The sequence below is a fragment of the Saccopteryx bilineata genome, chromosome 12 (assembly GCF_036850765.1).
Source record: "Saccopteryx bilineata isolate mSacBil1 chromosome 12, mSacBil1_pri_phased_curated, whole genome shotgun sequence".
NCBI classification, from domain to species: domain Eukaryota; kingdom Metazoa; phylum Chordata; class Mammalia; order Chiroptera; family Emballonuridae; genus Saccopteryx; species Saccopteryx bilineata.
The window spans coordinates 28,190,173-28,321,260 of record NC_089501.1 but is presented as its reverse complement, the minus strand read 5'-3'; the positions used below and the strand labels follow the sequence as shown (position 1 = coordinate 28,321,260).

The following is a 131,088-nucleotide window of genomic DNA, read 5'->3' as shown; positions in this document are numbered from 1 at the left end:
TAAAGGTGTACTCTTTCCTAATTCCCAAAGCTATTTTTATTCACAAAGTAGTACCATTTAGTGTTTTTAAAAGTTTTTATTTATTGATTTTTAAAAAGAGAGGAAGAAAGAGAGCGAGAGAAACATTGATTTGTTGGTCCATTTATTTATGTATTTATTGGTTGATTCTTGTATGAGCCCTGACCAGGGACAGAACCTGCAACCTTGGCATATTGGGACAATGTTCTAACCAACTGAGCTACCAGTCAGGGAAATTTCATCATTTTTTTATTGTGTTAAGAGCAAATTAAAAGACCAAGAGCTCCTACTTAGTGATTCCAATATGACATTTGTATTCTTTTTTTTTTTTTAACCTAAAACCTTCTTGAGCTCTATGGAGTAAAGCAAAAAGAAATTGATTTTTTTTCATTGTTGGATGAATCATTAGCTTGTCATGTAAGAAACATTCAAACCTGTAACAATTTTTATGAGTTTATTTGAGCCAAACTGTCGACAATTGCCAGGAAGCAAAATCTCAACGGATTGAGAAAATGCTCTAAAAAATGGTGGTTTTACCACTTATTTTATACAATAGAATCAAAGGGGAAGATTTAAGGTGTTACATGAAATTAATTAGTTACAGATTAGGGAGGTGGAAGAAAGCGAAGTGGAGAAATCTTTGGGATTGGATGAGAAGTAAAAATATATATACTCAAACTTCTTTTACATAGGCAGGTTTAAGATAGTTAACAGCAATGGACATGATAATCATAACAATGAGGGGAACTGTGGTCTGTGCTCTGGTGGGGTGGCTGTACCTTGAGGAGGTAGGAAAGGAAGATGACCCTTCCATTCCAAAGGTATGTTACCAGGTATGTTATTTATTTATTTATTTTTGTATTTTTATGAAGTTGGAAACAGGGAGACAGTCAGACAGACTCCCACATGTGCCTGACCGGGATCCACCCGGCATGCCCGCCAGGGGGCGATGCTCTGCCCATCTGGGGCGTTGCTCTGTTGCAACCAGAGCCATTCTAGCACCTGAGGCAGAGGCCATAGAGCCATCCCCAGCGCCTGGGCCAACTTTGCTCCAATGGAGCCTCGGCTGTGGGAAGGGAAGAGGGAGACAGAGAGGTAGGAGAGGGGGAGGGGTGAAGAAGCAGATGGGCGCTTCTCCTGTGTGCCCTGGTCGGGAATCGAACCCAGGACTCCTGCACGCCAGGCTGACACTCTACCACTGAGCCAACCAGCCAGGGCCCCAGGTATGTTATTTTGTAGATGCAAAAGACAACAGACAAGCTCAGCTAAGGTAAGCATTGACCTTTGCCAGCAAAAACTACCTCCCTAGGATGTGACTGCCCACGATGAACTACTCTTAGTTAGAAAGTTTTCATCTAGACCATCCTGCGTGGTTACTTTAGGTGTCTGAGTTTGTAAGGCCACCATGCAGGCCTCCCCTGAGCTTGTCAGGTTCAGCATGTGGCCCCCTTTCTGTCCACAAACTGTAAACAACAAAAAAGTCACATTCCTGACCTTATCTTCCAATACTTTAATTTTTGTTTTACTGCTTAAGACTATTTCCAAATTAATTTAATGGTGTAAAATGTCTTTCATATAATGATGATATTATTTGGAAGGCATTATTCTTTTTTTACTGAAAAAATTATTGAGGAGAAACAACACACGGACACATATACAGGCAAGCACACTACAGTGGTGCAGTTTTATCTGTTGAATACCGTGCAAGTCACTGCTTCCCTTTGAGTCATTGATCACACTAAGTTCATGAGAACTCTTGGCTTTTTTGCCCTTGTAACTCCTTTAAAACTAAGGAGTGCTGTTGAGAAAGTAGTTAACAGAAAGAGGACAAATTGCCTTTTAATAACAATATTTTAGGAGGAGAAAGGTAAGTAATTGTCTCCATTTAAATTATAGCATACAACTAGAGCATCTCAAAAGATATAAGAACACTATAAGTGAACCACAATACTTTTTAGTTTACACTGACATTTTGTCACTCATCCCCAGACCACTCCCTTGGCTGCACTTAAAAAGCAACAAAGAGGTAGTTTTCTTTTATTAAGACTCTCTTCATTGGGTAGTGACTCCACTTCCACAGCTGAAACCATGAGAGAAAGAATTCTTGCTCCTTTCTCTTTATAATTACAATCAATTAATGTAAGAAAAAATAGTATTGTGTGGATTAAATAGCACAAACATCTCAAAAATCTAGAAAAATAATAAGGCATGATGATGATGATGATGATGATGATGATAACTATGGCTGTCTGACAATTCTGTAACAATTTTTTCATACATTTTTAGAGGCTGCACACACTTCAGATTATCTCCCATATGAAAAATCTTATTGGCCTGGTGTGCAGATGTCCCGGGTTTGATCCCTAGTCAGGGCACACAGGAGAAGCGACTATCTGCTTCTCTTTCCCTCTCTGTCCCTGTTCTTTTTCTCCCACAGTCAGTGACTCAATTGGTTCGAACATCAGCCTCAGGTGCTGAAGATAGCTCATTGATTCGAACATCAGACCCAGACAGGGGATTTCCAGGTGAATCCCAGTCAGGATGCTTATGGGAGTCCATCTCTCTATCTCCCCTCTTTCACTTAAAAAAATCTTGAAATCTTTTTATCTAAAAAAACTAGAGCCTGACCAGGCGGTGGCGCAGTGGATAGAGCATTGGACTGGGATGTGGAAGGACTCAGGTTCGAGACTCCGAGGTCTCCAGCTTGAGCGCGGGCTCATCTGGCTTGAGCGGAAGCTCACCAGCTTGGACCCAGGGTCAATGGCTCCAGCAAGGGGTTGCTCGGTCTGCTGTAGCCCCATGGTCGGGGCACATATGGGAGAGCAATCAATGAACAACTAAGAAGTCGCAATGCGCAACGAAAAACTAATGATTGATGCTTATCATCTCTCCGTTCCTGGCTGTCTGTCCCAGTCTATTCCTCTCTCTGACTCTCTGTCTCTGTAAAAAAAAAAAAAAAAAGAAAAAAAGAAAAAAAAAAACCTAGAAATATAACTCAACCTTTCTTCCATCATGACTGATGGATATTGAGTGATCAGAACATGTTCCTGAATCATTCATTGCTGGTAATGTTACAGCCTAAATTTTGCTGAGGCAGTGATTTGGAAAAACTCCAGCCTATTGATATCATTGAGTATGGACTCTCATGGCTCCTGCAATGGTCTAATTCAGTTAGGTCTTTGCTGTGCCCTCTTCTCACTGGGCAGTATCTGAGATTGTGGATGGAAATTATTTTTGAATCCTGAGTGATACTGGCCCACAATTAGAAAGGAATCTTGGTCCTGCTCCTTGTGATCATAGATAGGCTCCAGGAGTCTTAAGTTATATCTGGGGCCCCAGGATGCTATGGGTGTATTGTTGGCAGCCTGCTAGTCCCACTGCCAGTTCAAGTACCACCTCCAGATTATAGAGGGTGAGCAATAAGCAAGACGGTACTTCCTGCCTCCTGCTCATGGATAGGGCCACTTCTTCCCTGGCTACTCAGAGAACACAACGTGTCTTAGAATAGGTGCACATGAGAGCCCCTAAAGATGAAGTTGCATTAACAGCATGGTAGTTTATACGTCCTCCCCTGATCACAGCTGACATCTTTTTGAAGGGTGTCTAGGAAGATTGCCAAAGAGATCCTCAAAGCTTCTCTGTCACAGAATGTTAGAAAGCGATTAGCGTAATTCCTATAAATAAGGTGACCAGTTGTCCTCCTTTAGGGAGGACAGTCCTTCTTTTGTAAGTTCTGTCCTCCCTCGAAAAGTCTCCTCCTTTTTGATATTGGAAGACTAATCTCTGTTAATGTTCGTATTGGATCGATGCAGAGTCGATCCATTGCGGGTGATGTGACGTATTTGTATTTGACATGACAATTCATCAAGGATCAGTACAGTGCGGCAAGACGTGATTATGAGATGCATGCGCTCCACACAGGAGACCTTGAGAGAGCACGCAATATACCCAGCATGCAAATGGCTTTGAGTACTTCTTTCTGAAACATGACACATGACACGGCACATACGACATTGTAGACTCATGATTATTTCTTTCTCAGTGAATATTCAATCATAGACAGGTAAGAACAATTCATGTTTTATTCATTATCTATTTAATAATTTCAAATATGTATACTTTTATTTACAAATATTTTCCCAAAATTTGAGTTTTAAAGTGGCAACCTAACTTCAAACCATCTCTATTAATAACGCATTTTGATTAAATAGTTGCATAAAACAGACGTTTTTTAATTAGAAAATGATAAATACACCCGAATATCACTCCAAATTAGTGGTTTTATTTGATATTTAGTTTTACTAAATGAGTACTTTTTTCTTATAATTATTATTAAAAATTAATGGGAATGTAAGCACAATTACAACATAAAAATTACAAATGTTTTTATTATGCATTTATCATATTATAGTGTATTGTTGCAATGAATAAAATATTTCTTTTATTTACGATATTGTTTTCTTCAATTTATTTTTGTCCTTTTCATTGTGAAAAAGTTGGTCACCTTACTATAAAAGATCTGGAAATGAGTTCAGAGTTTTAGTTTATTCAAATGTAGATATGCTAATAGACAGACGGAGCAGGGAGAGAGGCATGGTGAACACTGAAATGAAAACACATTTCAGGAAGGGACACTGAAGGACTTTGGGGAAAACCCCCAGTAGTAATGACACTATCTGACAGACCCATCAGCAGTGCTTGTGTGTTTACTGGAGAACATGAGGCTGCACTAAGAAGAAACAAGAAGACCAGAGTGAATTGCCACTGGGCTGTTTGTCTGCTGTGAAAACTCCTCTTTGAAAGCTGGACGCAGGGAGAGGACAGTGCTTTCTAATTGGCTGAGGAAGCAGTCAACACTGGGGAAAGGCCGGTCAGGTGGCATAAGGCAGAGAGTGAGGATCTCAGGGAGGGAAGAGCAGAACTGAGAGCATGAAAAGTGTCCCACAGAGCACAGGACAGGTCTTAATCAGCAGAACCATGGGTGTACCTTAGGTGAGGCAGCCAGAAATATTTAAAGTCCAGGAACCTGGACAAATTCTAGAAGAAAACATAGGCAGTTTTCTGAAACAGATATGTCTGAAACATAAATCTCAGACATATCTCCTAGCAATATTTTTCCTGATACTGTATATTACCTTGGGCAAGAAATATAAAAGAAAAAAATAAACAAGTAGGATTATATCAAACCAAAAAATATTTTGCTAACCCTATCCTTGTAGCTCAGTGGATAGAGCATCGTCCTGGCGCACCGAGGTTCCATCAGCAGTCAGAGCGCATGTGGGAAGCAACCAATGTGTGCACAACTAGGTGGAACTCTAAGTGGAACAAGGAGTTGATGATTTTCTCTCTCCCTCCCTCATCTTCTCTCTCCTCCTTTCTCTCTCTCTTTCTTGCTCTCTCTCAAATCAATAAAAGATTTTAAATAAATAAACAAATAAATAAATAAAGTTTTTGCATAGCAAAAGAAACAATCAACAAAATGAAAAGACAACCCACTAAATGGAAGAACATATTCACCAATGTGTCTGATAAGAACCAATATCCAAAATTTACAAGGAAGTTACAAAACTCAAGACCAAAAATAAACAAAACAAAAAACCCCCAAAACAAAAAAAAAAAACACAGTCCAATTAAGAAATAAGCAAAGGACCTGAATAGACTCTTCTTCAAAGAAGACATTCAGATGACCAATAGACATATGAAAAGATGCTCAACGTTATTAATCATCAGAGAAATACAAATTAAAACCACGAGATATCACCTCACACCTGTCAGAATGGCTATCACCAATAAATCAACAAAAACATCGAGTGTTGGTGGAGATGTGGAAAAAGGGGAACCCTCGTGGACTGTTGTTGGGAATGCAGACTGGTGCAGCCACTGTGCAAAGCAGTATAAAGTTACCTCAAAAAATTAAAAAAGGAACTGCCTTATGACCCAGCATTTCCAGTTCTGGGAGTATATCCAAAGAACTTAAAACACTAATGTGAAAGAATATATGCACCCTTATATTCATTGCAGCATAATTTACAATAATCATGATTTGTAAGCAGCCCAAGTGCCCATCAGTAGATGAGTGGATCAAAAAGCAGTGGTACATTTACACAATGGAACACTAATCAGCAGTAAAAAGGAAGGAAATCTTACCTTTTGCAGCAACATGGATGGACCTGGGGATTATTATGCTAAGTGAAATAAGGCAGTCAGAGAAAGACAAGTACCATATGATTTCACTTGTATGTGGAATCTGATGATCAAAATAAACTAACAAACATAAAAACAGACTCATAGATATGGAGAACAGACTGACAGCTGTCAGAAGCAGTGGAAGTTAGGCACTTGAGTGAAAGTGATAAAGCGATTAAACAAACAAAAAACATAGATACAGACAACAGTGTGAGAATTGCAGAGGGAAAGGGGGAAGGGGAGAAGAAGAAGGGTAGAGGGGGAGAGATTGATACAGGGAGACTTGACTTGGAGTGCTGAACACACAATGTGATCTACAGATGATGTATTATAAAATTATACATCTGAAACCTGTACACTTTCATTAGTCAATATCATCTCAACAAATTCAATTTTTTAAAAAAGTCTAAAACCAGGAGGCAAGAGAAAGAGTTCTTGCAGCAGGAGGAAGAAAATGGGCTCCTAAGAGATAACACTGGAGTCATTATCAATCCATGGGTCTCCTAACATGCCTATGGGCATGTGTTTAAGGAGCTAGGGACCCCGGGGGCAATGGCTTTTCTTGAAGGCAGAACATCTGTTGGTGCAGTGACCCATGAAGCTCTGATTGTGCAACATTCTCTGTTTCCTGGAAAACTCCATACAGACACAAGAAGGAAAGAGATTGTCTCACTTGATAAATGAAAGCTATTAATCCAGATTAAGAAGTGTCCAGCAATACCATCCTCATTCTGCAATCTGCAGCCTCTAATGAGGATGTGCTATTTCTTCAGTTCCCGGCCCCAGTCTCCCAGGACCTGTGGCAGATGAAGGTTGCTTTTTTGCCCCTATTGGCCAGCCAGCAGAGGGAGTGAGAATGACTAGGTTTATACCTTCTAAACAATATCATCAGCTCAATAATCTCTAGGTTAAGAATTTACACCAATGCATAAAAATAATAGTTATGAAAATAGCTTTATTAATACTTATGTTCATAAAGATAGTCCATGCTTATTTTTAAACAATGTAAAAATATAGAAAGCAGACAACTGAAGGTTTCCAGTTATCCCTTTTTCTAATAGTTCATATCCTTCCAAAATTTTTCCTATATAGATATAAACTTCCATATCTATATGTATGCAGCTCAAATCTTTCCACGTTTTCCAGGATATTGGGGCATGTTTTACATTAATGTCAAAATAAAATGACTTGATTCTCCATCCTAAGTAGTTTTCAGAATAGAGCATGTTTCAATGATTCCTGAGCAGGGCACTCATATGGTGGTTATCCCTCTTGCTTTGGATCCTGTTCCAAACTCAATTTTTTCATTGATTTGTGTTGCTGCCTCTTTACTCCTACTATTGCTATAGCTTTTCTCTGTTTGTTTTTCTTGTTGTATTTTCCCTCAAAACCTGCATGTTTCATATCCTTGTTCTCCAAGGTTTAACTTAGGCACTTTGTGTTACATCAAACTTTGCTAAAGGTTTGGGGTGTTGTAGAAGACACAGAAATTAAACCTTGCTTAAATTATGCATTTAAGTTCTTAACATTTAACTTCTATTTGGTTTATGGCCCTGTGCTATTTATAAAACTTATTAATAATTATTATTATGATACACAATCTTAATGGCTAACATTTATAAATGTGCTTACTAGGGACTAGGCATTATGTTAAGAACTTTTCATGCATTACCTTACTTAACTCTTTTTAAAATATTCTTATTTTTCTTTTCAAATAATTTTTATTTTTTAATTACAATTGACACACATTGTTATTTTAGCTTCAGTTGTGCACCCACCCATGATTAGACATTACATAACTTACTAAATGATCATCCCAATAAATCTTGTACCTATCTGACATCACACATAGTTATTAGATATTATTGAATATATTTCCTATGCTGTACTTTATATCCCATGACTATTCTGTAACTACCAATTTGCACTTCCCAATCACCTCACCTTTTTCACTCATCTCTCCAGGACTGCCTCCCATCTCTCATCAGTCAAAATATTCTCCATAGCTATGAGTCTGTTTCTGTTCTGCTTCTTTATTTTATTTTTTCTATATTCAGTTGATACACACACACATATATGGCCATTTCGTTATTCATATATTTTTAAATATTTATTTATTTATTTTAGAAAGAGGAAGGAAGGAGGAAGCGGCAGGGGGAGAAAAGAAGAGAGAGAGAAACATTGATTTGTTGTTCTAGTTATTTACACATTCATTGGTTGATACCTGTATGTGCCTTGACTGGTTATCAAACCCACTACCTTGTCATATTGGGACTATGTCCTTGCCAACTGAGGTACTTAGTGCTATTATTTATATTTTTTATCTTTTTAAATCTTATTTTTCTTAAAAAAGACCCTTTAACATTTTTCTCTGGGAAAGTCTTTATCTGTCCTTAGATTCTAAATGATAGCTTTCCTAGATAGAGTAATCTTGGTTGTTGGTCCTTGGTTTTCAGCACTTTGAATACTTTTTGCCAATCCCTTCTGGCCTACAGTTTCTGTTGACAAATCAACTGACATTCTTTTTTTTTTTTTTTCTTTTTTTCTGAAGCTGGAAACGGGGAGAGACAGTCAGACAGACTCCCGCATGCGCCCGACCGGGATCCACCCTGCACGCCCACCATGGGGCGACGCTCTGCCCACCAGGGGGCGATGCTCTGCCCATCCTGGGCGTCGCCATGTTGCGACCAGAGCCACTCTAGCGCCTGAGGCAGAGGCCACAGAGCCATCCCCAGCGCCTGGGCCATCTTTGCTCCAATGGAGCCTTGGCTGCGGGAGGGGAAGAGAGAGACAGAGAGGAAGGAGGGGGGGGTGGAGAAGCAAATGGGCGCTTCTCCTATGTGCCCTGGCCGGGAATCGAACCCGGGTCCTCCGCACGCTAGGCCGACACTCTACCGCTGAGCCAACCGGCCAGGGCTTCAACTGACATTCTTGTGGGAGCTTTTTTGTAGGTAACTAACTACTTTTCTTTTGATACTTTTAAGATTCTCTCTTTGTCTTTAACCTTTTGGATTTTACTTTTTTTATTTATTTATTCATTCTAGAGAGAGAGAGAGAGAGAGGTAGAGGAGGAGCAGGAAGCATCAACTCCCATAAGTGCCTTGACCAGGCTAGCCCAGGGTTCGAACCAATGACCTCAGCATTCCAGGTTGACACTTTATCCACTGCGCCACCATAGGTCAGCCCATCTTTCAGATTTTAATTATGATGTGTCATGATGTGGGACTCTTTGGGTTCATCTTGTTTGGGACTGTCTGAGCTTCCTGGATTTGTATGTCTTTACCAGTTTAGGGGAATTTTCTGTCATTATTTCACCAGATTAGGGGAATTTTCTGTCATTATTTTTTCAAGTACATTAGCTCTTCAATTTCTGGCTCTCTCTCCTCTCCTTCCAGTACTCCCATGAAGTGAATGTTGGTATGCTTGAAGTTGTCTCTGAAGCTCCTTCAGTATTCTCATTAATTTAGATTCTTTTTTTTTTTTTTTTTTTTTTTTTGATGTTCTGACTGGGTGTTTTTTGCTTCCTTATATTTCAAATCATTATTTTGATTCTCAGCTTCATGTACTATATACTGTTGATTTCCTGTGAAGTATTCTTCATTTCAATTAGTGTATGCTTCATATCTGACTGATTCTTTTTTATGGTTTCCATGTCCTTTTTTATGTAAAGTTCTCTCTCAGTTCATCTACTCTTCCCCTAAATTCATTGAGCATCCTTATAACCAATGTTTTGAACTCTGCATCTAACAGATTGCTTTCCTCCATTTTGTTTACTTCTTTTTCTGGAGTTTTGTTCTGTTTTTTTATTTGGGACAACCTTCTATCTCAGTCAGCCTCAATATGCTCTGATTTTTGACAGAGAAGTTAAGGGGACTTCCCTTGCTGGCACTGGAGCCCTGGGCTGAGGGGCTGGTTTGTGGCTAGGAACCATCATTCTTCAGGGGAAACTTCCATAGCTGAGATATCCCTCCTGGTTTTTATCCACCACACACAATAATAGGACTAGCTGTTCTGGCCTGTGCCCTTCCTACCAGTCTTAATGTGGCTTCTTGGTCCTGGCCAACTGGCTCAGTGGATAGGGCATTGGTTGGGGTTTGATTCCCGTTCAGGGCACACAGAAGTGACCATCTGCTTCTTTCCCCTCCATTTCCCCTTTCTCTCCTTCTTTCCCTCCTGCAGCCAGTGGCTCATTGGTTTGAGTGTTGGCCCTGGGCGCTGAGGCCAGCTTGTTGGAGCATCAGCTTCAGGTACTAAAAATAGCTGGGTTGATTCAGGCATCAGCTCCACATGGGAGTTGCCGGGTGGATCTCGCTCAGAGGGCATCACTATCTCCCTTCTTTTCACTTGATGTGGCTTTCTTTTTATATCCTTAGTTGTGGCAGTTCTGAATGATGTTTGGTCTGTAATTTAGCTGTAATTTTTATGGGGTTGTGAAAGGAGGTGAGTACCACATTTACCTACACTGCCATCTTGACTGGAATCTGAGCCATGCTATATATAAATTCTTGCATTAGCTCATGTAAAATAAATTTAGCTCTGATGTCCTGGAAGACAGTAGCCAGAGTAGCTACTGGAATGGAAGCATAAATGCACTGGGGAACCGTTTTCCAGGAAATTTGCAGACACTTAGGTTTTGTACCAACTCAGTGAAAGGTGTTCCATGTTCTAAAAAGATAGAAGCCTACCAACTTGATCTCAGGGCTTCAGGGAGGATAATAGATGAAAAGGGTGCCAGCCAGTTCTCCCTCCCTCTGTGTGTGTTCACATACAAGCTTTCATTTGCTCTTTTGCACACCCTGAAAAACTGCCCTCTAGTGACCTCATTTCACTAAACTCATTTCAGAAAGAATCCGAACTCACTTCAGAAGGGGTGAGTTGGTCTCATTAAACAATATACGACTGTCTCAAGAAAAGGAAAATTTAGGATGTTTTATATGTAACTAAGAAGTATATTAAATCTTCCATCAAAATTGATAATAATAATAATCATCATCATTAGAGTGCACTGTGGGAAACTGGTCCATATTTTCCTTTCCAATTTTATATATTCTTATGATAAAAACCTTGAGCACTATTCTTTTTTTCTGGTTTGATGGGAAGACTGTTTATTCCAAGTGATTCTTGATTCTCTGGCATATTGCTCCACCACCTTGACAGCTGAATTAATCTGAAACCAACAAGAATTTTAGTGTAATTGGCTTGGTTCATTTGCCATGTGGAGATCTGACGTTAGTCAGCCAAATAAATAACAGACTCATGGCTTATTTAAAACATCCATATGTTCTAGAGATCAGGAATAACCTTCTTCTCCATACTCGAGTCAAGTAAATATTTTTTCCTAGTAGCATTTGTCAAGACAATATTGCTTAAGTTAAAAACCAACTGTTTCTTTGTTTTTTCTTTAATATAATAAAAGGACATGCTTTGATCAGTGTTCTTCTGGCATAACAAAATCTGTAAGAGGAAAGCAAGGAGTAAGTCTAATTAGGTCTCATTTTTCTTATTTGGAAACAAACATTCTTCTCCACTTTAGTATTTAGTAAGAAACACAACTTTTCTTTTTTTTTTTTTTAGTAAAGAATAACCAAATAAATAATCTTTGTGTGTGTGTGTGTGTGTGTAACTTAAACTAACATAAAAAAGACCATTTTGCCTAAGTATTCAAGGAGAAATAAAATTCTTAAAAGCCTATGTAGTCAGATTTTTTCTGGAGTTTTCTAATATTACTATGTGTAGGAGTCTGAATTTATTTAAATATTTTATGTATTGATTTTAAAAAGAGGAGAGAGGGAAAGAGAAAAAGAAAGGGGAATAGGAGCAGGAGCCATCAACTTGTAATAGTTGCTTCTCGTATGTGCCTTGACTGGGTAAGCCCGAGGTTTCGAACTGGTGACTTCAACATTCCAGGTCAACGCTTTATCCACTGTGCCGCCACAGGTCAGGCTAGGAGTCTGGTTTCTTAAATTTAATATTATGAGGAGCAGGGTTCACAATGTCTAAGTTAAAAAATTAGGTGAGGTGATGGAGGAAGTGCTAAACCCAGATAAATGGGTGTAGTTGTAAAATTTGCACCTCTTTCCCCCATCTCAGAGACCTTAAAAGGGATTCTTTCAAATGGAGGGTTTGTTTTATCTAAATAAGATTTAAGAAGTAGTTGAGAGCCCTGGCTGGATAGATTGGCTGGTTAGAACATTGTCCTCATAAGCAAAGGTTGCCGGTTTGATCCCTGGTCAGGGCACATAAAGGAACAGATCGATGTTTCCATCTTTCTCTTTCTCTCCCTTCCTCCTTCTCTAAAATCAATAACTAAATTCAAAAAATAAAGGCAGGGTCTCAGAGTCCTTGTGTTTTTAAAAAGAAGTATTTGAGAGATATTCAACTTGAACCAAAGCAAAACCTGTCTAGAAAAATCGGAAAGTTGGGGAATTTTACTAGCCCCAAATTTTCAGTGATGAATAGTCAGAAGCATGCTATCAACATTAAGAGGAATAGTAGTGAATGGTAAGAAGAGTGTGATACACTCCATCTTCAAATCTGGAGACCTGGGACTCCATAGTTAATATAATTGGGACACATGGAAGTTTTAGGGAGATAGCAAAGTACAATAGAGGAAGGTTTAGTCAAGATAATATTGAAGGCTAAAATATCATCTATTCCTTTCCTAATTCTACAAATACTTGTCAGATACTATTTGCCAGCCACTGTTCTTGGGTCATAGGACACAACAGTGAACTAATGAGAACAAAATCATTGTTCTTAATAGAGTGTAGGTTATAGCTGGAAAATACACAATTTAAAAATAAATAAAATTATTAGTATGTTTAATAGTGATAAGTGCTAAGGGGGAAAAACAAGGAAGGGGGATACAAATATGAGAGAAAGGCTTGAAAATTTTAGATAAGATGAAAAAAGGTTAGCAAGTGAAAAGAACTTGAGGCAGGAGGGTATCTCTGTGTGTATGTCCAGCTACTCAAGCAAGTCACCTTGCAAGCAAATCTCATTTATGCCACTTCTGAACTCCTGATCTAGAAAAAAAATTTGCAAGGCCATAAATGGAAAGTTGATGCTGGAAAGTTGATGCTGCTTGTAATAGAAAGCCTCAGTGTATCCCCATGTGGGCCTTTCCACAGGACACTTGAATGTCCCTACATGATGCTGATTTCTCCTAGATCAAGCAACCCTTGAGAGAAGCCAAGAAGGAAGCTGCGAAGTTTTATGACCTACACATCATCAAGAGGCACATGGGTCAAGCACGATGCAGTGTGGGAGGGAAATACACAAGACTGTGAACACCAAGAAATGAATATCATTGGAGACCATCTTGGAAAATAGCTACGGCATGGCTCTATATACATAGGTGCATACTCAAGAAATAAAGAAAGGCAGAAGCTAAAAAGTCTTAGTGCTAAGCAGCATGGAATTAATAGACACCTCAAAAGGATTTGCTAATCTTCATCTTCCTGACTCTGAAGCACAATCTTCTAAGTTATTCATAGCAATTATTAATAACTAAAGCTTAGATTCCCCCCCAATATATATGTATATCTCAACAAATTAGAAATAGGAAGAGACTCTCTCAACTTGATAAAGGGCATCTATAGAAAACCTACATCTATGACATCGGATCATTTACAACAACATGGATGGACCTTGACAACATTATACTAAGTGAAATAAGTAAATCAGAAAAAAACTAATAACTATATGATTCCTTACATAGATGGGACATAAAAATGAGACTCAGAGACATGAACAAGAGGGTGGTGGTTACCAAGTGGGGGGGATAGGGAGGAGGGGCACAAAGAAAACCAGATAGAAGGTGACGGAAGACAATTTGTCTTTGGGTGAAGGGTATGCAATATAATCCAATGTCAAAATAACCTGGAGATGTTTTCTCTGAACATATATACCCTGATTTATCAATGTCACCCCATTAAAATTAATAATATATAAAAAGAAACCTACATCTACCATGGTACCTGATGAAAGACTGAATGTTTCTGCCCTAAAACCAGGAGCAAGACAAGGATATCCACTCTATTACTTCTTTCAACGTTGTATTAGAGGTTTCAGCAAGAAGTAAAAGGTATCTAGTTTGAAAAGGAAGAATACAATTATATTTATTTAGATGACCTGATCTGGTATTCAGAAGACCCCCACGTGCCTTGGCTGGATGACTTGGTTGGTTAGAGCATTGTCTCAAAGCTCAGAAAATCTCAATGATTCCATTAGAACTAATAAACAAGTTTAGCCACATTAAATGCAAGATTAGTATACAAAAATTAATTTTATTTCTGTGTACTACAATGATCTGACAATAAAATTTAAAAAGTAAGTTCCATTCACAATCTTATTAGAAAGAATTAAATACTTAGAAACAAATTTAACAAAAGAAGTATAAGATATATACACAGAAAATAATAAAAACTTGACTGAGAAAACTTATAGCTCTAAATAGGTAGAGGGGCATTTCATATTTATGAATTGGAAGAGTCAATATTAAGATAAAAATTCTCTCCAAATTCTTTATTGCATAATAATTGCAGAAATGGACAAACTTACCCTAAAATATATATATGAAAATGCAGAAGTCCAGAATAACTAGAACAATTTTGAAAAGGAAAAGAAAGTTGAAGAATTTCAAATTTCTGATTTCAAAAGTTAGTATAAACCTACAGTAATTAAGACAATGTATCCCCCTCCCCTCCCTCTCCCCTCCTCTCTCTGTCTCTCTGGAAATCAATGCAAATTAAGTCCTGGCTGGACAGCTCAGTTGGTTGTTGGCCTGGAGTGCGGAAGTTGCAGGGTCAGGTCGATTCCCTGCCAGGGCATGTACAGGAACAGATTGATGGTCCTGTCTCTCTCTGTCTTCATCAAATTCTCGGGGGGGAGCTCTTCCTTCTTGTCTTCTATCTCTGAGGCCATGATTGACAGCTCCATAATCATCCTCTTTCTGGCTCTATTCCCTCCAGAAATGTCTGGGATACATAGGAGATAAGTTTTGGAGATTTTTGCAAGCCTGCAAGTGTTTTATTGGTACCCTCACCCTTAACTGGTCATTTGATTGGGTTTAAGTTTTTTAGGTTAGAAATAATTTCCCTTAGGAATTTGATGTCTGCTCTAATGATTTTAGGCTTACCGTGAGCTATCGGGAAGTTCAAGCCAATCTGATTCTCACATTAAAAAAATATACTTTTTTTTTTGCAAATTTTTCTTCTCTGAAAATTTCCAGATTGTTTTCACAATGTATAGTGATTTCGCCATAATGTTGTTTGGTGTAGCTTTATTTTTCTCTTGGGCCCATTGAACCAACTTCTACATTTCTGGGAGTTTTTCTTGAATTTTTGGGTAACTTTCTCCTCCCCAAATTATTCTGCTTTCTTTTTCTGGAACTTCTGTTATTTGAATAGAAAGTTTTTATTTTATTTATTTATTTTAAGTGATTTGTTGTTATTAAAAGTAATTATTTTGCATCTTATTTTTATCTGAGTATTTTTTTTTCAACATTATCTTCCCTGTTTTCTTTTAAGCTTTTTCATTTGTGGTATTTCAAATCTCCCAGACTCATTTTATTATCTGATTGCTCCTTTTTTATGGAACCCTGCTATTATTTCACAGATTATATATTAATTATCAGCTCTCTGACCATGTTAATGATAGATTTTTGTTATATTTTATTTTTTCAAGGTAGTTTCCATTTCCTCAAGTTGTATTTAAAATTTTTTTGATAATTTGTTTCACTTTTGAGGACGAGTCTCTGACTTGTATTTTAGAACAGGAGAGGATTTCCTCAAATACCTTGTGATTCTTTGCAGTTCATTTATTCTAAAGAATTCAATGGAAAGTTCTAGAGTCTTGTGGGACTTGTACACTGTAGTCTTCATGGTGGGGGTGATCTGACATGCAGTTAGACTGGGGAGTCCCGGAGAGCAATTATCTTTAAGCTGAATAGATAGTCCAGTGAAGACTCTTTTGTCTGGAGGGTTAAAGTCAACTACCAGGGTTCTAGAGCTAATAGAGAAGGAAGGACTGTAACCTGATGTTCTATATTTCACTTAGTCCCCTTCTTGCCTCCCAGGACTCCTGCCCTCAGTGCTGCCTGCCCCCTCACCCTTTCCCCAGTGACAGTTTTTCTGTTACCCTTTCTGGACAATAATCCTTCAGTTTTGAGGCGGGAACAGATGAGGATCATTGGCCCAGGTAAGTGGCATAGAGGGGACTTAGTTGCTACCTAAGTTTTCAACCAATCTTGCTATTTTCATTTGTCTTCCACACCAATCACTTTCACTAACAGCAGTATCTGGAGTCCTCAGTGTGGGGTCCTTTGGAGATGCTGTGACCTAAATCATTTTTCTCCTGCACTTTCTCTGTTACTAGGTTAGGATTTGGTTTTCTCAGGCTTCTTAAGTTGGTTACCATTATTGGTTACCAAAAGTTTGCTGTTCTTGCCTCTCCTTAACATTTTCTTTTTCTTTGTGTGTTTAAGGCCTTGGAAAATTATCCAAGTGTAGTAGGTTTCAGGAGGAGCTAGATCAGGCAAACTAAGTGTTTGGCTGATCACCTTTACTCAGAAATGTGTTATATTATTCTTTATATCTTTTTTGCGTGCCAGAAACTTTTCACAATTTACATTAATTAATTAGACTTTGTGCTTTGAAATGGGTACTTTCTGGACAAAGCTGCTGGTTGACTATTGGTGGGGACAGTTCTGTACCCCAAGAATGATACTGTGGTGTCATCAAGGACCTATGAATGACCCTTCTCTACCACACCAAGAAATAACATTTCTCCTGATCTCAAGGGAAATTACTTACCTTTTTCTGATAAGTGTAAATAAAAATGTGTAGACATTTTTTTTCTTGCTACATATTTCACTTTTCCATTTTCTTTATTTTTGATTATAGATATTAAAGAGTAATTTAGTAAATCTAGCAATTAAGGATCAATAAAAATAACTCAAGACATTCACTTTTTAAATTTCCAAAATTCATGAGCAGGTCAAAATGATTCCTTAGGTCCACAGACTTGTACGCTAACTCTCTTACAAATGAACAGTTATCTCAGAGCTCTTTCGGGAACTAGAATTTGCCATTAGGTCAGAGGGCAACATGATGCAACGAGTGCTTTGCGAGTGATGTCAAAGCCTCCGGGGGAGGCTGTGAGGAGCTCTATTCGGCTGAGCCAAACTCAAGTTAGCATTCAAAGAGACAAGGGAATGAAAGGTCTGTCTCTAATTTCAGTGTGTGCCTTGATCCCCAAGAGTAACTGCCTGTAACTGTACTTGCAGGCGTGTCTGCCAGAGTTGGGGAAAATTTACACTTAGGGTTAAAGCTGCTGGTTCGGTTAGTCTTCTGGAAACTGATGTTAAACCCAGCTCATCCAGGGAGGTTAGATGGGGCCCCTTCTCCCCATCACACTTTCTCTTTGCCTTTCATGTTATTTGTCCTGGAACTCTTCACCTCTGTGTTTACGGTTAACGACACGCTGGAGTAGACTACTTCTCTTATTGGAGTCAGCCGAGGTCAACAGGACTCTGCATGCTTCTAATTACAGCGTTTGAAAATGTTTTCTTCTGCTGTTTTGTATGCCACTTATAGTCACTTTTTTACTTTTCTTTCTTTCCACTCCTCAACTGAGATCTAATTTCAGAAACTGTCTTGCTTTTTATTGAATGACCAATGGGATGCAAACAATCAATACATTTTGGAATTTTTATTTAAATGTGAACTAAATGGACAAAAGGAATCCATTTCAATTTTGTTAAGTAGAATATATTAGTCAAACAGGAACAGGTGCAATGAGAAAAACAGGACGATTTGACTAATGTCCATGATTTTGTTCTAGAAAAATTATTTCTAGGAGTAAAGAGCACTTTTATCTTTAGGCTTATTTATTTAAGTTATTTAACATGTACTTATACAGCACTTCCTAGTGCCAGGCTTTAAGGACTTTTATATGAGTTCATGTAATCTTAACAATCTTATGAGCTAACTGTTAATTATATTTATATCTTATAAGTGATGAAAAAAATGAAACACAGAGAAGTTAAGTAACTTTCCAAAGTTTGCTTGACTGGCAAATGGCAGGGCTGGAATTCATCTCTGGGTCATCCTCTGCTCCAAAGCCCATGTACTAACTTTTCTAAAAATTTAAACCTGTATCCTGTTACCTATTGGTATACTCTGCATGTAGAAAGTAAGCAGGATGGTAGGAGAGGAGAAGGCAGGAGAGAGAGAAAGAGAGAGAGGAAGAAAAAAGGAGAAGCGAAAGAGGAGGAATGATTGTGTGTGAAGCAATTTGAGTAAATATAAAACATGAGGAGATAAAAATATTTACATAAGAGAGCTAATTCAAAATGTCATACTCAACATTCATTTGGTTGACTGAATTTGCTTCTTAATAGATTAATTTGATAACTTGAAACTTAAGCTCCGGAGTATCACATAACAAAGTGCATCAACATTTCAGACCTCCGTGAACGTTATACTTTAGTCCTGCTTAGAAGGGAACATCTCCATTTGTTTCTTTAGTGCTTGGACGCATTATTTCTTTATGGTGGTTTAAACTTTGTGTCTTGGCTCCATGAAAAGTATTTTGATGCAGTTGTCTCTTATATAAATACTCTTCCCCCAAATTTTTGTTTTGTTTTAGTTACTTTCCATGTTCCGATAATTCTTACCACATGGAACTAAACATTTCAACACTATTTATTTAGGAGAATGAAGGCCCTCCCTTATTGTGTTCTTTCTTTTTAAGGAAATCAAAATAAAGTGATAATATTTTGAAAATGGTCTTATATTAAAAATAAATGTGTTTTATATCTAACTCAAAAGGGAAAAAAAACCTGTCAGGCTTTGACTACATATAATTTGATTCTTCTTCTAATACCTGAGTCACTTAAATCACTAGAATGCAAGCTCCATGATTGAATAGATTTTTTTTTATAACTAAGTTTATTTAGCAAGATATCCCCAATGTCTAGAAGTATGGCACGAAAGTATCAAAAGTATTTGTGAACAGATGAATAAAACAATATCTTGGAATGCAATCTAAATGAAAAAACTCACGAATTTAAAACAAAAAAAAAAATCTTATTTTTTTAGTGTGTGAGAGAGAGAGACAGACAGGGATAGACAGAAAAGGAGAGAGATAAAAAAGATCAACTCATTATTGCAGCGCTTTAGTTGTTCATTGCTTTCTCATATGTGACTTGACCAGGGGTCTCTAGCTAAGCTAGTGGCCTCTTGTTCAAGCCAGTGACCTTGGGCTTCAAGCCAGTGACCTTTGGGCTCAAGCCAGCAACCATGGGGTCATGTCTATAATCCCACACTCAAACTGGTGACCCCGTGCTCAAGCTGGTGAGACCACACTCAAGCCAACCACCTCAGGATTTCAAACCTGGGCCCTGAGGATCTCAGGGCGACATTCCATCTGCTGTGCCATCACCTAGTCAGGCCAAACAAAAAATTTTTTGAAGGGATTAATCCTAACAAGTTAAATAACTGTTCTTTTATAGGGCTGTGTAAGCACGATGGTTTATTAGAAAGCTTTTGCTTCACAATACATGTAAAAAATTTTTCCTGTTTTCTTGTTTGGAAGTTTTCATGTAAATCAACTGCTCTAATAATTTTTAATCATTGGTAAAAATACAGAAGGTTACAAATATCTATAGCTATTCACAAAAGACTGAATGAAAAAAATTATTCATTATAGAATGTATACTTGTGAACATTTCTATTAAACAGTTGAGTAGTTTTTCTTAATTGTAAACTGTCCTTTCTATAAAAATCACTAGACTTTCTAATGTTAAAGTTCTGGTATTCCTCAACCTAAAATTTGTCCCATAGATGGTGACCTTTCTTCTAAGCAAAACTACACAGAGGACTTCCTCACAAATCAGACATCATATCTCATGCATACATTAAATTTTCTTTTTAATTTTTAACTTTCTTTTCAGGATGAATCTTTAGATAAAATATAATACTATTATCTTTTTGTACTAGCTTGTCTTCTTTCTCATATATAATATCTATGCTAGTTGGGCAGAGCTGTCTCGGTTAATCAATTCAAGTTTCTGTTTTCTGTTGGAACACCTCAAGCTTCTGCTCTCTCTTGGTTTCAAAGCTCTATTGTGAAATACCACAAACGAACCAAGGGAAGGCAATGGCCATAATCGGGGAGAGCTTCCTTGGACCAGGCTCTCTGGTGGAGGGAGAGCTAACGTGGGCTGAGGCCATGTGCTTGGCATTCTGCTGTCACCCTTTTCCTTCCTTTTTCAGATCTCCTACTCTCCTGACTCATTCAGCGGGATTCAGTTTGTTGCTTTTTCTAGTTCTCTCTTTTCATTCTTGGCCACCAAAGGAACATACAGAACTCACACTAAATTAGAAAGTTTAAAATTGTTTTAAACAGTTTAAAAATTTTAAATACTGTTTAAATATTTAATAGGAAGAGAGGTTCACAGTATGCATTCTATAATGAGGTTTGTTTTATTCTGCCTTTTGTGAATAGTTAACAGTTTATTACAAGCTTCTGTATTTTTTACCAATGATTAATATATTTTAGGTAATTTCTTCATATTAAAGGGGCATAGGGAATTCAGAATTAACAATAAATATACTTTTAAGAAATCATTATCATATGGTTTATCAGATTGCCTAACTTTGCTACCCCCAAATGATGTGCATTTTTATCATACAGTGTTTACTCTCACAGGGAATTAGAAAATTAAAATTAATGTTCTTAGGAGAGAGGGTTGTCAGTACATGCGAGGAGAGTACTTATAATACAGGGGTTGAAAATTTTTTTTAATAAAATTAATGTTCTTTACTCAGCATGAGTAGTTATTTTCTTGGCAAATATATTGACCCAGAAATTTCTGCCAGACTGAAGTAAGGCATCACTTTTAAAGGGGAAGGAAGAAGAGGGCAAGAGATGGTTCTGATCACTGGACTTCTCTTTGTGGCAGGCAGATCAAAGTGATCCCACAGGTCAGTTCAGTCCCATCTTTGGAATATTTAGGCCTGCTATACAGATACATTTACCACACAACGGGTAATATTTTTGAAATATTTTTAAACCAAAACATTCATTATGCTAATCAAAAACACTTTTTAACAATATTGGAGTTGCAAAAATAATATTTTTATTTCTTTGGTTTATAACCCAAACCATAATATTTTTTACTATCCTAGCCTTTTTTTTCTGACTTAATAGTCTAGCAATGTAAGTAGCAACAATTAAACATTATTTGTCAGTTTTTTTTAAAGAACATGTTTTCTTTTTTTAAATTATATTTTCAAAATATTTTTTACCCACTCACTGGTTAATGTTTGTAGTCATTTTGTGACTTATCTAAATGTCTTCACTCCACAATGTCACAAGAATCACAAAATAAACCCATAGTCTGAATAAATGTGATCACGGCAATTTTCTGCAGAACATTTTGCTGCTGTGTGTGAATTCTGAGCACTGATTATATACTCGAGAAAGAGAACTATTCACTTCTATTTTTCTAAGTTCTTTACATCTACTCTAATTTTATGTTGCATGAAGTTTAAATTTTCAACATGTTCATGGTCAATAGACATATGAAAAGATAAATATATAGATGATGAATTGTAGAATTGTGCACCTAAAACTTCTATAATTTTATTAATCAATGCCACCGCAACAAATTCAAATTTTTTAATCTTATTAAAATTTTTTAACATGTCTAGGTTCTCTTTTCCCTAATATCTGAAAAAAGGAGAAGAATAAATTAATAATTATTATTCCCCGTAAAGAGAATAATTAACTCTAATATGTGTATATGAGAGAATAATAGAAAAATAAAAATGTGACGCACTTTATTCAATTTCATTCAAACTCACTTCCCCTTTTCATATGATATCCTCAGTACGACTTCCTAACATTAAATTTTCATATGTCCCATTACCATATGAACAACTTTGGCACATAGCCACTTCTCTGGGAACTCAGTAACCACATAAAATTTTAGAAATTTGTATCAAGGAAAGGTCCCAACATCTGTAGCAAATTGGCTTCCTGAGGGGTTTTGTTCTGTTTATATGTATTCGATAAAAATACTACTAATAGTTGCTTGGTAGGAGATGTAAATTTTTTTCTAAAATATATGTTTATGGTATTCAAAATTTGATATTATAAGAAATGTTTTCCTTTGTAGTTGAGAGAAGATCTTGTTGTCTTTGCTCTTACGTAAATTGAAAAGCAATTTTCTTTTTGTGTCCTCCAAATGGGGAAAAGATAACACTGACTTCATAAAGTTACGGTAAAGATTAAATGAGACAATTCAGGAAACATACTGCAGCACTCAATAAATTTATTCTTCTTTTTCTTCTGATTATTATTATGGTTTTACTACTTAAGACAACCAACATCTGGCCCCTTCCACGTCCTCCTTTTAACAGTCACCCTTTCTTTTGGTTTCTCAAGCTCTCTGTTGGAACTGATTTTGTTGAATATTAACTTCCACAAACAAGCTGGAAGAAGGAGTCAGGAGGAAGATGACATACAGTGAAAACAATGATATTTTCCCAAGTTTAGGGCTTTCTAGAAATTACCCATCTTGTCATGCTCCTGTATTCTCATTTTTATTGATAAGTTTACTCTGAAGGCTAATTTTGTACTGGCCTAGGGCTTTGAGAGATTCTGTTTGGGTAAACTCTACTGCATGAGAAGTGATGGCAATTACCTGGTCAATTTTAGCAGTGACATTCAGTCTATTATTTGGTTTAAAATTTAGACTTTTGTTTGATTATCTAAGTAAGGTAAAAGATGTCTTTTTAAAACCAAATTGCATTATGCAAAGCTAAATTAATTCATCTTTAATTTCTAATTTGGATTTTTAAATGGAGAAGTTTTCAAAGAGTGAAGACTAGAGCATAGATTTAAAAACAAGAACAAATAGCCTTGGCTGGATAGCTTAGTTGGTTAGAGCACTGTTCCAAAGCATAGAGGTTGCTGGTTCGATCCCTGGTCAGGGCACATACAGGAACAGATCAATGTTCTTCTCTCTCTCTTGCTCTCTCCCTTCCTTGCTCTAAAATCAATAAAATAAACATTTTAAAAACTGGGAGGAAATAAAATCTTGCAGCATAAAAAATAAATACATATTTTTCTTTTTTATTCTAGTATTGATTAAAAAGTTTCCATGCTCTGTTTAACACTCATTCCCAAACTGTGTCTTTTATTTGCCAGTTCCTGTATGGAAAATAATTGCTAATTATTCCAGTTTTTCATTGAAGGGAACCTCTTTTTCATATGTATTATGCCTAGTAATAATTACAATGACTTTAATTAAATTTTTATATTTATATTTCTAATTTTATGGGGCTTTTTTGTTTGTTTTGTTTTTTTACAGGGACAGAGAGAGAGTCAGAGAGAGGGATAGACAGGGACAGACAGACAGGAACAGAGAGAGAGTCAGAGAGAGGGATAGACAGGGACAGACAGACAGGAACAGAGAGAGATGAGAAGCATCAATCATCAGTTTTTTGTTGTGGCACCTTAGTTGTTGATTGATTGCTTTCTCATATGTGCCTTGACCGCAGGCCTTCAGCAGACTAACTCTTTGCTTGAGCCAGTGACCTTGGGTCCAAGCTGGTGAGCTTTTTGCTCAAGCCAGATGAGCCTGCACTCAAGCTGGTAACCTCAGGGTCTCGAACCTGGGTCCTTCTGCATTCCAGTCCAACGCTCTATCCACTGTGCTACCGCCTGGTCAGGCTAATTTTATGTTTTTTAAAAATTACAGTAGAAATTTCTTTAAATTTTTCCAAAACCACATGAGAAATTTTAGAATCAAGTAGTAGTGAATCATTTCATTATTCTCAGTGTGGAGTTAAATTTGTATTTGGTTTTGGTGACGGTTACTCATTTTAGTTAAGTACTTAGACTTTTCTTCAGATTGATAACCATAGAAGTATAAACTCATAGGAGCACATGTAGTTAAACGTCTAATTGACTGCATAACCAGAATGATACTATCAAGGGAGCCCTACATTTGGGGAGACTATCATTGTATTCACAATGCCTTCTTCTTTACTCTTTCTCCCAAAATGTTTATGTATGTTAAAACTTGGTGTGACCTCATACCAGTGGTGAACAGGAGACATCCAAAAGAAGAACTGTTAAGAGGAGGAAGTGACAAGAGCCAGACATTGTTGTTAATTGCACCGGGAAACCAACCTTCTTGCTTGTGTCTGTTTACATTGTAACCTTGAACAATTCACTTCTCTCCAGGACTTGCTTTCATCATCTGCAAGGTGAAAGCCAGGACCAGAGAGCAGGTCCCTAAGGTTCCTTTCAAGGCTAACTTCCTTGGGACCAACTCAGCACACTTGATCCACCCTTGTTTCATCTCCCATAATTACTGACAGCTTCAGTTGCTTCATCCTTACAGAAGTAAAACTGGATAAATTGTTGAAGACATGGTAACTTTTCACAAAGATCACTCTGATAAAGAGCACAATGCCGGGGCCTATTCCTCTCATCGGTACCCAAGCAAGTTTATAAACGTGGCTTTACAATAATACAGGCTGAATACTAGTATGAATCAATTTCTTTCTTATCATGTAATTCATATACATAATGGCTTGTTATAAAGGAAAATTCTAACAAATGATTATTAGCAATTGCTGGGCAAACGAGTTTGTAAAATTTGTGTTATTTAAGTTTGCTCACTTTTATTGTTAAAAATGGCTCTGAGCAGTGCCAGGTATGTGGCCTGTAAAACTGCCAATTACCTTCCTGCTTGGGAAGTGCCATTATTATGCTAATGTTGCTGGAAGAGAGATTTTCACACCAGAAAATTTTAAAAGGAAAAAGAAGGAGCAGAGGGATTACAGAGTGCTAAAGGAGAAGCCAAGATGGGATGGCAGAGAAAGAGAGAGAAGCCAGTTTTGCAGAGTAAGAAGCCATGTTGGCAGATGGGAAACCAGAGGTGAGGGCATTGGGACTGGTGAGGTCTTTGATTCTAGGAGAAACCGGAGAAGTTCTCCTGGTTGTGGAACCAGAGAATGTGTCAGTGGCTTTGTGAGCTCTGAATAAAGAGAGAAGTCTTTTCCTTGTGTGTTTTCTCGTCTGCCAGTATAAGATTTGAATAAAGAAATGGCCCACCATTTTTGGATACTCTGTTTCTTTTCTATCTGTCTGAATTTTTTTTTTTTGTATTTTTCTGAAGCTGGAAACGGCGATAGACAGTCAGACAGACTCCCGCATGAGCCCGACCGGGATCCCCCTGGCACGCCCACCAGGGGGCGATGCTCTGCCCCTCCTGGGCGTCGCTCTGTCGCGACCAGAGCCACTCTAGTGCCTGGGGCAGAGGCCAAGGAGCCATCCCCAGCGCCCGGGCCATCTTTCCTCCAATGGAGCCTCGCTGCGGGAGGGGAAGAGAGACACTGGTTCAAAACCCTGGGCTTGCCTGGTCAAGGCACAGATGAAAAGCAACTCCTATGAGTTGATGCTTCTTGCTCTTCCCCCATCTCTCTTTCTCTCTCTCTCTCTTCTCTTTAAAATTAATAGATAACATCTAAAAAAAAAACAAAACACTCAGTTAAGCTCATCTTAGTTTCTTAAAAAAAATAAAAAATAAAAAAATTAATAATGAAATAAAGAAAAATAAAATAAAATAAAAATTAAAAAAAAAAAGAAAATTATTTCCCCCCTCCTTTTTTCCTCTCCTCTCCTCTCCCCTCTTTCTTGAATTATAACAAACAATGCCTGTAATGGAGGGCCTGAATTGGGGAAAAGTAATAAAGGGGCAAAAAAAGAAAAGAAAAAGAAGGGGTATGGACCCACAAAAAGCAAATAAGGAAAAAATTTGGGTCAAGAATAAAATGATTTGCTTTTAGGTGTTGGTTGACTAAGAGTTATGATGAGAGGAATAAGAGGGAAACAGAAAAATGGAGGGACAAATTAAAAAATTACTATTGTATTTAGTGGAACAAGAACTAGATAAAATGGAGAGCCAGGGATGGGAGCACTGCTAGTGAGTTAAAAAGGTGAAGTAAAAACCCCCCAAAATGCCACAAACATAAGTTTGAGTCCCAGATAAGATAATTTATTTGTTATTGAGGTTTGAATGAGAGGAGATGTAAAGGAGAAAGGAAGAAACTAATATAGAGGGAGAAAAGAAAGAGAGAGAGAGAAAAAAAGAGGGAAAAAGAAAAAAGAGGAGAGAGAGAGAGAGAGAGTTAAGGGTTTTGGAGTGCAACCCTCATAGAGAGAAAGGAAGAGGAAAGAAAAGATAATGGGAGATGTAACACTTATGGGTAGTGTAGTTCAAGGAGAGGAGAGAGTAAGACCGGCAGAGAGTTAATCGGCCAAATTGGAGGAGGAAAAAAAAATATCAAGAATGAAGATAAGAGAAACAAATGAACAAATATAATAAAATGGGATAGGTTATAAAGTCTGCAGATTATTCTTGATTTTGAGAGGTTGTCTTCTTGCTTTTTCTTTTCTCTCCCTCTTCCTGGTCGGTGACTCTGTATCCCAGGTTCTGCCCCTTTGGCATGCTCAGGTAGAGATTTGCAGTTGATAAGTCTCTATGGTGATGTCATGTATTGTGCTTTAGTCTCGTTGGCAGTCGAGGCTCATTAGCATTTATAGGCTCCGACAGTGAGAGCGTCCGTGTTCCTGGAGCCTTTCTCCTAGTCTTTCTTTCCTCAATTAGTAGCCTGATAATCCAGCTATGGGGTTGCTGCTGCCTCCGCCTGGATAGTAAGAGCTCAAAGAGCTGGCAACTCCCCACTCTATTCCCACTCAGCACAGGGCTCTGGGTAAGGCTCAGTCAGTCAGAGCTGCTAGCATAATCAGGCGGGGCTTCTGCCCACTCGAAGACCTCTGGCTCTGCCACTCTGTCCGGTAACACGGGCAGGCACCCACTCCCGGGGCGCTTGGAGGAAACTCTCGCTCACTATCTGCGCGCGCAGACCAGGATATCAGGCCGGCAGTCTCACACTCTGAGTGAAACCCCCAACTGCATGGAAAAGTTCCAGCATTGGAATTGGCTCTCACTCCGTCCCCGTGCGCGGCTTTTGCAAGGCGCTGGGGTGGCCCGAGATTCCGCTTTGGCCCACACAAAGGCCTCTGACTCTGCCCCTCTGTGCGATAACACAGGCGCGCACTGCTGAGGCACTCGGAGGAATCTCTCGCTCACTATTTGCACGCGCAGACCAGGATATCAGGCCGGCCGCGTTTCCCTCTGAGTGAAACCCCCACCAGCACGGAAAAGTTCTACCATTGGAATTAGTTCTCACTCCCTCCCATGCGTGGCTTTCCCAGTGCGCTGGGGCTTCCCAGAGATTCCTCTTTCAGCCCACACAAGGCCTCTGGCTCTGCCTCTCTGTGGGACAACACGGGTGCCCACTCCCGGGGCTTTGGAAGGAATCTCTCGCCCACTATCTGCGCGCACCGACCAGGGGATCGAGGAAAATGGCTGCCCTGCTTGTCTTTCTTTGTCTGGGTTTGGCGCGAGTGTTAGCTTGTATTGCCCGGGTTGCCACAGGAACACTTTTTCCTCAGCTTGGATCTCAGTGCCACAGCCTGGTTCGGTCATTTGTGCCACGGCCTGGATCTATTCACCCCCTTTGCCCGCCTCAATTTCTATATTCACAGTTCCCAGTGAAAGCCGCCCTGTTTAGGTTAGTGAGGAAGGCGGAGCTCCCTATTTCCTTCGGGGTTTGTTTATATATTTAGCCAATTTTTCGCTCGACCATACCTTCGGGTGTATTGCGAAACATCTGGAGGCTCCAAGGATAGGTTTTTCTGTTTCTGGTTGAAGATCTTGTTGAGTTTTGGGGGAGATTTATCGGTATCGCTTCCTACCCCACCATTACTCTGAATCTTAGTTTCCTACTAATAAAAAACAATGCACTATTGCCTCACCTTCTTTATGCATACTGCCATCATCATTAGTATCACCTGTTATTAAAACGAGGCATATAATATTGGATCACAGCATCTTGCTCCTGGGAAAAAGTCAGCCCTACTGAGAAAATGTTTCATGGTGATGACCTGCTGGCTTTACAAATTATTATTTTTTATTGGAGATGAGGTGACAGCTAGAGAAAATATGCAGTTAAAAAAAATAAAAAGAAAGAAACCAAAGTTCTATTTTTGGCTTTTCTGCTGCTGACTCACAGTATTAACTTGAACCAGTCACTATCCACACCAGATGCATAGTTAATAGAGGAGAAAGGGCGAAAATGCTTCAGCTTCCCTATTTTAATGTTGGAGACCTGCTGAGATCACTTATATAAATATTTCCTTTTTAGCTCCCTAAAGGACAGGGACTTTCTAAATGTTTAGTATTATTGTTGCACCTTAGGTACAAGTAGACAGAAAATTATGGTACTCCCATACTTATATAAGAAGTAACTTATTGCAGACAATCCTAGCACTGGCCTGTTACTGTCTTTCTTTATTTCCCCTTCCTCCCCTTGCAGTTGATGAGTGTAGAAATATAAATAAACCAAGGTGAGGAAGCTCAGCATGGGTGCAGTCATACTGGCTGATCTGAAACTGTGTATCACGAAGGGTAAAGATTACAAATAAACATTACATTTGAAAGTCCTGATTGAAAAGTGTGAGAAAATGATTCATTTTAAGAATGAGTCATTTGGTTGAATGTTCCGAACTTAAGTAAAAAAACCTCACTGAATACCTAGCTTTGCCTGCTCTGTTTCTGTTTTAGATGCGTGTGGAGAGAAGAAATCTAAAAAAAAATATTGCAGCTGGAATGTTTAGAGTCCCTCACTCTGTTTGTTTCAAGTTGAGTCTTACAAAATTAATTCACCTGCTTTGTTGCAAATTTTTGTTCAACAGGCTGTTTGTTCCTCTATGGCTTTAATGGAACTGGGTTCCGGAATGACATTCTTAGAATACACCCTACAGTTATTATTGGATGATGTAATTTCAGGTGGGTTTTTTTTTTTTAAGTTTAATTTCTTATTCATACTTTTTTTTTTCTGGTACATTTACACAAAGGAATAATACTCAGCCATAAAAGAGTATAGAGGCCCTGAATAAGAACGTAGAACAGGAACAGAGTTCAGTGCCCCGAGGAAAGGCCACAGTGGCTTTACGGACAAAAATACTGAATGCAGTACTCTGTTGAACACAGCACAATAGGGATAGAATTAGCAATTCTGATTAATCAATAGGTGAGGACATTTGAACTACTTCGCTTGCACCTTATTCTGCTCTAAAGAAGTTCCCCTTTCTGACTTTCTAATTCTCTTCTCTGCTTCCTGACTCCCTCATTCTGATCCCTGCTTCTATTTTGTGCGTATCAATAAATACCCATAAGGACTGGAGGTGATGGAGGCATTTCATGAAACCTGTATAGGGGATTGTGACGTGGTCTCCCCTAGGTCCTTGGAGCACACCACGTGGTCTTGGAGTAGTCATTGTCTCTATGACAAAAGAGAAGGAAATCTTACCCTTCATAACAGGATGGACCTAGAGAGCATTATGCAAAATGAGATAAACCAGTCAGAGAAAGACAAATACTGTATGATATCACTCACATGTGGAATCTAATGAACAAAATGAATGAACAAGCAAAATAAAGACAGATTTATAGAGAGCAGGCTGATAGCTGTCAGTGGGGAAGGGTTGAGGACTGGGGGTGGTGACAGAATTGAGAAAAAAAAAAGAGGAAAACCTCATAGACGTGGACAACAGTGTGGTGATTGCCAGGGGATGGGGTGGGGCAAAGTGGAAGAGGGTATAGAAGTAATACATGGTGACGAACGAAGACTTGACCACACAGATGATGTGCTGTGGAATTGTATACCTGAAACCTGTATAATTTTGTTAGTCAGTGTCACCACAATAAATTCAATAAAAAGGAAAATAATAATACTAATATAATGTGTGTGTTTCAGCTTAAGGATAAATTTCTTGAAGTAGAAATTCTTTGTCAAAAAGCATACTCAACTGAGACTCATGGACATAGATAAAAGTGATGTGGTTACCAGGAGGAGGGGCCTGGAGAGAGGGAAGTAAAGAGGGAGAAATATATGGTGACAGAAAATGACTTTCACACAACAGAATCAACAATTCAAATGCTGTAGGTTTACCTGAAACCTAGGTACTCTTATGGATTACTGTCACCCATTAAATTTCATTTTTAAATTAAAAAAATAATAATAAGTGGTAAAAAAAAAAGCATACTCATTTTAGATATTGAAAAATATTGTCAAATAAGGGGTATGATACTGGTTTTTTTTGTGGCAGAGACAGAGAGAGTCAAAGAGAGAGACAAATAGGGACAGTCAGAGAGGAAGGGAGAGAGATGAGAAACATCAATTCTTCATTGTTGTTCATTAGTTGTCCATTGATTTATTTCTCATATGTGTCTTGACGGGGGTGGGGGGGGCTACAGCAGACCGAGTGATCCCTTGTTCGAGCCAGCAACCTTGGGCTCAAGCTGGTGAGCCTTGCTCAAACCCGATGAGCCCACGCTCAAGCTGGCGACCTTGGGGGTCTCGAACCTGGGTCCTCCACATCCCAGTCTGACGCTCTATCCACTGAGCCACCACCTGGTCAAGCGGTATGATACTTTTTGAAGCAGGAAAACTATTGTTGAATATTTATAATTGCTATAAATGAATTGGCCTTATTATAAATTCTATCTACTAGTCCTGTTTTTTTCTTTGGAAGGACAAAAAAATAAATATTTTCCCTTGCCAATGTAAAAACAAAAGCAATGGTTTCTTTAAAAATGTATTTAAAACCTCTTACCACTGGTTTTATTCTTTTTAAAAAATTTCTATTAATTTTAATGTACTGTGTTTACATGGATTCAAGTGTCCCACTGAATATAACTCCCTCACCCCCACCCCTGTGTCCCTTTTTATATGCTTTCGCTCCACTTCCCCTAACTCCCTCCCCCCTTCCTTCTAGGATTGGATGTCCTGTTATCTATATCTCTGTGTTATGTATATATAATTTAAATTTAACTAATCCCTTTACCTTCTCTGATCCCATCCCCTCACCCCCATTTCCTCTGACTGCTGTCCCTCTGGTCCCTGTGACCCCGCCTCTGCCTCTATTCCATTCCTCATTTCATTTGTTTATTAGATTCCACATACAGTATAAGTGAGATCAGATGATATTTTTCTTTCTCTGCCTGGCTTATGTCACTTAGCATAATAATCTTCAATCTGCCATATACCCCAAACTTTTAATATCTATGTTCATTTCCTGCTTTTCTTACTGATTTAAGACAAAAAGTTACATAATAATTAATTTCCAAATTGGGAAACTGAGCCTTCTATGCAACTGAGTGGGGAGTTGGCTTTGATCTAGGGAACTCAGGCAGCTTAAGAAGCACACTTAAATACAGTTTTCTTTTTTGTTTTCATTTCCTGTAGTAGTTCAAACCAAAGAAGAGTGGGTCTCTTGAGTATGAATTATGCTAATAAAATTCTGTTTGTTGACCAATTCTTTTTTTTTTTTTTTCAGTGAGAGAGAATGAGAGAGGGACAGACAGATAGGGAGGGAGAGAGATGGGAAGCACCAACTTTTGTTATTGCAACACTTTAGTTATCCATTGATTGCTTTCTCATATGTTCCTTGACCAGGGTGCTCCACTGAGCCTGTGACCCTTTGCTCAAGCCAGCAACCTTTGAGTTCAAATCAGCAACCTTTGGACTCAATCCAGCAACCATAGGGTTATGTCTATGATCCCATGCTAACCCGGTGACCCCACGCTCAAGCTGGTGAGCCTTGTTCAAGCCAGATGAACCTGCGACCTCAGGATTTTAAACCTGGGTCCTCAGCGTCCCAGGTCGAGGCTCTATCTACTGCACTACCACCTGGTCAGGATGTTGATAATAATTATAGATACATAATATTAAAATTACATAATTTTAATATTTTTTGAGTACTAGATGCAATACCGGTGTTTTAGATGCAATACCAGTCACAATCAAAAGACAAAACTTTCATTCTCAACGATCTGATCTTACTTAAAAAAAGAACAAAAAACATTATGAGGCCCTGGCCGGTTGGCTCAGTGGTAGAGCGTCGGCCTGGCGTACAGAAGTCCCGGGTTTGATTCCTGGCCAGGGCACATAGGAGAAGCACCCATCTGTTTCTCCACCCCTCCCCCTCTCCTTCCTCTCTGTCTCTCTCTTCCCCTCCCGCAGCCGATGCTCCATTGGAGCAAAGATGGCCCGGGCGCTGGTGATGGCTCCTTGGCCTCTGCCCCAGGTGCTAGAGTGGCTCTGGTCGCAACAGAGCGACGCCCCGAGGGGCAGAGCGTCGCCCCCTGGTGGGCGTGCCGGGTGGATCCCGGTCGGGCGCATGCGGGAGTCTGTCAGACTGTCTCTCCCGGTTTCCAGCTTCAGAAAAATACAAAAAAAAAAAACAAAACATTATGAATTTTTTTTTTTTTTTGTATATGAATGAACTGTCTTCTTTCATGGTTTTTCCTCATATGAATGCAGAGAATATTCCGTCTTAACTGGGGGCCAAGCTTTCCCTCCATAATCCAACTTTGTTAAGAGGACTCTTCCAGGAGGATCAGGAAATGCACTTACTCTTCCTACAACTATTTCTGAAGCCCCTCTTGCATGCTGGTCTATATTCGCAGCAATGGGGTTAAAACAAGGAACCAGAAGCTGTTCCTGACCTAACAAGGCTCCTGGAAGAAAACAGGCACACAGACAGTGAAGTGTAAGGGTGCCATCATGAGGTCTGCGCAGACCGTTCCACAGGCACCTCTGTGAAGGGTGGGCAAGAGGACTGCAAAACACTCAGAGGAGCAGAGGGAAGGAAAGGCAACCTTTGCAGACTGCGCAGTCTGAAAAGGCTCAGTGCTGTGACTGAACCAGGAGGGTACTGTTTGGAGAATTCTTGAGGTGATCATGTGTCCCCAAACTTTTTTTTTTTAATTTAAATTGTCAAGTTTATTTGTTTAAAGTTGTTCATAATATTTCTTTTTTTTATTTAATAATTTTATTTTTTTAATGGGGCGACATCAATAAATCAGGATACATATATTCAAAGATAACAAGTCCAGGTTATCTTGTCTTTCAATTATGTTGCATACCCACCACCCAAAGTCAGATTGTCCTCTGTCACCTTCTATCCAGTTTTCTTTGTGCCCCTCCCCCTCCCCCTTTCCCTCTCCCTCTCCCCCCTCCCCCCCCTAACCACCACACTCTTATCAATGTCTCTTAGTTTCACTTTTATGTCCCACCTACGTATGGAATAATGCAGTTTACACAAGGGGCTAGTTCACTGTCCCTCAGACGGTTGGAGGGCCGCCACATACAGTGCTCCTCTCACGACCACCAATGAAAGAGGTGCCTCTTCCGGAAGTGCGGGGGTGGGGGGGTGGATAATGGCCTCAGGGGGCCACATGCGGCCCCGGGGCTGTAGTTTGGGGATGCCTGGATGAGTGAGTGATAAAAAGTGATAGAAGGTGAACCTAGAACAATAAATAAGAGTAGATTCTAGATATGAATATTGATTTACATAACTAACCTCAGGAAGCAGATCTAGCCAGGTGTTCCAGGCTCCCTTATGCTAAGAACAAAGGAAGTTTGCCTTTGATTACTCTGGAATAATTTAACTCCCCTGAAATCCTGTCCAGTGTGGTGAGTGTGCCTCACATGGTATCATAAACCATTCTTCTTGACTTCCATGTCCACTATTTTGTTTCTCTCTCCATAGTCTCCTCCTCATGGCTGGAGCCAGCAGCAGCAGCAAAGCCTCTGATCTTTGTAGACACTCGGTTCTAAGGTACAGCTCTTAGATTGCTGCAGATGATGCTGTTGTCCTAATGTCTGCCCAAGGGTCCTGTGGTTGTTGATAGTTCCTACTCTCAGTGCCTCAGTTCTTTTACGGCTTCCCAGATTCTTTTTTTTTTTTCTTGCCTTTTCTCATCACTCTTCTTTTCATCATCACTTTTCTCTGTTAGCCTATTGTCTTTGGCTAAAACTGTGGACGCAACCCCCTCTCTCCTTGAGATGAATTCCTTCCTAGATAACTCCTTGAAATCCCTGGTAAACAGATTCACTGGCTGGCTTCCTTCTGGACACTGTCAAATATACCGGAAACTTTGGGAGAACAAAGTTTTGATGCATGCTGGTAACTTTGGAAAACTTATGGGGAGAGAAATGGGAGAAAAAAAAACAGGAGCCAGAAAACACGGGCTGGAATATATCTTGAAGAGAGAGAATAAGAAGTATAGGTGACTTGTGTGGAGCCTCTGAATCCAGAGTAAATAGTATATATTTGTAGTGCTCGTCTAACTTATATTTTGATCTATTCTCTCATATTATTTTTCTACTTTGTATTGTTTGTATTTCCATAAACTAGCTTAGAACTTTTTTTTTTTAAGTGGCAGAGTATAAGTAGGCTAATAAAAAGTAATTTAGAGTTGCCACGTTGAGTAATTAGCCTTCTTAAGACAGGAGTGAGATGATCAAAGGTAGAGGCAAAAACACTTTTTGATAAATATGACTATGGTTAGAACTTGATATAGCAAGAAGAGAGGATTTCAAGTTAAAAAATCTACCTGCCAGGTGGTGCTTTAATCCCGACCTACTCTGCTGATTGCAAAGTAGTATGGCAGAATGTCCCCTCAACACGAAACGGCACCCAGCCCAACCTAACCAAACCTAGACAGAAGGCAAGCATCAGGGTGCTGAGCCCTGAGGTCAAGAACAAGACTTTCCCACACTTGGGGACCCAGCAGGGTGCAAGGGTGACAGCAATGCGCTGGAGGTGAGCCACGTCCGTCCACAGGGCAGGACCGTCGCTGGGTACAACGGCTCTGGAAAATCAACAGCAATGGATAGAAAGACGTTCAACAGTTACCTGGGAAGGACTTTCTCCCGCTTTCCCTCCAGCAAACCCAGGATTATCCCCTTTCACACGCTCGACTCCTCCGCTCGTTGGCGAGGCTACACTCGCCCCGTCGCCCGTTCTCTTTTTTTCCGCAGGGATCCCGCACACCCACGCCCTCCCCGCCCCGACACGCTCCCTCCTCTTCCTCTGCTCCCCTTCCCCCCGAATCTAGACCTCCGGGACCCGGTCAGGGGTGCGCGGCAGCAGGTGGCTCGGCGGCCAGGGCGGGCCGGGGCGAGAGTGGACAGGACCTGGACCGGACGGGCCGGAGCGGGACAGTGGGCCCTGCCCCTCCCGGAGGCGGCGGGCGGCGGGCGGGCGCAGGGGCGGTCCCAGGCCGGCGCTCGCGCCGCCGCCCCTCCTGTCTCCGCCTCGCTCCGCCAGGCGGCGGGAGCCCAGGTGCCCGCGGGTAGAGGCGCGGAGGATGAGCCGCTGGTGGCTGCTCGTGTGGGCGCTGCTGCCCTGCGCGGCCGCGGGGGGCCCGGGCCGGAGCTTCCCGCACCGCGCCCCCCTCGACCCGGAGGGCGCGTACTGGCTGAGCTGGGGCCCGCGGGACGGCCGGCTCGCCTTCCGCCTGGAGGTGCGCGCCGCCGGCTACGTGGGCTTCGGCTTCTCGCCCACCGGGGCCATGGCTGAGGCCGACATCGTCGTGGGCGGCGTGGCCCGGGGGCGACCCTACCTCCAGGTAAGTGCGTCCCGTCCCGGAGCCGCGCGTCCCGTCCTGACCCGGGAGCGGGCGCGGTGCGGCGCCCCCCGGGGCCACCGCGGTCTCTGGCCGCGGGCGCACGCTCCGGGTTGCGCTCAGCTCCTGCGCTCCCGGAGCCCGAGTCCCCCGCTGTCCCTCTCCCCGCCTCCGAGTTTTCTCCCGGGAAGCTGATCGCGGGAGACTCCAGGCAGTTTTTCGTCTCTGAACACTTTCCTGTCCCCAGAGCCCCACTTAATAGACCCCCTCATACACACCTGCCGCGCGTCCCCCCTCATTCCTGATGGGGAGGGAGAAGGACCCGGTTTGGGGGACCTAACGGATCGCTTTCAGGGTTGGAAGGGGCAGAGGGTTTTAGACACTTGACTGACTTGCTGCCTAGGGTCGGGTCTGCGACAGAACTGCACAAATCACGGTTATTTATGAAGCCCCAGGCTCGGGGCTGGTGTGGTGTCAGTTGCTTCGGAGAGATGAAGGCAAGTTCCCTAAGAATCATTTGGGATCTTGGCTCTTAAGAAAGCCGCTCAGGAAGCCGCTTTTATAAAGATCTGCAAAACCTAGAGCCCCAGGCAAAATCCTCTATTAAGTGGCAAAACTTTTCACTTACTTTAATAGCTAGCAAAGCTAATTTGACAACTGGCATTTTATTTTGAAAGAGAGACTTTGCTTGTTCATAGATGTCTTTATGAATAGGAAAAAAGAATTGTGAGATGACCGGCATGATTAGGGAGGTTAAGTTTTATGGGCCTCTTTGTTTATTTGATCTTGACCAACATCTGGACACTTTTCCATGATGATATAACAACGTTGTTACTTATCAAAGTTCATCAAAAGATAATTCCCTTTGCTGAAAGTCTCTGGATTCAGATGAAATCTAGTTGTTTTGGCATTGGGTTAAGCCTTGATGGTATTAAAATCAATGTACCCCATAGATTTCAAAGTGCATTTCTCAAGAATTTTATTCCTGGCTTGTAAGTTTGATTTCTACAACGTTCTGACAGAGATGCCATCAAACTTAATTCTGAACCTTAATTCTGGCGCTGAGCTACTCACGTTGGCCGGAAAGAAAGAAAATGACAGCAATTAAAACTTCAAAATCACCCTCTTTATTTTTTTCTCATAAATGAATCCTTCCCTCCCAAACTAAGTACTCTACAACTCCAATGAAATAAAGTTTTATGAGGATTACACTTTGTTGAAGTCATTGATGTATAAATTTTCTTTTGCTGCCGCGTTTCAGACATTAAATATGTAAGCCATGAATTTGACCCCAAACACAAGCCTCACTAGCTGAATGACTTAACTCTCTTGTGATATGAAATAGCATTACCTTATAGAAATACCTGTTTGTGCCAAATCTTTTTGTTTGTTTGTTTCTTAGGGTGGGACTGGTAAATATGCTCCTTAACTATCCAAGTTTTGTTGAAGGGGGCATGGGAAATCTTACTAAGTTAATGTCTTCAAACAGAGGATACTATCGAAGATAACTTGATATTGTTTTTCCCAAAAGAGTAATGTTTCAAGAAGACCCACCCACACAATTTGATATGAAGTGAAAGGCCAAGAGTAGAATCCTGTTTCAACATGCCATAATGGGCCCATGACAAACGTAGACTTTGTCAAACTAAAGGGTGTTTTCACACTGCTGGTGGTTCTTTATAAAGATTGCATAAGAATTAATTAAGTGCTATTTAGGTTGATTTTGAATCATAGAACTTTTGTTAAAATAATTAGCAAATACATATCACTATGAGATAAACCTTAGAATAGGCACTTTCCAATATATTTAATGAGCAAGAAATAGGATTTTCCCTCTATTTTTGTTCCTAAGGGAAAATCCTTATTTTTATATATAAAGATAATCATTTTCTTAGTTGGCTGATATTCTTTAGTATTCCATTTTCTTAAACAACCTGATCATTTTAGAACATATAAGATACAATTAAATTATGCTAACCAATTAAGTTCAAAGGTCATTTACTAAAATCTCTAACAAAATTAAAAACACTGAAAGACTAAAAATACAAAGAAATGTATCAGTTCCAGCTCATTTGTCCAATTTAGCCGGGTGATTCCATTTTCCAGCAGTCGACATTGAATCTTCTCCCTAGAAACTATTTGAGAGTCTTCATGCAGTGGTGTGATAAGGGTATTCTCAGCAACTATACCCAAAGGTAAATAGCGTTCCTCATCATATAGCATATGCGATTCCAATAATAGACTTTACATTTTGTGTAATTTTACTTCCAAGAAGAACAAGCTTTACCTCAAACAGTGAAATAAAAGCATTGGTTTCTGGGACATCTTTTCGAGTGCAGCAGCTCCTGAGATTTGGAGACAGCATCAGGCTGTAGGATAACCTACACTGCATCCCAGTCACCTCCTTTTGTGGCTTTTTCTCATTACTTGTATTCATCCTTTCTTAAGTTTTACAGGCTTGACTTTTCTTTTCTTTTATTATTCTAAATTGTATTTTTCTGATTATTAAATTTTTTTTTTCCAATAGGATGTTAACTTAAGAATAGGTCCCAACCAACCAGGTAGAGAATTGTTGGCTAAAAAGATATTACAAACCCAGATGCCTATGGAGGTCAGGCAGCAAATGTGAAAGAGGGTTGGGACTTGAGTGGATCAAGCAGGATGTAATGCAACAGAGAGTAGAGGGTATGGAGGAAACCAGAGTTTCTGCAGGTGAATTACTGTAAGGTGCGAATGCAAATCAAGAATTGCCAGATCTCTTTTGTTTTGTTTTTTGAGACAAGACAGAAATTTAATTGTATGTGTGTGTATATATCAAAATCTGATTGCTAAATACTGGCCACAATTTAAGTTTGTACAAAGCACCATGTAATACACATATACACACATGTTTTCAGATCACCTAGATCCCCTGGACACCCTAATCTGGGACCAAGAGGTAAAAAGTTAATGTTAATGAAGAAACAGCCTCAATTATGAGAATCCATGAAAGGCAAAGAGGTGTGTTCCATTTCTTTTCAGGCCAGATTTATTCTGTTCCAGGAACATTCTGTCCAGTGTCTCCTTCATTGTTTTGGTTCTCTACTGTTGTGTAACAAGCTACCCCAAAATATAGTGTCATAATCCAAGGATAGCACTTTTGTTTATAAATCTGCAATTTGAGCATGGCATAGTGGGGGCAAATATTCACTGTTCCACTTGATGTCAACTCCGAGGTGAGTGGTTGGGATCATCCGAAGCCTTGCTTCACTCACTTGCTTGACTGGCAGTTGATGTTGGCTGTTGTCTGGGACCTCAGCTGGTGCTGTGGTGAGAATATGGCCCCTGCATGTAGCTTCTGGGCTTCCTCACAGCAGAGTGGTTGGGCCCCAAGAGTGAACATCCAGAGAGGCCCTTGTGAGAACTATATCACTTTTTTCAAGTTAGCCTTTGAGTATTGTAGTTTGTCTTCTGCTGTAGTCACAGTCCCATTGTAAAGAAGTCACATGGGAATGAAATGTACGTATGGCCATCTTCGGAAAAAATATTCTAATACATCCATTCTCACAGACTTGCCACTGTCTCTTTTGAGTATCTTTCTATAAGCATTCACTCTCTCCTGACACAGCCAAGATTTGGAGGCAATGTTTAAGTATTCACCTTTCCCCCCCACCACGTCTTATAAGAAGTTAATGAACAGTTGATAATTTTTTCATTGTCCTCCTATTCTGTACTCTCTCCACTGCCCTCCACTCCCCAAAATGAATTCTGAACTTTTATAATCCATGTTGTTCAATGATTGCCCATCACCCAATGAGACTACCTCTAAGGGGCAGTGTGACATTCATCTGTTGGTTCATGAAATGAAAAAAACAGATTTAGTAAGTCCCTTGAAGGGCAACAGACAGGAAGCATTATGGGAATTTGCCCTGCCCATTTTATAGCCTTCTGACCCTGTCTGAAGATATTCCTGAAAAGATCAATAACAGGTACTATCAAAATGGGACAAAGAAGAGAGAAACATGGTTGTGAAGTGAAGCCTGTGCCAGTGTACTCTACCAGATAAACTGTTCTGGAAAGGCTTACTCTCTGTCACTTCCTACACTGTCTTTCACCGAATTGCCAGGGGTTGGGATGGGAAGCAGTCCTTCCTTTGGCATTGGCTTTTGAAAATCTCACTATTTTGCCTCAATGAATCAATGCTCACTTCTCTGATGGATTGTGTCCTTTCCTTGTACTTTGCCCCTTTTTGACACAGAGCAATCCCACCCCCACCCAAGCCACTTAGCAACTCTGAGTCCCCATTTGAGGCAAGTGATCCGGGTTGATGAATGCCCAGTTTGTGTGAGTTAGAGAAGAGGGCAGCATTGTCGGATGTGCTGTTGAATTTGCACAAAAATTGGTTCCCTCTTCCTTTGGGGGTGTAAATCGCTGGTGAATGGAGACCGAAATATGTCATCATTTGTTACAGCCTCGCTCGTTGGCTGTCTGTCTAAAACTGAAGCCTCTCTGTGAGGAGAAGTACGTCTTCAGCAGCAGGGTAATTGCTGCCGGCCTGCTCGCGGAGGAGCTGAGGAAGTGCTTGGAACTGATTTGAAATCACAGAAAACAGTGAGCATTCTTTGTGGTTAACGATGTGCTTCTTTTAAGTGCACCCCAGCCAACGGCAACAAAGAAATGTTTGGAAAGCAAATTGAAAAGCTGTAAGGGAATGATGAAGAGAGTATGCAACCCTGACACAGCTCAGCTAGGGCTTTGTTAAGAGATATTTATAAGTCTTTGGATTATGCCCCCCCCCCATTCACCAGATGACAAAGGGACTTCTCCAAGCATCATGCTTTGTGCATTAGTAATACAGACACATGACCAGTGTAATGCTCAACACACGGTGATAGTCTTCAGTGTGTGGCCCTCCTTGGCAGAGCAGATGATTTCATAATGCCAGCCTGGGGAACCGGTGGACCTCCGAGCCAAGGGAACAGTGCACCTGCATTGCCTGGCAGAGTTCAAGGCTTCAGGAGACCAAGGGCAATTTCCGAGTTCTTGAAGGAGAGGCAAGATTCCACTTCAAAGAAAGCGAATGGTGGTTTATTGATTCATCATTTGTAATAGAGCCCTATTAAAATAAAGTTGCTTGCAAAAGGAATGAATTCACTATACGTCATCATGTTTCTGGAAATGTTTGATCCATATGTTAAAAAAAAACTGCATACAGATGCCTCACAAAGCTGTTTATTGTAACTTTGAAACAATAACTAATACAGGAATTTCAAAAAGAAAAATATTTCTCCAAGAAGCTTCTTCCAAATCTATGTCTTTTCAACTTGTAGAATTCTAGAGTAGACAAAGAAACAAAGGCTACACTCCTAGGACAGCATACCACACATAAGCAGATAATTTTACAAAATAATTTCAAATAGATAATTTTGTTAACTGTAAAATTGGGATTATAAGTCTGAGTGCTACACAAATAAGAATAGACCAAATTTAGTTTACTATTGAGGTCTTCCTATTGGTCTAATGTAAACAAGAATTATGAAGAAAATCTTTAAACAGTTCTTGCTTTTACAGGTTAAATGTTGATGTTTTATGTATTCACTTGCTGCCTCTTAGGAGCTCAGAGTTTGGTTGATTACCCTTAAATCTCCTAATTACCCCTCTCCCATTTTAAAGGTGAAGAAAGTGAATTTGGGGTAGCTATTAAATAAATGGCTTGTTGCCCATCTGAGTTGCAGTTTGATGTTCTTTCTCCTGCAGGCAAGTTGCAGCTTACAAAAAACATTCCAATTTTTCTTCCTCAATGGTGAAAGAATGATATAATAAAATGCATTTTAAAACAGACTGATAAAATAAAATCTCAGTATTTTTTACTACTTTTGTTTCACTATAAATGTCACAGATACACATTTCTATGATATGATTTTTTTATTTATTGAGTTCTTAATATAACCAACCATACATTATGGTAAGTCCTTAAAGCGTGCTATCTCATGTAATTTTCACAATAACCCTATGATGTCAATATCTTACTTCTTCCATTCTGTAGATGTATGGTCTAGATCCCACAGCTTGGGTATCATTTGTGACTTTTACTACGTCAGTAAAGTATTCAGTTATAGAAAGAGAATGTTGGAATGTTGGATGAACCATTCATTCAATCAGTCAATTGTTTATTGAAGGTATATTGAACAGTTCTAGATGCTGGGGACACAGTATTAAGTGAGTTGAAGTTAGTGGTATTATGGAGCTCATATTTTGATGAGAGCTAGGAGTAGACAAATAAATAAATGAGCAAGAAAAATATCAGACAGTGGTAAGTGTTGTGCTGAGAATTAAACTAGGGTGATGTGATGAGGGGCTGCGTGGCTATTTTAGACTAGCATGCTTATAATCAAAACATGAAGGGATAGAAGAATCCCAAATTTTAAAGGTTGTTTTCAAGATTAACCATAGTGTTTACAATTTAAAATGTTATATACTATGAAGAAAATTACCTGGTTTGGGCATCAAAGAACTCTGTAGACCTTGAATATAGGAAACTGTCTACCTGGGGGAAATATAATTAATGCTTTTTCACATGTGTCTGAACCGCATGGGCGCTCTTTTCTATTTCTGTGGCATTGTTACACAGATGTTTAGTAAGCTCAGCTAGAATCTTTCAAGCTTTGATCTAGAGACTTGATGATTTTATAGAAGTTTCTTAATACTAGGTGTGAATGTTTTTCTCTTATACTCTGTGTTCTTTCTCATCTTCGGTAATCTTAGAGAGCTCAAGGATTTTGAGAAGCTACATCAACAAAACCACATATGTCTGGGGAAGATTTCCATGTTTTAGGCAATTGTAAACTAAAAGTTTCAAATCCTAGTTTCTTGGACAAAATTAAATTGCTACCTCCCCCTCAACTCCCACTCCCTGACAAAGTTCATGCATCGACACTCACTCATACAAAGACACTCATGGTCCATAAAACCATATAGAGGCTAGGTCTCCTGGGACTTTGGACACCGTTGGTCAAGGTCGAGATGGATTTTTGTATGGCAGGTTATAGTCTAGTGATGGGTAGACAGAGTTCATAGAGAACTGAGAACTGGGAAAATACTTCTTATTTTTCCAAGTCAGATGTTCCAAAATTAGTCTGCATCTTAGAATCACTTGGGTGTCTTTTAAAATTTTTTTGTGTCCAGGAAATTTTATCCCCATTATCAATTAAACCACAATCTCTGGACCTGGTTGGGGAGGAACACAGGCGTTAAGAAATTTTTAAGTTTCCCCAGTGATTCTAAAGTTCAGAAATGACTGACCTAAGGTGGTCAGGCTCTTTGATAGGAAGAAGGTGATCCCTTTGATGTTCACATAGTGCAGCTTCGTAGATCCCAGGCATAGGGCGTGGCGATACAAAGCAGGACTCCATACAAAGCAACTCATAGTCACCATTTGGTGCATTTGAAGCAAGGGCTAGCTTTTGGTATTTAAGATTATTTTGTAAAAAAGAAAAATAAAGTGCTTTCTAGAATGGAAACAATTGTGAGATAGGTTTAATGAATTCATTGATAATTCTGCATATTTTTTTCAGATTTACCTAAAACAAGAGCAGCAGTGAAAGAAATGTCCTAGTAATGTGTGTCAAAATACGCTGAACCAGAAACCTCTCTCCTCCTTCTAGCCCTCTACCATTCCTACACACTTTTCTTTTTTTCTGTTGGTACTAGCTGCTATACTTCTAAGCAACAAGATTATTTGCCCACACAGAGTTTAAATATGTGTTATATATGATCACAGGGCATCAACAGAACATTAATAAAGGAATGTCCCGGATAATTATCAGCTTGTATTTAAGCCAAGAAAAGTGTACTGCTCTAAAAATCTTTTATTAGAATTAAGGATAACAAGATGGAATCACTTTGTCTTTGGAAAGATTCTCAAGTGTTTCTTCAGTTATATAAATACATAGCCTATTCCTTTCCCTCCTGCATTCTCCAAGGTTATTAATAAGCAGGGAAATGCCCCACAGCCATAGTTGCAGAAGGGAGTTGGAGGAAAGTAGCAGAAGCAGTAGATAATTGGTATATTGTTACAAGTTGATGGCTGTGTCAGTGCTGCCACATCTTTTCATGGTGCCAAGAACAAGTCTATGTTCTTGGCAGGTGTACAAGACATACTTGCTGGGTAACTGCTGAGCAGTGTACAGCAAGAAAGTCGTGGTGGAAATCCCAGCACTGCTTGCTGCTTATTCTTTGTGTCACCCTCAGCAAACTAACTTCACTAAATGACAGTTAACTTTATGAAGAAGGGAGTAATGATATGTAATGCATGGGTTTTTGTTGTTGTGTTTTAAACCTGACTCTCTGGCCTATTTTATTTATTAAAGTATAGTTGACGTACAATGTTATATTAGTTTCAGGTGTACAACATAATGATCCAACATTTATATACCTTATGATGTGATCACTATAGGTCTAGTGGCCATCAATTACCAAACAAAGTTATTACGATAAACTTGACTATATTCTCCGTGCTGTTTCAGTGATACAATAAATAAGGCACAGCGGAGGTAATGTAACATCACGCATGGGGTGTTTGTGAGGAATAAATTAAATAGGCATGTAAAGCTCTTAGCACAGTACATGGCACATTGAAAGTTCTCAATAAATAGAAGATATAATGAATCAATCAATTAGTGAAATGTTGTCAGAAGATTACATGGAGACTAATGTTCCAGCTTTCAACATGGGAAGGGGTGTCTGTTAAATGTATAGATGGGGGAGAAATTTTTGTGAAAATTTGAGGACAAATTTTAAGCAATTGGTTTATGAATATTTTGCAATCCTTATTGACTAGAGGTCAGCATGGTTTTAATAATCATAGATTATACTGACAAGACTGCACTTTCTTTTGGATTTGATTTGCTGGGCCAGTAATTGGGGGATTAAATAAATGATGCATCTGAAGGATAGTAGGTAATTATCAGGGGTTTTCATAATGTCCTTATAAAAGATGGCCTAATGAAGTTGAATTAGTTATAATCATAGATATTGAAACATGCATACCCAAAATATGTTGATAACAAATTGACTACATTAGGTTGCAGAACAAGGAGTCAAAAGACAGTAATATATTAAAATAATGAAAGGAAACTATAAGTTAAAATTCAACCAGAATACAAATAAAGTTAAATATTTAGTTAAAAAATTAGTTGCATATGCACAAAAAGTGTAAAATTTGACTTAATTGGAATTCATATAATAATATAAGTATTAGTTCATTTTAAGCTCAAAATATGTGCTTTCTATACATACAGGTGCAATATTAGCCTGTAAACTCCACTGTTTTGCTATAGTACTCTGTTCCAGGCTAATTACACTGGAGGAAGATACCTTCTAGAATAGCAGTTTTAAACTATGTGTGGGTGAACTGGAGCAGTGTGTAGGGGAGTTACAAAGATGGTTGACATCTCTGGAAATTGGTACCTGAGTAATGGGAAATGGCTAGCAATTATTCTTGGAGGAAGAACGATTAGAAATGACATGATGCCTGACCCGTGGTGGCGCAGTGGATAAAGCGTCGACCTGGAAATGCTGAGGTCGCCGGTTCGAAACCCTGGGCTTGCCTGGTCAAGGCACATATGGGAGTTGATGCTTCCAGCTCCTCCCCCCCCTTCTCTCTCTCTGTCTCTCTCTTCTCTCTCTCTCTCCTCTCTGAAAAAATGAATAAATAAAAAAAATTAAAAAAAAAAAGAAATGACATGGTGATTGAAAGAGTGGACAGTATTCCTCAAGGAATATGGTTTAGAGCAGGGGTCCCCAAACTTTTTACATAGGGGGCCAGTTCTCTGTCCCTCAGACCGTTGGAGGGCCAGACTATAAAAAAAACTATGAACACATCCCTATGCACACTGCACATATCTTATTTTTAAGTAAAAAAACAAAACGGGAATAAATACAATATTTAAAATAAAGAACAAGTAAATTTAAATCAACAAACTGACCAGTATTTCAATGGGAACTATGCTCCTCTCACTGACCACCAATGAAACAGGTGCCCCTTCCAGAAGTGCAGTGGGGGCCGGATAAATGGCCTCAGGGGGCTGCATGTGGCCCGCGGGCCGTAGTTTGGGGACCCCTGGTTTAGAGGCTACCTATCAGACTCCAGAAGGAAGAAAAGAAAAGGCCCAATTAATATGCTTTAAAGGGTAGAAGACTATAGCTTTATATAAGAAATGCATTTCTGACAATCAGAGGTATTAAATTTAAGTGATTTGCTTTGTAAGTATTTAAGTTTATAAGCTTTGTCACTGGAGCCATTCAATATTGTGATCATCTATTATGAAATATTTTTGAGAGAAATCCTCCTTTGGTGGGAGTTAGGATTTAGGTATCCTTCAGACTGTCTTCCAACTTGAGTGTGATGCTGAAAATAATTTTACTCCACATTCATGCATTTACATTATTGAAGAAATTAATAGGAAGGAAGACATTAGCAACTATGCAACTGTCTTATTTTAACCTGCCCCCACTCTAGCTGGAACCACTGGGATGTCTGTCTTCCTGACCACCACTCTTATACCATCTCCTCGTCCTTTTCTACACTGTAGCTACAGTAACACACACACACACACACACACACACACACACACACACTTTTCAAGTTGATCAGAATATGCCATTTGCTGCTTAAAGCTCAAATGACTTTTTTTTTTGTAGTTTTCTGAAGTTGGAAATGGGGATGCAGTCAGACAGACTCCTGCATGCACCCGACCAGGATCCACTGGCATGCCCACCAGGGGGCGATGCTCTGCCCATCTGGGGCGTTGCTCTGTTGCAACCAGAGCCATTCTAGCACCTGAGGCAGAGGCCGTAGAGCCATCTTCAGCGCCCGGGCCAACTTTGCTCCAGTGGAGCCTTGGCTGCGGGAGGGGAAGAGGGAGACAGAGAGGAAGGAGAGGGGGAGGGGTGGAGAAGCAGATGGGCACCTCTCCTGTGTGCCCTGGCCAGGAATCGAACCTGGGACTTCCGCATGCCAGGCTGACGCTCTACCACTGAGCCAACCGGCCAGGGCCTCAAATGACTTTTATATAAGCTTAGTATCCCCTATACTTACCTACAAGGGTCACCATATTTGGGGTCTCATCTGGTCCTTGTTCACTGCATTTACCCATCCTGAGCACTACAGTTCAGCCACACCGGCTTTCATTAGCTTCATCAAATTGGATAAACCAACCCTCACTTCATATTCTTCCCAATAGCTTCTCTGTCTTCCTGGAGTCTACTTCCTTCACATTTTTTGTGTATGTTTGGCTTCTAATTCTAGTTTATTTCTCGGAATAAGTATCATTGCCTCAGCAGTGACTTTTCTGATCATGCAACCTGAAGACACACCACTCCTTCTCTATAATCTGTTCTATTTTCCTGTTAGCACTTACTATCCAAACATTTTTGGTTATATTGTTATTTAAATAAAAAGAAAAACCTGTCTGTACCTTCCCCCAACTAAACTTTAAGTTTTGTTAGTAGGGACTTTGTCACTCTCCTGTGCAGTCATGTGCCTTCAGCCTTACAAAAGGGACTGGGGAATAGTAGTCACTCAATAAAATACGTGTGGAAAGAAAGAAGAGACAAGAAGGAGGGAGGGTAGAAGAAAGAAATTTTCTTCTCAGAATTTATTCCTAGTCATAGACAGTTAAGAAACATCATCTAATTTTTTTTTAAATAAGGTGATGAGATAGGATGAGAGTCAAATAATATCTTATTTCAATGGTAAGATCTGAAGTTGCTTTTTCCACTGAAGTTTATTGTTAATTTTACACTGTACCTCTAATATTTCTGAAATTAAAGCAAAGTATTAAATTACAATCAAATGGAGATGCAATGACGATCTGTGGTAGAAAACTAAGGATGCTTATTTTCAGAAGTGGCACTTACTAACGAACAGATTGCTCAGGTGGGCCCCTCAACAGAACGCAGGCTAACAGGGTTCATAGTTTGGCATTCTGGTAGCTATTCAACAGTTACCTTTTTAGACCTTGAGTTTCTGTTTTATCCAAAGTGGTTTCTAGGATTTAGGCGCCTTCTGTCTCGACATATTGTTTAATTTGTATGAGTGAAGAAATAACTTATTAAAATCGGCTTATCTTGAAATTCTGAAGGTTATGTTTATATAGTTTTTTTCCTACAGTTTTATGATTTTTAGACTGAAAGATTCCCTTTAACACAAAAATATTTCTTATTTTACTATCAATATTATTTAACCACCATAACTCTTATTATAGAAATTGATATTACAAACAACTGTTTGAAGGAACAAGGCTTTCGAGATGTAGATGAAGAAAGAAAAACTACAAGCACCTGTTGAAGAAAATGATGACAGATGGCAGCGTTTTTCTCAAGGTTTCCCCTGCAGCTGTGCTTACATTCAGTTCTCCGGGCTGAACTGGAGTTTATTCATATCTTTTATTACACCCATAGAGTTTTCACTTTATCCTCTTTAACACAGCACCAGTCAAAGCCCTCTTCTGTTACAGAGATTTTATTCAAGAGAAAAAAAAAAAAAGGCTGACAATGAGTGAAAACCAATTTAACATCTGTGTAATCGTGTTTTTTAACAAGAGGTCATAGGGACCTTGTCGAATATAAAGCTAGCTTTCGGGGTGTGTTTTCTTAGTTTGAAAGCGGCGCCAGCGTTATTGCTCTCACGCTTCACAATAAATGCCAACTTCTGCTCATGCAGACTTTTCTGTTGCCACACAGCATTTTGAAACCTTAATGATATATTTCATAACTTTTTCAAAGCATAAAGTGTTCAAAAAAAATATCCTGTAAGAACATGTTTCAGGAGTAATTTTTTTTAATGACACAACTGCAAATTCACTTTATTGCTGGAGTCTAATTATTAATATTAACTCAGATTTTCAAGGGTAATAGGTAATATTGAATCAAGAGTCCAAAAATCAAACCACATCTATATGGGCAAATAATCTTGGACAAAGGAGCCAGAAACACACAATGGAGAAAAAAAGAAAGCCTCTTCAATAAATGGTGCTGGGAAAACTGGAAAGCCACATGTGAAAGAATGAAACTTGACTACAGTTTGTCCCCATGCACAAAAATTATTTCAAAATGGATCAAAGGCTTAAATATAAGATCTGAAACAATAAATCACATAGAAGAAAACATACATACTATACTATGGACCTTGGCTGTAGAGAATTTTTTATAAATTTGACCCCAAAGGCAAGGGAAGTAAAGGCAAAAATAAATGAACAGAACTATATTAAACGAAAAAGCTTCTGTACAGCAAAAGAAACCAACAACAAAACAAAAAGACAACCAATTAAATGGGAGTTGATAGTCACAAACAACAACTCTGACAAGGAGATTTAAAAAAAACACACAAAACTATAAACAAGTAAAATATATAGTTAATATAATAATTCACAATAAAAATATCTAAATGTCAATTTATATTGAAGCTGATCTTAATGCAGATACTTATGTTAGAATGATTGAAATCTACATAAAGCTATTGATATAGGATAACAGTACATCACATTTCACTTTATAGAACATTAAATCTGAATAAGTACAAAGAAGAATGGCTTCTGCTTATCAGCTTTTATATTTATATAATTAAAACAGCTAACATTTTTATTTTATTTTTTTGTGACAGAGACAAAGAGAGAGACAGAGATGGACAGATAGGGAGAGACAGACAGAAAAAGAGAGAGATGAGAAGCATCAGTTCTTTATTGTGGCACCTTAGTTGTTCATTGTTTGCTTTCTCATATGTGCCTTGATGGGGGGGGGGGCTACAGCAGACCTATTGACCTCTTGCTCAAGCCAGCAACCTTGGGCTTCAAGCCAGTGACCTTTGGGTTCGGGCCAGCAACCATGGGGTCATGTCTATTATCCCTTGCTCAAGCCAGCAACCCCCTGCTCAAGCTCATGAGCCCGTGCTCAAACCAGATAAGCCTGTGATCAAGCCAGCAACCTTTGGGTTTCAAACCTGGGTCCTCTGTTTACCAGTCCAATGCTTTACCCACTGCACCACTGCCTGGTCAGGCTAACATTTTTATTTTTAAAGTCTTACAAAAATCTCTGCAGAATTATGAATCTTCAAATCCCCCTCAATGCTCTTACTTTCAGAGTTCATTTTTAATGATACTTAATTGGAGCCTACTTTTCTTTATTGATATTTTATATTTACAAAATATAAAACATATTTAAGACATACATCATACAGTTAGATTTTTATAATGGCTGGCTGTGCCATGACAATGAACATGCACTGTGATCAAATCCCCATTTTTATTTTTAAAGTCCTGGAATATCAAGCACTGGCCTTCTCCATGGATTTACAGTAGAGCTAAGCTGCACCTGGTCTATTTGCTAAAGGGGTCTGGGAGTGGGGGTGAGGGATGCCATTTGGTTCTAATTCTAAAGGTGAAAATCAGCAAAAATGATTTGGGGAAATTTCCTTAAATATTTCTTAAGTACTACAGTGTGGTTTGGCTAATACAACTTTCTAGGTGACATTATAGGTATTCAAACTCTTAGTTGGCTGATGTTTTACTGTCAATTTCATTCCACAATTTTTTCCACCTAGAGGATGATAGATACAAAATATTCTATTTAATTGTCCACTTGAGTAACATTTATTCCTTTGTCACACTGTCAATAAACTCTTTAACTCAGTGAACATACTATTTTTAGGTTTAGCCAGTCTGCATGAAGGATTGATAGGTCTTCGAGTGACTTTTTGTTTGTTTGTTTTTAAGACTTTATTTATTGACTTTTTAGAGAGAGAATAGAAAGAGAAAGGCAGGGGGAGGAACAGGAAGCATCAACTCATAGTAGTTGCTTCTCATATGTGCCTTGATCAAGCAAGCCTGGGTTTTGAACCAGTGACCTTAGCATTCCAGGTCAATGCTTTATCCACTGTGCCACCACTGGTCAGGCAAATGATTTGTTTTCTTTTTCTTTCTCTTTTCCTTTCTTCCCATATTTTTCTTCCTCTTTTCTTCCTCTGAGCAAAAATACTTGAATGATAGACAATTTGGGACCTAGCTTTTTTTTTTTTTTTTTTTTTTGCCTTATTCTCTCCTCTTGCCTTATTTAATTTTCTTTTAAGATTTGTTAATATGCTATTTTTATTATATAATATCAACACCATTAAGACTGTGTTTGATTATAGACCATGTATTTTATTTACATAGGATGAAGGAAGAAAAAATGGTGCTGCTGAGAAAGTTTTGCTTCCACCAAGTCAAACTATTCCTATACCACAAAACTGTGAATATGGGAAGATGGTTCTCGGATTCTTATCTTCCATTTTCATTTAGATTTAGCAAAAATAAAAGCATGATGCTCCATTTAATACTACCCATATTTTATGAACTTCTGCCCTGAGCAAGTCACTCTGTTGGACACTGAGGATGTAAATTAACATTAGAAAACATTCTGAAACATGGTTTCTTTCTCTCCGGTCTGTTTTTTCTTTCCTTTAAAATAGGTAGAGAATGCCCTCCCAGTGTAAAAGGATTTCAAAGAGTGTTTGCATGTATAAACTTTTCCCCCCCTAAATGCTGATGTCAGTTTTGTAAGATTCATGTCTATTTAAGAGCTAAAAGGTTGTAACAACATCCCCAGAGCTCAGTGCCAGATGTGTTTGCATGGTAGATCATGCAGACCCAAACTCATTCTAGCATCTGGTTAAACACATTCCACATCCGATCTTAACCATATGTAAATACAATTGAGAGCAAGGGAGAAAATAATCTGTTGTCTCCCTCCTTTTGTTCTATTTACAATGTAAATGTAAATTAGTATTCTAAAGTTACAAAATTATAATGGATTAACAAGATTAGGTTTCTATTTTTAGGCAGTTACCACATGGTTGAGAAGATGATTCTGTGTCTAGAATATATTGCATGCTACATGGGAATAGAGGTAGAGGAATAAGGACTAAGAGTGAATGATCACATCCATTCAGAATGAGGAAAGGAAACTGTATAGAGGAGATAGAGTCATCATGAGTCTGGAAGAGAAGGAAGTGTTTCAATGGGTGGAGCTGGTGGAGAGGATATCTCAGTGGAGTGAGGAAAGCAGGGGAGATAAAGAGGCGCAACGTGAACAAAAGCAAAGAGTTGGAAAAAGGCAGAGTATTTAAGGGGAATAGTAAATAGATAATGAAGATCAGGTGGTGAGATCAATGAGAGACATCCTGGAAAACCAAGGCAAGCTAAATTTTAGAGAAACTTGAATCTAAATTATATATACTGTTGAATAAAATGTATTGACACAGAGGGATTTGAAGGACGAGCTTGACAGAAACATGTAGGTGATCAAGTCTGAACTGAGAGAGGAGAGAGGAGACATAATGCAGTAGAAGTCAAAGGTTTATTTTTTCCAAGTAAGACATAACAGGAACAGGGACTATCTGTGAAGTTGTGAATAATAGAGGAAGAAGTTCAAGACTGTGGTTTTAAATTTGGATGGCTGGGAGAATGGCAGTATAGGGAAAGAAAATCAAGAAAACTGGTCTTACTGATTAAAAGTGAACATGATTTTGGATTAGATTGCTTTTGATATGACAGTGAGACTTCCATGAAGGTATCCAATAGACTTTTGGACATGTGATACTGAATAAGGCGATGATGAGAAACTCTTGGAGTAACTGAGATTCCCAAAGGAAGAAATAGGAAGACAGAGGAGTATAGTGTCATAGAGAAACTTTGATATTCATGTTAGGGGATGGGAATGACAGAGACCAATGATCAGAGATGGGCAATTAACAGTGGAGCCTTCTCCAAGTGAGGAATGTGGACATCCTTGTCTTGTTCCCAGGACTTGTTTCCAAATTTAGAGGGGAAGAATTCAGTCTTTCATCATTAAGAATGATGTTACCTGTAAGGTTTTTAGATGCCCTTTAGAAGTTTGAGGCAGGACCTTTCTATTGCCAGTTTACTGAGATATTTAACCTAAATGAATGTTTCAAATGGTTTTCTATATTTATCAAGATGATCGTACGGTTTTTCTTTTTTAGACTTTTGATGCAATGATTTGCATTGATAATTTTCTAATGTTAAACCAACTCTCCATGGTCATGATATATTATCCTCCTTTTTTTTATATCACTCAGTTCTATACTGCTCACAAAAATGAGGGGATATTTGCCAATATAGATATTTAAGAAAATTTTCATGTAGACAGGCCCATGAGAGAGTGATCTGTAAATATTCTCGTAATGTCTTTTTTGGTATCATAAAATACTAGCATCAAAAAATGAGTTGAGAAGTGTCCTTTCTTTGTTTCTTTCCTAGAAGAATTTGTGAAGGATTGATACTATCTCTTCCTTAAATATTTGGTAAAATCCCAAGTGAAAGTACTTTGGCTTAGAATTTTCCTTATAAGAAGGTTTTTGCCAATGATTATAAGGCTATTTAGAGCAGTGGATTTCAACTTTTTTAGTTTTGGGGACCAGTGAAAATAGAATTATTTGGGGAACCACTGTGGATGAAATAACCCTGACAGTAAGCAAATTTAACTAAGATCATTGGGTCTATAATCTTCATACAACATTAGGGTGGTTAACTTTTTCATGGGTGAACACAAAACTTCTGATGGACTGGTTCGTGTACTGATGATTGAAAAACACGGATTTAGAGTGTTTGTTTTTCTGAACAAGTTTCTGGCTTGTGTCTTTTGAGGAGTTTGCCTGTTTCTCATCTAAATTATCCAAGCTTTATGCATCAGGGTGTGCATAATATTATTAACCTTTTGATGTCTCTTTCATTTCATTTACATCTATTTGTTTTCTATTTGTTCCATCTGCACTTTGTTTCAATTTTCTCTCTTTAGACTTTCTTTTGGTTTGAATGCATTTTATGATTTCATAAAGTAGATATTATTTAGGAGAGAAAGAAGGCAGGATGTGAGCTCTTCCAGATTATAACTGAAATCCTCTCAATAAAGTGAGAGGCAGCTTGTACAGGGAGGTATTCTGAGAAGAAAACAAGACAGTAATATGGATAGTCAAGCATTAATAAGGGCCCGGCTGAAGTAGACATGTAACTAATAATATTACTTGGATAGCTACTCTGAAGGTATGTTTCCAAATAGGCCTAAAAAATTGGAAAATGTGGAAAAAAACTGTAATAGAATTACTGTGGTGGTTAGGATGTTTCGCATTTCCATTTTAATTTTAATCAAATCCATTCAACTTTTCCCTCATGAAGGTTGAAGATAGCAACTTTTATAGACAATCACATTTTTCCAGGAGTCTAGAGCCTTAACATATTTGGCAGCTGTCTTTTCTCAATATTGAACACTCGGTGATTTACACAGAGCTGATAAATGCAAGGACTTTTAGTAAGACCTCAGTGAAGTTTCTCCCATTTTCTTTCTCATAGTGAAAAAAGCCAGAAGTAGAATAGCTGGAAGGAATTGGTATTGGTGACTGGAAATAGAACGAATGGAAAATTGGCAAGCCAGCTGGATATTTTGTGGGACTAATGGTTTTAGAGACATATTTGTAAGACTAAGATAATTATATTTCTCTTTGAACTGATTATATTTTGTATTGTATTCTTTTTGTTTGCAAAAACTGGGATTGCTTGCTTCATGTAATGAAATGTGAGCTTAGTGTAAAGGCATAGTTAGTTTATCTAAATTTCTTGTTGACCATAGACCTTGTTGTTTCATTTATATATTGAAAATCTATGTAATTAAAAGTGGGAAAATCATAGTTTTATTGTTTTCATTTGAATTGCTTTCACAATTACAACCGATTCTCAGATTTCTTTTTTTTTTTTGACAAATCTTAACTTTAGCAGTAAGAAAAGTAATATTTTATGTGAAAAACCAATATATTTTCTGCAGACAGAAAAATGAACTAACCCATACTTTTCCAGAAGTGTAGAGCAGACTCCTGGATGTGAATATTGGCTTTCCGACTGCTTACCAGCTGTGTTCACCTGGGCAAGATGCTTAACCTCTTTGTGCTTCAGTGTCTTCAGCTGTGATACAATTCTATCTTAGAGATTCCAGATGAAGACCAAATGAGTTAATACATGTTAAATGCTTAAAGAGGCTTGATGCATAGTATCTTCTCAATAAGATGTAGTTGTTACCAGGGTGAAACAGTTAGTTAGGCTCTGGGTATTGCCAATAACATGGGGTTTGAATAATGTCTAGATCTGGGACCCCGGATGTCAAATTTGCATACATTTCATAACTACCTTAAAAAGGTACTAAGAATAAAAATTTCAAATGTTGCCTGACCAGGCGGTGGTGCAGTGGTTAGAGCATCAGACTGGGATGTGGAGAACCCAGGTTCGAGACCCTGAGGTCACCAGCTTGAGCTCAGGCTCATCTGGCTTGAGCAAAAAAGCTCACCAGCTTGGACCCTAGGTCATTGGCTCGAGCAAGGTGTTACTCGGTCTGCTGAAGGCCTGCGGTCGAGGCACATATGAGAGAGAAAGCAATCAATGAACTAAGGTGTCATAATGAAAAACTGATGGTTGATGCTTCTCATCTTTCTCCATTCCTGTCTGTCTATCCCTATCTATCCCTCTCTCTGACTCTTTCTCTCTGACTCCTGTTAAAAAAAAAAAAAAAAAAAAAAAAGATTCAAATGTCATCCATTTGAGTGTGATCTTTATTGATGATTTAAGGTTCTTTTTTTTTTTTTTTTTAAGTGAGAGTAGGGGAGATCCAGAGACAGACTCCCACATGCACCCTGACCAGGATCCACCCAGCAATCCCTGTCTGGGGCTGATGCTCTGACTATCTGGGGCCATGCTCACAACTGAGCTATTTTTAGTACCTGAGATAGAGGCTGGATGGAGCCATCCTCAGTGCCCGGGGCCAACGTGCTTGAATTAATCAAGCCATGGCTGTGGGAGGAGAAGAGAAAGAGAGAGAGAAGGGGGAGGTAGGGGAAAGAGAAGCATATGATCACTTCTCCTGTATTCTCTGACCAGAAATCGAACCTGGGACATCCACACACCAGGTGGACACTCTACTGCTGAGCCAATTGGCCAGGGCTTAAGGTTTTCTTTTTCTTGTGTACTGTATTTTCTTTCCCAAGCACAGCAATCATTTCTTCAAATGTAATTTTAGTGTTAGTAAGTTATGTTTTACTAACTATTCACACATGTTTCAGTATGCATATTCTGAATCAATGCCGTAATTTATCAAAAATGAAGTATCATCATATACTGAAAAATCAGTATGATTAAGGCAAAATTAGAGTCTATAAATGATGAAAATTAACAGCATGATTTTTATAACTCTCAGCATAATAAACTAATGGTAAAAAGCATAGGGAAATATTTTGGAAAAAACAAACAAACTATATTTTATTTATTTATTTTATTTATTTTTCTGTTGAAATGTTTATTATGTTACTATATTATATTTAGCCATACAAACTATATTTTAGATGAGAGAAGAAAATAATATTAAATGGACACTAACCATGATAGGTATTTTTGCCCCTTATATGCTATTTCATTGATTTATTTTTCAAAAATCCATAAAAGAGGGTACAGTAGATATTATCTCTGTTTTGCTCATGTTAGAACAAAAGCTCACAGTTTGAACAGTTCTTCAGGGCATTTAAGGAGAGCTGGGTGTCAGCTCCTAGTCATTTGAAAAAGTTATAGCTGATCAACAAAAACAAACCTTCCCTCTTTTTTTTTTTTTTTTTTTTCCTGAAGGTGGAAACGGGGAGAGACAGTCAGACAGACTCCCGCATGCGCCTGACCGGGATCCACCCGGCACGCCCACCAGGGGCTACGCTCTGCCCACCAGGGGGCGATGCTCTGCCCCTCCGGGGCGTCGCTCTGCCACGACAAGAGCCACTCTAGCGCCTGGGGCAGCGGCCAAGGAGCCATCCCCAGCGCCCGGGCCATCTTTGCTCCAATGGAGCCTTGGCTGCGGGAGGGGAAGAGAGAGACAGAGAGGAAGGGTGGGGGTGGAGAAGCAAATGGGCACTTCTCCTATGGGCCCTGGCCGGGAATCGAACCCGGGTCCCCCGCACGCCAGGCCGACGCTCTACCGCTGAGCCAACCGGCCAGGGCCTTCCCTCATTTTTTAATACCTTGTAAATCAGCTAGTTTCATTTATCTTCTTATTTTTTATGCATCTCATAATAAGCATATGCATTAAAGCTCATACTGACACAACCTATCATCTTAACAATGGGGCTTAAGTCCATCTGGAGAAATAGTAGAAAAGTGCCAACCTTAGGTCTGGTTCTTGCTTTGCCACAAACTAGTTATTTCATTCGGGACAAGCAATTTCACAGTGGAAGTTTCTCTTCATTTGCATAAAAATGAAAAGTACTCAGTGAACTCAAATGTTTCATCTTTTTTGATGCTTTATAGTATTATAAATACCATCTTTTCCTGAGGGGCCAGAAGTTGAAAGAGCAATTTCCTAGGGAATTGATTCTCCATTTGGGATCCTCTAGCCCCTGAGAAATTGTCAGGACTTAAAAAATGATTGCTGAGACAGGATTTTGTAAGAGGCAAACCCAGAGTCAGTTTTTTAAGGTCTTATAAATACTCTTAATTTAAATTCCTTTTCTTCTGAATTTGGGATATCCTGATTTTTCTTCTTTTCATATTTTCCACAGGATTATTTTACTAATGAAGATAGAGAGTTGAAAAAAGACGATCAGCAAGACTACCACCTAGAATACGCCATGGAAAATAGCACACACACCGTAATTGAATTTACCAGAAAACTGTACACATGTGACATACACGACAAGACCATAACGGTGAGGAGCCTCTCAGTGAATGTGTGCACGAGTAACTTGTACAGTTACAGTTGTGAAACCCTTTACAGAATGAAACAAACACATATTTACAAATAACGTTTGGTAACAAAGTGACATGGTCTTTGGGCGAGTGTTTTTGAATTTTATTTATCACCCACACAAAAAATTCTAAGATTGTAAGTAAGTATCCATAAAGGCAATTTTTGTGTGAATCTAAACTTTTGAAGAGCTGTTTAAAGTGTGTATGATTTGACTTATACAAAATTTTTACCTTCTCTATAATGTTTTAAAATAGATAATAGATAAAGATTGGAAGAAATGTGTTACGGCAAAGAAAAGTACGGTACCTGATATAATTCATCTGATTTGTAATTGATTCATCTTTGCAAACTTCTAAAATCAATATGAATAGTAAACTGATTAAAATGGCCTATCAACATGTTATACAACATTTCTTATCTTCGGACCTCATGCAAAAAGTAATTATCTTTATACATATGCAAATGAGATATTTAGAGACTACATAATTCATATTCATATAGCACTTCGGAAGTTTTCACTTGTATGGGCCAATAAAATTATTTCTTTTATTTGGTAAATCAAAGCTTTAAAAATAGAACTGCAAAAATCTGAAGCTATTTTGATTAACATGCAACTTAAAGCGTAAAAGAAGAAAAAATCACATGCAAAGACCTGGATCACTTTTTATGTAACATACAGTGCAATTATACTTTAATTGGAATAATAATTATAGTCATTTGACCTATTAAGAAAGAATATAGCTTTTAAAATAAGTAGCTTTTGCTTTATTATTCGTTTTCAAAGTTCTTATTACAAAGATCTGGCAATGACACCTTTACCTGTGGAAGGACTGAACAGCTTCCTTATACCACAGCAAACCCTCACGCTGCGCGGCCGCTCTTTGGGCAATTTCTCTTGGTTGCTTAATGGAACCCAGTTTCATCTGACAGTGCTGCCTCCAGTTGGAATACAGCAAGCAGTACACCTGATTTGTAACTCACTCATCTTGGTGAACTTCTAAAATCAAGATGCATAGCAGGCTAACTCCTTAGAAAGTTCTAAGATTCATAAAATGACTATTAGCTTGACTCAAGCTTAGAAAACAAGCCCAGAATCAGAAGTTCCTCCTGTATTTCCATTTTATTTCCATTCATACATGTAACTGGGCTCGTATCTGTGAAAGTAAAAACTCTGACCTGGAAAGTAATTTTAATTTTCATTCTATTTATTTATTTTCCATAAAATGTCCATGGCATCAAAACACGTTTGGATTTTTCAAACTCCCTGCTGCTTAACAACAGTATTTGCTTGGGAACCTCCAGTCGCTAGTTTGGAGGGATAGAATGACAGTGATTTGCTGTCCCTGTCTGCAGGAAGGTGGTAGCACCTCAGTCATCCCTCACTCTGTGTAGGGACACATTCTCTTGCCTGCTGAGAGAGACAACCCCCCCCCCCCAACTCTTGTCTATTTGGTACTTAACAATTTATTTATTTATTTAATTTTTTTTACAGAGACAAAGAGTGAGTCAGAGAGAGGGATAGACAGGGACAGACAGACACAAACAGAGAGAGATGAGAAGCATCAATCATTAGTTTTTCATTGCACGTTGTAACACCTTAGTTGTTCATTGATTGCTTTCTCATATGTGCCTTGACTGCGGGCCTTGAGCAGACCGAGTAACCCCTTGCTGGAGCCAGCGACCTTGGGTTCAAGCTGGTGACCTCGGGGTCTCGAACCTGGGTCTTCCGCATCCCAGTCCAACGCTCTATCCACTGCACCACCGCCTGGTCAGGCTGGTACTTAACAATTTAATCAGATTTACACAGTGTTAGAGAGCATATTGAGAATTGCAAAGGCTATTATTCTTTTTTCTTTACTTCTATATCTTGCTTTAAATAGAGTTCTTTAAACTCAACTCAGTGGTAAGATAAGTGCTCTCCTGACATATCTGTGCCCGTGTCTGCCCACCAGGAGAGCACCGTGAGAGTGATCTGGGCCTATTCCCAGGAAGATGTGGGAGAGGATGGTCCCAAGTACCACAACTCCAATCGTGGCACCAAGAGTCTGCGGTTGTTGAATCCTGAGAAAACCAATGTGTTATCCACAGCCATATCGTACTTTGACCTGGTAAATCAAGACGTAAGTTTTTTCAGGTTTTCTCATTGTAGGGATGGGTTTATTGAAAGTATGTAAGACTTGTTACTTTTTGTATTTAATTATTTGTCAAGAGAATGTGACTTTGTGTTCTCCTCCTCTTTTTATTAAGACAGGTCCCCATCCCAAACAAAGGTACAACATACTGGTGCCAAATGTTTAAGATTCCCATGTTCCAAGAAAAGCATCATGTAATAAAGGTACGTGATTCACTCATATGCCAAACTTAATTTGTATAAGTGGAGAAATTGTTCTTAAAATGACAGTGATAAAATATACATAGAAATCATTTTTCATTCTATGAAATTTGTTTAGAGAACAAGGAACTGACTTACCTGACACACACAGTCTTGAGTTACTGAATTTAGGGAGAAAGCTTGGATTGTAGCTAGTATTTGGGGTTTTGTCTCCTAATTTTACGTATTAGAGGTAAACGTTTTAGGATGCATTTGAACACTTCCAGTTATTTTTCAGACAACACTTATATAATTGGAATTTATGTATAGATAAATTATATCGATACCAAAATTGTTTGAGAATATCTGCTGCATTGAAAATAATGAATATTGTAAAAAAAAATAATAGTTACAGTATTTTTTGAAACTAGGGAAACAAGAAAATTAGTGAATTTCTGCAGAATTTAAAAAATACAGAATTGTGGGCCTGACCTGTGGTAGCGTAGTAGATAAAGCATTGACCTGGAACGCTGAGGTTGCTGGTTAGAAACCTTGGGCTTGCTTGGTCAAGGTGCATATGGGAGTTGATGCTTCCTGCTCCCCCCTTCTCTCTGGCTCTCTTTTCTCTAAAATTAATAAATAAAATCTTTTAAAAAATACAGAATTGTGTAGTAAATAAACCCAGTTTACTTGTGGCATGTAATTCTCTCCTACTCCCTCAGGGATAGAGCTCCCAAGACTTTGGCCTCGAGTTAGTGAATGAACAGGTATTTTAAAGCATGGGTCCTTGGCTCTGGGCTAGGAATTGTTGACAGTCACACAGTAGCTGAAGATTTCCAAGGTCTCAACCTACAGAGTGAGATTTTAGGAGTCAGGACTAAGATAGAAGAAAATAAAATAGACTTAAAGGGTGCATATTAAATACTGTAAACATTCAGGAGACCAAGCATTGCCAACTTTCTGTCAGCCCTCATACTGTGGAATGAAGCAGTGTACATGTGAGAAAGGATCAAACTTGTAGAACCTGGAATCAAGAAGAAAATATGTGGGTTCGATTCACAGGTTGTTTAATTAACGATGTTTCTCAGGGAAATCGCTCTGGGGTAACAGTCGCCGTAGGCCCTGATTTCCTCTCATAACACTTTCCCTACCAGCTTCAAAGCATTTTGGCAGAGATGCAAACACTAACTACATTCTATGAAGTGACTTAAATTTGTTAATTTCTAGTATATTTGCCCAGTGACACAGATCTGCTTTCTCATTTACAGAATGTTTCATAACTACTTAGAGAGGCAAGAGGAGCAGGTTGAGAACATGTTTATTGAATTAGTAAGTTGTCCTAAATATTTGTGGAATATTTTTGGAATCAGAAGACACCAACAGTATGACTGCAGATGAGTCATTTACCTCCGTGCAATGTAATTTTCTGTTTCTTACCTGTGAAAGGGGAATGCAAATTCTAGCTTTACATATTAATGCACTGCCTAAATCCTTTCCTATGCCAAGGAAAACTCTCAAAAATAAGTGTTACAGCCCTGGCCGGTTGGCTCAGCGGTAGAGCGTCGGCCTGGCGTGCAGAGGACCCGGGTTCGATTCCCGGCCAGGGCACATAGGAGAAGCGCCCATTTGCTTCTCCACTCCCCACCCCCTCCTTCCTCTCTGTCTCTCTCTTCCCCTCCCGCAGCCAAGGCTCCATTGGAGCAAAAGCCCGGGCGCTGGGGATGGCTCCTTGGCCTCTGCCCCAGGCGCTAGAGTGGCTCTGGTTGCGGCAAAGCGACGCCCCAGAGGGGCAGAGCATCGCCCCCTGGTGGGCAGAGCGTCGCCCCTGGTGGGCTTGCCGGGTGGATCCCGGTCGGGCGCATGCAGGAGTCTGTCTGACTGTCTCTCCCCGTTTCCAGCTTCAGAAAAATACAAAAAAAAAAAAATAATAATAATAAGTGTTACAGTTATGCAGGGTGAAGCAAAAGTAGGTTTACAGTTGTGAATATGTGAAACAGTTTCTCTTGTATTATTATTTATTAGTTATTGTACTATTTTCCATATGAACAACTGTAAACCTACTTTTGCCCCATCCTGTATATACTGTGAGTCATATATCACTGTGTGTCATCTGCAGTAGATTTAACTGGAATGTTGCTTAAGGGACATATATAAAACCGTATGTTCAGAAATAAAAACAAATATCTCACAAAATAGGTCCTTTATTCATTTTTCAGCAAATGTTAGTTGATGGAATGCAAAGTCTTTAATCACCTACACTAATACATTTTTATTCTTGCTGTTATTAATGCTAACAACTAAAATGAATGAAATAAAGATAATTGTCTACATGTAAGGGAAGGCAGTACATATTTGGACCCTCCACATAGGCATTTGCTTGGCATCTCATCTAAGAATTCTTAGCTAGATTTCTCATCACAAGAATGCCCGAGTAATAGTCAGCTATGTGGGCATCTATCATCTAAGGGTGTGCTTAGAATTAGGTATCTTTGGGTCCTCATTGCTGTCTGCACTAAGTATCGAGAGGGATCTCAATGACTTGAAAGGCTTTGGAGCATTTTTTTTTTTTTGCAGTGTTTGGAGGTCTATACAAGGGTAGAAGTTCTTTACCCCAGCAAAGGGGATTTGAGGGAAAGGCTGCAGGTTGGAAACCAAAAAAGGATAGAGCATCATGCTTAAAAGGTTGACCATTGCTGAGATTTAAGAGAGGATTATTTTACCTGTTGTGACCTCAGAAAATAGTTTACTTACTTGTATCTCAGATCTCTCATCTGGAAAATGGGCATAATAGTTCACACCTATTAGAATCAAAGAAATTTAATATTTGCAAGTATTTAGAACAGTTCCTGGCACACGGTGTTTGTTAAAGTAATTAAATAAAATTAGGTAAATCTTTAGCAATACACAATCATTAACCTGTTAATCATCTCATTAGATTTCTGGGTTGCTAAGGAATCCCAAATCAGCCAACACTTGGCACAGAGTGTCAAATAAAACGTGGATTGTCTCTCATGTCATTCAAGGAGGCCATCTTGAGAACTCCCTGCTGTGGAGAAATCTGAAGTTGAGGTGAACAAAAAATTGTCAATCATTCTCTTCATCAATTGATACAGGAAGGAAAGAAAACGCTATGCTTTATGCTTGCTACTGAACAGAACATCTTTCTTGCCAGGAAATTAGATACTGCTATGTTTTTCTGTTGGTGGCATTGGTAGATCTGAATGATTTAATTTGGGGAATGTTTTCTAGGACAAGAAAATCTAAACATAATCGTCATTGAATAACCATGAAATGTCCTTGAAACCAGAATACTGTAGACTCATGAAATAGTCATTCAAATATTGATTTTCCTGTACTAGACACACAGCATGAACATTTGGCTGTAGATACTAAATTAAATGGACATTGCAGCCCAGCCTAGTTTCATTATATTTATCCCCCCCATTCTTTTAACTAAAAGGACACCATCAAATGCAGAACTTTAGCATTGACACATTCTGAAATGTCAAGTGTGATAGAGGGTTTTTCTGAAAATTGTGTGAGATTTTAAGGTTAAACTTAGTAAGCTGTAGAAATTCTTAATTTCATACTACATGACTTGACAATAGAATGATCTCTTCTCTGTCAATATATCTTCTTCCATATTTTTTTCTCTGAAATATTTCCAAATGTATTTTAATTGATGTGATTTCTTTCCCCTGATGGAAATAGCATTTTCACAGACTCTCCTCTTCAGTTCTCATTCTCTTTTCATGTGTCATCTTCTGTTCCACTTTATTATGTGGCAGGCTAGGAGGTGCTTGCTATTGACTGTTGACTGAGTGATTGTATTTTTACCCATTTCCATATTTCCATTCTAACTTTGTATAACTGTATTTGGCTTATTGATATTTTCTATTTATTTTTTAGTAATATAGTATTTCTTAAAGGCAAACAAACCTGTATATCTTTTGGCAGATTTATTTAGTATATTGAAAGAAATTAATTTTCAAAGAAATCCTCATGTAAAAATACTTTCCATTTCTTTTAAATATTTTATAATAATATATTTGGTTATTAAATTCTTTTGTTTTTTTTTGTATTTTTCTGAAGCTGGAAATGGGGAGAGACAGTCAGACAGAGTCCCGCATGCGCCGGACCGGGATCCACCCAGCACGCCCACCAGGGGCATGCTCTGCCCCTCCGGGGCGTCGCTCTGCCGCGACCAGAGCCACTCTAGCGCCTGGGGCAGAGGCCAAGGAGCCATCCCCAGCGCCCGGGCCATCTTTGCTCCAATGGAGCCTCGGCTGCGGGAGGGGAAGAGAGCGACAGAGGAAGGAGGGGGGGGTGGAGAAGCAAATGGGCGCCTCTCCTATGTGCCCTGGCCGGGAATGGAACCCGGGTCTCCCAAACGCCAGGCCGACGCTCTACCGCTGAGCCAACCGGCCAGGGCCTATTAAATTCTTAATACCAATGCATTACCACTGACGCCTGTGATTTTGACATTCACTGACAAAACAGATGATTTATAGAAAAGTTATGCTATAAATTCAAAAGAATCCTTTTCTTTGGGATTTGTCACCATTGTTTAGAAATACTAAAATTATTATACCTTTATATGCAAGCATGTTTGAATTATTATTATTATTATTTTTAGTGAGAGGAAGAGAGATAGTGGGACAGATTCCCATGGGGATCTACCCAGTAATCTGGTCTGTGGCCAAGACTCAAGTATGGAGCTATTTTTAATGCCTAAGGCTAATGAGCTGGGACCAACCAAACTATCCTCAGTGTTGGGGGCAGTGCTCGAACTAATCAAGCCACTGGCTGTGGGAGAGGAAAAGGGAGTGAAGGGGGAGAGAGAGGGGGAGAGAAGAAGATGGTCATTTCTCCTGTGTGCCCTGACCGGGAATCAAACCTGGAACTTCCATAGGCCAGGCAGATGCTCTATCCACTGAGCCACTCAGCCAGGGCCTGATACCTTATATATCTTTTATCTACTAGAGAAGAGATAAAAATATTCGGGCATTTTCATGGTTGATAATGTAACTTCGGGTAAAGAAAGTTGGTAGAACACTGCCCCTAACAATAATGAGTTGACTCTAAATAGCACATTTTAAAGATTGTTGACTTTGGTTGCTCAGTGTTGCAAAGTCCTTTTTAGATCCTCTTGGATTACATCTACTTCACAGAAATACTGGAGATTGTCTAGCTACATGGGTGTTCTTAATAGCCACTTGAGGGTACGAGGTAATTGAATTCACTTTGAAAGCATGTCTTTTCACGGAAGTGATTTATTGTTAACTGTCACTAATTAGCTTTCTGACCCTAGAGAAAGTACTTAACCTCATGCTGGTTCTCAAATTCCTTGTCTGTAAAATAAAGGGATTGAACCAGATAATTTTAGTTGACTCTTTTTACTTATAAAATCTATGACTTGCTAAAAACAAAACTAGGAGTGAAATTTGTGCTAAGGTTTGGATGCCCTGTGGTCTGAGTTCCTGATACGCTTGCTTCTCACTACCCCTGGACAAGGCAGAGAGAAATGCTTGGGACCCCACCGCCTCCCTTGAAGTGAAAAGGCCCCTTTCTTTAGTCCTTTGGGTGTGGATTTTCTCAGTATATATTCCAAGGCTTAGGTTTTTATCTGTAAATCGGAATAATAATAATAGTACTTGTCTCAAATGGTAGCTGTCATTATTAAATGAGATCGTATCTGTCAAGTTCTATGTGTTTGGCATATATTATTAGATAACTCAATAAGTACTAGTTGTATTTCCAATTTATGGTGGTTTCAGGTACCTCTAACTCTTGAAGATCATCTAAATAACATACATATAAATAAATAAATAAATAATATATATGTAGGAAATTGTGTGGTTTTTATAAAGAATAGAAATTAAGAGTGCCAGGGTGAGCAAGGCTGATTGATAGGTTGGTACATCATACAGGATGGGCTCTGGAGATAGGTAGGCTTTGTGTTCTAATTTTGCTTTTTATTATTTCAATGTCGTTGGCTCAACTAAATTCTCAGAGTTTGCATCTTCTCTTGTGAAGTAGGAAAAATAATTTCCAGTAGCGATTAAATGAATACAAGTGAAAACACCTGTTGCATAATAGGCTTGTAATCGCTTGTTTTCTTCTCTTGATGGGGATTATAGAGATGGACGACTTGAACTTCATCTAGTATTTTCTCATACCTCAAGTAGGACCACATTGGTAGGCAATAAGTCTGCATTTTATGTTGAAGGAAAGATTCCCTGGGAGTTAGATTTCATAGCTTGCTTCCATTGTTCTAAACCAAATGAAATTTAAGCTAATTTCCTCCTGTTCTTGTCTAAGTAAGGATAAAACCCAGCTGGTGATTATCCTCTGGGAAATATTCTTTTGCATTCCAAGGTCACCCATTAGACTTCCACTCTATGGGCTTAAATAGTGGCATTTTCAGCAGACATAAAAATATCTTTACTTTCATTTGTTCTACTACTGAACTCTCTCCCCAATTTAGTGCATCTTTTTAAAGTAGTCCAAAATTGGATGATAAAATTGAAAAGCATTAGCACATTTATTAATTTTTTACTATAAAAATTGGTAAATAATTCAATTAACAACACTTTTATTGAAAGAGTGCTAAGACATTTACATTGAATTCTAGTCATTGATGGCATAAGAAGTGTGGTAACATTAAGATATGAATGACTTTTACTTTCGTATAGGGAAGTATGAAGGTAAAATACTTACCTATTCTTTTGATACTTTAATATATTATCTTGTTAGATTTTCACAACCTCCCAGGAGGTAAGCTGAATTACCACCACTTCCCAGATGAACACACTGAGGCATGGAATGAATAAGTGACTTTCTTAATATACTTCTCACAAAAATTAGGGGATATTTCAAAATGACTATGAAACAATAAAATATCCCCTAATTTTTGTGAGCAGAATTAGGGGATATTTCAAAATGACTATGAAGCAATAATATATGCCCTACTTTTCGTGAGCAGTGTATTATACAAATTATGTGAAGCAGAGCTAAGAGTGAATACAGATTTTCTTAGCAAAACAGGTAGATCTTTCCCTACACAATTTCTACTAGCTCAGGCCTTATGATTTTCTTAGATGGTATATGCTAAAATGAAAAATAATCTGTGTGAGAAATGTCTGGTAGCTTATAACCCTAGCCCTTTGAATATGTTTCTCAGAATCCAGACTACTGGTGTATCCTACAGAATCAGTGTATAGTCCAAGAGCTACGTGAACAGATTTCACCAGAACCTTCCAAAGATATAGTTTACATACTGGGAATTAACTAAAATCTAGTCAGATGGCATTTAAGTACACAGAGGCCTGCTGTTTTTACTCTTGGGGGGTTGAAAATGATTGTTAATAAGGGATGACACATACAAAGTTTCATTTGTGATTTAAGAAGTCACTTAAATAAAATTAGAAATAGGATGATTAGGTGACAGATTATACAGATGGCTACAGAATGTTAAATCTCAGAGATGATGGGAGGGCAGAAAGAGCTGGAAATCATTTCAGTGGCAAGTAGATAGCCTGCTAATCTTATTGGAGTCTAACAATCATTGGAAAAAGAAAAATCCCATGGACTTCTTTTTTTTCTAAAATTTTTATTAAATGTATTGTGGTGATACTAATAAAATTATACAGTTTCAGGTATTCAATTCTATAATACATCATCTGTATATTGCATTGTGTGCTCACCACCCCAAGCCAAGTCCCCCTCTGTCACCATATCCCCTCCACCCTCCTCCTCCTCTCCCACCCCCTTTTCCACCTGCAATCTGCAAACTATTGTCTGTGTCTGTAAATTTATTTTTCCTTCTCTTAATCCCTTTACCTTTTACCCAGTCCCCAAACTCCCATCCCTTCTGACACAGTCTTCCTTGGAGTTAAGTGAAAATAATAGTGATGCCCTATTTAATTCTTCTTTATTATAACTGTCTCTAAAAAAAAAAAAAAAAAAAAAAAAAGCAACTTGTTAGAAGAAATACTAACACTTTCATTTGGAAGTTAAATATTGGCAAAAATTCCTAGAGAAAAGTACCCTAAAACCAAAACCATGTTGTTGAAAAGGGAGCTAGAAGTGTTGACATCTCAGAGTGGCCTAAGAACCAAACTGAGGGGGTGGGTTCTAATCCTGCACTAACCACTGGTCTGCTGAACATGAACTTGGCAACTCCACAGTGCTTCTCAAAGGGTTGATTCAATTCACGTTAATAACACGGTTCAAAGACTCTAAATCTGTGTGGCTGAGAGGTTGTTCTAAGTGGCCTTTAACTTTTACAATTCCATGACTTTAGTTAAATATTGGAATTGACAAAACTGGAAATGTATACAGGAGATGTATAAGTGTGATAAATTTATAACATTTATAAAATAAACTATAATAAAAGGCTGCTCTAAAAATTTGTAAAAGTAAGGAAGGTAATTTTTGCATGTGTTCCCATAGTATATAATATGCCAATTATATTTTGATGTCTTTTCAAAGTAAAAATTATATACTTATTAAAACAGAATGACATTCATTGCTTTGTTTTTGATGCAACAATGAAATAGTTAATAGTTTTTATGAATAGATCTTTTAATAAGTGGCAGAAAATGTATGTGTAGTGGAAATTTACATCAATAAATGAGATATTTACTATTCAAGTTTATAAAACTCATAAATCATAGAAAAATTTTATACAACCCTCATCAAGTTATAAAAGGCTGCATGGTTGTAGTTTTTCGAATATCATGCCTCTCTTGGTGCATTTAAAATGAATATATTTCTATACAAAAATACAGATTATATATGAACTTAATAATATATAAAATATTACACTCACATGTCTAAAATGTTATGGTTGAGTCTTGCTTTTTTGAGTGATTGTATTTTCTTTTTCTGAAGTTGGAAGCGGGGAGGCAGTCAGACAGACTCCTGCATGCGCCCGACCGGGATCCACCTGGCATGCCCACCAGGGGGCGATGCTCTGCCCATCTGGGGCGTTGCTCTGTTGCAACCAGAGCCATTCTAGTGCCTGAGGCAAAGGCCACAGAGCCATTCTCAGTGCCCGGGCCAACTTTGCTCCAATGGAGCCTTGGCTGCGGGAGGGGAAGAGAGAGACAGAGAGGAAGGAGAGGGGGAGGAGTGGAGAAGCAGATGGGCGCCTCTCCTGTGTGCCCTGGCTAGGAATCGAACCCAGGACTCCTGCACACCAGGCTGACGCTCTACCACTGAGCCAACCGGCCAGGGCTTTTTCTTGATTCTTAACCTAGGGTGCAGAATCATCTGATTTTTCATATTTTTCAGAATCATCTGAAAATAATCTTTAGGTATGTATGGCGTTGGTTGTTGCTGTCTTTTGCAAAAGTTTCCCATGGGATTTTGATACAAACTCCTGGCTGCAACTCACTGTTTTATATTTACTAAAATTTCCCAGGAACTTATTTAAGTCCTATTTTATAGCACCTAGTAAAACACCCTGTATATTAAGTAGCATCATACACATTTTTCAAATAACACACTGTGTTCTTTAACAAATATTGAACACATATTTAATATCAACTGTAAGACATGCTGTTTAGTTGTCTGTACATAAAGAAGATTTAAGCAATTTATGGTTTTGAGATAGTTTATTTCTTGATGCATTGCATATTTCTTTGTGGAAGTGGAGAGGCAAAAACACCAGCTGTTTCCTGGAACCACAGCTGACTCTCATTATAAAATTTCAACATGAACTAATTCAGATATAAGGAATACTTTCTTTTATGAAGGGAAAAAGAATTATGTTTTAGTGAAATATATACATCAAAGCTAACTCTATATGTTAATGTTTGTATTGTAATGGACCCACTTTAGAAATTGTATACTTAAGGCCACCTTGCTCACTTTAAATTCATTTTGTTACCAAAACAAAGAATCTTTCATTACTGAAATTTCACCAAATTGCTCTCTGTTGAATTTTAAATATTAAGTGAAGACAGGGCCATGTAAATAACTGTTCGTAAGTATGCAAATGCTATCCATATTTTCTCAGCCTTTAGCTTAGTGTGAGGCAGTCCTGAGAATATAAGAAAAATACTTGGTTTGTGATGTGTTTTGGAAATCAGATGTATACTTAATACACTGTATATCTTATTTTTAGTTTGTGTGTGTGAGAGAGGGAGAAACAGACAGGAAGGGAGAAAGATGAGAAGCATCAACTTCTTGTTGTGGTATTTTAACTGTTCACTGATTGCTTTCTCATATGTGTCTTGACCAGGGGGCTCCAGCTGAGCCAGTGACCCCTTGCTCAAGTCAGCAATCATAGGGTCATGTCTATGATCCAACAATCAAGCCAGTGACTCCACACTCAAGCCAGTGACCCCATGCTCAAGCTGGTTAGCCCACAATGAAGCTGATGAGCCCGTGCTCAAGCTGGTGACCTTGGGGTTTTAAACCAGGGTCCTCTGTGTCCCAGGTTGACACTCTATCCACTGTCCCATTGCCTGGTCAGGCAACACACTATATGTCTTAAACAGCTGGAAATATCCCTTCATACTACATCTAAATCACAACAAAGAATGAATCAATGGGTGTCTAGTGAGTATCAGCTTTGGACAGCGCTCAGTGCTATGTCTCTTGTCAGAAATAAGATAATATAAGACATAGCCTTTCACTCTCAAAGACCTCTCAATCTAGATAGGGAGAGGAGCACATATGAATAATAAATAAACCCTAAAGCTAGAAGTAAACATTGGTATCAAAGCACATGGTAAAGACAAAAAGAAAGGAGAGAGCAGTGAAGGGCAGTCCCATCCACATGGGAAGTTCAATTTGGGAAAAGTACAACTAGGTGGACCTTGCAGATGTGTGGTAAGGATGGCTAGGAGGCAGACTCTCTATTTATGTGCGTAAGCGCCAAAGTAAAACTAGATAAGACAACATTTACTGAGAGACCTGTGCATTTTGTGCATTGTCAATCTTCATATAAAAATCAAGGAAGGAGGTGGTATTATCCTTATTTTAGAAATGAGGACACTGAAGCCCAAGGCAGTTAAGTAACTTGCCCAGTGCTGATACATTTCTTGTTTGTATACTTTTCCCTGAAGAAGATAGAATACTTTAAAAATAAAGATGAATGAACATTTTTTCTGATTTAACCACAACATACGAACGACTTTTACGTCTGTGGAAAACATAAAAAAAAAAAAAATCAATCTGGCTTCATTGTTAAAGTTCTCATGTATTACTCATTGGTTTGTGCAGAAGCTCCATCTGGTTCCCCATGTGGCGAAGAATACTCGATGCTACAACCAGCATCTGCTCCTAGAAGAGCCAACTAGCAGCTGCTGGCTGAACTTTAACTCCAGAGTCTAGTTATGTCAGATTAGAATGCAGAATCCCTGCAGCGACCTGTTGTCAGGGTAACTGCATTTTTTGATCAGAGAATGCCTTATCCATACCAAAGCCCCTAGTGTGAAATATTGAAAGGGACTGTAGACTGCAGCATTTAGTACCTAAATGGGGTCACTGAGTTTTATCTTGAAAGATACCATTGTGTAGCTTTATTCCCAGACATGAATTTACCAGTTTTACTTAATGTTAATACTCTGGCAAGTTGCATCATACTCTCTGAAACAGAAATCAAGGCTACCTCTTAATTGCACACATATGCATATAACCATTTAGTTCTTTAAAAGAAAAGCTGCAGACAGTTCCTAGGAAAAGAGTGATGGCCTTACAGTTCTTGTGAATATAAAGACATCTTCTCTAGAGCTCAAGTCACTATAGAGTGACTTGATTGCTGAGTTTAGTGGATGCCCATTGCCATTGTCAATGTTAGTTATATTCTCTTAATAATTTACATGTATGTAATATAGGTGGGATTCTTTATAGAACAGGCTCATATCATTTAGCTTTTTGTTTTATTGAATCATGGCCCTAATAAAGGTCTATCTCAAGAGATAATTTATGTTTTATGGTCCAAGATTTGAAAAAAATAATACTGCTTTAAAACCCACCCTCCAAAGATGGGCTTCTTATAATTATAAAAAAATTGTAGGCTTTCTAAAATAATCTTTTTTAATAAAATTAAATATTTTCTTCATTATACCTGATTTTAACTTCATGACTTAGAGGCAAATTAGGTTTTTTTTTTCAATAGAAACTGACCACAGGTTTTTTTATCATGGGCATATTCAATTAACAGGTCATAGTATTGATTGTTGTGATCTTGATATCAGTATATACCCATATAAAATGAAAATAACAGTTTCTGTCAAAATTACCCTGAAAGTGCTTTAAAAATATCAAATTTGTCCTGGCCAGAAAACTGGGTTGGGTAGAGCATTGTCTGGATACGCAAAGATTGCTGGTTCAATCTTCAGTCAGGGAACATACAAGAACAGATTGACATTTCTGTCTCTCTCTTTTTCCCTTCCTCACTCTGAAATCAATAAAAATTATTTAAAATTATTGAATTTTAGAAAACAAACATTTGTTGATTGCTCATTATGTATGTGCTTCACTTACTACTTATGCTATTTTGCAGATGAGGAAATTGAGGCTTAGAAAATTAGATGTCTTTCCTAATGTCATAGAGTATTTAGTATGATAAAACATCATTTACCTAGTCAAGCAGTGGAGACTTGCACAATTGTTTTAATTTCTATGAGCCTAAGTTTGGAAAGCTCTCCTTCCTGGTTTTAAATTCTGACTCTCTCATGTACCACTTATATGACCTTGGGTAAGTAACTTAAATACAACTTCTTGGGATCTCTATTTTCTTACTGGTAAAATGGAGATACTATCTATTCTATTCATGAGATTACTGTGAAAATTATGTGAAAATGGTTACAAAGCACCTGAAGCATGATAGAAGTGAAATATTATCATTCCATAGAAACTTTGTTTTTTACTCTGATACTCTAAATCAGGTGTCAGGAACCAATGTCTCGTGAGCCAGATGTGGCTCTTTTGATGGCTGCATCTGGCTCGCAGACAAATCTTTAATAAAAAAAAAATAATAACGTTAAAAATATGAAACATTCTCATGTATTACAATCCATTCATTTCCTACCACTCATGTTCTTGTTTGTGGGTGGCTGGAGCCAATCACAGCTGTCCTCCGGGGCAACACAGAGGAAATTTTTATTGGATAATATGTAACGTACACAGGTCATTGTGAGGTCAGGAAGTAAACTTCCCTCCTTTTACTCAAGTAGACAGCTAGCTAATTGCAGAAATCCTTTTGACGAAGAAGATGCCTAAAAGAAAAAAGATGAGGAGTACCATACTTTTCAGCAGGAATGGACAGAGGAATTCGCCTTTGTGGAGAAAACAGGTTTTTCAGTGAGTATGCAATAATAAAATTGCATCAATGAAACAGTCAAATATAAAGCGGTACTTTGTCACACGCCATACTACATTTGCATCAAAATATCCAGCGGGGACAGCAGGAAGAAAGCATGTCAAGAGCTACTGTGCAGAGTGCAAGCTAATCAGCAGCAACTCCATGTTTGGACCCAATAAGGTGACTGGAATTTGGCTAGCTTTGCTGATGCTTTAGCAATTGTGAGAAATGGAAAGCCATTCGCAGATGGGGAGTATGCCAAAACATCCATGCTTAATGTTGCCAATGAACTTTTTGACGACTTTTCAGATAAAGACAAGATAATCAAATGAATAAAAGACATGCCTCTGTCAGCAATAACTGTTCACGATCGTACCATCATGATGGCAAGTCAAATTGAAGCAAGACAAGTGAAGGACATAAATGCAGCACCATTCTTTTCTCTCACTTTGGATGAGTCAACAGACATAAGTTGACTCATCCTAGTTCAGTGTGATTGCAAGATATGCTGTCGGTGACACACTATGTGAGGAAAGTCTTGCTGTTTTGCCTATGAAAAAGACAAGAGGGGAAGATTTATTCGTCTTTCACTGAGTTTGCTAAAGAAAAAAATCTACCAATGGATGAACTTATTTCGGTGTGTACTAATGGTGCTCCGTGCATGGTGGGGAAAAACAGGATTCTTAGTGCTTCTTCGTGAACATGAAAAGAGACCCATCCTAAGTTTTCACTGCATCCTACATCCGGAGGCGCTTTGTGCTCAGATGTGTGGTGAGCAGCTTGGTGAGGTGATGTCGCTGGTCATTTGAATGGTCAACTTTATTGTTGCCCAAGCTTTAAATGATCACTAGTTTAAAACACTGCTGGATGAAGTTGGGAATAATTATCCTGGTCTGCTTCTGCACAGCAATGTGCGTTGGTTTTCAAGAGGGAAGGTGCTCAGCCATTTCGCTGCTTGTCTGAGCGAAATCCGGATTTTTCTTGAAATGAAAAACGTCGAGCATCCTGAGTTAGCTAACACTGAGTGGCTCCTGAAGTTCTACTACCTCGTGGACATGACTAAACATCTGAACCAGCTCAATGTGAAAATGCAAGGCGTTGAAAATACAGTCTTATCCCTTCAACAGGCAGTGTTTGCATTTGAAAACAAGCTGGAACTCTTCATTGCCGACATTGAAACAGGTTGTTTACTACACTTTGAAAAACTGGGAGAATTTAAAGATGCATGCACAGCAAGTGACCCTGCTCAGCACCTTGATCTCCAGCAGCTAGCGGGCTTCACATCTAATCTCCTGCAGTCATTCAAAGTGCGCTTTGGAGAATTTTGTGAGCGTACTGTCTTTTTAAGTTCATCACCCATCCACAGGAGTGTGCAGTGGACAGCTCCGACCTGAGTTACATTCCCGGTGTCTCCGTCAGAGATTTTTTTGTGTGTATTTTTCTGAAGCTGGAAACGGGGAGAAACAGACAGACTCCCGCATGCGCCCAACCGGGATCCACCCGGCACGCCCACCAGGGGGTGATGCTCTGCCCCTCCGGGGTGTCGCTCTGTCACGACCAGAGCCACTCTAGTGCCTGGGGCAGAGGCCAAGGAGCCATCCCCAGCACCCAGGCCATCTTTGCTCCAATGGAGCCTCGCTGCAGGAGGGGAAGAGAGAGACAGAGAGGAAGGAGAGGGGGAGGGATGGAGAAGCAAATGGGCGCTTCTCCTGTGTGCCCTGGCCGGGAATCGAACCCAGGACTTCCACACGCCAGGCTGACGCTCTACCACTGAGCCAACTGGCCAGGGCCTCCGTCAGAGATTTTGAGCTATAAGCTGCTGACCTGAAGGCCTCAGACATGGGGGTGAATAAGTTCAAGTCACTGAATGAAGATTTGGAAAGACTTGCACGACAGCAAGCAGAGTTGGTGAGCAAACACAAGTGGGGGGAAATGAGAAAACTTCAACCCGGGGACCAGCTGATTGTCAAAACTTGGAACGTGCTTTCCATCACATACCACACACTGCAGCGTGTGAGTATTGCTGTACTGACAATATTTGGCTCTACGTATGCATGTGAGCAGTCTTTCTCACATCTAAAGAACGTTAAGACCAACCTACAATCACATTTAACATATGAAACTCTCAACGCCTGCATGAAGCTTAACCTCACCACGTATCAACCAGACTACAAAGCCATCAGCAAAACCATGCAGCACCAGAAGTCGCATTAATGATAAGAAGTACTTTATTCATCATTGGTTAGCTACAGCATAACAATGTTATTAAAAAGAATTCAGAGACTTATAGTACTTTAACAGTGTTGGTCTTACATAAAATGCACACATTTACTTGTATTTGGTGTTAAACATATTGTATGGCTCTCATGGAATTACATTTTAAAATATGTGGCGTTCATGGCTCTCTCAGCCAAAAAGGTTCCTGACCCCTGCTCTAAATCTTTTGTTTGCTGTTTTCAATTGTTTATTCCATGGTTACAAAAACTGTAGGGTGGTGAAAAAAATAGCCTTTCTCATCCAGTTAATTAATTGAAACTGGAATTCAAATTTAGGTCATTAATTTAGCTGTTAACTATCTGTACCTCTCTTTCAACATATGAAGTAAAAAACAATATCAAGACAAAATTTTATCCAAGATTTATATCTCTTTCTACTCTGTGATCTTATAATAATCTATGTTGAAAGAATTTTTGGAGTTTTTGAAAGATCTCTAAATTACTTATATGTAATTAGTAATTCAGAGCAGTAATAAAACTCATTTTGATTTCATTGATATTTTTGAGACATTAAAAAAAAGGAAAACATTGGAATATATTTGTTTATATCCAACTGAATTTTATATAGTATATTAGTTTCTTTATAACTTAACTACTGTCACTATATTAGCTTTCTGTTTCTACATTCACTTTTAAGGTAAAGTTTAGTTCTTTTAAGAGCTGGCCTGCCAAACGCATCTTATTTGTTATGTAAGGCAAGCTCTCATCGCAATCAGAAGAGTCACAACTGAATTAGATTTACAAGGTTGGTGAACTTAGGTCTTTTTTCAATGATAAACAGGAAATGTCAGTACTCTGAGTAATATTTTCCACTCATATAGCAAATAAAATTTTCCAACACATTGTTGGTTCGATCACATTATTACAAAGTATATTTATTCCAAGTGCTAAAAAATACTTTATGGAATCATTAATTTCTTTTTCAGCTTGAATTTATTGTCATATGAAATTCACATGTGATATGATAAGCTCCTGACTGGCCTTTAACAATTTTGAAAAGAGATCACAATGGTCGAATGTTTCTCCCTTGTCGTTTGTTCTGTACATTATTTCTCAAGAAGACATTTAGTTTTTTTCTCCTTTTTGCCTTTTCTTTGGTCTATTTTGTATGATGTCTGTGTCCACCTGTGCTGATTTGACAAAATAATTGAAAACTGCATTTAATCTAGTGATTTGATGTTCTTATTTTTGTGCTATTTAAAACACTAGCAATTTTTTTCTACACTAATGCTTGGAATATAACTTTTTTAATGAGCTTTCACGATTTATTATTATTATTACCTTTAATTAATGCTGCCTTTTTTTAGATTTTATTTACTGATTTTTAGAGAGAGGAGAGAGAAAGAAGGGAGAGAAGCAGAGAGCATCAACTTATAGTAGTTGCTTCTTTTTTGTGCCTTACTCAGGCAGGCTGGGGTTTCAAACCAGCAACCTTGGTATTGCAGGCCAACACTTTATTCACTGCACCACCATAGGTCAGGCTGGAATATAAATTCCAGTAAAGATTCTTCTATTTTATTTTTCTCACCCCCTGAAAATATAGGTATTTGTTCATATGTAATATGTTTCATTTTCAATATAATATTTGTTGTTACAAGAAAAAAGGTGTAAAGTCTATAAAAGAAATCATAGCTATGGCCCCCCTCAAATATTATTTCCCTGAGGTAACCAGTGTTAATAGATTTATTTTATCCTTTTATAACTTTATTCTCAAGAGAACATTTGTAAAATTATATAGGATTTTATTAAGTCTCCCCTTTTTTTTTTTTAGAAAACGAATGTAGGATCACTACATATATTACTTTGAAATTTGCTTTTTAAAATTACCACTCCCATCATTACAGGTCAAAATATAGTAACACATTTTAAAAATATTTACATAATTTAATCCTTTATTATGTATAAACCACAATTTTTACAGCCATCCACACTGATACACATTCAAGGTGATTTCATTTTTTTTTCTGCTGTAAACAATGTTTCATTAAATATTCTTGTAGGCCCTGGCCGGTTGGCTCCGTGGTAGAGCGTTGGCCTGGCGTGCGGAAGTCCCGGGTTCGATTCCCAGCCAGGGCACATAGGAGAAGCGCCCATCTGCTTCTCCACCCCTCCCCCTCTCCTTCCTCTCTGTCTCTCTTTTCCCCTCCCGCAGCCGAGGCTCCATTGGAGCAAAGATGGCCTGGGCGCTGGGGATGGCTCCATGGCCTCTGCCTCAGGCGCTAGAGTGGCTCTGGTAGCAACAGAGCAATGCCCCGGATGGGCAGAGCATCGCCCCCTGGTGGGCGTGCTGGGTGGATCCCTGTCGGGCGCATGCGGGAGTCTGTCTTACTGCCTCCCCATTTCCAGCTTCGGAAAAATACAAAATATATATATATTTTATGTGTTAGTGGTTTCATGTGTGTAGGACAGATTTCTAAATGCATTGAGTAAAGATTATGTACAATTCAGATTTAATGTAGTCATCATATTACTTTCTAAAATTCACATACTAACAATGTGTAATTATTTCCTCATTCCTTCTCACATACTGAATATTTCAGCCTTTTCAATTTATTACCTGCTGATGAAAACAAATATTTATAATTTTTTTAACTTGGTTTTATCAGACTACCAAGTCATGATGAGACTCCTTTTATTTATATTTCCCCATTGGCGAATTTGCTATTCCATCCTCTACCAATTCTTTTCTTAAAAAATCCTTTTACTAATCTTGCCATTTGTGAACTTTATGTGGAGTGAATCAGACAGTAGCAATCTGTGTGTCTGGCTTCTTTTCCTCAACATGATGTATGATTCAGCCATGCTGGTGTGTGTAGAGAATAATGTGTTCATTTTTATCTTTGTATAGTGTTTGTTTGACCATACCAGAATTCTTTATTCATTTGTATCAGTTAGCTATTGCTGTGTGCCAAAGCACCCCTAATTTAAAGGCTGTAAATAAATGCACATTTAAAGTAGTTTGCAGAGTGGCCAGCAGGTTCTGTTTATTACTTTGCTTACTCATAGGTCTATAATCAGCTTGGACTGTGTAGGGAGTTCTTCACTCGTGGCTGAGCTCTGCCATATTGTTGTATGGGAATAGAGGGAATAAAGGAGTGCTTTTTGTCACTATAGATTAGTTGTCTAGAATTTTATATAATGGAATCATGATGTGCTGTTTTTGGTCTGCTTACTTTAACTCAATATAATTGTTCTGAGATTTATTCCTGTTATTGCATGCTTATATGTTTTAATAGTTTATTTTTTTAGTGCTGAGTAACATTCCATTATATTTATATAGAACGATTTGTTTATACACTCACTTGATGGATATTTGTGTAATTTTTACTTTAGAGTTATTATAAATAAAAGCTGCCAAACTGTTTTCCAAAGTAGTTGCACCATTTTACATTCCCAGTGATGTAGGACTGCTTCAGGTGTTTATCGTCTTATCAATACTTGAAATAATCAGTCTTAAAATTTTAGTTATATTGCTAGTTGTATCTCATTGTGGTTTTAATATGTATTTCCCTAATGATCAAAGATGTTGAACACTCTTTCACGTGTTTATTTGCCATTTGTTTATCTTCTTTGGTAAAGTGATTGTTCAAATACTTATCTTTTTTTAAAAAAATTGATATTTGTTATTTTATTATTGAGTCGAGTATTCTTTAACATGCTGGATACAATTTTATTTTTTTAAGTGAGAGAGGTGAGATAGTAAGACAGGCTCTTGCATGCGCCCTGATTGGGATCCACGCAGCAACCCCTGTCTTGGGTTGATGCTTGAATCCACCAAGCTATTTTTATTGCCTCAGGGTGAAGCTCCAAACATCCAAGCTATCCATCCTCAGTGCCTGGGGAACGCTGGAACCAATCCAGCCACTGGCTGCAGGAGGGGAAGAGAAAGAGAAGGAGGAGAGTGAGGGGGAGAGAAGCAGATGGTGGCTTCTCTTATGTGCCCTGACTGAAAACAACCCAGGATGTCTATACACCAGGCTGATGCTCGATCCACTGAGCAAAGTGGCCATAGCCTGGATACAATTTTTTTAAACACATATTTTACTTATAAATATTTTGTCTTACTGTTTTTTCACCTACTGAACAGTGTTGCTGAGAATAGAATTTCTTAATTTTTGTAGTCTAGTTTATTTTATTCTTTTTATGAATTGTGCTTCTGGTGTTGTAACTAGGAAGTTTTTGCTTAATTCAAAGTCATGAATATTTTGTGATTTAATTGCTCTAAGCATAATATTTTTGGTTTTTAGTGTAGAGGTCTTGTAAAATTTTTGTCAGATTTATTCTTAAGTATTTCACTTTTTTTTTTTTTTTTTTTTTTTTTTTTTGTATCTTTCTGAAGCTGGAAACGGGGAGGCAGTCAGACTCCCGCATGCACCTGACCGGGATGTGCCCGACTGGGATCCACCCGGCACGCCCACCAGGGGGCGATGCTCTGCCCATCCGGGGCGTCACTCTGTTGTGACCAGAGCCACTCTAGCGCCTGAGGCAGAGGCCATGGAGCCATCCCCAGCGCCCGGGCCATCTTTGCTCCAATGGAGCATCGGCTGTGGGAGGGGAAGAGAGAGACAGAGAGGAAGGAGAGGGGGAGGGGTGGAGAAGCAGATGGGCGCCTCTCCTGTGTGCTCTGGCCGGGAATCGAACCCGGGACTTCCGCACGCCAGGCCGATGCTCTACCACTGAGCCAACCGGCCAGGGCGTATTTCACATTTTTGATGCTATTTTTAAATGGTATTTACCTTTAAAGTTTATTTTATGACTATTTGTTACCAATGATGTAAATGTTTCTTATGTATGGATCCTGTGTCCTTCAAATGTGCTAAATTTACCTATTAGTTCTAGCAGCATTGTTACAGAGTCAAGTGGATTATCTACATACATCATCATGTCATGTGAAAATAAGAGTTTTACTTCTACCTCTCTGATATGATGCCTTTTCATTCTTTCTTTTTATTTTTACTTTTCCTTACTTTAATGTGTAGGACTTCCAGTATAATGATGAATAAAAATGGTGAGAGTGGATTCCTTGCTTGTTTCCTATCATATGAAGAAAGTATTTACTCTTTTATCATTAGGTATGCTGATTGATTTCTCTATCATTCCTTCTTGTGGTCACTCCAATTATGTTAGGCTGTTTTTGGTTTTCCGTACTTCACCAAAACTTTGTTTTACAGTCCACTTTTATTTTGAATAGTTTTATTTCTCTGTCTTCAAGTGCACCCATCTTTTCTTCTTTATTGCCTGCTCTGCTGTTAACTGTATTTTTATCTCAGGCATTATAGTTTTAATTTCTAAAAATTAGATTTGAGTACCTAAAAAAATATCTTCCATGTCTGTACTTACTATTTTTAATCTTTTCTTTATATTCTGAAACATATGGAATACAAATAATAACTATTTTAATCTTCTTGTCTACTCCTCTATCACTTGCATAATTTCTGGGTTCATTCGGGTTGAGTTTTGTCAATGGGTTTTATTTTCCTAATTATTTGTATGACTAATAATTTTGGTTGGGTACTAGACATTTTTATTTACCTACTGGATGCTGGATATGTTTGTATTCCTATAAATAATATTGAGCTTTGTCTGAGATATAGTTTATATACTTAGAATCAGACCTTTTAGATCTTATTTTTAAGCTTTGTTAGTTGCTAATTTCACCCACTGCTAGGCAAAACTCTTCTGAGTACTTTACTTATTGCTGTATGAATTAGAAGACTTTCCACTCTGTTGAGAAAAGGCTCTGTTCCCTGCATTGTGCTATTTCTTTAGTGTGATTTTTACTAGGTATTGGGTAGAAATTTTTAGGGTAATTTTTAGTTGCATGAGAGGACCAGTACTCAGTAAAATACTTGAGTTGGACCCTATGCAGATGTCCTGAATATTTTCTCTATGAATCTCTCTCCTCTCCCAATTTTATTCTGTGAACTGTAACCTATTTGGAATTTGTGAATTTTTAGCTCTATCTCCTCAATTCAGGGAAAATGCAGGTTCTGCCTGGGTTTCCCCTTCCTGTGCAACAGCCTGGAAACTCTCTCTATGTGGTAAGCTGTGGAAATCATACAACTAATCTCATTCATTTCTCATTTTTCAGAGATCACTGTCTTTTTGTTCCATGTCCACTCTCTTGAGACACTGCTCAACATCATTACTCATTAAGGAAGTACAAATTAAAATCATGCTGGGATACCACCTATATAATTTCAATTATATAAAAATTAAGGGGTTGGCGAGATGTGGAGTAAATGAAACTATAACATACTGTGGATGGGAATATCAAGTGGTACAACCACTATAAAAATCATTTGGCAGTTTTTAAAAATAATTAAACATACACTACCATATGTTCTAGCAATTTTACTATTAGCTATGTAGCCAAGAGTAATGAAAGTATATGTTTATACAAAGACATGTAAAAGAATATTCATAACAGCTTTATTGGCAATAACCAAGAAATGGCAATAACCCAAATATCTATTAATCAGTGAATGAATAAACATGGTGGTGTATCTATACAATGAAACACTATTCAACAATTAAAAAAATTAAATAGTGATACATAAAATCAACATGGATGATTCTGAAAAAAAAATTCTCTTAAATAAAACTAGCCCAACAAAACAAAGTATGTGTAATATGATTCCATTTTAAAAATTAACTTCTGGAAAATGTAAGTAATCTATAGGAAAGAAAAAAGCCTTTGAGTAGTTTCCTGAGGATGATGATGGATCAAGGAGGGCACCCAATGAGTTATTGCCAAGGAGCACAATGAACTTTTTTGGATAATGAATATATTAATTATCTTTATTGTGGAGATGGTTTTATGTGTATGCACATATGTCAAAACATATTTTACATTTTAAATACGTGTCAATTATAAAAGTGAAAAATAAGTTGTATTGGAGAAGTATGATGTCAAAGAGTGATATTTTCACACTCAGTAATTCTTAAATTGCTTTTAATGTGACATTCAACTCATAAAATTATAAATTTCAATGTTTTTTTTTCTATTGATTTGAGAAAGAGAGAGAGAGAGCTAGATAGATAGATAAGCACCAACTTGCTGTTCCATTTAGTTGTATACTCATTAGTTGCTTCTTGTATGTGCCCTGACTAGGGATTGAACTCACAACCTTAACGTGACAGGATGACATTCTATCCACTGAGCCATAGGCAAGGGCCAGATTTCAATTATTTTTTTAGAAAATTTATATATATATATATATTTAATCTGCTGAGTCGTTCTTCATATTTCTTGCTCATCTTCTCGTCCACCTTTTATTTTTATTTTATTTTATTTTTTTTTTCAGTTCACCAGTAGGCGGATCCCAGGGACCTTGAGGGCGGAGCCAGAGCTGGGGGGCGGACCCAGGATAAAATCAGGGTCACTGGGGGCGGGGCTTCGGTGCAGGGGCATGGTCAGGGGTAAGCCTGAGAGCACAGAGCTTCAGGGGTAGTGGTCCAGGGAAGTGGGTGTGACCAGAGCCTCCCTCCCAGGGCTAAGGTACAGGGTCTGGTCAGAGCCTCAGGGGTGGAGTCAGGAATTTTGAGGGCAGAGTGAAGGTTGTTAGGGGTGGGGTCAAGAATGGGGAGACCGGGACCTGGCTTCTTTGTTCAGTCGGTTAGAGCTGTCCCACCTTTTATTTTTAAACATTAAAATTAAATAGCATTTAAAATATATGCATATTTATTTTTTTAAGTGATTTTTAAAGAGAGGAGAGAGAGGGGTAGAGAAGGAGAGAGAAAAAAAGTAGGGAGAAGCGAAAGCATCAACTTGTAGCAGTGGCTTCCCATATGTGCCTTGACCAGGGAAGCCCAGGGTTTCGAACTGGCAACCTCAGCGTTCCAGGTTGTCACTTTATCCCCTGTGCCGCCACAGGTCAGGCCACATAGTTATTTTCTGTTTTATGTCTTATAATTCCAATAACTCAAGGCCTTGGGAACCTAAATATGTTGTGAATAGTTTCTTGTTTCTCCAAGTTTTGTTAAATTTTACCAAGTTAACCCATTTTATGAAAATCACAAGGTACTGGACTGAGGATGCTTCTTCCAGGAAGTATTATATGTGCTTTTGTCAGAAGCCAGGGAAACAATCCATGAGAGATTCTTTATTTTCTTGGTTTGGAATTTCCCCAGCCATTCAAGGCTATAAATTCAAATGTTACCATCACATGAGGGTGGACCTATGTTTACACATCTCCAGAGGGCATATTGTGTTATTATTTTTCCTACTCATGTCTTAGTCAGCTTGGCTACCATAACAAAATACCATAGATTGGTAAACAACAGAAATTTATTTCTTACGGTTTTGGAGGCCAGGAAACCAAGCTCAAGGTGCTGACTAGATAGGTTTCATTCTGAGACGTCTTCTCTTGGCTCGTAGGTGGCTGCAAACTGTCTGGCTTCCTATTAGGGCATTAATTCCCTCATAAGTGCCACGCCCTCATGATCTCATCTAACCTTAATTACCTCTGAAGGGAACCATCTTCAAATACTATCACATTGAAAGTTAGGGCTTCAGCATATGCATTTGGGAGGACATAAATAGTCCCCAATAACTGTGGTAGAGAAAGACTGGCTTTTGCATTGGCTGCCTTTACTAGCAGTTATAATTTTTTAGTCCACCACTTCACTGGAGTTGCATGAACTTTGGAGGGTTCAGGTTCTGTGTCTAGATGAACGGTGAAGGGAGAAGTGGTGTGTGTCATGTTTAGTCCGTCTCTGTCATCGGATTAACCTATCCTTGTGACCATTTTTCCTGGAGACTCTAGGATTGGGTAGATACATATTCTCACAGGGGCCTGAGTTTCTGTGTTGGTTATCACTCTGATTTCAATTTTATATTCTTTTTATTTTAACTTTGGGAAATTCATCTTAATTTCTCATTGAACTTATCCATACATTTCAAGACGTATTTGTTTTAAGTTTTGAGAATCCAGATGTTTTCCAAGTAAGGAGCATTCAGAACATGTATGACAGCTTCAATTCTGACAGATACAGTTCAGTTTTGCTGCATTTGGAATTGAAAAGCCTGGAATCCCATGGTCAAAGGCACAGAGAACAGATATTCTTGATAATTAGGTGGTGTTGGAGGGTATGGGGGTGGGTCTTGGGACAGGATTGCTGAGAGCATGGATAGGAGGTCAAGAAGGGAGTTTCTCTTGAGGCTAAGTGGAACTCTTGGGTTTTGATGGGAGGAAAGGCATGATTCAGGATGCAGAAGATTAGAGCCAAAACTAGCCTGAACACATTAGGACAGGGTAGGCGAGAGGAAAAGGCAGCTTCAACTGGGAAAGTGTCCTTGGAAGGCAGGAGAGAATGCACACAGGCTTGTGGTGGAGGTAGAACTAGAAACATTTGGCAAAACATTTGATATTAAGGGTCCAGGCTTCAGTAAAAATCTGGAAGAAGTGGCAGTTCATGGAGTAGAGAAGATAATGGAGTCTCTCTTGGAACCATTATCATAATGCAATTTATCAGATCTTTTTTAGGATTAGGAGATTGACCACATTTTGGAAACTGCAAATTTCTCTTTGGATACCTTTGCATGTTGAAAATCATGCAAAGTTTAGATTGAGTGTGGCTTTTAGCTCATGGAGGAAAATCTGGAATAAATCACCCATACTTTTTATGTTTTCTTCATGCATACATACATTTTTAAAATGTGATATCTGTGACTGCAGACCTGAGAAATATTTAAATTCTGATAAAAAAGTATTAGTTGCAAAGGTTATTTTAGGTTTAATTTGAAGGAGATGGCTGACACGTGTCGGGAAGAAAAATAGATTATACTTGTTAAGACTGATGATCCGTGAGTTCGTCCTTGAGACCCACTTTCATGCACGAGTTTGGCATTTCTGGTCACCATTGAGTACCTGGTGGGGACAGAGAAGTGTGCTGCATTAGAGGGTACAAAGATGAATGACAAAGTAAAAATGACAAGATGTTAAGTAATTTTGTATGGTTGATATATGACATTATTTTATCTAGATATAAATTTCAAACTAAATAAAAAGAAAACAAATAACCCCAAAGCTTAATAAGACATTTGATTTGCTCTCCAGAAACGTACATCTACAGAAGACTTGTTTATTCCAGTGGCTGGAAGGTGGTAGGAGACATAAGGGCTGGGGAAGGTGGAATAGATGTGAACCCGTTTATTAAGCTAAGCAAAGGCTCTGTGGACTGAGGTTATCGACTCAGAGTGAGATTCACCCGCAGAAGACCAGTGTTTCACTCAGCCACAGCCTGAGACAGAGATCCACTTATTGTTTTCCCTTTCTCTTGGAGTTGTTTTATAAATGAGGACTTCTTTTTATGGCGGCTGCATGTATAAATACACAGATAATAAACAGAGAGGAGCCAGAGTTAACAAAAGCCATCCACGGGTATTCATTTATTTGTTTAACTTTCCTGAAGTATAAAAGACAGTCTTTTTAAATTGTAGTAATGGTTAGTCACAAATTCTGTGAGACCAAGCATAGTCTTTTTCATGTCTTTTCCAACCAGGGGGCAAAATTCCATGAAAAACTTGAGTGGCTCTTTGAAACAGCATTGTAATATTAGAGTACCAAATTATTTTGAGCCTCGTCTAATTCCTTCTCTAGGCAGGTCTCCCTTCACACTTCCACTGTAGCTTGTACAGATAAGAAAGAGAGACAAGCACAGTCGCCCAGAGAAGGGGACTTAGCCTCCGGTACAAATTCAAGCCTGCTACTCACCAGCTTGTGAGTTTGTTCGATATACTTAACTGTGCCTCTATTTTCTTGTCTGTAAAAACAAGACAGTGATACCTGTCTCAGGAATGTAGGAGATGAAATGAAATTAAATGTGATAATATGTGTAAATGGGCTTGGTATGTATAAATACGAATGGTAGCTATTATCGATACCATAACACCTATACATTTTCCATGGGGCTCATCTTTTTACATGACCAGAAAACTTAAGTCCAGTGACAGTTGTGTCCTGCTCAGCTTAGCCTTGGGTCTTCAGCCCTGGGCCCTGTTCCTGACAGTGATGCTCAATGAGTGTTTGTTGAATGAATAACTCAAATCTAGACTCAAGTCAGTAATGGTGAGTTGTAAACAATGTTCATAAAATCTATATTATCCCTGGGACAAATAAACTTTGAACTTCTGGCACTGTGGCTTATGTATCTAATTTGAGGACTAAACTGAACAGTTCTGCTGTCCTACTTGTGGACACTTCACAGAAGGATATAAAATTCAATGAAGTAAATTCTGATTCGAAGACCTGGATTTATTACTAGCTCTAAAGCAATGCAATGTTGTATCTTAAAGAAAGACACTTAACATTAGTCTCTTCTATTTTTATTGTAGGGTAAAACAGAATATACTTTAAATTTAGAGAGCAGTGAATTCTAGATCTCTGGATAAAAGCCAATAGAATTATGCATGAGGCAATGTTATTAATTTGTTTTGCTTACAATTAGTTCCAATCTTTAAACTATGCCTGAAGGAATAAAAAAAAATGCTATGCAATGATTAGTTCCTTTCTCTCAGAAAAAAAAAAAAAGAATGGCCCATTTATTAAATATCTTCAGGAAATACAATCCTTAAATTATGATGAATAAATGCTAAAATAATATGCTTTATTTAAAGTTGCCAAAATTATTATGATAAATTATATATAAACACAGGTACTAGAAGTTTCAGGATATGAAAACAAATTTTAAAAAGTTAGTTTTAAAATATGCAGAATTAAATTGGCTATTTTTATATGCAAGTGGTATTGGACTAAATGACAAACTTTTTTTTCCTTTCCTCTAATTTGGGGCTGTGGAGTTTTATCTGAGGATCATCTGTTAGTAATTGAGTTCTGTCTTTTCATGGATAGAATCATTAGGCCTTGAAACCATAAAAAAAGAAATAAAAACCCCATATATAACAACAACAACAAAAGCAGACGAACAACTGTAACTTCAAAGGAGGCCAAAATGCGAAAAACAATCCAGAGAGATAGAAAATGTTTGATGCAGAATCAAGTAAAGGTCTTGGTGTCATTGCGGGGACCCTCCCAGAAGGAGCTGTGCTTGCTCAGGGGTAAAGCCACATGTGGTGACATCGGCCAACGGGCGGTGAAATCTTGAGAGCAGGTTTGGAGAACGAAATTTTAAAAATTACTCTAAGGCCCTAAAAACTCAAAGGATGTAACTGAATTTTCAGAGTAACAATATGTTGTTCTGGAAACTTAATCCCAAATCCATTTTGGTCAATTAGTGCTCTAAATAACAAATTTTAATTTAAAAGATTATGAAAGACAATAGATTATGTTGCTCTGTAAACAGAAATAAACATTTTCAAAGGTTTTTGGAGACTATTATTATAAAATTAAGAATAATAGTCTAACATAAATACCATACAAATATAACATCCTTATGGATGGGAAATATGAGAACTAATATTTGATAAGTGCTGTGTGGTGTTTTCCAATATTTCGTATAATTCTCACGATAACATTGTGAGGTAGAAAATAGAGACTTACTGTAAAAAACCTCAAATATAAAAATCCATAAAATGATAAGCAGAAATCTCAAACTTTTACCACTCATGTTTCACTTTCCATAGACATCATTAGTGTATATTTTTTATTTTTCTGAAATTTTTTATATATGCACAATCATATACCTTTATGTTTATTTCTGTTTACTCCTTGTTTTGATTTTTTAGACCCTAATGGGATTAGACTATATATATCAACATTTCATTTTTTCCTTTTTTTTTTTAATGTATTTTTCTGTTAGAAGCGGGAGACAGGCAGGCTAACAGACTCCCTCATGCGCCCACCAGAATCCACCCTGCATGCCCACCAGGGGGCGATGTTCTGCCCATCTGCATTGCTCCATTGCAATCAGAGCCATTCTAGTACCTGAGGCGGAGGCCATGGAACCATCCTTAGCGCCCAGGCCAACTTTGCTCCAATGGAGCCTTGGCTGTGGGAGGGGAAGAGAGAGAGACAGAGAGGAAAGAGAGGGGGAATGGTGAAGCAGATGGGCGCTTCTTCTGTGTGCCCTAACCAGGAATCAAACCTGAGACTTCCACACGCCGGGATGACGCTCTACCGCTGAGCCAACTGGCCAGGGCAACACTTCTTTTTATCTTTAGCAGTATCTCTTGGAGAATGTTCCCCTTTAGTATGTATAGATCTATCTTATTTTTCTATGATCATGTGGTAGGCTGTTATGTGAATTTAAATATAATTTAATTAGAAGCATTTAATTATTTCCAGTTTTATGCCAGCACATACTTTCACTCTGTGTTAGTTTGCTAGGGCTACTATAATAAAATTCCAAAGACTGGATGGCTCTAAAGAACAGAAATTCTTTATCACAGTTCTAGTGGCTGAGAAGTCCAAGATCAAGGTGCCAGCAAGAACCATATCTATTCTGAAGCCTCTTTTTTTGGCTTGTAGATGGTTGGGACTTTAATGTATGGATTTGGGAGGGTTACAAAATTTAGTTCATTACATTCTCCAAAATTACTGATTAACTTTTTTTTTTTTTCTCAGAGACAGAGAGAGTGAGAGAGAGGGATAGATAGGGACAGACAGACAGGAATGGAGAGAGATGAGAAGCATCAATCATTAGTTTTTCTTTGTGACACCTTAGTTGTTCATTAATTGCTTTCTCATATGTGCCTTGACCATGGGGCTACAGGAGACCAAGTAACCCCTTGCTCAAGCCAGCGTCCTTGGGTCCAAGCTGGTGAGCTTTGCTCAAACCAGATGAGCCCACGCTCAAGCTGGCAGCCTCGGAGTCTTGAACCTGGGACCTCGCATCCCAGTTTGACACTCTATCCACTGCGCCACTGCCTGGTCAGGTCTGACTAACTTTTAAAATGTCAATCTGATAAGTGAAAAAAGTATGTTGTTTTCATTTCCATTTATTTAATTTTAATGTCTTTTTCTCAGTAATCTCTTTGTTACGATTGTTTTGTTCACGTACTTTGCCCATTTTCACTGGGTTTTTGATTTGTTTTTTCAGAAGTTTTTTGTTCTGAAGTATTAAACAAAGGGTATTTGCCTTTTTCTTGACATAAGTTTTGCAAATATTTCCTGTGTTGTTTTGGTAATTTAGTGTTTATTTTTCTTAGCTCAGCAGAATGTTGTTTCTAATTCTTAATAAATTTTAGTTTCTCTTCTCTGGAATAGGAGAATGGGTCACATAAAATGAGTTTGGAGGTCTATGCATTATTGCATAGTTCTGTCTTGCCTGTCATTCTGAGTGTGAACTATAATCCTATAAGATGTTCCCCATTTCTGCAGTTTCTTTCCCATAAAACATGTTGGTCCATGCAGTCTCTCTGCCTTGCATAGGATTGGCAGAAATCCAGATATATTCATGTTTTTTATGTATATGTCATTGCAAAAAAAGAGCTTGTGTGGATCAGTAAAACTGTTGGAAAGTTCTTTGAACTGTTTTTCTACAGTATGAAATAGCAAAGTTATAGGTACCTTATATGAGTTTGAACTGTGCGTACTTTCTTTTTTCTTTTTTTCCAAGTGAGAGGAAGGGAGATAGACAAATTCCTATCTGTACCCCAACCGGGGTCCACGCAGAAGTGCCCCCTTTGGGGCCGTTACTCTGCCCATCTTGGGCCAATGCTCATAACCTCACTATTTTTAGCACCTGAGGTGGAGGCTCCACAGAGCCATCCTCAGACCCTGGGGCTGATGCATTTGAATCAATCAAGCCATAGCTGCAGAGAGAGAGAGAGAGAGAAGGGGGAAGGGGAAGGATGGAGAAGTAGATAGTCGCTTCTCCTTGTGTGCTCTGACCAGGAATTGAACTCAGGACTTCCATACGCCAGGCCAACTCTCTACCACTGAGTCAACCAGCTCAGGCCTATGTGTACTTTTAATTCCATAAATTACTAGATTTTGACATGCAAATTAATTTTAAAATAATTTATTTTTTCATTTAAAAACAGCTTACATCTATAAAGATGTAAGCAATAGCATGTCAGAATAACTAGCAAGATTCTAGTCTTGATATTATATTTTCCTAATTATAACACACACAAGTAACAAAGGCTTTGAAGAAGTCTGCTTCATAGAATGAAGTGTAAGCAACTGGTGAAACAATGAATTGCTCCTCTAATTAAGGGAAAAAAATTCACATATGAAATAATTGCATTCAATTAAAAAATGATATCTGTGCTAGGTTATATAGAACTGAGTATACTTTTCAACCGGTTACTATAAATTATTATGTGCTAGACATATTTTTTTCTTTATTTTTTATAATGAATTAGAAGTTGATTAGTACTTTTATCTTACAAATAAAAACACTGAGTTTCGGTAAGGTTAAGCAATTTGCCTCAGGTCACACAGCTTAGTAAGTGCCAGAGGTTGGATCGCAAAGCAAGTCTTTGGCTTCAATCTACCACTTAGTACTGCCTCCTGAGAACAACAGTTCAGAGAAACAAGGCAGATGTGAGCCAGAAATATCAGAGAGGGCATCCAGCAAAAACAAAACCTGGGCTTTCAAGAAAGAGTAGGATTTTAAGAAGTGAAGTTGTATAAGGGAGTATATTGGATGGAGAAAACAGTGTGAGAGGAATCGTGGAGGTCAGACTGAACATGGTGTATAAAGGAAAGACATCCTTGTGACCGAGACTCCGTGCATAGGGGACTATGTAGGTAACACACAGCCAATGACAGAGGCCCTGAATCTCAGAAGAAGAAGTGTGGACTCGATCCAGCACAGGATGGGTGATCTGGAGCCATGGAGTATTACCAGTCAGATTAACAAGATTAAAAAGTACTGATTTGGGAAAATGGTCTGGCTGGATTATGGAGAGCTGTCCAGAAGGAAAGTACCTAACCACAAAGAAGGTTAGTATGTGTATATTAGTACGATTCAGGTAGGATGGACAGGAGGTGTGGACTCGTGGATTGCTGTCGCTAGAAAGTCACTTGAGAACATTTTGAAGAGGAGAAATATGAAATAGAGTGAGTCACATTGCTTTGGCATGTTCCAAATAGTATTCTCATGCTTTGTTTGTTTGTTTGTTTGTTTTCCTCCCAGAAGTCTGAAATAACAAAGCTTAATTGAAATTTGGATATTCGTCTCAATTTTCATTGTTTGTCCAAAGAGAGGAGAGAAACACAGGGGGACTGAAGAAAGTGATTGTTGATGATTACTATCAGCATCAAAGCCATTTTTGTTTTGTTTTGTTCTTTCTTCTTTTTTCCAAGTGAGAGTAGGGAAGATACAGAGACAGACTCCCACATGCGCCCTGACCAGGATCCATGCAGTGACATCTGTCTGGGGTTGATGCTCTGCCCATTTTGGGCCATGCTTACAACTGAGCTATTTTTAGCACCTGAGGTGGAGGCTCCATGGAGACATCCTCAGTGCCCAGGGCCCATGCGCTTGAAACAATTGAGCCATAGCTGCAGGAGGAGAAGAGAAAGAGAGAAGGGGGGAGGGAGAGGGGTGGAGGAGAAGAGAGAGAGAGAAGGGAGGAGGGAGAGGGGTGGAGAAGCAAATGGTCTCTTCTCCTGTGTGCCTGGTCCAGGAAGTGAACCTGGGATATCCACATACCAGACCCATGCTCTACCACTGAGCCACCTGGCCAGGGAAAACCCATGTTTATTTCAACTGAATGTTGCTTGGGTATATTTCAAGCAAATCCCTTTGTCCACAGGTTTAGATGTTTCAGGAGCTGCAGCATCATTTTCAGCTTTGCTCTTAACACTGTGTTGTCATCATCCTTAGGCTGTCTTCCCTCATGGTAGAGAAATGGCAGGCTCAACTCTCTTTCACATCCAGGGGACAGGAGAAGATAACTATTCTGTCAGCCACCATGTAAAAGTCCTGTGATTGGACCAGTTTAAGTTCATGTCAAGGATGGGCTCACATGAATGGGTTTAGGCCACTCAAGAGAAGTGGGAATCATTCTTAATCAAATGGTGTGACTAAGAAATTTATGATCCTGGTAGGAAGACCTGCTGGGGGTATTGATGCTGGAAGGTGACCAAAATCTATCATTCTCTAGCTTTAACTTTGTTACTATTCTGAAATATGAATGGTATGGCTGTTGATGCATCTTTTTTTCCTCCCTCGACACCTAACAAAGAACACACAGTAGGCCCTGGATGGTTTGCTCAATGTTAGAGCATTGGCCCAGCATGTAGAATTCCTGGGCTTGATTTTTGATCAGGCACCCATTTGCTTCTCCACCCCTCCCCCTCTCACTTCTCTTTCTCTTTCTCTCTCTTTCCCTCCTGCTACCATGGCTTAATTGGAGTGAGTTGGCCCTAGGCACTGAGTATGGCTCTATGTCCTCTGCCTAGGTGCTAAGAAGAGCTCAGTTGCTGAGCAACAGAGCAATGCCTCAGATGAGCAGAGCATTGCTTCCCTAGTGGGTTTGCTGGGAGGATCCCCGTTGGGGCACATGCAGGAGTCTGTTTCTGCCTACCCTCCTCTCACTTAATAATAATAGAAAAGAACACATGCTAGGTAGATATAGGTGTTATTTATTTTTTTTTTGAGGGGGAGGTTAGTTAGTGCATGAATGAATGACATTTATTGAGAGAAGATTTTCAGATCAAAATAGCAAGGAAAGTTTACATTCAGAACTGTACACAAACACACATAAGAAGTGTCAATGTAGCTAAATTTCTTTTGGAGTAAAGGTGGGGGAGGTCATATTTCAGAAAAAAGGTTTCTGGAGAAAATACATCTCAGTCTTATCCATACAAGTTTGAAAACCAAATCTGAAATAAATTGACATGACATATGTAAATTAGATTCCACATAATTACATAGTTTGCAATAAAATACTTAATCTTGGCAATATTGTTTGAATATTTGTAACATACTATCTTCAAATTAGATTTTTAAACACTGGAGATTGTAAATAGATTACTTGTATAGACTTGTTTGTGATCTATCTGCAGACAATGTTAAAAAATCCAGCTTATAATAATTCTTGTATCATTTGGTGTCTATTTCTTTACACATGCCGGGCACTTAGCCCTCAAATACACTTGTCAGCCAGCCTCACTATCACTGATTCACTGCAAAGGAACCAGAGAGAAGTGAAGCAACCAGCAAAGAGAGATAGAAAATCACATCATCGTCATTTCTTTGTTGCTGGATTAAGATCAAGTCTTTTAGCAATTTTGATGATTATAACAATGGCAATGATATTGCAATATATAAATGTATCAAATCAACTTGTACATCCTAAATTTATATTATTGTATGTCAAATGTGTTTAAATAAATAAATGAATGAAGAAGGTAAAGGAGCAGGGTTGAAACCAAAGGAAATGCCCCCAAATATGCTCTTCCATGATGTTACTTGTCTTAGGTTGGGTTCTTAGAAGCAGCCCCTCAAGACAAGGATTTGTGTATAAATAATTAGTTAAGGAAATGCTAGGAGAAGACTCTAGGGCAGTGGTCCCGAACCTTTTCTGGGCCACGGACCGGTTTAATGTCAGAAAATATTTTCACAGACCGGCCTTTAGGGTGGGACGGATAAATGTGCCACGTGACCGAGACAAGCGTCAAGAGTGAGTCTTCGACGGATGTAACAGAGGGAATCTGGTCACTTTCAAAAAAATAAAACATTGTTCAGACTTAAATATAAATAAAACAGAAATAATGGAAGTTATTTATTCTTTCTCTGCGGACGGGTACCCAATGGCCCACGGACCGGTACTGGTCTGTGGCCCGGGGGTTCGGGACCACTGCTCTAGGAGGAGAGGAAGGCTTGGGAAGGAGTGGAGCAATGGTGTGCTGGCATTGTGGTTTCCAGCTTCAGTCCAATCCCATGGTCCCTGCCTGCTCAGGCTGCTAAAACTGAATAGCACAGACTGGGTGGTTTATAAACAATAGTCCTGGAGACTGGGAAGTCTAAGATCAAGGCCTCTGGTGTCATTGATGGTGTCTTCACACTGGGTCCTTACATGGTAAAAAGAGTAAAGGAAGCTCTCTGGGGTCTCTTTTACAAGGATACTGTAAATCCCCCTGTTTATGAGGGATCTGCCCTCATGACTTCCCAAAGGTCTCATTCTCTAATACCATCACCTCGAGGGTTAGGGTTTTTCAACATAAAATCTTTTGGGAGGAGACAAATATTCAGTCCGTAATTCCCATGGAGAACATAAAATGTATTTAGAATTTGTCTCCTCTGACACAAGATTGCTGGATATTTGTGCTGTTAACTTTTACTCTTTTCCAAAAGTATATACATTTTTCTGATGCTTCTTGCTCTCTACAAAGTGAGCCCGAGATGGAGTTTCTGAGGAGAGTCACAGGTGCAAGTGATTAGAAATAAAGCAGCCATGTGTGTGGGTAATGGATACACAGAAAAGGTTAAAAGGAACTGAAATGATCTTGGTGGAGCACTGAACTGTCCCACCTACAACCCTGTCAATAAGTATATGAGTGTGTCAGTGTGGTGCTTAGGAGCACACTGACTCCTGATCCAGTGCCACCAGAGGTCAGAATCTGGGCTCACATACCGGGGCAAGTTTCTTAACTTACGTGTGTTTTACTTTTTACATCTATAAAATATATGATAAATCTATTATAAGTTCATCAGGTTGTTGTTTGGATTAAAGCTATATAGAGACCAGAGCATCAGAGACTGATGGAGTGAAAGCTAGTGTTCTGTGATTTGCTTGAGGTCACGTCCCACGTCTAGTTAGTGACAGAGGTAAGAAGTGAACCTGGTCTCCTGGCTGCCAGCTGTTTCCGCTACCCCTTCTGGCCTTCTAGGCATTAATCCAAAATTTCTTAAGAGTAGCTAGGTGATCTCTAGTTTATTGAATATCTCATTAACTGAAAAGTAATATATAAGTTAATATAGCCCCAGAAGCTACTTTAGAGTTCATTAATAATCTATTAAAAATTCAAAGGAAATATATACACTAAGCCTATTATGTTATAAAGTTTCTTAAACGTAATTTTTTGTTTTGTTTTTATATTCTTGACATGTTTGGTAAAGGAACCTAATTCATATTTTGAAATAAATGAATGTAAATTATAATGTTTTAACCTCCCTCAAAGGTTCTTGCATAGTCATCAAGAAAACAGCCTTAGTACTAAGTGCTTTTGTGGAATTTCTGGCGTCAGTAAACAAGGGAGAGAGACATTTGTGTTATGGGGGTGATTTCCCCCATATTGCTTTTCAAGGGCATTTATTGAAGTAACTTTGTTATTAACTTACCAAGATCCAGTTAAGATGAAAGAGTAAAACAAAAGCAAAGTAGTTTTATATGGCAAGTTTCCTAAGAGAAAAAAAAGGGTAATTTCAGATGGCACATACATAAATGCATATACATCTTAATGAATTGATCATATTCAGTTACTGGTGTTTGGTTATTAATGAGGACTCTTGGTTACAAGTAACAGAAACCCAACCTGAACTAACTTAGGAGATAGAAAGGAATATATTGATCATGAAGTAAGTGGAAAAGTTGAATGAATAAGCCACAGACTTCCAGAAACAACTTGTTCAGTATTCAAACCCTGCCAGGACTGTCTTGTCTCATCTTCGGAATTTTTCTGTGAGCTGACTTGTATCTCACTACACATTCTCCCTTCCTCCCTTCCCTTCCCTTCCCTTCCCTTCCCTTCCCTTCCCTTCCCTTCCCTTCCCTTCCCTTCCCTTCCCTTCCCTTCCCTTCCCTTCCCTTCCCTTCCCTTCCCTTCCCTTCCCTTCCCTTCCCTTCCCTTCTCTCCCTCCCTCCCTCCCTCCCTCCTTCCTTCCTTCCTTCCTTCCTTCCTTCCTTCCTTCCTGGTAAGAGACAGAGAGAGTCAGAGAGAGAGAGATAGGAAGGGAGAGAGATAAACATCAACTCTGTGGTTGTGGCACTTTAGTTGTTTATTTATTGCTTTCTATATATACCTTAACTGGGGGACTCCAGCTGAGCCAATGACTCCTTACTTAAGCCACTGACCTTGAGATTCAAGCCAGTGACCTTTGGGCTCAAGCTGGTGAGCCTGTGCTCAAGCTGACAACCTCGGGGTTTCGAACCTGAGACTTCAGCATCCCAGGTTGACGCTCTATCCACTGTACCACTACCGGTCTGAACTTGACCTTTTTCAGAGTGGACTACCTGTGAGACAGTCATTCCCTTACTCAGTTTGATTGCCTCTTACAAATTGGATACCCCCGCCCTGCCTTAATCACATGAACATATCAGCATGATTGTATAATCATCTATCTACACTGCTAGTTCTGGCTGAAATGTCCTCAGAAGCAGCATCTTTTTATGATGCAGCTGCTCTTTGGATAACCTTTGTCAGAGATGGTTTGCGGCTTTCACATTAGGATAACAACATGTGCCTGGGGTGGATGTAGAAAGCAAGGTGCCAAGAACAAGAACAGGCAGGAAGAAAAGTGATGGGAATTTACCAAGTTTCCAGCTCATTACAGAGTCCACCCATCACCTCTCTCCTTCTGTGTTAATTTTAATTTATTGAATTGCAAGTCGTTTGTGGAGAGCTATGCTCCACTCATGTTTCAACAAGCAACGTCTTAAATGGGGAGACTTGGAAGAGTTATTGTTCATAAGGCCTCTAATAGCCTCCTGTTTTTCTCACACTGAGCTCAGTGTACCTTAAAAAAGTCAAGAAGAGCCACTTCTCCCCTTTTCTTACCCCACAAAATAATAACTAAAGCAAGATATACGTATATTTAACTGTGGGTAATGAATCCTATTTAACCTCAGTCCTATAAAGGGGAGTGCGTATATTTGTGGTAAGTTCAAGTCACAAACAGAGGGACAGTTATGACCTAAGTCTACATCTACACATCTGCAAATTGTTAGCTTACGATAAAAAACAAATTGAGAGTGGTGGGTATATTAGCTTTGTACAGCCTCATAAGAAGTAACCACAAGCTGGGTAATTTGAAATAGCAGAAGTTTACTCTCACAGCTCTGGAGGCCCAAGTCCAGACTCAAGACATCAGCAAGGTGGGACAGTGGGTTTTTGAAATAATACAGGGTAGGTCAGTGGAATTGAGAAAATTAAGAAATTAGAAGGCAATGAATTTGAATTTGATGGCTCAGCCTTACTGATGATGGCTTCAGAGAAAGGGGAGTGTGTACTCATTTCCATTCTGTTATTAAGCAGTTTGTGCATTGCAGGGACTGTGCTAGACACATTCAACCTGATAAAGAGAATAAGAGAAGATATCGGGTCACAGGGAACAGTATAAATACTTGGGGCTTCTCACTTTTCGGGCTCAGTTTTGTGGTCAACGCTGATTTCCACCTTGGTCTTGACTGCACTTAGCAGCTCTTTTTTTTCTCCTCTTTTCATCTGTGTTTTGGTCCCTGGGCCGTTGCTTTGCTACGCACTGTGGTTAATTGATAACCTCTGTGCCAAGCCATCCTGGCCTGATTTCTACTGCATTTGATGGTGGGTCTGTAAATCCCACTTGTGCAATGAAGAACACAGTGATCAATAACATGGGTTACTGTGTCATCGGGTGACTGTGTCATTGCCACCCACCTCCATATGCACTGCTTTATATCCCTTTATATTTATTTCTTCTGCAATCATAACAGCCAGCCTCAAACAAAATTTAAATGTTCATTTCAGTCTCAGAAATACCAATTTATCTATATTTATATACTTTATTTTGCCCTGCTTTCTTTGACAATTTCTAAGTTTAGTATTTTTTGAATTAAGGCAACCCTTGGCGTTCCCATTTGTTTGTGATAACAATGTGACATCTGTGAAGTGATGGGCCACCCTCTTCAAGTGCTGCTCTTCGGAGCACCAATTCAATACAAATTTACTTGTCTCAGAAATATTTTTCATACCAAAATGTATAGAACTGCACCATGGGTTCAAACACGGTGCACGAAGAAAAGTCGTTTCACCAGGGACAGTTACCGAATAGACAGAAAGAGTGGTGTTAATGCTCGCATTCAGCCAACGAGGAGGATGTGTTGTGCAGCATGGGGTGCCGGCCTCTCCTTTCTTGGGCAGTGCTCTCAGATCTCTGCCTCAGTATTACTTGGAGTAAAGAAGGTTATCACAACAGGGTATAAAACACAAGTGCTGCAACTGCTTCAGATGTTGGTGGAACTGGTTGAGGAGGCAGAAGGTAATGGGCAGCCGTCATTTGGGGATTGGTGGCAATGCACTGGCATCCCTAGGCTCTGTAAGCATGGCAGGAAGCTTTGTGGGAAATTCTGTCCCATGGAGGGCACTGTGAGCCAATGGCCCTGACTCACACTGGTCAGGTGCTCCCATTCCCTGGAAGTTGTACCATGCAATTAATTAAATGGTTTCTCACTTAATAATTCTACATGATCATCTTAAAATTCCTTCTCCAAAAATTCTCCCATTTGGGGGGAATTTGATATCCCATATTTTTTTTTTCCCATATCAGTGTCCTCTTAATTCAGGAGTTATTCTTGCATATAATTCTAAGATCCTTCTCTTAGTTTGTCCTTGTCACCTCTCTCATTCATTCTATTTTGCCAAGGAATTGCTGCTTCCAGGTCTTCTTACCTTTTTCTAGGATCAGTGCTAAGGTTTGCATTCAGAACATGTCCCTGCTGTCTTATGAATGTATGTTTTTCTTAGGAAATCCTCATTGTCTAGCCTGTACCCTCCGTTTCTAATCTGGAGGCCAGATTACAATTTAATTTTCCTCAAAGCCCTCATTAGGTTCTAAGGAGAGACTTTGTTATTGGCTCCCTTATGCAAGAACACATTGAAAGACTGTGGGTCTGTTTCCTATCCTTAAGGGTCAAGGGGTGCTTGGACTGGGGTGGCCAGAATGGCAGGCCACCCTACTCCCCCCAAGCCATAGGGCTCCCAGTCGGGCATCGCTCCGCTGCTGGCAGGGTTGTGTGGTCGTTCTTGGCAGTGGCTCCCAAAGCACCAGCTGGCATTGATGAGGTGTCTCGCCCTCCTTATTGACACCTATTGGCAATGTGACTCACTGAAACCTTTCATCCTCCCTCTTATTGGCAGCATCTTCCAAGGTCCTTGGTGCATCTCCAACATGTTTTCCTGCAATAAGGCATTGCAGTTAGGAATACTGACTTCGGGGTGAGACCAGCCTGGTTTCAAATCCCCATCTAACACTTCCTAACTATGGTACTTTGGACTTGTTGCCTAATCCTCTGGGTCTCAGTCTTCTCATGGTAAAATGGACTACCATTTTTCTGTAGATTTGTTGTAAGTATTAAATGAAATACTAGTCAAATGACGAATAAAGTGGCTAGCAAATAGTGGTGCTGAAAAAAAGAAGTTACTATTATTATTCCTAGAAGTCATTGGTAACATGGAAGCTTGGTGTTGGTTTCAGCACTTCCTACATTTAAAAGAAAAAACATTTATTTTTATTTTTTAAATTTTATTTATTGATTTTTAGACAGAGGAAGGGGGATAAAGACCTAGAGATAGGAACATCTACCTGTTCCGGTATAAGCCCTGACCAGAAATCGTACCCAAACCTTCACGTTTTAAGACAACATTCTAACCAACCAAGCTATCCAGCTAGGGCAAAAGCATTATTAGTGCGTAAAAGCTTTTTTCAAGAAGTTCATTTGAAGCATCTTAATAGCAGACACTACGCAGCCTCCCGTCTGCGCATGCACACCCTTAGCTCACTCTTCCTGTATCTCAGTGAAGGCCACTGGTGCCCGTAGCTGCCTTGGCAACAGCTAACCCTCTAACAACTCCTTTCCAGGATTTGCCTTGTGGAGTTCAGTACAACCTGTAGGTCGCTCCTGAACTTAACACGACACTTAGCAAAAATCTCCCCTGTGTCTAAATATCAATATTTTACTGTGGATATATTAGCAGTGTCCTGTTCCCCTTGGAGTACTCAGATGCCCAAATACATCAAGTCTCACAAGAAAACTCAAACTAGATGTGGAACCCAAAATCTAATAGAAAGCCTAGGTTACCCTTTTGTGTAATCATTGTATATTATGCAACCATGGTTGAATAATAACTGTGATTTCCAAACAAAATAGAAAACAGTTTCTGCCTTCAGGGCACACGATGTGTTAGAGACAAGGCAAGTGCAGACAGAGCCATGTGCAATGTCATTTCTGTGTATCTGATGCTAAAAATGTACATACGGTAAGTAAGGCGTGACTCACTGTGCAACACAAAATAAAGCTGGATTAAAGGCTCAAATCCTGGCTGCTTAGTCAGAGCTCTACCTACTGTGTGCTATTTCTTTCTTCGGCTGCTTAGATCTCTCTTTCTTTCTTCTTTCTTTCTTTCTTTCTTTCTTTCTTTCTTTCTTTCTTTCTTTCTTTCTTTCTTTCTTTCAGTAAAACTATATAGAAAAACAAAATGGAAATACCTTAGAAGAAAAGAGCTGAAAACACGTTGGAAGCAGAGAACAAAGAACTATTTTTAAGTACGTTGCCTGCATTTGAGAAGTTTGGGCTAAAAGCAGAAATATGGATGAGCTCTAAGACAGCTCAACTTTTGGAAGTTTAGAGACACACCAGGGCTTCTTTGTTGGATAAATGGAAACGTTGAAGAACCATGAAACTGAAGCCACCACCAATAACCCAGTGAGGCTAAGTGCAGGTCTCATGCATTTGCTCTGGACAGAAGGCCCTTTGGGATGTGAGGGTGTGCCTAGCGCCTTCTGAGCTCTTGGACTGAAGTGGGGAGTGTTATGGAGGGAACTCATGGAAGAGCCAATGGAAGGAGCATGCTTACTGGGCCGAGCTTTCATCTGAGGACTAACTTCACTGGTTCTTCCATTTTCACTGGTTTCTGCTTCCCCTCTCCTAATCTGAGGGGTGTCACAGGAGCACATCGCTACAATGTTTTCTTTTTTCTTTCCCAAATTCTTATAGTAAAATTCTTCATGGAATTTGTTTTTAAATCCTAAAATAAAAATATCCATTTTTGAGTCCTAGTTTGTGCCCAGCTAGCTCTATGCTCGGCATCAGAAAGATAGACCACTAGATGGATGATAGATGAATGAGACATCATCTGTCACCTCCAGTAGGAATTAGTAAAGGTAATGTTTTGAGGTGAAGCAGAGGGAGTTTATGCCTGTAGAGACTTGATTTTTTTTTTCTATTTGAGAAAAAGAAAAGAGGCCTGGCCTGTGGTGGCACAGCGGATAAACCTTTGTCGTGAAATGCCGAGGTTGAAGGTTCAAAACCCTGGGCTTCCCTGGTCAAGGCACATACAACAAGCAAGCAATGAACAACTAACATGAAGCAACTCTGAGTCGATACTTCCCATTCCATGCTCCCCTTTCTCTTATGTCTCTGTAAAATCAATAAATAAAGTGTTTAAAAAGAAAAGAAAAGAGGAAAGGGAAGCAAGGGACCAATAAAGACTGGAAGAGGGCAAGTGTTTTTAAACACCGGATGCAGAATGGTAAAGGAAACAGAAGCAAGTTGAAAGTAAACAACAGATTAGTAGAGTGCCCACATAACCTTTACAGGATTGAGAAACTCCGATAATCTTTGAAAAACTGTTCATCATTGATGCTGTTTCCTGCTTACTGTGTGGGGTGGTCGGGTGATTGAACTGACGGTGTCCTCCCTCTGCTTTGTGTTTGGTCAGGTTGACCCAGTGATACAGAGAGGCCACGAGAGTCTGGTCCATCACATCCTGCTCTATCAGTGCAGCAGCAGCTTTAACGACAGCGTCCTGGACTACGGCCACGAGTGCTACCACCCTAACATGCCCGACGCGTTCCTCACCTGTGAGACTGTTATTTTTGCCTGGGCCATTGGTGGAGAGGTGAGGCTGATGATTACTGAGATGTAGCACACGGTTAATTGATCATGTTTTCCCCCCATGATTCTCATTCTTCTAGAGTTCTATACACTACCTTGGATAGGAAGGCGGCTTTTTTTCCCCAAAGAAAATCATTCTTTTCTTAAGCCATTTTATTTTATTAACTGTAGATGAATGGCTTTCCAATATGTTGAAATCTCTTTGAGAATGGTTGGTTTTTTAGTGTAATAGCGCTGTCAGGGCCTTTCCTAGGACACTGTCTCATGAAATTCTCCTCATTTAGGGCTTTTCCTACCCACCTCATGTTGGATTATCCCTCGGCACTCCGTTAGATGCTCGCTATGTGCTCCTGGAAGTTCATTATGACAATCCCACCTACGAGGAAGGTGAGTTTACTCTTCGTGTATTCTACCTATGACTTTAAAAAGGTTTGTAATGTCTGTCTTAAGTTGAAATAAAATGGCGTTCGATGTTAGAAAGAATTAACTTATGCATTTGTGATCTAAATTAGAATACTTTTAGAGTAGAAGAGAGTACTATTAATAATAACATTGGAACAAGAGTCATTACCAGCAACAAACAAGGCAAATGGTCCTTGTCGGTCACTAATCTTAAAAAAATAACAACTTGCAAACTACTTACCAGAAAGTAGAAGAATAGACTCCCCCTTTTGTTATCTAAATTAACCCCAAATACAAGGTGCTTATGAAATATCTTTTAACTACCCATGAAAACTACCATTTGTCATACTAGAAAATATTAAGCATTTTGTTGTATGGTGAGAAAATCATAAATATTCTCAAAATGTTTTATACAGAAGCACTGTGTGATATATTGAAATTAAGAGGGGTGTTTACATTTGATTTCTGAATTTATCTATGCAGTATTCCAAAACCAAAAAATTAAAAAGATTCAAATATGAAATTATGAGCAGAAATAACTTAAAGTTATTATTTTATATATTAATTCATGCAATTATTTAGCAAAAACTGAACACCAACTATGTTCTGGGTTTATGCTTAAAAATATAATGTTTATGAAAAAAGACACCATTTTCACTCTTGTAGACATTATAGTATAGTGGGAAAGAGAAACAATAAAATCATCACACTAATTAATATAAAATGATGTATATCTAATTGATCCAAAAGGTGAATTTGGTATTCATAAATTGGTAAGTGGCCACTACAAAAAGGAGTCAACTAATTTCATAATTAGTGGAACAGATTTTTGAAACTTGGGATTTCTATTTTCCTTCCTTGTAAGTATGTCCATAGCAAGGAATGTGTCTTATCCATTTTTCATTGCACAATGCCTATTGTAGTGCTTTTCACATAATAAAGTCTTAATTAGTGTTGATCGAACAACTGTTAAATCATTCAAAAAATGGTGACAAGCCATAAAGAAAGTTAGTCACTCACAGTTTTCTACATCAGCAGATGGTTTGTCGACTAAGCGGTTTTCACCTCTATGAAAATGTTACTAAACATCATCTGAAAACAATATAATAATTTTGTTGAATTCTACATTCTAATGAATGACTTTCAGATTTCATTCTGTCTTCCTGTTAGATAATTGTGAAATACATCAGCCAGACAACACAAACATTTCTTCTGTGGTATACAGACAATATGGCCATTGGCCTTTTAATTCCTCTGTGTGAGTCTGAATGTTGTCTTCCATTACTCTTTGCTTGTATTCTTTTTCCTTGTGAGATTTTAGGGAAAAGTAATGAACTACTTCAACTGAACCTAGGGATTTTTTTTTTTTTTTAAAGAATGCAAACTCACTTCTAATCATATGCTCTTGTTCCAGGCTTAATAGATAATTCTGGACTGAGGTTATTTCACACAACAGATATTAGGAAATACGATGCCGGGGTGATTGAGGCGGGCCTCTGGGTGAGCCTCTTCCACACCATCCCTCCAGGCATGCCCGAGTTCCAGTCCGAGGGCCACTGCACTCTGGAATGCCTAGAAGAGGTATGCTGAGTCTCAAGCTCTGTGCTGCTGTCGACAGGTTAACCAATACTCTTAGAAAACTGTGTTTGGAAAATTTCACGTTTGATCATTGTTCATGTTTTTTCTTTTTGTTGTCACACTGTAAGAGCGTTATGTATAATTTTAGCAAGACCTTTGATTGCTTTTTTAAATCTTGAAGGCTACAGAAGTAGAATTCTGAAGAAAAGACTGACTTTTCAGTCTGTTGTCCTTTCTAGCGCCATCTCCTTTATTTGATATTTGACAGTTTATTTTACCTTTCAAAACTTTTCTGTATGCAGTTTCCTTTCTCAACTTTACCACTCATCTTTGTTTTTTTTTCCTTATTCATTTTTATTTTTCTCTCCTTTTCTTCACTTCATAGTTTTCTCCTCTTCTTTAACCAAAGAGCAATAATAACTAATGTTTCACAATGGCTGCTTCCATGTATAGTTCTTGTCTCTTGAATGAAAGTATTTCAACATGGATCGTATATATTTTATTTTTTGCAAGAAAGAAAGACAGACAGACTGGGAAGGAGAGAGATGAGAAGCTTAAACTCATAGTGGCAGCCCCTTAGTTAGTTGTTCATTGATTGCTTTTTCTTACGTGCCTTGACTGGGGGCCTCCAGCTGAGCCAGTGACCCCTTGTTCAAGCCAGCCACCTCCTGGTTTCAAACCTGGGCCTTCAGTGTCCCAGGCCTCCACTCTATCCACAGCGCCACCACGTGGTCAGGCTGGAACATATTCTTTATGAATTAAAATATAGTGTGATGGTAGGCACTCCAGCCAGCTGGTGAAGTGAAAACATGCTCTTCTGAGTTAGTTAGACCATGACTCACATTGCCATGGCATCACTTACTAGCTGTAGGGCCATGGACAAGTAATTGAATTCCTCTCTCCTGCTTAGTTTTCTTATCAGTAGATGTGGGAATAATTTCTCCTTTTAAGAGTTTTAATTTTCAGGTTAGTAATATACTGGAATATTTTGGCCTGGAGCTTTGACTACCTGTGTACCTCCTAAAAGAAGGAAAAGGAAAGATAACATGTAGAAGTGGTCAGTAGGTCCACAGTCAGCATACGTTCCCTGTCTTTTCTTCCGGTAATGACGACACTGCTAAGAATGTCATGGAAAGCCAAATTCAAGATGTTTGGGGATTCAAGCATTCATTTAAGTTGCTTTAGTTTTTCTTCTCAGTTGTTCTTCTGAGTGTCTTTTAACAAGAACTGTCTGAGTACGCACTTGGTTGGGCTAATCGAGTCTTCCACTCTCCCCACCCCCAACCCCTAGGCTCTGGAGGCTGAAAAGCCGAGTGGAATCCACGTGTTTGCTGTTCTTCTCCACGCTCACCTGGCTGGCAGAGGCATCAGGCTGCGTCATTTTCGCAAAGGGGAAGAAATGGGATTAGTCGCTTATGATGACAGTTTTGACTTCAATTTCCAGGAGTTTCAGTATCTAAAGGAAGAACGAACTATCTTACCAGTATGAGTGCTTTGTTCTTTTTTACTGGATGTAAAGTTATCAGACATATATCTGCTGAGAATTAGCATGGTTTCTACTGGTACAATGAACTGCTCATGGTATTCTTATTCTTAAAGCCACCCACCACGGTGTTGCACAACCCAGACGGAATGTGTTTGATCTGTTTTTCAAAAATCAAAACTCATTTTTCTTATTATTCCCAGGGGCACTACAAGTTGTTGATTTAAAAAGAAAATAAAAATCAGGCACCGAGCACTAACATTACTCCTTTTTTATTTGACGCCTCAGTTGAAGCCTTTGGCTGCAATTATAGTAATGATAAAATCAGGGGTTTCCTGATTCCTTAAGATACTTTTTTAGAAGTTTCATTTCAGTAACCATGATTATAAGGATGATTCTTTCATTTGGCAGAAGTGTTCGGACACAGCTAATTACCCTGTGCTGAGTAATCCAATTTGCAACAACACTTGGGGTCATGGCAGAAGGACAGAGAAGAAAATCTATGCCATACAATAATGAAAGCTTTAAAAAGATTTTTTGTGTGTGTGATATTTCATTTTGTCCAATTTTTTTGACCTATGGTCATCAAGATCAAGTCATATAATTTTTACTCTTATCTCAGTCTTAACAGTTTTATTCTTACATACTATTTTAGAAATGAGAGAAATAGTCATTTCTTTTCTGTGTGCAAAAATTCCTTGATACAGCCTGAGAATAGAAAAAATGAAGTGTGAGAAGCAATGATCTTGTCAGATTTGACAGGTTTTTTTTATTGTTTTGTCTGGTCTCAGAGCGTGCGTGCGTGTGTGCGTGCGTGCACGTGTGTGTGTGTGTGTGTGTGTGTGTGTGATCTCATTTGCTGCGATTAGGGTAAAATGTGTTGAGATACTGTTCCCTGGCCCCTCCAGTAGCAAAGCAAGGAGAGAAGATCTAAAGACTAGCCCCCCAGAACTAGCTGTGTCTGGTCCAAAAATAACCTGTTTACTTACTTGAGTCAACAGCCTAAAAAAATATTTTCTATGTGTGCTTAATTGTCCAAAAGATTGGGAAACAGGAAGAATAAATTATTATTAATTTGCCTCACAATTCTGTTGTAAGGAAATAAAGATATGACTATAGAGCTTTAAATAAAATACTGTAAATGAAGAGATAAACATGCTATTTAGTATCTATGGCTAACATTTATGAAGTATTTAATGTCCACTAAGGAGTACAGTAAATGTGGTTTTTGTCATTTAATTCCTTCACCAGAGCAGTGCAATATAAGTGCTATTTTTGTCATTATTTTTTAGATGAACACATTTTGCCCAGATGATTCATTTCCCTACCCAAGGTCATACAGGTAGAACATGGTAGAGTCTGGCCTTAGCCCAGAGAGCCTTACTTGTTTGTTGGCTTGCTTATTATCCTAGAATTGAATAGATCCAGGGTCTTCTCTGGAATCAGATTACCTCATGCATCCCTTCAGATAGCAAATTAGACTGTTAGCCAACGAATGTGTGAGACAGATGAAACAGTGTAAACTCTAATCTGAAAGCTCATACTTTTGTGTTTTAGGGAGATAATCTCATTACTGAGTGTCGCTACAACACAAAGGACAGAGCTCGGATGACTTGGGTAAGAACATTTTTATTATTGAAATTTATCTGTTGAGAGAGAGGAATTAACTTCTGCTTTTAGAAGAGAAATAATAAAAAGACATTTCCATTAAGGATGAATGTCTTAAATATGAAACATCATAAAAGTGAAATCAACCCTGGCTTGCCTGGTCAAGGCACATATGGGAGTTGATGCTTCCTGCTCCTCCCCCTTCTCTCTCTCTTTCTCTCTCTCTCCCCTTCTCTAAAATGAATAAATAAATAAATAAAAATTAAAAAAAGTGAAATCAGATCTGTGTTAGCATTTTATCAAATTAACTAATGATACTATGGTAATATTTGCTATGTAATTTATTGACTTTTATGAAAAGCCATTCCTAGTCTTTTAGTTTTCCTCACCAAATATTATTAATAAAAGACCTGCGGTTGCTAATGACCATCTACATGAGTCTGGACTTAGATGAATCAAGACTTCAAAAGGGAGAATGAATTACATGGCCTTAGGGTTTGACCCAAAGAGAAATTTCATCCAAACAGATTTACTGGGGGGGTTCTGCCAAACGTTCAAGAATTACATTATTTATACCTTATGTATCCCAGGGAACACATCTCCCACCAACTCATTTCATGAAGTTATCATAATCTTAAACTAAAACTTGATAATGGCAGTATGAGAGAGGTAAACATTATGCACATGATGGAAATATCTTTGACAAAGTATTGTCAAATTCTGCACTATATAAAAATTAATGTTAGGACTAATTTAGGTTTCACTAAGAAATATTAAATTGGTTTAAATTAGAAAATACATTAATGCCATTCTTCAACTAAGAGATTGAAGGAAAAAGATGTATGATTACCTCAACTGAGGAAGAAAAGATATTCATAAAATGTAAGTCAGTCATGAGAGGGAAAAAAGAATATTTAGAGAACCAGGAAGAAGAGAATTTTCTTAAGATAAAAATTGGCAATGAAAAATCTATAGCAAATAACAAACTAAAATACTAGAAGCATTTATTGAAAATCAAGACTACAAGGATATTTATTAATACTATTTCTATTTAACATTGTGCTGAAAAAGAAACAAAGAAGATACAAGGTCAGGAAGGAAGAAGCAAAAAAGCAAAACACATTATTCACAGATACATAATTTTCTATATCAAAATCTTCTCAGAATTGGTAATCTCTAAAATTAATTGTAGTTTAGTATATAAGAAACTATCTCAAGAAAATACAAATAAAAACTAAATTCTATAGAAATAATATCTAACATTAGCTGTGTTTGATCTCTAGGGGCAAAATTGTAAATCTGTCCTGTAAGACATCAAAGAAACACTTAAAGAAATTAGGAGATACTATGTTCATGAATAGAAAAGCTCAGCGAAATAAAGATAATTCTTCTATTTAATTGGTCCATAAATCTGATATAATTTCAGTAAAATATTCAGAGATTTTATGATTTGGGATATTGGTATTAAGAAATCTTTGCCTAGCCATAGCTGCAAAGGTATTCTCCTATATTTCAATAACCTAAAATTTTTACAATTTTAGCTTTCACACGGATAAAGTTTATTCTAAAATCTATATAAAAGAGCAAAGTGTTAATAGGAAGGATACTACTAAAAAGAAACAAACTGCTGGAGATAAAGGTTTATTTTAAAGTTATGATGATTAATAGTATGTTTGGGACCCAAAGTTAGAACAGTGGAACAGAGTAGGGGCCTGGAAACAGACCTACAAATCCTTTATATAGAAACTTTGTTTAGGATAGACATGGCATTCAGATAAGTGGAAAAAAAATACTCACACAATTAGTGTCCAGATGAAAAAAATAAAATTATATTTTTATCTTGCACAATACACAGAAAATCAGACTAAATATTTAAATGTGAAAAGAAAAATTTTAAAACCCTTAGTAGAAAAATATATGACTATATCTTTATGACTTTGGGTAGGTAAGAACTCTTTAACAAAACATAAAAAGCACAAACTGTGAATTAAAAGATTGATGAATTTGACTACATTAAAGTTTTTGATTATAAAAACAATGGTTAAGTAAATGAAAAGAACTTTTAAACTGAAAAAGATATTTGTAATATATAGATTAAAACATTATTCAGCATTTAAAAGAAATTTCATTATTCAGTAATGTAAGACAAACATACAATAGAAAAAGAACAAAAATAGAAATATTTCATAGAAATAAAAGCTCAGACAAATAATAAACATCTGAAAGGATCTTCAATTTCATTTGAAACCAGGGTCATGCAAATGTAAACCAGGATGAGATATTTTATACTTACCAGTTTGGCAATATTTAAAATTGTAATTCCAATGTACTGAAACTGGACCCTTTATATGCTTCTGAATATAAATTTATAAAAACCTCTTTAGGGAAAAACATGGTGTTCTCTATTGAAGTTGGGGACTGATATATGTTTTACCACATTCTATTTCTATGTGGATTTAACCTTGAGGTTACTTTTGCAGGAAGTGTTCTAGGAAAAGAATACATAAAATATTCATAGTAAGATGTAACAAGGCAGGAGTAAAAACCTGGGAAAAGCTCAATTATTTATCAAAAGCAGAACAAACATATGTCCATATAGTATATAAATAATATATATTCGTGAAACAATGAACTAAAGATACTCATATTAACACAGGTGTATCTGAAGAACAGAATGTTAATTGAGAAAACAAATTTGCAGCGAGCGGACTATATGTAGTTATGATGACATGTATCTGAAGTTCAAGAATGTACAAAAATCAAACAATATATTGTTTAGGGATTCATATATCTGTGAACTGAATGTACAGCGTGATGAAAAGCAATAGAAAGAGAAATGAAATACTAAGATAATCATCCTCTTTGGTTAGGGAGGGGAAGAGGAGAGTGGAAGATGAGCACGTACAGGGGAGTCAAGACACTGGTGTGCGCTTTATTTTTCTCATGCCTAATGTGTAATTTTGCTTGCATGGAATATTTTTATTAAATATCTAATAAATTACTATTTTAGTGTATATTTTGGTGCTCTGCTTGGATACTTTCCCTTTTCAGGGCCAAGACAGCTAAACCTCAGCTACCAAAAATATCAGATAATAGCAACTGTGAAATATTTATTAAACTGACTGATTGGTATTATGTTAACCAAATACTCCCCCCCCCCAAATCCTCTGAAATGTTCCCTGTGGTTAGAAGTTAACATAATATAAACGTAAATACAGAAATTTAAGATGATTAGGATATTATTTAAGAAAGGCAGCTTTTAAAGAGATGGGGAATCTATTAAGTTTAAAAGTATCACTACTTTTTTAAAAATTAAATTGTCATTTCAATTATTTTTTAGTTTTAAGATTTATTACCTTTTAATAGCTGGAAGGAACGGTATGATATTGCTGGCTTGTGTGCTATAAGAGTCACCGTTAGTGGAATTTTCTAAATAAACTTTTCTAAATAAAACGTCTCTATTTTCAGGGAGGACTAAGCACCAGGAATGAAATGTGTCTCTCATACCTTCTTTATTACCCAAGAATTAATCTCACTCGGTGTGCAAGTATTCCAGACATTATGGAGCAACTTCAGTTCATTGGGGTTAAGGAGATCTACAGGCCTGTCACGTAAGTAATAAGTGAATTTTATGACAAGGGTAATATACTTCAGAAAAGGATGGACATTATTTTCATATTGGACTTATTACCATGGAATTTCTTTATGTGCTGTTCTATTTGATTCTTTTTTTTATTGTACTTTTATTTTATTTTTTTTATTTTTTATTTTTTAAAATTTTATTTTCTTAATGGGGTGACATCAATAAATCAGGATACATATATTCAAAGATAACAAGTCCAGGTTATCTTGTTGTTCAATTATGTTACATACCCATTACCCAAAGTCAGATTGTCCTCTGTCACCTTCTATCTTGTTTTCTTTGTGCCCCTCCCCCTCCCCCTTTCCCTCTCCCATTTCCCCCTCCCCCCCGTAACCACCACACTCTTATCAATGTCTCTTAGTTTCACTTTTATGTCCCACCTATGTATGGAATAATGCAGTTCCTGGTTTTTTCTGATTTACTTATTTCGCTTCATATCATGTTATCAAGATCCCACCATTTTGCTGTAAATGTTCCGATGTCATCATTTCTTTGTATATATACAAAGAACTCATAAAACTCAACAACAAACAAACAAACAATCCAATAAAAAAATGGGAAGAGGATATGAACAGACACTTCTCCCAGGAAGAAATACAAATGGCCAACAGGTATTTGATTCTTTTCAACTGGGAGGAACAGATGAGCTTCTTGGTTGCTTTATCCAGGGTCCACAAGACTACACCAGGTTCAAGGATTTCTCTAGAAGAACCTAAAGGATTCAGCATATAGTTGTATTCATGGCTAATTTTAATTACAGTGAAAAAATATAAATAAAAAGGAAAAGGCATATGGAGCAAAGTCAACATGAAAACAGGTGCAAACTTCTAATAAACCTCTCCCAATGGAATTACACAGAATGTGCTTAATTCTACCAGCATCAAATTATGATAACATATACAAAATGTTGTGAACTACAGAAGCTCATTAGAGACTCAGTGTCCAGAGTTTTTACTGGGAGCTGGTCACATAAGTGCCCTCTGCTTAGCAAATACCTAAATTCCAGACTCCCAGGAGGAAAACAAGTATTCAGTATAAACTACACTGTATAAACAGTCTAGGCACAATAATTAACTCATCATTTAAAGAAAGTTTTATATTAATACAGGAAATTAGTTACTATTGAAATTCTCTGATGCCAGCCAAATGTCACCCATCCAAGCAAAGATCTCTAAGAATACTCTTAGGCGGGCTGTGTTAACTCTTTCTGCGTAATTGCAAATCATACGAACTACTTAAGATAAAACAATAAACATAAAAAATATTACTCCTGCAGACATAAAATTATATTATAGAATGGGAAAGTGGCAATAAACAAATAAACAATATAAATATAAAATTTCTGATATTAGATGTTATGAAAATAATTGAGACATAAAGACATGTGTAGCTGTTATCAATAGGGTAGTGAAAGCCTCTTTGGGGAGGTGTCTTAGCCAGGGCTGCTGTATCCTAAATACGATCAACAGGTTGGCTTATAAACTCCAGAAATTTATTTCTCACAGTTTGGGAGGCTGGGACGTTCAAGATCAAGGCTTGGGCAGATTTAGTGTCTGGTGAACCCCACTTCCTCGTAGATGGTCATCTTCTCATGGTAACCTCACATGGCAGAAGGAGCAAGGGAGGTTTCTAAAGTTGTTTCTATAGGGGCACTAATCCCATAAATGAGGGCAGAGATTCTCCAAAGCCCATCTCTTAATAATGTCACCTTGTGTATTAGGATTCCAACATGTGGGTTTTGTAGGACATACACATTCAATCCATGGCAGGAGGAGATATTCAAGCAGAGATCTGAGTGATAAGCTAACCATATAAAGATGTCTGAGTATGCTCTCTGTAGAGAGAAGAGTCAGTGTAATGACTCCGGAGTGGGTGGGAAGCGCGTATTCAAAGAGCAAGAAGGAGAGTTTGGCTCGACTAGAGCAGAGTGAAATATGATAGGGAATGAGTATGGAGATCTGACAGCAAATGGGACCAGATCATGTGGAACTTTGTAGGCAACATAAGGACTTTGGGTTTTAAGGACAAAGTAAAACCATTGTAATGTATTTTTAAAAAGCCAATTTGGCTACTGTGTTGAGAAAAGACTCTAGAAGGGTCAGATTGGAAAGAATAAAACCGACCAGGAGACTATTGTGCTTGTTTAGGTGAGAAGCGAGGGTGCCTTGGACCAAGGTGATGGCTGAAGAGTTAATGAGAAATGGTTATTACATCAGGTTACCTTTTGAAGATAGCATTCGCTGCATTTGTTGATTGATTGCATTTCAGGGAGTTGGTCATAAAAAAGAGAAAAGGAAAGGAAAAATGATGATGTGTGAATTGAATGGTGTAATAGTATAGAAAACTTGTTTGAACAAGAAATTGAAATTTTGGTTATATTAAGGTTGCTATAGAAAAATAACATCACAGCCTTACCTGTGGTGGCGCAGTGGATAAAACATCGACCTGGAATGCTAAGGTTGCTGGTTCAATACCCTGGGCTTGCCTGGTCAAGGCACATATGGGAGTTGATGTTTCCTGCTCCTCTTTCCTTCTCTCTCTCTCTATTCTCTCTCTAAAAAGTGTAGAAATAAAAAAAAATAACATCACAAAGAAAAATTAGGGTGCTCAGTGGAAATTTTGGAGTGTATATTTTGTTTTAATAGAAAGAAAATTTTTCTACTGATTAGGACTTTTCAAAATGAAATAGACTCATGTAATTATGAAAAAGTTACACCTAGATTTTTGGTATTTAAGGAAAAGATAAACAAGTAATGAGGATGTGGTAAAATTCAGATGCTGAACGAGAATATAATTTATGTTCTACTTTTTGTTTCTAAATATTATAGAGTTATAAATTATGAACTAAAAACATTCTTTTTTTAAAAAAAAATTAAACTGCCTGACCTGTGGTGGCACAGTGGATAAAGCGTCGACCTGGAAATGCTGAGGTCACCAGTTCGAAACCCTGGGCTTGCCTGGTCAAGGCACATATGGGAGTTGATGCTTCCAGCTCCTCCCCCCTTCTCTCTTTCTGTCTCTCCTTTCTCTCTCTCGCTCTGTCTTTCCCTCTCCTCTCTAAAAAAATGAATTAATTAAAAAAAAATTAAACTTACTCTTCAAAGACATGTTCTACTGAGTTCCTATCCAAACAACCCAATGGGCACTAAATCTACTAAAATGCTTATGTAAATTAGTTTGCAGTTAATGAAGTATTTTCAAATGCAGTATTTCATGTAAGTTATTTTCACATAATTCTAATAGGTAGGCCAGAACTTGCAATCTTAGTTTTATAGAGGAGGAAATAGAAACTGCAAAATTAAGAAATTGCTCAACATTCTATTATTCACAATAATTAACAGAGGCAGGGTTTATATTGTGATTTTATATATTTGTATATCTGTCTTTTATTAAAAATAAATGATTATATATAAATAAAATATTAATAAACAACAGCACATAAAGTACTCTAAAAATGCTGATATAGTCTTGTTTTTGAAATATTGCTATCATATTATTTCGTATTAAGACTTAAGTAGCGTTTTATTTCTTTAGAATATTTCTTATATATTTACTTAAAATTTTTCATAATCAGGCTAATTTGAGAGAATGTTGAAAACAAATGGACATTCAAAGCTGTGTGTTTACAAGAGAGTGATTCATTCAGAATGCCTTCTATTTCAAACACATTCTGAGGTCCAATCATTTTCTTTTGTGTTCACCTTGTGTAAAGCCTCTGGCAATGCTCAGTGTCCACATCCCGGTGAGCCCTGTCAGTGCCCATGCCTTTGGTCTCCACCAGAAAATACTGAAGTTGGGGTTTTCATCACTTAAAAGAACAGGAGAACTGCTTCACAGAACAAGACCAGTTTTGAGATGTCACTGTCCACATAAAACCACTTCACTACAGGTTAAATATATTTATTCTTCAAAAAATATGAGTGAAAAGAAGCCTCTGTTCTAAAATACATGTTTGGACTTTAAATCACATGTTCAGGTCTAGTTCACCATCACAGCGACATAAATATTACTGAAGGCCAAACTAACAAGATATTGGTTAAAAGATCAGAAAGAAAAATCGTTTGGGTGCTTTTCCTGTTTTGCTTAAAAGGAAATTGCAAATTTGGTTTCAGGATGCAATACTAAAAAGGAATATCGTATAACATATAACCCCCAATCTCCTATTTTGTGATTTTAATATAATTATTTAGGTGCCCCATTTCATTTTATACATTCCATAGCGACCCTAAGATTAGAGGATGACTCGGTAGAAAAATAGAGACAACTACATCTTGTTTCAGGATTTGTCTGTTCTGGGGGATGCAATCTTCTTTGCCTCCCACAGATCTGGCAAGGCTTACGGAAGAACAAAAACTCACAGAGATGAGATAGCAGAATAGATAACGAGTTTGTATGAATTCTCTATTCTCTGCAACACCACACATCAACTCAGTTCCAGGGAGGTTCATGTGATGGAATGTTCCTGTCTTATTTGTTATGTTTCTAAAAAGGAATCAAGAGGGGTGATTCTTTTTCTTTACAGGAAAAATCGCTTAATGGTTATAATGTGTAAAAATCACAAATGCTTATTATAAAAAGTTTGAGTAATGTAGAAAAAAATTTTAAAAAGAAGATAAAAGCCATCACTTCAAATTCTGTTACAAAAAAATACAAATATTAATTGAAAGTTATTACAGGCGTCCTTCTGTGTAGATATTGCTATAAAAATGAATAAATTATTATTATAAAGATGATAATGTGTTCATTGTTTTAAACAAAAGCATTAAAATTAAATTTTGTTTTAATTTATTAGAAGAAAAATAAACTGAACAGTTGAACTTCAAATAAATGTTGCACTTTTTCTCTTTTTGGTGAGAGGAGGGGAGATAGTGAAGCAAACTCTCACATGCGCCCTGACTGGGCTCCACCCAGCGACCCCATCTGGGGTTGATGCTTGAGTACTGAGCCATTTTTAGCACCTGAGGCAGATTTGTTCAGACCATCCAAACTATCCTCAGTGCTCAGGGCCATGCTCGAACCAGTTGAGCCACTGATTACAGGAGGGAAAGAGGGAAAAAAGTGGGAGAGGGAAGAGAACAGAAGCAGATGATCACTTCTCTTGTGTGCCCTGACCGGGAATTGAACCCTGGACATTCATATGCTGGGCCAATGCTCTATCATGGCCAGGGATATCTTTTTTTTTTTAACCATAAGAGACAGTATTTAATAAAGAGGCTTACAAATCTTGAGAAAATAGACTGTGAAAAGCACTGAGATTTTATACTCACTTTTTAAAAAACTACTTATTTGGGGGGGTCTTTGTTTTTTTTTTCTTTACTTTTAAAATTTGGATGTTTTCTTATTGATTACTTTCTTATTTTTGTTTTGTTATTTTTTCCTTTCTGCTTTCTTTTTTTTCTTAAATTACATGTTTCAATTTTAGATCATAAAAGATGAAGAGGACACTCATACTCTCACATTGTCTCCAACCTCCCTTTTCTATACCTTCAAATATTCATTATTTATATTACAATTATTGTATTGTCAAGATTTTAAATTTTTACATTTAACTTTGAAACTTAATTCTAAGGATATTTAATGCAAATTTAATTTTTAAATACAGTAAATAGTAATCCTGAATTTTATATGATTTCTACATTTTTGAGTTCTTTCATTTGATCATCAAGATTTTATTCTCAAGTTATTTAATCACAAAGGACTTCCAGGTGCTTTATGCCCTGTGTTCTTTTACATTTGAGAATTGCTACAAACTTTTTTCTAATCTACTTGTGATTTTTCTCTTACAATTTTTCAGAAATGTTCCGCTTTTTTCTAACTTATTTGCTGCTAAAGTTGTTTTGTCTATAATTTATTTGCTTTTGTCTACTATCTCCTGTTTCATCTCATTCTGTTGTTTCATCATCTTATATTTGAGCTTTTGTTTAATCGAATTCATGCTCTTATTAAATAGCTTATAACATGAAACACTTGTGGGAATTCTCTCCTGTATAATTGGTTTATATTTTCTTCTAGAGTCAGTTTGTTTCTGTCTCTTTACATGAAATGTGATATATAATTTCCTTTTCAGCCTGTGTTTGTGTGGTTGTTATGTCGTTTCTTGCTTCTGCGGGGTCAGTTCCCTCTAAAACTTCCCTTTGCTAAAATGTAGGTGAATTCTTGCAAATCTGCGAGTAGTTTTCTTTCTTGCTATACCACAGTTTGAGGTTGAGGTGGTGTATTTTATGTACATATTTTTTTTAATATTTTGATAGTAAAAAGCTGTGGGTATAGAGGTGGACCTGCATACTGTCTATTGGATTACACGGGTTAATCCTTCTTTATATTTTGTTAAAAATCTATCCGAGGCAGTTTTCTAACTGGCAAGGGCTGAATCCCTGTCCGAGGAGGATTGTCCCAGTCTGACGTCATGCTGGCAAATCTGTTGCAGCCTCGAGCCTTCACTTCTTACTACTGAGACTCAACCTCACTATGTACTTCCAATTCCCATTTCTTAGAGTGTGTCACGAGAACTAGAGGTTGTAGCTTGTTAAGTCAGATACCCTGGTTTCCTTCTTTAATAATTAGATTGTAAAGTTGGTGGCATTATGTCGTGTCTTTTTTCATCATTTCATTGATAAGCTTTTAATTCTCTTTTATTATTTTATTTTAAAAGTCAAATTGCTTGGGGTAGAACTTACGTACAATAAAATGCACCCATTATTGTTAGAAAGTTTTCTCAGATGTGTACATCTATTTAACACCATCACAAACAAGATACAGGTGGTCCTGAGTTATGACAGTCTCGACATACGACATTTTGAGTTTATGATGCTCACTCCCATAAAAACTTTAAAGAAATTGAGATGTGAGTGTTTCGGCTTATGTCGTTAGCGTTGTACTTCCAGACTACGTGGGTAAACTAGTTTGGTTGTGCACAGCCGAAGAATATGCAGTATACCATATAGTATATTTATGTTCTTTTCCTTTTTCTGTGGCTTAGTTGTGTTTTTTTGTTCTGGATTACAATTTTACAACTGTGTTAGGATAGGTAAATGACTTAGGCTAGAGTGTGTTTTTACTTACACCAAAATTCGGATTACTCCACTGTCATAGAAACGGAACTGTGTCGTAAGGCGAGGACCCCTCATTTCTATCACACCCTAAAGTTCTCTTGGGCCTATATGGAGACAGTCTCACCTCACACACAAAGTCTCATGAAACTGAATCTGCTTTATGTTACTGTACTACATTACTAGTACTGTACTGTACTAGTTTGGTCTTTCCTAGATTTTTATATAAAATGGGGTCATGTAAGATGTGCTCTTTTGTGTCCGGTTTCTTTGAGTTAGAGGTTTCTGAGATTCCTCTGAGGTGCGGCGTGTATCAGCAGGCCCTTCCTTTTTTATTGCCGAGTAGTATTCCCCTGTGGATACACCCAAGTTCATTCTTCTATTCACTGGTTAAAAGACATTTGGATTGTTTGCAGTTTCTGACTATTATGAAGAAAGCTGCTATAAATATTATTGTATAAGTCTTTGAACGAACATTTGTCTTCAATTTTCTGGGTTAATACCTAGTGGTGGAATCACTGGATTGTATGCTTACTTTATGTTTATTTCATAAGACTCAAAATTTTCTACAAAATGGTGGATGTTTTACATTCCTGAAGTAATGGGTAAGAGTACCCTATTGTTTAACATTTTTATTGTTGTTTTGTATTTTCAATATTTTAAATTTTTATCTATTTTAATATATAGTGTGATATCTTTTTTTTTTTTTTTTTACAGAGACAGAGAGTCAGAGAGAGGGATAGATAGGGACAGACAGATAGGAATGGAGAGAGATGAGAAGCATCAATCATCAGTTTTTCATTGCAACACCTTAGTTCATTGATTGCTTTCTCACATGTGCCTTGACCGCGGGCCTTTAGCAGACCGAGTAACCCCTTGCTCGAGCCAGTGACCTTGGGTCCAAGCTGGTGAGCTTTTGCTCAAACCAGATGAGCCCACGCTCAAGCTGGCGACCTCAGGGTCTCGAACCTGGGTCCTTCCACATCCCAGTCCAACATTCTATCCACTGCGCCACCGCCTGGTCAGGCTATAGTGTGATATCTTATTGCATTTTTATTTTCCATTTTCCTTAGGATTTAACAATCTTGAGCCTCTTTTCACATGATTATTTGTCACTAGCTGTACCCGGCCACGCATTGCTGTGGCTCAGTCTGGTTAAATGGAAAAGAAAAAAAAGAGAAAGCACACGTTCTAAAATGTTTAATTTCACAATGCTTGTGGGTATACAATATTTTTTGTTGTTCCATTGTCTGTGCAGATATAGAGATTGTCTGGTTTGCCAACTCTAGAACATGCAACATATAATCATAAAATATTTAGTATAGCGTGTGTTGCTTTTACGTCCAACAGATGGCGCTGTTTTCCAAAAAAAGCATGTTTTTACCTGTAACAGGTATGACATCTATATAATAGTAGCTATATAAAAATACGCGCGTACTTGTAGGTATATAAAAACATGCGCATATTTGAATGCAACGTTGTATCAAAATTTCAAAGCAATTGGTGAAGAACTTTCAGAGATTTAAGATTTTGAACAAATGAACATTTACATTTTTATTTATATAGATTTATGTATGTTCCTCTTTAGCTGTTCAAACTTTTGCCCATTGTTTAATTATGTTATTTGTTTTATTATTGACTTGTAAGAGTGCTTTATATTTTTTAAGATTCTTTTTTTACACTTTGACTATAAGACCTTTTTCAGATATATTTTTACAGATAGTTTTTCTCAGTCCATGGTTTGATTTTTATTATTTAGCTGTACTTTTGAAGTCTATTTTATCATTTATAGTTTGTTTTGTGCTTTTGATATTCTGTGTAAGAAATCTTTGTCTCCCCAACATCAGGAAGATTTTTTTCCCATTTTTTTCCCCTAAGAAGTTTATAGTTATAGGTTTTACATTTTCATTGATGATGCATTTTGAATAATTTTTTTTGTGTGTGGTATGAGATAAATGCTGAGATTCACTTTTTTCATAGAGAAATCAAGTTGTTCAAGAACCATTTGATGAAGAAAACTTACCCTTTTCCTATTGAACTTGACTAGAATGTTGAAAAATTATTTGACCATGTATTGACTATTTATGGACTCTGAATTCTGTATCATTGTTGTACATGTTTATCCTTAATATAATGCCACACTCAGTTATTATAGTTTTATAAGATGTCTTTAAATAAGAGGGTGTAAGTCCCAAAACATTGGCATTTTTTATTCTCCCAAAATTATTTTGGATAATCCAAATTTATTTCATTTTTTATATATTTTTAAATCAACTTGCCAATTAGATTAAACTTACAAAGAAAAATTACTCATCAATATTAAATAATATTAATGATTTATTTTTATTAACTACAGTGACATATAAATAATATCCTTTTAAAAATGTTTATTTGGGTAGACATTTATATACTGCCTAGATGTGCAGAAATTTCACTATTTTAATTTCTAGAACATTTCCAATCTTCTTAATTCTTAGTCCCAGTGATAGCAGAAGAACTTACTACTTCAGGGTTACTTATTTCTAATTTAAAGCTTAGTCTTATAAGGAAAAATACTCAGGATAAATATTCACTGTTTCAGGATTTCTCCTCTTTCTGTTCTGTCTGTTTTCTCCAGGGGTAGCCTGGACATGTGGTGTAGGATAGGCAGAAATGATTGTATGACATTATAGAGTAGGGGCCTGGACAAAGTTAGTAAAACTGGAAAGGAAATAATAAACATGAAACAATGATGCCATCTTAGAGAGGTTGGTGACTACATCCCCAGGTTACTCAGTCATGTTATGCTGTCTCCAATGTATGAACCATTGTTTTTCTTTTCCTTTTTACATTCTTTCCACATATTTATGATAAGTTTACAAGTGTTTATACCTCATGTCAATCTAGCAGCAAAGCTTTTTAAAATTTTTATATATGCACAGTAGTACAGTATTAATTCTTATTAGCAAGCCTGCAGAAAATTCAGATCAGGCTGCCTCAGATCACTAGTAGAGATTCTAGTGCCACCTTGTGGTATGTGTGGTGGTTACAGGCTAATAATTCCCTGTCCCCGACCCCAGCATTTCCTTAGTTATGAAGTTGATTTTCTTTTCTTTCTTTCTTTCTTTTTTTTTTTTTTTTTGAGGTAGGTAGGTACATTACCTCTTTGAAAAGTAAATTTCATTTTTAATATTTGATTCAAAAAATTATTTTGTTTAATAAAACCTTGACGTAGTTTTATTGTATTTAAAAGGACATTGTATATAAACATAATACCCTCCCTTTTTTCTTTTTTGTCAAGATTTTACTTATTGATTTTAGGGGGAGGAGAGAGAAGGAGAAAGGGGAATAGGAGCAAGAACACGAACTCATAGTAGTTATTTCTCATATATGCCTTGACCAGGCAAGCCCAGGGCTTTGAACTGGCGACCTCAGCATTCCAAGTTAATTAAGGCTTTATCCATTCAGCCACCTCAGGTCAGGCATAACAAGCCCCTTTCAAGTCAAGTTTTGATTTTATACTATTCCTGATTTGCATCTCTACAAGTGCTCACAACATGTTTAATTTTAAAATGCAATAGATTCTAAGTCATTGATAGCTATGCTTAATATACTGTGAAGCTGATCACACTTTCTTTACTACATTTAACTTTAAAGTCTGTACAAAATAATGCATTTAAAACAAAGTAAAGATATATTGCCTTTAATGAAAGGAAAAAAGGAAGGTAGGACTGAAGAATAGAAATGTTATCATATATTATGCATTGCTTTTTTGTGGTATTGTTTCAGTATGGAGGAAATAGTTTTAATTTAGAAATTAAAATTTTATCTTTATAATTAAAAAATTAATAAATGATATTTAATTTACTTTAAAAATAATACTCTATGTGTCTGAATAAGTTATGTGTGTAAGAGAAGAAAGTGTGAAGTTCAATTATTAAAATGTAGGTTCCTTGGCTGGAGGTTAATTATTTGGTAATTACTGGAACATCTTCTTGGGGCGTAGTGGGAGCCAGCTACCTACTGGTTACCTGTGATAATGTTCTGGAAGATCCATGTATTAGTTCATGTAGATTTTTGTTATGTGTCAACACTTATCTTTTTCCTTTCTTTCAGGAATCAATAATATAAACCTATATTTAATAAAGAGTATCTTTTCAAGCAGGGCTTGTCATTCTTCTGTGATTTGTTCTGTCTTTGTTGGACATTTAGCAAATTGTGTGTGTGCAGCAAGTAGATGCAAAACATATCGTCTGGAGAATTTTTTTTTTTCTCTCAGTAAAAATTTTATAACACTGGTTCAATTTCAAATCTCTTTATCTCCATGTAAGCAAGCCAACAGGGCAGCCACCAGGGGTCAGGCTTTTCAACTATATGGAATTGAAATTTCCATCTCTGTTACAGCACCTTTTAAGATCCTACACATTTCTTTATTACTTCATTAGCATTACACTACTTAGAACTCTTTGCTTACCAATTACATTGGTAATTAGAGCCGAAACAAATACATGAGGAATTATGAGACTCTGGGGAAGCTTCTGAGCCAGAATTATTTGTCTAAAAGTAATACCCTTCTGCTATTAAAACAAGCAATTTCATTTTTCAGAAGGACTCCTCCTTATCATTTAGTATGTATTTCCTCTAGTAAATGCTATGAGTTCATCATTGTGTTGCATTAGGTCATCTGTGTTTGTAAAAATGAACAAGAATGAGGTCAACTTTAGAATGTCGAAAATAATAGAAACTGGAATGCTTTTATTCTGAATATGACTAATTGTGGTTTTTTATTTTAAATTCAGGACCTGGCCTTTCATTATCAAAAGCCCCAAGCAATATAAGAACCTTTCTTTCATGGATGCAATGAATAAGTTTAAATGGACTCTAAAAGAAGGTCTGTCCTTCAATAAGCTGGTCCTCAGCCTGCCGGTGAACGTGAGATGCTCCAAGACAGACAATGCGGAGTGGTCGGTGAGCCCCACTTTTTCATCTTTGGGGAAACCACATGTCACATTTTTCCCTGATGCCACCACATGTAAAATCCGAGGGACAGACAAATATCCATCAATCCAACAAACCAGTAGAAAATTTATTTGCTTAATGATTACTTGGGTTGACCAAAAACTCCTTATTCCATGCCCTTTGAAGAGGAAAATTTATTCTAAATCTAACGTTGTAGTGAAGCAGGACTAGGATGAGGTGAGAGTTTCAGTAAGTAAAGGAGCCTGATTTGTATCTCTTCAGTCCCAGGTGCAAGTCTAGCCCTCCGCTCTATTTCCCGTGGAATCCCTAAGCTTGTGACTCTCCTGATGTTTGACAACTTCAGCAGCCATCTGCCCCCCCCCACACACACACACACACCCGCCGCCATCTTCCATCTCTTACACTGCAGAAGTGTAAGGACTGAGCGAGCTTGGCCACAGTCTTGCTCTGAAATCATACACTCAGTGGCATTGTCTGCTCTTTCATTTTCAGATCCAAGGGATGACAGCGTTGCCTCCAGATATAGAAAGACCGTACAGAGCAGAGCCTGTGCTGTGCGTCTCTCCGTCCGGCTCTCTGCACCGGAGCTCCTCCCCCACGCTGCTGGGCTGCTTCATAGCCCTGGGCACCATGCTGAGCAGCCTACCCTCGTGGTCCTAATTCTGTCGTCCTCCGTGATGATGTTTTCTGTGATCTGAAACTGTCATTTAACGTGAAGGTCAAAGACACTTTGGGCATGAGGAGTGAGTGTGGAGATCATGCAGACGGACCTTTCGTGGACTCCCTTCCTCCCCGTGCTCCCAGTCTCCCTGAGGGATGTCATGGCTTCTTTTATTTTCTTCTCCCTAGAAATGTCTGATGAAATGTATCAATTCCCAATAAAGCAAAACTGGCCTGATAATGTAACCTTTATAAAAGTTTGGACAAAGTCAAGTGAAAGTAATAGAATTCTTTATTTCCTTTTGCATTACATTTTATTTAAACATTCATAATTGCTATTTTACTTTTTTTTTTTTTTTTTGGTTTGGCTTCTACAAAACATTCCTTTTTAAAAACGCTTTCATCTTTAAAATGTCAGAGGAAGTCCTCTTCATTCCAGTTTTCTTCCTGTTTATTGTTCTTTGAGTGTGACTTCCCAAGTGTAATGACGGTGCCACCTTTCTTTCGATGTTATCCAGTTCTATCCTTTTCTGTGAGTTACCCGTGGATCCCATACCTCAGTGCTTTTTGATGATGCCCGTTCTAATCTCTCCATTTACCTGAGTCTATTGGGACTCTCCAACTCCCTTTAACCCACCTAAGAGTGAGTACTTTTGTATCCTTCCCTGCTCAGCACTGGCCAGGAGAGTGTTTTCTTGAGCTCTATCACTATTTAAAAAGAAAGAGGCTGTAAGAAATAGACATGATACCTAACTGATTGTTGGCTGAGGAGAAAATGTAATTGGCTGCAAACCTGTGTTGTGAGGGGTCTTTTTGAAGGTTCAGGTCAAAGGCCAGACAGTGTGAGCCAGCCCAGGAAGGGGTGAGGTCCACATAGCACCTTGCCGACCGCTGCTGGGTGTCACACGTGCCGCATACTGGCTCAATTTGAGTCACAGTTGCTATTGTAGATTTATTTTTATATTAGTTGATAGACTAACTTTCCATAAGAAAATTGTTACCGATTGAAAAACTCTTGTGACTTTTTTGGTTCTTTTTGTATAGTTCTGCTAAATCTTGTATTGTGTCCTTTCCTCATTTCTTAACTTTGGATCATATTAATAAACTAAATAAAATGAAACTTTTGTGTGGTATTTTGTACACTCCTTGAGAGGAGCAAGTGATTTCGTACTGATGTTTCCAGTCAAGTGCATTAAGTACCTTGCATTTTTCTATTCCATTTTTAAGCCCTTTCTCCCTGGCAAACAATGTCCTCAACACTAACTATATTGTCTTTCAAATAAATGTTATCTTTTGGTGTGTTTCTTTCCTGATTCTAAGAATTTTGTTCATATCGTGAAATGTCTGTAATATTTATGAGACATATTTTATAGTTAAATTTTCTTCTTTTTATTCCATAACTGCTATATCAGACTCTATGATTTTTCTGTCTAAATGTTTATAGAAGAAATATGATAATCCCAAACATTCTGTATCTGAAATTTTATGTTTGTTTTTACTTCAGAACATCTGACTCTGAAACGTCAAAGTAAAATGATTTCCTTTGGAAATTGTGTAATATTATATTGTTTTCATTGTTCTGGTAAGGAAGGTAAACATACTGGCTAGAAAAAGACATGCAGCTTTTGGAAGTTTGCAATTTTTGGAACCACAGGGATCTATTTTTCCAGTTGACGCTACTAAGAATAAAGCTGACATTCTTCTCCTATGAATTCTTACGAATATCTATAATTTGGAAGAATTGTTTCTTTATTGAAAATTAGGACAGGTTATCTATTGAAATTTTGGTAAAATTCTGACTGTATTTTAAGTCAGTTTGCTCTTACATGAACAGCCCAGGCTTTTTATTGCTGCCCTGGATCAAGTCACATTCTGTGCCCTCAGCTATCAGGAAGGACTGCCTGAGACCTGAGGGGAAGGTGGAATCTTCATGTACAGTGGTCCTTAGTTTGATCCTTAGTGCAGGGAAACTGGAAGAGCCATATATGATGAAACCAATATTCATCAAGGCCATGTGAGGTTGAGGGTGTTTTGCATGATCAGTTTCTCTGAAGAAGTATCAAACAGAATCAAAGGAGTCCCAGTGAGAAGAGTGATATAGTCAACAGCAGCAGGCATATTAGGAGCTGTGAATTTCCTCCTAATGACTACAGAGGCCAATGATAAGTGATAGGTAAGAGGATATTTACTAGCAGTGTATGGTTGGATTGTATAATTTGCTCACCCAAATGCTTATTTTTGAATATACTGGCCATTTCTAGTTTTTCAATGTGATAAACACTCCATCCTTCTTTCTTCTTCTTCTTCTTCTTCTTCTTCTTCTTCTTCTTCTTCTTCTTCTTCTTCTTCTTCTTCTTCTTCTTCTTCTTCCTTCTTCTCCTTCTCCTCCTCCTCCTCCTCCTCCTCCTCCTCCTCCTTCTTCTTCTTCTCCTTCTTCTTCTTCTTTTTCTTCTCACCTCCTCTTCCTCCTCCTCCTCCTTCTTCCTCTGCTCCAAATGAGAGGAGGGGAGATAGAGAGACAGATTCCTGCATGTGCCCTTAACAGATCCACCCAGCAAACACCTGTCAGGTTGGTGCTCTGCCCTTCTGGGGCCATGCTTGCAACTGAGCTATTTTTAGCACCTGAGGTGGAGGCTCCACTGAGCCATCCTCAACACAAAGGAGGATGCACTTGAACTAATTGAGCCATGGAGGGGAAGAGAGAGAGAAGGAGAAAGGAGGGGAAAGGGGGGGATGAATAAGCAGATGGTTGCTTCTCCTGTGTGCCCTGACCAGGAATTGAAACTGGGACATCCACACACCAGGCCAACACTACCACTGAGCCAACTAGTCGGGGATACGTTCTTATAATTAAAACTTTTTAATATCTATAAATATTTCCTTACAATCAGTTACTATAAGTGAAATGACAGACAGTTGTATATTTTTGAGCATTTTAATTTAGTAATTATAAATATTTCAGTATTATGAATATTTGCAAGATATCTTTGACTTGTTCAAATTATTTTCAAATGGCTTAGAAGAGAATTCAGTCTATATTATTTATTGTCTGTCTACAAAGAGAGTATGATCATTCAAAAATGGTAAAAAAATAATTGAGGCTTTGAATGAAGAATATAGTTTTGAAATACTATTCTTGCAACATTTTAGCTTTGTGAAAAGCTTATTCATTATCATGCAGCATCACTTCCTCACAGACTACTTGTCCCACAAACCTAGAATACACTTTAGTTTGCTCATCTTAGTCTTGCAAGACCTTGATTGACAGTTGTATCCAAATCCAACAGACACCAATTGGCACTTTCTGAGCAAAAAATGGTCAATTGAATAGATTCATGGCAGCATCCCTAGCTCCCTTGGCCAGAGCTGCAGTTCCATAAAAATATAGAGTCATGGAAAATTGTTACAAAGTTAAACATGTTTCCTGCAGAACTTCTCAGTCTTTAATACATAAATGTGCATTTGAAAGCTCAAGGGAAGTTATGTAATATGAAACATCACCCCAGCTCATTGAGGAACACTCCCTAAGGAACAAGCTTTGGGGCATACACGTTTCCCAGCAAAGCGTATTCCGGTTTCTCCAATGAGTTTTCGGAAGACCAAGCTGTTCAAGGGCAACTGTAAAATAGCCCAACAAACATGGGCTTTCACTTGTGTTCTCTGTTTCATTCTGCATTTGTACTTTTTCAAACCAGTAAAATTTACAGAGCGCAAAGAAAAGAGAATTTGCCTTTTTAGAAAACAAAGAATATATTAAAATGAATTACATGGCATGAATAAGGTATTTGAGAAATGTTGACAAATAAAGCTATATATCTTTGGAAAGTTTGAAACTATAGACACAGGCTAACAGAGTAAAACTGATGTAATGCAAAAAAAATGGGAATTAGGGAGAATAATCTATAAATATGGGATGAAAGCCTGCATGGAACCAATCTATCCCTTAATATTTTTAAATAACCCCATTAAATATTGACAACCAAAAATAATGACATACATTCATGTAATGCTTTGAAATTTGCATAGTGCTTTCATAATATTTTCTATTTAATGTTTTGAACTGCATTTACAAATGAATACCCACATTTAGAAAAGCTAAGTAAACAGCATGTTGCATTGCAATAATCATGGGAGACCTAAGTTTCAATCACTTTACAAATTACATGTATGAAAACCACATGTAGATCCAAATTACATGGACTTATTTAACTAAGCTTCTGTTTTCCCATCAGTTATATAGCAATAATAATTTCTAACCTTACGAAATTGCTTGCAGGTTAAAGGTGATAATATTGATATAGTTAGTGCCTGGCACATGAAGCTATTAATATTAGTTTTCTTCTTCCTTTTGCAAGATCTGACATTTAAGGTGCTTAATATCTGACAAAAAAAAATGCAGATTTTTCTCTCCTACCTTTTAGATACAATCAACTGAAATTTGACATTAACCAAACCACTTTTGCTGATCTAATTTTTTTTTTTTTTTTTTTTTTAGCAAGAGAGACGGTGGGGGGGGGATAGATAGGAAGTTGAGACAGATGAGAAGCATCAATTCTTTATTGCGGCTCCTTAGTTGTTCATTAATTGCTTTTTCATATGTCCCAGGGAAGCTACAGCAGAACAATTAACCCTTTGCTTAAGCCAGCAACCTTTTGGTTCAAGCCAGCAACCATGGGATCATGACTGTGATCCCATGCTCAAGTCAGTGACCTCACACTCAAGCTGGTGAGCCCAGGCTCAAGCCGACAACCTTAGGGCTTTGAACCCATGTCCTCTGCATATCAGGCCAACACTCTTGTCCACTGCGCCACTGTCTGGTCAGGCTGATTCTTAATCAAATGAATGTTAAGCAATCACTCATTCAAAAATTATCTTGAATGACTACGCTATGTTTCTGAAGAGGAAAAACATTGTATTTTACTGTGTTTTTTTTTTCCTGTGAACAATAATCTGTTCTTATTGAAGATAATGCTACTTCAAAGTTAAAATGAACTGGTTTCTTTTTATTTCCTTTATAGCATTAGTTTTTTTATGTGAATAGCTTTAAAATTCTGCTCTATTTTTTACTGCTTTATGAGGCTTTTTCTTCCACATATGACTATGGTATCTTCAAATCACTTTGAGAAATTATTCCATAAGTTGTCTTTTTAAATTAGTATTATGTCTGGAGAAAACAGACTCTTTCAAATAGTCTTACTAAATATAATAATATTGTGTTAACCAATTAATATATAAGGAAAGACATAGGAAATAAAACGGAATGGGGTGGGAGGGATTATCGTCTGTACTAAATAAGGAAAGTGTTTCTCTCTATTAGCCAGCAGAGGGCGCTTTGTATATATGGTTGTAAATCCAGCCAGAGCAGGGGCAGGGCTTGGAGAGCTGGTCTCCTCTAACCACCTGCCCTGACCCTTCTCATCTCGAACTCTACTTCCGTCCTTTACTATTATGTTAGTGGTGCTAATTTTAAGTTCAATTGCTTGCAGTTAAAATTTTCTTTTTGAGGATTTAGCTCTGAGATCAATCTTACATCTCTTAAACCTTAACTGGGATTATTCTAAGCCTCTTTTTAAAATTTCCAAATTATTTTACAGTAGCTTAATGGGATAAACTTCATCTCCTACTTTAAGATTATTTAACTCTTTAACTTCTCTTATCTTTTATCTTCTCTTTTACTTCTTTTGTTTTTTAATTTAATTTCCACTTTTAATTCAGATCTATCGTAATCACTACTTCCGAATATATTGTTTAGTCCATTAGTTTTCTATTTTTATTTTTTTAAATTTATTTACTCTAATAAAAGTTTGAAACACTTAAGCAAAATCACGGGCAGTGATGAGCACGTATTTTGCAAACAAAGAAAAGTGGAGGATTTTTTTTTCCTTTGGCACTCTCTGTACCTACAGCACTGGCTCCTTGGAAGGCACTGCCCAGGACAGGTGAGGACAATTTTCCAGTGCTCGAAGTCACTTGTTAATCTTGCTCGAGTTGTAAACCCATCATTCCAACAGCACATTGGGTTTGCAAAAATTGTGTTGCCTTCCACAGACCACTCAGCCTTCCTATGAAAGCTCTCTTCTTTGAAAATCCATAGTCTCCAAATTATAAAATCATAGGACATGGAGTTAAGTATGACAATTTTACCCCCTACCCAGAAGCCATATCTTACTACTGAGGTTACCAGATGTCTTCTGCTGCTTTTGTGATTTCTTTAATTAGCTAGAGAAATTTTCTCCTATTTTTATGGTTAACAGAGATCTGCTGTTTGCCCTTTGCTTCACTGAGATGTGGCTGTGCATATGGGCTCTGTGGGAGGTCCGTATGTAGCTTTTAAACAATTTTAATTTTTCATCAATCATTCATCCTTGAGCCAAACACTGTTACGAACTTGAAATACAGTGGTAAATAAGAAAGCAGAGGCTCAAATTTAGGAAGAAAGATAGAGTCTGTAGGTACAATTTTTAAAAAATCTCTTATTTTTGAGTTCTCTTTGTCTAGTTAATAGAGCATCAATTCCGATGGCCATAGGTCATGGTTTCTTCTCACCTGTAGTGTATACATTTTCACTTGTAATATTTGACGTACGTATTATATACAGCTAAGTGTTATATTTACCCTCAATCTTAGTAGTCTTAGCATAATTAACTTATTTTTGATATTAGCTACAGATAAATTTATTTAAATTAATAGTTTAAAATATCTTTCTTTAAGTAAGGTATGCCTTCATCTCCAATAAGAATCTTAATTTTTATGTGATTTGGACCCATGCAACTCTATCAAATTTATCATTTGTTACATTTTTTAACGCTCTGACTGGAAGAATAAAAGGTGAACTGAGAGATGGGATGTGTGAGCAGAGAGCGTACAGAGGAGGGGAGCTTGGTTATGTCTTGTGGTTAACATTGCACATCCACAGAAAAACACTTTTGCCTGGAACTGTTATAGAGTACTTAGTCTCTGGGTCATAGTAGCTTTTAGTATCTATTCTGATATGAAGAATTGACATGAAATCTTTGCCTTATATCATTACAATGAATAAAAGATTGACAAAGTTGACTGAGGTACAGTGAAGAAATTAGAATAAAATATTAATATTTAAAAATATTCTTAAAATAGTTATATAAAAATCCATGTCTACTAGATTGTCTAATGTGATTTAACAGAAAAGTTTTCATCATCTGCCTTGGTAACTGCTAGACTTCAGCACAATGAATTGCCTATAGTAATGTTATTATAAATATATTACTTGAATAATTCTGAAATATGTAGTTTGAGAAGCTCTAACTATGTGTTTCAAATTATTTAAGTAGGTTGCCAAATCCCAATAGGCTCGATATATTTAGGGTTTAAAACTCTGAAAATTCTGAATTTAGCATGTACCAAATGTGATGGAAAGCATGCAATGTCAGACTCAATAAAGTGTTCTTTCATGGGCTAGCTTATGGACGGTAGAAAACAGGTCTGCAACACTAGTTTAAGGCCGTGTCTTGCAG

The 131,088-nt window shown here is 38.1% G+C and overlaps 1 protein-coding gene across 1 annotated transcript; it reads left to right on the top strand.

Annotated features, from left to right (window-relative positions):
* Window positions 1-35,468: 35,468 nt before the first annotated feature.
* On the top strand, window positions 35,469-124,992 carry MOXD1 (monooxygenase DBH like 1). The gene is made up of 12 exons (XM_066248283.1): window positions 35,469-35,776; window positions 57,387-57,533; window positions 59,527-59,694; window positions 59,826-59,909; window positions 102,038-102,217; window positions 102,498-102,600; window positions 104,030-104,196; window positions 105,485-105,676; window positions 107,234-107,293; window positions 110,753-110,895; window positions 122,755-122,923; window positions 123,428-124,992. Exons 1-12 carry the CDS (start codon window positions 35,516-35,518, stop codon window positions 123,593-123,595), a joined length of 1,842 nt encoding a protein of 613 aa, XP_066104380.1. The 5' UTR covers window positions 35,469-35,515; the 3' UTR covers window positions 123,596-124,992.
* Window positions 124,993-131,088: the final 6,096 nt, after the last annotated feature.

Excerpts from the sequence above, each read along its gene's own strand:
- MOXD1 (XM_066248283.1), top strand. The coding sequence starts at position 35,516 with ATGAGCCGCTGGTGGCTGCTCGTGTGGGCGCTGCTGCCCTGCGCGGCC. Across the intron at positions 57,534-59,526 it reads TACACGACAAGACCATAACG|GAGAGCACCGTGAGAGTGAT; the intron begins GTGAGGAGCCTC and ends TCTGCCCACCAG. Across the intron at positions 102,601-104,029 it reads CAATCCCACCTACGAGGAAG|GCTTAATAGATAATTCTGGA; the intron begins GTGAGTTTACTC and ends CTCTTGTTCCAG.